The 141,619-nt window shown below is 55.2% G+C and overlaps 2 protein-coding genes across 8 annotated transcripts in view; both read right to left on the reverse strand.

Annotated features, from left to right (window-relative positions):
• Positions 1-44,846: 44,846 nt before the first annotated feature.
• FAM135B (family with sequence similarity 135 member B) lies at positions 44,847-113,688 on the reverse strand. 7 transcript variants are annotated; one of them, XM_084864635.1, is made up of 20 exons: positions 113,631-113,688; positions 83,766-83,861; positions 77,513-77,592; positions 72,491-72,630; positions 71,006-71,076; positions 69,728-69,901; positions 68,356-68,479; positions 61,111-61,267; positions 59,927-59,976; positions 59,363-59,518; positions 59,012-59,085; positions 58,141-58,295; positions 54,418-56,434; positions 52,481-52,647; positions 51,433-51,524; positions 50,769-50,866; positions 49,065-49,216; positions 47,168-47,278; positions 46,431-46,544; positions 44,847-45,622 (listed from the first exon to the last, which is right to left on the reverse strand). In XM_084864635.1, the coding sequence occupies exons 2-20, from the start codon at positions 83,840-83,842 to the stop codon at positions 45,417-45,419; spliced, it is 4,215 nt and encodes a 1,404-aa protein (XP_084720761.1). In that variant the 5' UTR covers positions 83,843-83,861; positions 113,631-113,688; the 3' UTR covers positions 44,847-45,416. The 7 variants fall into 7 exon arrangements, 5 of the variants coding, with proteins under 5 accessions (XP_084720761.1, XP_084720762.1, XP_084720760.1 ...); XM_084864636.1 differs by lacking the exon at positions 113,631-113,688 and adding an exon at positions 113,210-113,251 and having other exon boundaries at positions 61,111-61,264; XM_084864634.1 differs by lacking the exon at positions 113,631-113,688 and adding an exon at positions 113,210-113,251.
• Positions 113,689-129,644: 15,956 nt separating this feature from the next.
• Positions 129,645-141,619, reverse strand: part of COL22A1 (collagen type XXII alpha 1 chain) — a 96,633-nt gene continuing 84,658 nt past the window's right edge. The window contains 11 exon segments of the mRNA XM_084864771.1: positions 129,645-130,611; positions 132,375-132,452; positions 133,526-133,708; positions 134,344-134,410; positions 135,062-135,241; positions 137,416-137,460; positions 138,345-138,380; positions 139,776-139,847; positions 140,763-140,816; positions 140,938-140,991; positions 141,244-141,297. Coding sequence (XP_084720897.1) covers positions 130,424-130,611; positions 132,375-132,452; positions 133,526-133,708; positions 134,344-134,410; positions 135,062-135,241; positions 137,416-137,460; positions 138,345-138,380; positions 139,776-139,847; positions 140,763-140,816; positions 140,938-140,991; positions 141,244-141,297 — 1,011 coding nt within the window. The 3' untranslated portion in view covers positions 129,645-130,423.

A 141,619-nucleotide genomic window follows, 5' to 3' on the forward strand; every position in this document is an offset into this window, starting at 1 on the left:
CGGCTTCAAACGGCATCACCCTGCCTTCACCAGGAGGAGGACAGTGATCGTGTTTCAAATCTGACCTCATGTGCTTGTGAATTTCTTAGAACAATTTTCCCCATATTTTTATTGATTCAGACAAGAAGGGAGAGGGAGAGGGAGAGGGAGGGGGAGAGGGAGAGGGAGAGGGAGAGGGAGAGGGAGAGGGAGAGAGAGAGAGAGAGAGAGAGAGAGAGAGAGAGAGAGAGAGAGAGAGAGAGAGAGAAACATCGATAATGAGAGGGAACCACTGATTGGCTGCCTCCTGCACGCCCCACACTGAGGATCCAGCTCATAACCCAGGCATGTGCCCTTGACCGCTGAGCCAAACTGGCTAGGGCTGTTAGGACACTTTTATTGGAGAGATCCATTTGACTGAAAAGGAAAAATGGAGTCACGAAACGATGAGGAGTTGGGAAAAGGAAATGGAAGCCAGTATGTTTTCTATCCCCTTAGTGCCATCCCAGCACTTACAGATCCCGGGCTTCAAAAACGGGGTCCTGCCCTGACCGATTGGGCTCAGTGGTAGAGCATCGGCCTGTGGACTGAAGGGTCCCAGGTTTTATTCTGATCAAGGGCATGTACCTCAGTTGCAGGCACATCCCCATGGGGGGTGTACAGGAGGCAGCTGATCGATGTTTCTATATCACTATCCCTCTCCCCTTCTCTCTGTAAAAAACTCAATAAAATATATTCAAAAAGGGATCCTGGTAATTTCTCACGCTCATCACTATGCCAGCCCTTCCCTGTCAATCACGGGCATCGGAGAAGGAACCTTGAAAGCTCTTCCTAATCAGCCTTCACAGCAGTGTTTGTAGACATTGATTTAATCCCCACCACCACCACCTCCGCCATGTCCTCGGGCGCCGCGGGGTTGGATTTTGGGCAGAAAGCGGGAAATCAGCATACAGTGCCAGCTCCTCCTCTCCCCCTGTGGTCTCAGCGTGGCTTGCATTTGCCAGTCCGTTTCATCCCCATTTCCTGGGGCTCCGGATTCACGGGTTCTCTCACCGGCATCGCGTGTCTCATCTGTGGGCTACTGCATAGCATCTCAACATTCGTTCTGCCATAGTCTGTCCATCAGTGTAATAAAAATAAGTTTGGGAGATTCAGAAAATGAGGATTTAATGAAGGGAGAAAAATAAGGCAGGAAAGAAAGAGAAGGAATTAACCTTAAAGAATGAACCTTGAGATGAAATGGCCGGGAACATCCGAGCGATGTGCTCAGGCCTGTCCTGGTGCTGGAAGTATGAAAGGGCAGCCATTCCTACTGGCCCTGGCTGCGGAAGCCAGCCCATCCCCCCGCTCCACGCCTCTGAGTCCCAGGCCCGCTACCACCCTGAGGATGGGGTGCGTGTCCGCCTCGGACAGCTCTGGAGCGGGCCCGTCCCCATCAGCTCCCCAGCCTCTGGGAACCCAGCCCCGCGGCCGACCCTGAGCCCATGTCCAGCGGCTCCCAACCTGCCGTGCGGGCCGGCCCAGGGCGCCGTCCATCGCAGGGTGTTTCCACGCATTATTGATTTCCCGTTGGCGGTGCTGCTTCATTACGGTGAGGGAGTTTATTATTTATAATCATGGCCAATCGCATTGCACCCACCTTGGCGGTGGCCAGGACCCAGAAGGGACCTAGAGGCCAGAAGTTCAGCCCGGCAGCAGTCCCCACCCACCCGAGCCTGCTGCTCGTGCAGCCTGATGTTCGGTCACCCGTTCGGTCTTTTTGGACATTACGGACCCTGGCTCTTTATATATTCGGATCCTTGTGTTACCTGTTTGCATTACAACGGTAAGCCCGCTTTAGCTTTCCCCAGCCTGGGTCTGGGGAAGTGCGAATAACAAGTGTGCCCTTCCATCACGCCGATTTCCATCTCAAAAGGCCACAAGGACCAGAGGGCTGGCGTCTGGACCTTTTAGAAAACATTCCAGCAATTCCGGACTCACATTTTGCCTCCCGTCCTTTGGAAATTGCAAAATCAAAAAGCAGAAGCAGCATTTACTCATTTAAAAAGCTACCTAAGACATTTTTATATGGATTTAGCATAGATGCTAGATAAATGCTGTGTTCACTCGGAGTCATCTTATTTAATTACAGATTTGTATTTTGCCATCCACTTTTAATTAACAGCTGCTCCAAAATCAATAGAGGAGGAGGAAGGATGACTGAATGGAGGAGGAGGAGGAGAGACGCAGGGACGCTGATATTGCGTAGAGGGAGTGGCAGGCCTCCCCGGCCCCCGTGCTCTCTGTATGTGCACAGGTGTCTTCCGTGTGAAGAGGAACGGAGCCCCGCGCGGGCTTCCCGTGTCAGACGCTTGAGAGGGTGGACCAGCCGAGGTCGCATGAAGCGGGGTCCTCTCTGCCCGTGAGGGACGGCTGTTCGTTTTGAAGGAAATGTGTGTGATTTACAGCACGGCCCTGCCTGTACCCCAGGGGTGAAACATCCCGCCCGATCACAATGAAAAGCACCGGAGACTCATCTGGTGACGGCCATGGCAGCGGGGCTGAAGGGACCCCGAGGATGACCCTCGGCCCCTGCGGGGTGGGGACCATCGCGTGACCCCAGCTGTCCCAGCCGACCTCATAAAGGCCCCAGTTCTCTGAGAAAGACACACACACACACACACACACACACACACACACACACATCGGGACATTCAGGCGGCATCGATTCAAATCGCCTTGAAAACGTTCAGCTCCACTTATGCGATCTCAGGGGCAGCAGAACCAAACAAGACGCACGCGGGAAGGAGACCACGAAGCGCCGTCTTCCCTGTCACGGACCATGAATCGTGCGCTACAGCAACGTGTGTTTTCTGTCGAAAGCAGGACGGAAGCTGTTTGTCAAGATCAGCAGCACCATCTGAAACCGGTGTGGCTCAGTGGATAGAGCGTCGACCTGCAGACTGAAAGGTCCCGGGTTCGATTCCAGTCAAGGTCATGTACCTTGGTCGCAGGCACATCCCCAGTAGGGGGTGTGCAAGAGGCAGCTGATGGATGATTCCCTCTCATCGATGTTTCTAACTCTCTGTCCCTCTGTCTTCCTCTCTGTAAACAATCAATAAAATACATATAATTTTTTAAGAAAATCAGCAGCACCAGCTCTGCCCGGGACTGCCTCCTCCCCCGGCCCCGCCCTGCCCGAGGTGAACTCGGATGGTTTCAGAGAAGCAGAGAGAAACCGTTCAGACCTGGGATTTACTGGGAGCGCTACGTTTTATCCCTGAAGTTTTACGTCACTGTCTTTTCCCCCCTCTACCTCGGAAGTTTCCGTTTTCGGAGACACTCAAACAGCAGCTCAGTGGTGATCCACAGCGGTCTGACTCCGGGACAGGAGATGCGGCGGAGGGAGACACACTGTGAGACGCTTCCGTAAAATGAGATCGCCTCCGGCTCCTCTGCTCTCCCTCTCTGACATCAGGAAGTCGGTTCTGCTGTGTTTTATTATTCCACGTCTTGCCGCCTGCCACATGCCACAGTGTGAGCTGTAACTCGGGCAGAGGTTCCTACAGAACTCCGGCCGCTCCCTGGAGGCACGTCCCGCTCTCCCCCCAGAGCGTGCTGGCGGAACTGACATGGTGACCAGCACGTTACATCTTCCCTGTGACAGCCCCGCTTACCCTCCCTGCCTTATTGAAACGGTTCCCAGCTCCGTGAGGAGAGCAGCTTGACTCGAATACATGTGTACCCGTCGTTTTCAATAACTGTGATTGAAATGCAAAACCAAATGGTTATATTCTGAGCTTGGCAAGTTTTAAACACAAAATGCAGTTTCCACAAGAAATAAAGAACTGCTTAGCTGGTGTGGCTCAGTGGTTGAGCTTCGACCCAGGAACCAAGAGGTCACTGGTTCGATTCCTATCAGGGCACAGGCCCGGGTTGCAGGCTCAATCTCTAGTGTGGGGCGTGCAGGAGGCAGCCGATCCATGATTCTCTCTCATCCTGAATGTTTCTATCTCTCTCACTCTTCCTCTCTCTGAAATCAATAAAAACTTATTTTTAAAAAAATAAAGCTGTTTTCTAGACCCGGAATTAAAGCCTTCCTGGCAGTCAGCTCGAAGGAAGCACAGTTACAATGAATTGTAGGGTGGGAGCTGTGTGGGCCGCTGTTCCCACGTAGTCCTGGAACTGCCCACTCGGTGGCTTGGGTGCAGCCTGAAGGACACGTGACCTCACTCGGGAACTTACAACGACGGGAACTTGCACCACCTCAGCTCCTGCGTCTGCATCCCTCCGGAGTCTGTTAACCTGGGTCCCGGCCCACGGACAGGACGCAGGCTGGGACGCTCTGTCGTGGCTGCGATTGCTGGTGTGCACGTCGGTTTCCAATGTCCATGAAGGCTTTCAGAGAGAAACGGTCTGACGCAATACACATCCTTTCCGCAGCACCAAGGAAAAGCTCTGTGCATGTGTGTGTGTGTGTGTGTGTGTGTGTGTGTGTGTTCACGCCTGGAAGAAGCCGTGTGTAATGACTGAGCCAGCCTTTCACGAGGACAAAATGGAAGGACTTTTCCCAGGAAAGGATCACAATTGATGATGGCTTCCTAGTGGATCAGGTATTTTTGAAGAGGAAATGGGTTTAAATTTAAAAAGCAGGAGAAAGTAGATGTTCCAATTAGAAAAAAACACACAAGTTCATGAACCTCCCTAATACGTCTTTGCTTCAGATGACAGATGTGCCAGTAAATGTGGAGAAAGAGCTGGGAAAACCCTGTCCAGAGACATTTCATTTTCTCCATGTGGACACCATGCGTCAGACAGATGAGGTGACCCACATCCTGGGATGAGGGTGAACTGAGACGGAATCCCGGGCTCGGTGTGCTGTGCTCCCCGCCGACACTCAAGCGAAGCAGGAAGCTAGGGAGACGTCTCACAGGATGTCTGAGACAGAGCGGACAGAGTGAGGGCTGAGGTGGGTGTTGAAGTACATACGTTTCTTTCCTTTATTTTTATTTATTTAATATATTTACAGAGAGGAAAAGAGAGGGAGAGTTAGAAACATCGATCAGCTGCCTCCTGCACGCCCCCTACTGGGGATGTGCCTGCAACCAAGGTTCATGCTCTTGACTGGAATCGAATCTGGGACCTTTCAGTCCGCAGGCCGACGCTCTATCCACTGAGGCACACCGGTTTGGGCTGAAGTACATACGTTTCTGTTAATACTGTGACTGTGTCACTTCCCACCCGTCTTTGCCTGTCACCGGACGTGCCTTCTAGCATCTGCGGTCCACCCAGCTCGGTGTAGGGAGGAGAAGCCTGACTCAGAAAGCGTGTCCCTCCCGAGCTGAAGGAATAGCTGCTTCACCAGCGAGACACGTGTGGGCTCCTGGCCAGCCGCCCCCTCCCCCAGCGCCCCTGTCCGCTCCATTCCTGCCTGCGAGTCAGGGCTCTTGCCCCCGCCCTGTGAGTGAAACATCCCGGCTTCATCCTATCTGGCCAATTTATTTTAAATAATGGCCTGTGCCCTGGTACAGCCTTTACAGCTCCCATTAGAACTTGTGAGGGAACAGAGTGATGTCCCTGCCGTTAGTTTTCATTGACAAGCGTTTGCTTAAGCGACAGCCAGAGAGAGTGACGGCCCGGTCCCCGAAGGCTCACTGATCTCCCCCCAGCAGAGCTGACAGCCCGGGGCCGCCTGCGAACAGCACGTGGGAGCGTGTGCTGCGGAGAGGGATGGCCGTGCGGAGCCGTTTGTTCTGGAGTCTTAATGGTTCGATTATAGCCGCCATTCCCGGAACGGATCGCCGTCATTACCACTGAAGGTGCGGCGTAAATTGTGGCTGCGATGGCTCCTAGGCTTCCGGAGACAACAGTCCGTCCTCGGCGTGTGGGGGCGTTCTGCTGACAGAGTAACCAGAGGACAGATGATCGCAAACCCCAAGGGAACGGTGGAGCGAGAGAGAAAGGCTCCTGAACGAACAAGTACTCCTGTTCACATGGAGGGATATTTACACCGGGAATGAGGATGGAGGATGGAAACGGAAGGCTCACCTTCCATGCACGCTCTTTGTGTCTCTGCCCTGGGCCGGGGGGGGGGGGGGGGGGGGGGGGGGGGATGAAGATGATGCTTATGTTGCTTAGGAGAATCCGTTTTAAATGTGATTAGGACTATGGGATGCTCACTAATGAATTATCTATAGTTTCCGTTTAAGACATATATTAAAACTGGATTTTTGACCAGCCCGTGTGACTCAGTGGTTGAGTGTCGATCTATGAACCAAGAGCTGAAGGAATTACCGATTTGATTTTGGGTCAAGGCACCTGCCCGGGCTGCACGCTCCACCCCAGTAGGGGGCATGCAGGAGACAATGATGTTTCCTTGCATGGATGTTTCTCTCTCTCTCTCTCTCTCTCTCTCTCTCTCTCTCTCTCTCTCTCTCTCTCTCTCTCCCTTTCACTTCTTTTCTCTCTAAAGATCAATAAAAACATTTATAAATGGATTTTTATTTGGTTGAGTGGAGAGAGAAGTTTTCATAATTTTTGTTCAGGTATCTGTCCCTCTCCTCCATCTCTTCGATTGGCTGTGCCCAAGTCACCAATGACCTGCGAGTAAAACCCACAAAATACAGCTCTGTTCTACACCTTCCATCTCACACCCAAGAATGTCAAAACCAGAGGAAGTGTATGACCCCCCTATGCCTCAGACCTACTCCGTGCAGTGCGGGGACAGGAAGACGGTCTCCTGAGTGCCCAACAGAAAAGGTCCCGTCACGCTGCCTGCTGTCCCAGACTCCTACACGCTCTCCCAGCCTCTCCCTGAATGTGGAGGCTCCTGTCTGTGGTTCATGACAGTTGGAAGCTCAACTGCCATCTTCCCCAACAAATGAATGTAGGTAACTTTAGAATCGGCCGGCACCATGGTCGGCAAACTGCGGCTCTCCAGCCACATGCGGCTCTTTGGCCTCTTGAGTGTGGCTCTTCCACAAAATACCATGGCCTGGGCGGGTCTATGTTGAAGAAGTGGTGTTAGAAGTTTAAGTTTAAAAAATTTGGCTCTCGGAAGAAATTTCACAGAGCCCATTGCAGACCGGCCCTGAGAGCCAATGACAGGGATGCACTTTTACTGGCCCAGAATGCCTGGGGCGGGATTCACCCCAGGGGTGTACATTATATCCATTTCTAATGGGTCACTGATGCTTCTTTTTTCTTCATTTCTTATTGGAACGTAAAAATAGCCCATATCTGGCTCTTACACAATCTCCTTTTAGCTGCTTCTCCCCACAGTATGGCTTCTCACAACGAAGTTATCAGGTAAGACCCATTAACAATGAATGGGCTGATGGGATTGGACTCCTGGGTGTTCACACAGATATGCAACAGTAACTCTGAAGAGAGAAGGGAAGGGAGAAGGACTTGGCCTTGGTGACAGCGTGGTAACACGGTGCTTTGTCCCCTCTGGTCATGAGACCACCCAGGGAGACGCGTATGAGAACTCGAGGCCCAGTGGGGAGACATGGGGACTCACAGAGCAGGGCTTGTCGGGCCATTGGTTGTGGTCACAGCAGAAATGGAGGAGAGACAAAGAAAGATTGTAAATGAATACATTTAGCTATGGCCCACATATGGGGGGGGGGAGAGAGAGAGAGAGAGAGAGAGAGAGAGAGAGAGAGAGAGAGAGAGAGAGAGAGAGAGAGAGAAACCTGCAACTATCTGTGGACAGCTCCTGGTCCCCAGCCTGGAGTCCTGAGGTTCCGGTCCCGAGTTCTCTCCCTGAACTCAGACCACTCACCAGGGAGTATTTCCATCCTCGGGAGATCCTGGTTTGCGGGGGGCGCTAGAAGCAGCATCCAGTTGCCTTGACTAAAATGTGCCTCCGATGTTGCCAGGTCAAAGTGATTGCAGGGAACGAAGGGCCTCAGAACAGGGCGTGAGGGAGCCAGCCGCCGGAAGCCAGAGCACGCCAGACAGGCACACCTCCCCCTGCGGGGCAGCCAGAGGGGTGCTGCTGCAGACAATTTCTTCTCCCGCTTTTGACGGCTCTCTCCTCTCCCAGGAACATGCTCTGCTGACTCGCCAGCTGGCCTTCCGGTGGGATGTGTCCCGCTCGGCAGAAAAATAAATAAACCAACGGAGCAGCAAACAGGGCAGCCTGTCCATCTCCCCACCGAGAACCCCAGTGTCCGACCGGCTGTCTGCAGGACCCCCCGCCGCTGGGATCCTCGCCACAGCCCTCCCACCACGGGCGCCGTGAAACATTAAATAAATGGCCGGGAACATCTCATTTATATCCCTTACTGGCATGATGGCTGGTTTTCTTAATATGTCAGGGAAATTGCCCATACTACACCTGTCACAGGTGAAAAATCTGCATAGACATGCATAATTCATGACTCTCCGATCCCAACGAGAAAATCGCAAAGACTGGTTATTGCTCAAACGCCGGTGGTGGCGGGGCCACCGCGGGTGCAGTGGGGGGCTCCGGGAATCCTCACCCACTCCTCAGTGTCCAAGACCCGGCCCTGACCGGGAACCCACCTCCCCCTGCCCCCCCCCCCCCCGGCATTCTCAGCAGCAGGTGCTTCCCGCACTTAAGCACGCAGATGGGAGGCCATCTGGCAAAAGGGGATGGGGAGGAGGGGGGTGGAGGAGGGGACTCATTAATGGAACAGGAGTCATTTCCAGACACAGAAAAGAGAGTTTCTGTATTTGTATTACATGGCGCTGCTCCTGTGAAGAAGAGTCTGAATTAAGTAATAGGATGAGCTTTGACCTTTTTTCTTACAACGTTCTCACAGTCTGGAATGTTCTCTCACTCCCCTCCCCTCTGAGCATCCTTAACTCAGGCCCCATTGTCATTTTGCTTTCATTAGCGAAAAGACTATTGTAACGTGCCAGAAAGTATTCTCAGGGGGAAACCTTTAAAATGGACAGGAATACATACCTTTTCCTCCTGAGCTAAACTCTAGCCCTCAGATGTGTGTGCTTTGTGTACATGCTGTTCCACTGTCAGCTGTGTACACTCTGGGGCCATTCTTCTATGCACTCGTCTATTCTGGGTACAAATATCTCTGCCACATACATTAGGTCATTATTCTTCACGTTGCTCTTTTCTGCTTTTTTATTTAAACTACGTCTTTGTTTGGGAAGAGTTTCAGATTTACAGGGAACATTCCGGAGATAGCGGAGTCGGATGCGCCCCAGCCCCCCTTTTCCCCGGTGAAGGTATCACACCGGCCGCACGGTGAGCGTCTCAGACACAGCGCAGCTGAGGTCCACTGCACCAGGTGTCCTCGTTCCTCTAACCCCGGTCCACCCAGCGGGAAGCCAGTGCGCCTGCGTTCTCAGGTCACAATCCTGAGAGCATCCCTGTCCCTGCTTCATGTTTTCCCCAGTAAAACACTCACATCCACCCTGTAGAGCAGGGGTCCTCAAACTCTTTAAAGTGGGGGCCAGATCACGGTCCCTCAGAGAGCAGGAGGGCCGGACTATATGAACTACTAATTCCTACTGTAACACCTCAGCTGCGTTCACTGCCCAAAAAACCTGGCGGGCCGGATCAGACTCCTCTGTGGGCCGCATGTGGCCCGCGGGCCGTAGTTTGAAGACCCCTGCAGAGCGATTACATCTCTACAGGGTGGATGTGAAGCTTGAAGTGAACGTTTGAGTGCATGTGTTTATAATACGGTATTGAACATGCATAATTTCCTTTAATCATCTCTGTGTTCTTGAGAGGGAAGTCTTCACTTAAAAAAAAAAAAATATATATATATATATATATATATATATATATATATATATATATTATTGATTTTTTTACACAGAAGAAGGGAGAGGGATAGAGAGCTAGAAACATAGATGAGAGAGAGACATCAATCAGCTGCCTCCTGCACACCCCCCACTGGGGATGTGCCGCAACCAAAGTACACCCTTGACTGAATCGAACCCTGGACCTTTCCGTCTGCAGTCCGATGCTCTATCCATTAACCACGCCGGTTTGGGCGGGAAGTCTTCACTTTGACTTTCCCATAAAACGTGGCACCGGCCTGCACAGACCGGGAGGCGGGAGCAGGCTCCCTGGATTTCGCTAGAGTGAAACTCTCTCAGAATCAGGTCCACACGAAGATGTTTGTGTAAAGTCGAAAGAGGGGGGAAATGTGTGCTTTTTCCCTGTCAGACAGGTCCACACGCCAGGAAGTGCCGTGCGCCTGGAAAGCTGCTTTGGCGTTTTTAGGAACCGAATCTCCCGCAGCTGCAGCTGGGAAACGTCAGGCCGGGTGTCACCTCCTCGCCCTGCGGACGGGAGGCCCAGACCCGCGGCCCCGACGGCGATGTGAGAGGGAGGGTGTTCTAGCTCCATCCGCCTCTGAATTACGTCCTCCGGCCACACCAGCTGTAGACGGTTTTCCACGGGCCTGTCTGCCTCTGAGCCATTCACTACTGAGCAGGTGGCTGCTCGGGGGTGAGCTGCAGCCCCACCTGCACCTTCGGACTGACACCTGAGAGCGAGGCGGTGCGGCCTGGCGCAGGGGACCGGGGAGGAACAGGAGGGCCACTCAAACTGGGTCCCTACACCAGGGCGTGCAGGCGGCCTCGGATTCGGGGTTGAGCTCAAACTTGGCCATGGCCACAGGAGAGAGCACCCCACATTCAGCCCCTGCCTGACTAGGTGTTCCTTCAGAAGGCAGGGGGTCCCCCCGAGGGGAGGTCTGCCCTCATGAACGGGTTAGCCTCCAGGGACAGCGGTCCCCCTGGGCGCGGGGCCTGGCAGGGCCTCTGAAGGGCACCGCGCAGGGCGGGAGGATGGTGAGGGCCGCGCGGTGTGATGCTGTCAGAGGCTCATGCATGTTTCAGCAGGCCTCCTCCGAGGCAGGGCAGATAAGGCCTCTCCCCGTGACCTCCTCTGATCGTCTCTAATGGGGAGATTATAATCCAGATGAGACAGCAGGCAGAACGAAGGCCTGCCTCTGGCCGCCCTGAAAGGCCTGTCAGAACCCATTTGCTCCTATCTGATCCGAGCCCTCCTCCGGCTGCGGAGGGAAGGTGATCAGATTGTCCGGCAAGGGCAGCCCCAGGCCCCGGGGGACAGCCGCCCGCCGGCTGCCGGCTCAGCTGCTGAGCCCGCCCTTCCTGGAGAGGGACCCCGGCCGAGCCCCCCTCCGTTATGGCCCCGAGGGGGGGTTCTCAGTGCCCACCCACTCCCTCTGCGGTGGCAGGAGCTCAGTGCCAACCTAACGGAGGTGGAAGCTCCCCTGGGGCACACGTGTGGATGCTACATACGTGAAGTACATGTGTGTGCTCCCACTCTGCATGCCACGCGCTGCTATGGAACAGCGCTTACAAATCACAGTTCCCTATTTATGTCATGCACATCAATTTCATGACAGAGATAGAAAATAAGGATCGTGAGAATGTCATGCTAAGCAAAATCAGTCAGAAAAACATCAAGAACCGTGTGACTTCACACGTGGGGGGGGGGGGGACATAAAATTCAAAGCAACAAAGGAACAACAAGTAAAACAAGGAAACAATGACAGGGAGGTCACTAGACCCCCTTCCTGTCAGCTCAGACTCAGAGGAGCTATGATTCCATCTGGAAGCCCCAAAAAGGAGACCCCGGCCCAGGGCTCAGGCAGCGCCCAGCACCCAGCGGGGACTCAGGAAGGAAACACAGGGGGCGATCAGGCCTGTCCAATCCCGGGCCTCAGCCAGCCAGCTCCCTGGCCAGGCCCCAACCGCAGCCGGTGACCAACACACACCAAAACTAAACCTGCAGAGCCTTCTGGGCAGCGGAGCAGCTTTGTGAACAGCCAGGAGCGTCTGCGCGAAAGACACTCCCTCCCCCTCAGCTCCCGTTCTCTCTGTGAAGACACGGGCCGTCAGTGTAATCGCCTCGTATCCACATCCGGGCCATCACCGTTCCTTCCCGGGCCGATGGTATCTCAGTGATCTGAAACGGCTCTGTGCCAGCGTCAGAGCCAGGCAGGAGCTGGCAATAACAATAAGCTAAGCAGGGTCCAGGCCGCTCTGTGGCTCTGAGGAGCCATCATGCTCTTCAGTATTCCAGGGAGGCCGGTCGCAAGAGGACATGAACGTGTCCGCATCCTCACACACCAGCACGGCTATGCCTATTCATTTTACCAAAGGAGCCCGGCTAATTCCGTAATCGGCAGCATCCGGTGTGCCAGGAGGGGTCCCCGCAGGCGGAGCGGTGAGATTCTTCAGAGGCGCGGCACCCGGTATCCACGGCCTGTGACCCAGCACCCGCAGACAGATGGGGTAACGGGAAGGGGCTGAAGGAGAGCTTGAGGCATTCCCCATTAAATGAGAGCGCGGACTGCAATGTGTGCATCGTCGCCATCATTTTTAACAGGAATTCTTTTTTCCCTTCCGAGAAAACTAGAAACCCTTTGGAATCTTTTTTCTTTTCTTTTTCGCAGCTCTTTCTCCCAGTAAGAATGAGGGGGAGACGAGGTGCAGAGTGGAGAGAAACATCCCAATGCTTGTCAGCTGTGGCTATCATTATGGAAATAACGTTAAGGGTCAAAGACAAGCATATTTTGAATGTAAAAAACGCTGCCCCATTGTTTCCTAAAAGCACTTCTGAAAATTGTATTCCCATCTTCACGGATTAATGAACCTATTTCACCGCCCAAGAGTAACTGTGTGAATTTTTTTTTTTTAAATTCCTCAACTAAATGAGTTAAAAAGATGATAGCTGTTTTCACTTACATCTCCTTGACCTCGGGTGCATTTTCACTACCAAGTGTCTGCCATTTACATTTCTATAAATCATCGTCCCATCGTAAGCAATCCTTTCATAGTGTTTTCCCCGTTAACGTAGAAGCTCCTGTGTCGCACAACCACATTCTGGTCACCAGCTCACAGGATTATAATGGAGCTGAAAAGTCCTCCCCCTGGAGGTCACAGTTCAATCCCTGGTCAGGGCACAGGCCTGGTGGGCCCAATCCCGTGTGGGGTGTGCAGGAGGCAGCCAATTAATGATGCTCTCATCACTGATGTTTCTATCTCTCCCCCTTCCTCTCTGAAATCATAAAAATATATTTTTTTAAAAAAACAAAGAAGTTGAGTTCCTAGACTGCAAGAGAAATGATACAGAGGGAATCCTCACAGTGAGGGGAAGACGGGTCCAAACTCCTTGATATCGGATCTGCTGGTCGCTGTATCACACTGCCATCTGTAAAACTAGTCATTCAGTTATGTTGCAGAAAAGAGCGCTCAGGTGTCGGACTGTGGAAAGACAGCCGAAGAACAGCAGGAGGGAGATGGGTTACAGATATTTCCCACCGTGAGGGTGAGGGGTGAGGGGTGAAGGGTGAGGGGTGAGGGGTGAGGGGTGAGGGGTGAGGGGTCCCAGGAAGTAGAGACACTCCCACGTCATCGGATGGGCCCCTGCGCCCCCGCCTTCTTGGGATCCATAGGAACGTCACCCAGCATAACTCAGAATCACCCCAACTTCGGAAGATCAACTCCGTCTGACCTCCTTTGTCCAGGTGCTGGGAAGATGACCGACCTATCTGTGAAGTTTTTTAAAGACACAGAGTCTATCCCACATGTATTTCTCATGTGTGCTTCCCGGCATCAGTGGTAACACCTGCCCATGAGGAGTCAGTTCTTCATCTCTGCAGCTTCCACCAGCAGCATGATGCCGCAGTCATTTCCGGTTCATCTTAGAAACATGTCATCCATTCAGGTAAATCTTCCCTGAACTCATGTTCATTTAATTGTATTGATGCATGTGGAGGCTAATCACTTGGAATTGATTTCTATTGATCTGTGTCCAACTGAATTCAATTAGGCCCCAGTGGCTTGCTCTGAACAAATCAAATGGCACAGACTAGCGGGATGGGGGGACTCTGCTCAGGCGGAGAGCATCCTCGGGGAGGAGCTCACGGGGACAAGACAGGCGCCCGGGCTGACAGCCATTGAAACGTTACTAAGATTTAACAAATGTCTCCATGATTACGAACACCTTTTATAGAAAGACGGAATACACAGGTCTTGTCAGTCATGGGACTCTTTGGCTCCAGAAATAAACAGCTCAAGATTGGTTCTAAGTGCTCCTCCTCTTTTTTAAAAATATATTTTTATTGATTTCAGAGAGGAAGGGAGAGGGAGAGAGAGGAACATCAAGGATGAGAGAGAATCATTGATCAGCTGCCTCCTGCATGCCCCACACTGGGGTTCGAGCTCACAACTGGGAATCGAATCCTGACCTCCTGGTTCATAGGTCCACACTCAACCACTGAGCCACACCAGCTGGGCTCTCATCCTGCAGAGTCATCCTGCCAGTGCCTTGCCTCCGACCTCTGCCTGTCTCACTTCTGTCCTGGGCATTCCTGTTGACTCCTAATGTCACAATAAAATATGTTAAAATAAATCTATATTTATATATAAAAGGCTAAGCAAACATCGCATCCAAAACAACTGAACGGACGACCAAACAGGCTGCATGGGGCACCCAGGCTGGCAAGGGGGGGAGTTGGGGGTGACTATGTCTGCGGGGGGGGGGGGGCAGTTAGGTGCAATTGGGCAGGCAGGCATGTGAGCAGTTAGGAGCCAGTGGTCCCAGAATGTGAGAGGGATGTCTAAGGGGGTCTCGGATTGGAGAGGGTGCAGGCTGGGCTGAGGGGACACTACATGCATGAATTTTGTGCACCGGATCTATAGTAAATGAATAAAATAATTAAAAAAAACTTGCAAAACCTGATATAACAACAAAGTGAGACTTGTTTCTCATGGCACATTCACAAAGCACTGCTGAGCCTCTGACTCTATCAGACCCGCAAAAACTCCACGGGAAACGCTCAGGGCAGCCGTGTCCAGCCCTAGACCTTTGTTTTCTCCGTTGCCTGGCTTTGGACTTCCCCTCCGACCCCCCTCCCTTCTTTCTCAGAGTCATTCGGTGCCTGTGAGGCCCACTGGCAATCCCTGGCAATCTCCCTTTCCTGTCTGCACACCGTCCCAGCGGCTCTCTGCCGATGACCCCTGCGCGGCAGCCCTGAGCTCCTGGGAGTGAAACTCATGTGTCAGGAACCTGTGTCATCCCGGCCTCCGGCGTGGAGCGGACCTCGTAGCCGCCAGTCCTGAGCGTTCTTTATCTGAGCGGAACACTCCCTGAGACTTCTGGAGAAGCCTTCACAGGCGGAACTGTTTCCTTAAGAGAGTGCTGGCCCTTTTCTTTTCCCCACTAAGCGCTCCCTCTGCCACGGAAACAGGAGGAATCCGGGACAGACGGCGCGGAGAACATTTCGCAACGCTTTTAAGAAACTGTGATCCAAACGGTTTGCCTAACGAGGCCCCGAGACATCTGTGAAGGCCTGTGGTGCCCGGAACCCGAGGAGGCCGCGCCGGTGCCAGCAGGTCAGACGCCCACCCATATGCTCTCCCGTTTCAGACAGCTGGGCGCCCGCCTCCCACCCCCAGGACATCAGAGTCCGGAGGCGGCTCCAGAGCACCTGCTCCGGAACCACAGTCCACGCCCCGGGGATCTGGACCCAGCGTGGCCTTGAGAACGTGCCTAAGACCCCATCAGAGTTCATGGGACCGAGACCATCACCCCGCGGCTAACAGCCTCCTGCTGCCTCATTTAAAGTTCATAACCCTTATCACCAATCCTCCCGTCCCCTTGCTAAAGAGACAGCAGGAAGTCACAAAACAAAGCGAAATAGCCCTGGTGTCCAACCAAAGTCAGTCTTTTTTCTTTCTTTTTTTTTTTTTAAAAAAAATATGTTTGTATTGATTTCAGAGAGGAAGGGAGAGGGAGAGAGAGAGAGGAGCATCCATAATAAGAGAGAATCACTAATCAGCTGCCTCCTGCATGACCCCTACACGTGCCCCGACCAGGAATCAAGCCATGACCTCCTGGTTCATAGGTCAGCTCTCAGCCACAGAGCTGCGCTGGCCGGGCCCAAGGGCAGTCTTATCCCTTCTGCTTCCAAGTGTGGGTTCATGGCTGTGCCCCAACTTACACTTCCCGTCAGACACGAACTAGGTCAGGAAGCCCCAGCAAGCTGGAGTTCTGGAGTTTTCCACTGGGAAGCTGGTGAGGACTGACTCCCAGGTGCCGCTTGTTCCGCCCAAGCCAGTTCCAACCCAGTCCTGCCTCCCGGTCCTGCCAATGCCAAGGGGGGAGGGGGGGTCCGGGGGAACACCGGGGTCTCCTGGCCCTGGGCAGGCCGGCCGGGGTAGAGGACATGTGCTGAGGGGCTTCACGAGCTTGGCCCCGCCTCCGTTCTGCTCTGAGACCAGATCTCGCCGGTCTGCTCCTGGCTTTTCGACCCCCACCCCTCATCTACCTCCCCTCCCTTCAGTCCACTGCATTCCTTTTTCCATCCCTGGGACCACATATAGAGTCTGGGACAGAGTCTCAGCCAAATGGCTGCCCGCACCTTTTCTTGACCTTATTCATTCTTTAATAGAATATAAAAATGGGCCTGATCAACTTGGAAAAAATCTTCAGCGACTTGAATAATTACATGGCAAGAGTGTAAATATTTCTAAAGCGAAGCCAGCGGTTACATATTGGGTAACGGCGACAGGGACCATTTGTAAGTGCGAAGCCCAGGCTGTACATTTTTCCACGGGCGGAAATGAATCGAGCCGGATAGCACAGTATTTCTCTCCTCTCCTTAGCGGTTATTTAACTCTATCCATCTTGTTTCCAGTTCAATTATGAAACCAAAATGCCACACATACTAGACGTCCAAAAACAAATCCGGTCTCCTGAATATTAATTAACATTGTTTCAAAGTGATGGCCGCTGTTTATCATGGATTTAAATTAAATATGGAGGAGGAAATTAAAGAGATTTTTATTTCATTTATTCAGGAGCGGGTTACAATTTATACAAATGAAGGCATAATTAAGCAGCCTGCCATTGAATTACAGTCTGCGTCTCCTGTCAGCAAACACATTAAATTCGAAAGCGCTTGTCAGGGATGTGAAGCCAGCTTGCGGGAAGGAGATGACTCCACACGGGAGGCACGTGGCAGCAGCGGCTCTGTTCCCTCGGAAGCTGTGGCTCTCGGATAGGATCGGGCCTATAGGTTGTGTTACTTTTATGGCATGTACCGTAGTTGATGGGGAAAATAATAATTCTAATATTACTAATAATAGCTAATCCTGTGGTAATCCCCAGTAAGCACTTAACTCATATCCACTAATTTAATAAACTAATTAATGAGACCAGTGCCACAATGATCTATGTAAAGGCTGTCACTTTTTATTGTTTGTTTAGTTCTTTTTTTTTATTGATTTCAGAGAGGAAGGAAGAGGGAAAGAGAGATAGAAACATCACTGAGAGAAAACCATTGATCGGCTGCCTCCTGCACGCCCCCTCCTGGGGATGGAGCCCACAGTCTGGGCATGTGCCCTGAACCGGGAATTGAACCGTGACCCCCGGGTTCAGAGGTTGATGCTCAACCACTGAACCACACTGGCCAGGCTGTTGTGTTCTGTTTTAGGGATGGAGAAAGAGAAGTCATTAAAAGCATCCATGGGGAGGAAGGCAGGCACAAACAGCCCTCATAAGCCAGGGTCCTGTCCGTGACCCCATATATCAGCCTGATCCTCCTTCCTCGAAACTTTTCTCTCTCACGGCCAGGAGCAGTTTTATCCGTTTCGACGTCTGACTAGCCTTGACCCAGAGGTGGCCATTTTCATCACCAGAAAACCTTTCCTCAGCGTAAGCCTCGCTGTCAGACGGCCAATGCCCTGGCACTTTCTGACCGGCGGTGGCCGATGGGACGCGGCGGCCGTGGTGAGACCAGAAATGGCCTCCCAGGGGCCATGTCCCTGGAAGCTGTCTTCTTGATGGCTTCCCTTCATTTCTCCCCAAACTAACAGCGACGGCAACGCAGCCATTTGGCTGTGCTCCCTCCTGATACGATGGGTAGTTACAAAGAAAAATCATTAGCGTGATGCAAAATTAATTAGTAAAGCCTGCTGCCGCTTATAAATATGCATAAGTGGCTGCGCACGTGGGAAGACGGGCCTCGAGGGGGCCCCCGAGGGGGTGTTGGCGAGCTGGCTGCACCCTGGGCAGGAGCCCCGATCAGATTGGCTCTGCCATACGCCAAAGCCGCTTACGTGGCCCTAATTGGGCTCTGAGACGTCATTAAAGCATATTTTTGGAGTTTGTTCAAATTAATTATTGTGAAGCAAATGGATTTCTAGGCAAGCTACTTTCTCCAAACATTTCCCCCGAACCAGCTGTACCTCGTTCGAACAAATGAAAATCTGATGAATAGAGCAAACGAAATGGGCTGTCGGAGACGGAGAGAGGCGGTGGGCCTCGGGTCTGGGGCAGAGGCCGGGACGTTGTCAGAAAAGACAGACGTGTTTTCACACCCAGGCGTGCTCAGGACCCAGTTCTCGGACCGTTTCGCCGTGTTTGTAAGAGAAGAAGCACACTGACTGAGAGGAGAGAGCACCCACCCTCCAGCTGACCTTAGACATAAGGATTTGTTTTATTTATTTTATAATTCTATTGATTTCAGAGAGGAAGGGAGCAGGACGAAGAGACAGAAACATCAATGAGAGAGAATCATTGATCGGCTGCCTCCTGCACACCCCACACTGGGGATGGAGCCCGCACCCCAGGCCTGCACCCTGACCGGGAACCCAGTCCTGACCTCCTGGTTCATAGGTTGAAGCTCAGCCCCTGAGCCACGCCGGCAGTGCACAAAGCCCCACTTTATAGATTTAGACCCATCCTTACCACGTGCTCTTCGGTCCACTGAGGGGCTGTCACTGCACAGACCGTGGTCACATGGTTTGATGGGCTGGAACCCTGCCTCTGAGGCCGGAGAGCCAGCGCAGGATGAACGTGGAGAAAGCTGGAGTCTGGTTCTGTGGTGGCATTGAATGTTTAATGAGACGGGAGTGCAGGCGTTTGTGTTCGTTGCCTGTTCTCTAAGGTGCGCATGCTCTCTCCCTGAGTTGGCACTAGGGTTTGTAACAAGGAAAACACATCATTGTCCCAATAAGGAGCTCCGTTTGGATGGAAGCCGCCCATGAGGAGGTGGACATTGATGCCGTCTGACTCAGCTGGCCATCACCAAAGGGCCCCTCGCTCCTCAGAACCAGGGGCCGCACCTAACGCACTGCCGCCAATTACTTGATTCTAGACTTGAACTCGGTCAGTATCGAATGGCAATTCTCACGGGGGAACGCCGAGCCACATGGTGGTGTAGGCATGTATGTTCCACCCCTGAGGGCCACACCTGGCCTGGAGAGGCCATTCCACTCGGAGTGGGAGGTGGGTACGTTTTAAAAAACATATTTGTATTGATTTCAGAGATCAAGGGAGAAGGAGAGAGACAGAAAAATATCAATGAAGAGAGAATCATGGATCGGCTGCCTCCTCCCACTGGGGACCGAGCCCACAACCAGGGCCTGTGACCTGACTGGGAATCGAACCCTGACCTCCTAGTTCATAGGTGGACACTCAGCCACGGAGCCACGCCGGCCGGCAGGATGTGTGTACTTTTGATGAACACAGTAGGTCCTGGGGTTGCGTCAGAGATCCGTTCCTATGGCGACGTAACACGATTTTTCCCCTAAGTCGGAATCCGCCTATATAAGCACCTACGTCACTCACATGGAGCACACACACAGCAGGAATGCAGAGACACAGAAAAAAAAAAAAAACTTTAAAGAAAGATAATTCCTCACCTTTGCTTGTGGTGAATAAATAATAATAAAAAAAATAAAGCACATATGTACAGACGTTGAAATGATGGGGCCTTTTTTAAAATAAATAAATGGGAGATGGTGACGTGACGTAACCACAAAACCACATACGCCAAATCCAAGGGAACCCGAGGACTGCCTGCACATGTCTGTTCCCCAAATCCCACCCGAAGACACGTGTGACGAGGCTCGTCAGTATCAGCACCCCGTTCCATCGCCCTCGGTTCCCGCCTTCTCTCCATCCCTCTCCCCGGCGTGGATTTCCCCACAAGACCAGCCCTCCCGGGGTCACCCCACAGCGGCCGCCTTCCCAGCGTCCATCAGAACCACAGCCCGTTCCCAGTGCGCCCTCCAGCTCAGGGGCAGGGTCACCACCATACACTTTCCAAGTCACAAATGACTTCAAATAAAAACAATTATTCTACTTTGAAAAGAGATTTGGGCAACAGGGGCCTCAACCACGGACCCGGTGGTGAGGAAGGACACGTCGCCTTACCTGCGGAGTGGCCGCGCTCGGGGAGCTCCGGGCCTCGGGGAGCACAACTCGGATCTCCGTCCTCATCTGGGAGCCTGAGGCTGCAGAGGTGGGTGGCCTCCTGGGGGGAGAGAGAGAGAGAGAGAGACACCCCGTGAGAAGCACATTCTCTCCAAAGAAGTCATGATTGGCCCCTGAGCTCTGCTTTGACTTTCTGAACAAAGCAGCGGGCCATTCAAAGCCAAAGGCGGGAAGGACAGACACTGTGAGGAGAGCCTGGCGGAAGGCCATGCCAGGGGAGGAAGCACACGGCGGTTCCCCAGGGACTAACCCCGGGCCGCTGTGCGGGCTGGTCCCACCACGGCCACGCAGAGGCAGCGCAGGATTGGGGTGGGGACAAAGCAATGTTCCCATGATCCTCTGAGGCAGCCAAGACCAGGGTCCACCTCGCTTCCTCCTTCAAACCTCATGCAAAACTACGCCCGACCTAGCTGTGGTTTAAATTGTTAACATCGTCTTCTGCTGGCAGCTGTGTTCGGCCAGCGGGTGTGCACTGGGGAACTCAGGGTGCTGCTGCTGATTGCGGGCGTGGGGAGCAGAAGAGTGAACGCACGTTGAGGAGGGGCTGAGTATTTAGGAAAAGCTGCCATCTGATCACCGTCTCAGGAACAGGAAGCGGAATGACACATGTAAGGTTTGAAGTGATGGCTGATCATTTCTTCCACCTTTGAAACCCAGGAGCCCATAACCAAGGAGACCCAGGAGACGCAGGGGGGACGGTAGGGAACGAGGGACCCCGCTGTGCCCAGGTGCTTTCAGAGCCTGGGGGGTGGCTGTCTCAGGGTTGAGCAGCTAAATAAACGCGCCGCGAGGCAGGCCTGGCCCAGGCGGGCTTGGGCCTTGGCGTGTGCCCTCCTCCTCAGTCACCTGCCGCCCCCGCTCCGCGGGCAGGGACTCCGGGGAAGGAGCCGGTGGATTGCCTGTTACGGACCCGGTGCCTGGGATGGATTGCAGGAGCACAGAGGCCCGGACTGAGGAATGAATAAATGAATGAAGGAGCGAATGAATGAACAAGCAAGGCAAACCACATGAACCCCTGGGGAAATGAGCAAACTGGAGAAACAAACAGGAATTCCGGGAGTCCCAGGGATCACAAACCCTGCGGACTTCAGAGGGCTCAGGCAGGACGGGGCTCACACTGCGGTGATTACCAGCTCTCCCAGGAACACGGCCTCTGCTGCCCTCTGGTGGCTCCGTCGGCAAGAGCAGTGCAAACCCTCCCAGGTGAGGTGTGTTCTCTCCAAGGGCACTGATTGCCCCCCTCCTGCCACTCACCAGCCAGTATGTAACTTAGGAGGCCCCTGAGGGGTGAGGACGCCGGTTCTGAGCTGGACTGTGAACGTGCTCCAATCCTGCTCTGTGGACTGGTTTTCAGAACCTGAACTGCGCTGTTCTGCTCTTTTCTGGATGGTACACGAAAGAGGTGTTGAGGGTTGTGTTCTTGAATAGGTGCTGGTGCTACCTCGCAGGTCCTCCCTGTGGGCATCGGTGTGAAGGACAAAGGTCCGCTCTCTCTGTGCCGCCTGGATGGCCCTCCACACTCGCCCCCACGCACCCTCCCCTCACTCCCCTGCGATGCTGGTTAGGGAGCACGGAACCCTCTTCTCTCGGCACACACTCAGTGCTCTTCACAGCGCCTCCCCAGGACAAGACCCTGCTCTGCAAGGCCCCGGCTGAGCAGCAGGGGGCAGAGCGCTGTCCTGACACTCCACGGCTGTGGTTCAATCACTCGCGAGGCAGACAGGAGAATCAACCAGCGAATGTATAAATACGTAGAGAAAGAAGTCAAGGTTTCTCTCCTCTCTCTCTCTCTCTCTCTCTCTCTCTCTCAAATCAATAAATAAAAACGAAAAGATACATATTGCTCTTCAGTTTCCACCCCGAGGACTCAGGAGCACGGGGGCGGAGGGAATTAGCGGCGGGTGTGGGATGGAGGCAGCCAGCAGTTACCACTCGGCGTGGCACCCAGCCCAGCGGCCTGTGGAATAACTCCTTTATTTACGCCGTCAGAAGGACTCGCGTGCCCTCTGTGCTGCAGGGCGCGTCACCGACACAATAACAGACGGCTTGTTTCTCCCCACGAATGCGCCCGGTCGCCCTCCCCTCGGGAGCGAGCACAGTTAGGACTATTATCAGTTGTGACGGTTTTTGAAATGTTTCTATTTAGTTATGTTTTGCTACAGACTAACAGGAGTGGATTTTTTTCCCTTTGAGAAGACAAATCATCATAATGACTCCGGAGAAAAGATAAGTGACATTCATGCAGAAGGCAGAGGGGTGTGGGCCACTGGCTGGGGGCTCCATGGGGAAGAGGAAGATGTGGCGCCTTAGCTAGCAGGACTCACCCTCAGCACCATCTAAACTTTCACTCTTTAGATTCTAAAGAGTGAAAGTGCCCTACCAGTTTGGCTCAGTGGATAGAGCGTCGGCCTGCGGACCGAAGGGTCCTGGGTTCGATTCCGGTCAAGGGCATGTACCTTGGTTGAGGGCACATCCCCAGTGGGGGGTATGCAGGAGGCAGATGATCGATGTTTCTCTCTAATCGATGTTTCTAATCTCTATCCCTCTCCCTTCCTCTCTGTAAAAAAATCAATAAAATATATTTTAAAAATAAAAGTAGTGTGTGTATGTATATGCACTACATATATATATGTTTGTTTGTTTTTAAAGTAATATGGTGAGCTCCTTTCAGCCTAACTCAAGTTTGGGCAAAGACCACGCCTGCTTTCAATGATGAAGGGCCACACCACAGGCCAGCACTGCTCACTACTGCCCAGGTCTGGCTGGGATTCTTCTCGTTCATCCGAAGGACTGATCAAAGATGGAAAACACCGGGCAGGTCACCTTCGCAGTGCTCCCACCAGCACCTACAGTATCACCCTTTCATTTCAACTTCTCTCTCTTTCCTCTGAATCTGCTCCAAGAGAGGAAGCCGCCGGCAGGCACCTGCCACACCACACCCTCCAGGGAAGAGAAAGACGTGGACGGGTTCCCAGTCCCCAGGACAAGGGTGTGTGTGGTGGGGGGGGGGGGGGGAGAGAGAATGACTTTCTTCCTTCTCTCCGTGGTGCCCTGGCGTGGGAGCGACTCCTGGCTGAGCAATTAACATTTCAGACTCATTTTCTCAACGCCATAAAACCGTTCGTTTCTGATCTTTTATTTGGGTCATGTTTTACTTTTCCTAATACCCCTTTTCATAATTTATCATTCATTTACATTTCAATTAAGGACCCTGGCTGTTTGTAAAAGCTGCCCCGGTGGGGAGTGTGGAAAGATGATGAAAGATGCTCTCATCTGCATTTCCATTACCGCCTCATTTGCCCTAATGACACCGAGAAGATCCCGCCCTCCATGGAGCTCAGCCCTGTAATAGTCATTCCCACTGGAGACCCCCCCACGGAGGCTGTGGATATTTGCATGTGGTGCTCAATATGCTAATGAGGCTCCTGCTGGCTGGCCTTCACCCTGGGCGGCCTGGTCCAGGACAGCCTCAAATAGAAACTGCACTGTGTCCAGGCCCCCAAGGCCATGCCCGCGGCCTAAGTGATGCAGATAGCGAGAACGCCATCGGGTCCCCGTCGCCATCAGAATTCTTGGGCACCGGCCTCGCACCCGGGACTTTGTTTTCAGGACTGCAAGAGAAGACAGCAGTGCACCCAGCCCAGCTATGCAATGACCCCTTCTGAGGACCTCCGCATGCCGTCCCCCAAGAGATCCGAAGCCGCACCCACATCACACGGAGCTGAGGAGTCACTTTGGTATCCAAGTGGCAATCTGTACCCCCGAAGACACAAACTATTTAGAAAGTAACGTGTGTTCCCGTGTCCTCTGTGGAAGAACTGAGCCACATGTATCTCAGCTACACGACACATGCCCCACCTGCGGGGCTCACTGCAGAAGCCCCTCCCCCGTCCTCAGGGCTGGCACTCCCAGTGGGCGCTGTGGGCACAGGTGCCTGGACACCATCCTCTAGTCCGCGTCCCTCAGCTGCCCCGGTTTCCAGCACTCTGAGACCTTTCCCTCTTGGCAGTCTTCCTGCCTCCTTTATCTCTTTATACAAAACTCTCTTTCTAACTAGATGTTGACCCTCTGAGCATCCCTCCTCCAGCCTCCCCAACCCAGGACCCCCTTCCCGCCACCAGCTCGAGATCACACCTCGATTCTATTTCCTGCTCTGAGCATTGCTCTGGGATTATAATTCCTTCCTGCATCAGACACTGTCTCACAAACCTTTTACCATATGCCCAGTCACTCACTCATTCATTCATTCAAAAAGCAACGTGGATCATGCGGACAGGTGCTTCCGTACTCAGATAATCTGTGACGGCCGTGACCGCTGTGTCTCCATCACTCTGTAGTTCCAGGTGTAGGGCGGGCGGGCGGGCAGCACTCCTGCTCATAGCTGTAGGACCGATTCCTAAAGTTCCGCTAAGTAAAGGCAGGGCGTCAGAAAGCTGCTGCAGAGACGGACTCTGCCTCGCCTTCCGTGAATGGGGCGGGCTGCCTGCACACACATTGGGGAAGAACATTTTGCCTGTGATTTGTACACCTGACGTCCCCAGCGGTGTCTCCCCCCCGCCCCCCCCCAATCCAAATGGCAGCACTGCCTCTTTTACAAGAAATAAATCAGCGGCGAAGGCAGCAAACAAGGCGCTCCGGGCAGATGGCGGCTCCTCAGCTGTATTCCTGCTGGTCTGGGGGCCCGGCACGTGCGCCCCCGCTGAGCATCAGGTTCTGTGCAAACGGGACCCGCAGCCCCTCGGCGGCAGCAGATCTCAGACACAAAGTGAACTGCTTTCTTCAATGTCGTTCTTCTCGGCGACGAATGGAACTAAAGGTGAACAGACAATGGCCTGGCTGATCAGCTGGGAACCAGAGCGCAGGCGGAGAGGCCGGAGCGAAGAGCCAAGGTCATTCCTGCGGGGGCCGGGCTGCAGGAAGGACGCACCCAGGAGGGAGCTGAAAATTGGGTTCCGGACCACAAAGCCATTATTGAATTATTCAAAACGTTTTTTTAATATATTTTTATTGATTTATTGATTTATTGAATGAATGAATGAATGAATGAATGAATGAATGAGGGGGGAAATGAATTAATAGGTAAAGGGTCACAGAAATATCAGCAACCACTGAGGTTTGCCTCCATAAAGAATCCACAAATTGGAAAAGTGTTGAGAAAGGACAAGAGCTGTCAAGCCCATTTTGTGTCTGAAAGGAATGACAATGATATTGATTATTGGGAGCTCCACAGCTTCCTGCTAGAGATGGTGTGAAGGAAGGATCCAGAAAGGGACAAAATGCATAGACAGGTTACCTCCAGTGTCTCAGCCTGAAGACCTAGTGAGCTGCACTGTCCCATCCGAACGCAGCCCCCTCCTGGGGCAGGTGTGTGTGCGCGCACGCTCACGTCCAGCATCACCCAGGCCCCTGAGTCATTGCTGCCCAGGTACTCAGCCTCCCCTGGGCCCGAGTCCCCCAGGGGCAGATGGCTCTCCCTCGACTCACACCCCTGAGTCTCCCCAGGCTCTGCACAACAGCATGGACACTCTGCTGCATGTTCCCGGCCCCTGCCAGGATTATTAATTCAACCACCATCCATTTATTATAAAAATAGCGAACATTTACGGAATATTCACCATCTGCAGGCACCGTGCTAAATGCTCTACATATGGTAAATTATTTAATCCTCCCAAGAGTGTTATAAGGTGCATGCTATTATTACTGCCGTCATGTCCTTATTTTTAAATTGCCTTCCTTTGGGTTCTTTTCTTTCTGTCCTGATTTTCTCTCTTATACCTTTCCCTCTTGCTCTTACTACTAGAGGTCCGATGCATGGATTCATGCACCTGTGGGGTCCCTCGGCCTGGTCTGCACCCTCTCACAATCCGGGACCCCTTGGGGGATGTCGGAGAGCCCATTTCGGTCCAATCCCCACAGGCCAGGCAGAGGGATCCCATCAGTGCACAAATCTGAGCACCAGGCCTCTGGTATGCATGTAAGATCTTCGGTTAACTTCTTCCTGCCCTCCCTCCTCCTCCCTTCCCTCTGAGATTCATCCGTCTGTTCCATGTTTCCATGCCTGTGCACTGAGCTTCTGCTCCCTGGTGGCCAGTGTGTGTCATATCTACCAGTGGAACAAACAGTCCCTTAGGCTTTTATATATATAGATTCCTCCTCCTTTTCTCTCTTCCTTCCTGAATAGAGGCTTGAATACATCAAGTGTGTCTGTAGGTGCACTGAGTGTAACAGAGGTACTGCTTTAGTAAGGGATGCTAATAGTAGGCAAGGCTGTGTGTATTTGGGGTCAGGAGATAGGGAAGAAATCTCTACTTTCTGCTCAATTTTGCTGTGAACTTAACTCTAAAAATAAAGTCTATTAACAAGAAAAAAAAAAGAATGCGGGTTGAGGGCTGATGCACTGAAAAGATGTCTGTGTCCAAGTCCCTTGGCAAATGAGCTCCCTGCCTGACGCTGATGCTGACGCTGACGCTGACACTGACACTGATGCACAGCCAGTGGCCTGGTTACAGAGCCATGTCCCTGGCCACCCGGCAGGAGGACATGCCTCTAGCCAACCTGACGCACACTGGGACCACTACCTCGAGGAACTCACTACGGGAACACGGTGGTAACTGCCAGCTAGACGTGAGTTCAGAGAGTCAGTTCTATTATAGGAACCAGAGAGGGTGCTCTTTCCAGCCCGAGATGAATGGTGAGAACAGAGGTCATCGTGGGAGGTCCAAACCTCGGCCCCAACAGGCTGGCAGCCTCCTGCTGGCTCCTGGGCTGTCCTAAGACCGTCCTGAGAAGGAGTCAGAGCCATCCTGCTGGAGAGGCAGGGGGAAGGGGACAGAGGTGCCCCTGCCCCAACAGCCAGCACAAACCTCCAGATATGAGGTGAAGCCATCTTGGACCACGTGGTCCCGTTTCATCATCTATAATCAGTGAATGACCAAGACTAGGCCAGGGCACCCAGCCCAAATTGCTAAGCTGATGTTGAACAATTAAATGGCTATCATTGTAAGGCATTAAGTTTTGGGGGGAGGGGGGGTATTAAATAGCATCAGAAAACCAAGACACTAGCCCAGCTGATGTGGCTCAGTGGTTGAGCATCGACCTATGACCCAGGAGAACATGGTTCCATTCCTGGTCACAGCACACACCCCTTGCCGTTTCGGGCTCCATCCCAGTAGGGGGTGCAGAAAGCAATCACTCAGTGATTCTCCTCATTGATGTAGCTCTCTCTCTTCCTTCCTCTCTGAAATTAATAAAAACACATTTTTTTAAAAAAACAAAAACAAAACCCAAGACACTAAAACACATTTTCTTATGCAACTTACCAATAATTGGAAAAACACTAAGGGTATTTATTATTTATTAAAATGCAAATAATTTCTTATATGATCTTGCATTGATAAGGTTCATATCAATCTCCAGGATTTTTCTGGTTCATTTCACACATGAACATGGTATAAAAGGAATTATGTACCTGGATAGCAAAACTCCTAAAAATGGGTATTGTTGTGTTATTGAATGTTGCTGAGTACAGCTACATGGTGAAGTCAGGGTCATGTGGCTGCCATCCCTGATTCCCAGGGTGAAAGGTTATGTGAGCTATACCTGAGGTAGGTGTAGTTCCTGAAACACGTGGCTGTATAGCGCGTGTGGGTTCATTGCCTTCAGGCCAGCATGTCCCGGGTCCCCTGCTCTCAGCACTTCCCGTCTACCTAGAACTTCATTTAGGATTCCTGTCTGACTCTGAATGGAGGCCGTTCACACTGTCTGCCGCCACTGCTGCCATCGTGGTCTGTGTCATTGGTGTGAACGCCGTGACCCCAGCTTGACCAAGCATGACCCGTAATGACAATGGCTCTTCGTTATAGAAGGTAAGGTTACACTGGTTACTTCCATGGGTCATTTCCATTCTTAAGTTCATTAAACTCTTAAAAGTAAAAAGGTCAATAGTGATTTATTCCCGTGACAGCAAACTCAATACAACCCCGAGCCAACAGCCCTCGCGGCCTGACCTGTGGGGGACCAAGAGCTAATGAAGGGGCTTCCCCAGGGGCCGGCTGCCCACGCGCATCCGTTTTAAAAGCCCCGCCGACGCACAGAGGGGACGTTCCCAGGCCCGCCGTGGGGCGAGGGAGGCGGGAGGTGGAAGGTTAGAGCCCCCGCTGCCCGGGTCACCCCACGTCCCCAGATCTGGACCAAGGCTGGCTCAATGTGCTGATAAACAAACGTACATGTGTAGACCAGGCTTTCATCAGACTGTTGTCATGTTGCCAAAAATAAAAAATAGAAAAGCACCCCAGACAGATATGGCTCAGAGGTTGAGCCTGGAGATCAGGAGATCACCGTTTGATTCCCGGTCAGGGCACCTGCCTGGGTTGTGGGCTTGATCCCCAGTGAGGGGTGTGCAGTAGGAAGCCAATCAGTGATTCTCTCGATTCATGGATGTTTTCATCTCTCTCTCTCTCTCCCTTCCTGAATCCGATAAGAATATATTTTTAAAAATAGAGAAACCCCAATGCTGGCCTGGAGAGGACTCAGGGAGGAAAGATGGACGGCAGCACAGAAGCAAACCATCTTCTGGGTGCAGTTCCAGGACCACGGGGGCTCCCAGACCCCATGCACACACATGGCAGCACCAGCCTCGCTGCCAGAGGTGGGAGCAGGTGGGCACGGGGGAAGCTCCCTTCCAGAGCCAGGCGGGCCCGCCCACCTCCGCTGTGCGCAGGCCGGAGCGGTCACGGCCAGGGAGGGTCTGTGAGAACAGACTCGCTTCTAGCACAGATGCTCACCGCCGGGGACCTGAGCTGAGGAAGCAAATACCCGGCACTGCAGGCTTCCTACTCCCACCAGAGTCTCCCGCCTGAAACTCACTGCAGGCTGCCTGCTCCCACCGGAGTCTCCCGCCTGAAACTCACTGCAGGCTGCCTGCTCCCACCGGAGTCTCCCGCCTGAAACTCACTGCAGGCTTCCTACTCCCACCAGAGTCTCCCGCCTGAACCTCACTGCAGGCTGCCTGCTCCCACCGGAGTCTCCCACCTGAACCAGCGGGGGAGCAAAACCACCCCTTCCTGGCCTGGAAACAGGCCACTCTCTTCTATTCCCCTCCCCTGTCTTCATCTGTAAGATAGAAGCTTCTTCCTCCTCCTCTTCCTCCCTCCCTCCCTCCCTTCTTCCTGCCAGTCTCTCCTCCTGTCTCCTTTCCTCCTCCCTTCTCCTTCTTCTTCCTTCTCCCCCTTCTCCCTTATTCCCCCTCCTCCTCCTTCTTCCTCCTCCTCATTACCCTTCTCCTCCCCCTTCTTTTCCTCCCCCTCCTCCTTCCTCTCTCCCTCCCTCCCTCACCTTGCTGTTAACAGGGGCTCAAACGTAATTATGGCCACTCTCTAAGATACACATTTGTGTTTTCCTCGGAGGACTTCTCCGGGCTGACAGACTATTATAAGCAGAATGTGTTGAGGGCACTTTAACAAAAGGTTTCTAAATCACCACATAAGCTCTAATGGAACACAAACATCACTGGCCATTGCTTCCCAACCCCAACTGCCAGAGTGCCGTGCTGGGTCCCAGCACCATCTCCTCACCTCATTACCGCCTAATTGAATTAGAGCTGAGTGTGTATTGATGCTGTATAATGGGGAATCGCAGGTGAGGGACAGGAGCACTCTCATTACCGGCCATCTGTTTGTGGAGACACAGGGACAGCCAAGTTCCCAGGAATTCTGCGGGGACGCACCCACGGGCACCTCCGTGCTGACGGATGGCCCTGTTCAGAGAGAGACGAGGCTCGGAGATTAAGAACTCACAGTGCTAGTGAGCAGTCTCTGAACCCACTTCCTCGGCCTCCTTCCTGGACATTTCCTTTCTAGAACCACCCAGTGTCCAAACAGGTGCCTGTCCACGGGGTGGGTGTGGGGCGCGGCTACAGTGTTCGGACAGGTTCAAGCCTTGGGCTGAGGAGAGGGCGCAGTCCTCTCGTGGCAAAGCCACGGGCAGGTCCCAGCGTGGAGGGCAGAACCTCCCAGCACCGTGATAGCCAACAGCTGTGGTCGTGAGCTTGAACCTGTGGTCCAACACTGGCCCCACATGCCTGAGTGATGTGGGCTTGATAAAGTTCAGATGCATGTAATTGAGTAGGATCTAAACCCGGGAGAATGTTGTAAATATCTTGACCCGCCCTCACTTTGCCTCGTGGCATCGGCTGTAAAATAAAGACATGGCTCATGGTGTGAGGCACTGTTGCTAGCCCTCCATCAGAGAGGCAGCGTCCCACCCAGACCCAGCATTCATTCTCTCGTCTGTCTTTTCCCAATCCTTCACCGCCCCGCAGGCTCACCGAACCTGGCTGAGCTGGTGGGCACATACGGTGCCCACCGTGGGGCTGAGTGTGCCAGGGCTGTGCCGGCTCGCCACAGGCAGGTTCAGTGAATGACAGACAGGTGAGTGAGCGGCCAGCATCCTGAACACATGGCCCTGGGACGGCAGAGGGGAACCGTTTTGGAGAGCTTGAGGAGCACACGGTCTCCGCAGAGACCCTAGGGTTAGGAAACATGACCTGGGGTTAGGAAACATGAGGTGGACAGAGGGCAGGTGAGCGGGCTCAGCAGGTGACAGGAATGAAAGAAATCCAGGCACAGGGATGGAGAAAAGCGGCTGGCGAGGTGCTGACAGACCCACAAGGCCGGTTCCAACAGAACACGCATCTAATGAAGTGGGATGGAGTCTGGGAGGGAGGTCGGGACAGGAGAGAGTTTCCAGGTAACCGTAGGACCGGGCCAGGCTACCAGGGCTTCTGGAATGTTCTTCTCCCCCGCACCCCTTCCTCCCGGCGAGGGCAGCTGGCTGGAGGGAGATGGGGTGCAGGGCCCGCATCTCGCTGACACGATGCATCCATGTGGTCTCCCGCAGGTGAGGACGCGGGAGGGTCAGAGGGCACCACCTCCGGGGATTTATGTTGCATAGCTAACCATCAAGTCTGCCCCTCTCTTCCCGGTAGCTGTGGCTCACACCCAAGCGGGCTTTTTATTTCCAGCACCTGGACGGCTTCTGGCGGGTGCAGAGAAGGCGCTGGGTGCAGGCGAGGGCGCAGCCATAGAGGCTGCCGATTAGGAGAGCTCGCCGTGGTACCTTCACGTCTTCGCTGAGAAATGCCCGCCCTCCACAGGCACTTCACCTCCCCCGCCCACCCCGCTGTCCCCAAAATCCGGTGAAGCAACAGGGACACTGGCCCTAACAATGAAGAAGGATAGAGCCAAACTAATCTATTTCTCAGAAATAAAGAGGGGCCCTCCCTGGAGCTCACCCTACCTTTCCCTTCCCTCCTCCTCCCCCTCCCCCTCCCCCACCCTCTGGCTCCAGGCACCTCACCATCACCTTCCTCACTCCTAGCTCCAGGGGCCCTTCCTTTACCTCCATAACTTGTTTCCTAAGCCCATTTCTTCTAGAAACCACTTCTACCTCTGTAACTTACCTAATAAATGTCCTCATGCAAAAAGAACAACGTGTGTGTGTGTGTGTGTGTGTGTGTGTGTAATATACATGTATGTTGTTCTTTTTGTAAGGGATCCCAACGCATCCCTTAAAAACCAGCACGAATGTTGACTGACTGGGGACACCTCCTCTGCCTCAGAAAATGTTTAGCTCCTTGTTCCACATGGGCCTCTCAGCTCGGCTTTCCCACCCGCCTACCCTCTGACAGTTAAGGGCCTCAGGAGGCTGGCTGGCACCCTGTCGCCGGCTGGGAATGCCCCCGCGCCAGGGGAGGGCATGGGAAGCAGCTAGCACAGGCGCCCTGATGGGTTTATGTGCTGCATTTCCTGTAATGCCGACTCCAAAGCAATTAAACGCTTTATACCTGAGTGCGTGCCCCATTAAAGGAGAGGCAACGAAGAACAAACAACCATAATTGGAGCCGGCCAGATAAACTGGCAGACAGAAACCTGGCCTGCAGATACAGAGACACCGCATTGAACTCCTCGCTGCCATTGAACCGGCTCGCCCAGGTGCATCCAAACAAGCACGGCTGCAAATAGCAAATATTTGTGCTGTCAATAAAAGCTCCTTTTCCATTTAAAAAAACACTTTGCAGGGGTTCACAAATGCTTGAGATATAATAAAATTGTAAAGAGGATATATTTTATAAATTATTTCATGTAGCACCATGCTGAATTCTGGCTCTTATCCTGTTTCCAATGACTCTCAGGGGACAAATATCTATCTTCCTAGACCGAGTTTTCTTCCCCAGATACAAAGCGGTGGTGGGCAGATCCTGTTCAGCTTGACATGCTGAGCACTGAGCACGGACAGCTGGTCAACCTGAATCATGCGTCAGAATGTCCCAAGTGCAGCGTGACCCCGTGGGAAACACCCACACACGTCATCCCGGGAGCTGGGACATGGACCTCAGGTGGCCTCCACGCAAAAGCCCTGCTGTGTGAACCAGGCGCTTCCCCTGGCCAGCGAGATAAGCAGCTGAGGGTCAACCTACAAACCGGGAGGTCACAGTTCGATTCCCAGTCAGGGCACGTGCCCGAGTTGCTAGCTGGATCCCCAGTGTGGGGCGTGCAGGAGGCAGATCAATTATTCTCCCCGCCCCCCCTTCCTCTCCGAAACTTAAAAACAAAAACAGCCCACAGGAGGTGCTTTACTTCGCTCCGTATTCATGGAAATCATTCCTTCTTCAGAGCTGTGCTCCTGCCCTGGTCTCAGAACCCCGAGACCCCCCGGGGGAGGCGGGGTGGGCTTCTCGAGGGGAAGGCTGCCTCCGGAGGACACAGCAAACAGCACTCTGTGTCCGTTCCCTGGAAGCTCAGGGCCCCGGCCAACACCACCTCCCTCGGGCACCTGCCTGTCCTTTGAGATGGAAACGGGCGGTGAGGTCTGACCCGCTGTACTGCCTGTGCGAGGGCCTCTGAGCCGCACACAGGGCTCCTGTTTCCTACCGGCAGCCGCTCCGTGGAGGACCCGTGCTCCGCGCCCTCTATCCTGTGGCTCCAATTAGACCCTAAGCTGCTGAAGGCACAGCTCAGCGTTCGCGCTCGGCCTTCGCCGCCGCGGAGCCTCCGACACTCACTGCATTAACCCGGCAGACCTTTGGTAAATACCGATTGATTAAATTAAATGGGAAGACGGCCTCTCCTGCGTGCGATCTCAGAACGGCAAACAGTGTCTGGGTGCTGAGCCGAGGGCGTTTCCAGCTGTGGTGTGAGAATGCTGCACTTCTCCTCCGGAGCTGGGCTCTGGAACAGCCGTCCTCGCCCGCTGCAAGGGAGAGATGGACACACGGGAAAGCATGTCCCTGCCGCGCTCCGGGGCAGCGGGAGGCGGTGTGAGTGGCCGTGGCTGTGACTCTGCTCCCTCAGAGCTGGGATGTGATGGAGACCTGGGCACCCCACCTGGAGAGGCGGGCCTTGTCTACCTCAGTGTGTCCCAGGCCTCACCTGCCACCAGTCCCCCCAAACCCACCCCCGATGACACCTGACTCTCTAACCGGAATATGGTCTGGTGCCTGTCACTACTCGAGCTGATAAACAGAGACAGGGGTGAGTCATACACGAGCGTTTATTCCAGTCCTGCCGGCAGCATGGGAGCAGCCGGTCACCCACAGACCCCTGCTCTGCATCCCGTAAGCCAGCTGCTTGTCCTGGGTAGAGTCCATGGGAAAGCAGGCATGCAAAAGGGCTGGGTCTCCAAAGGGCTTAGTGAATGCAAGGGCTGGGATAGGAGGCACACAAAACACTTAGACTGACTCTGTCACAGGAGGGCCTGACACAGTGCTGTCTGAGTTTAAGAAAGACCAAAGCATGGCCCCATCCAGGAGAGAGGCTTTCTGGCCAGCCTGGCTGGTCTCCGAAGTCAGAGAATTAAAATTCTGAGTCGTGAGTGACCGGCCTGGGGCCCTGGTAAATGAGGGAGGACAGAGGCCAGAGGCAGCCCCTCACCCTCCGCACGGCCTTTCCGGTGGCAGCAGAAGCGGGAAAAGCACGCTGAAGGCAGAGCAGCCAGCTGCCTCCCGGGGCGAGGCGGCCCGGGGGGCATAAGCCGGCGATTCCACCGCAGCGGCCTCGCAGTGAGAGCGGCGTGATGGCGTGTGCGGGAGCGGGAGATGCCGGCGGGCATCCTCCTGGGAGCAGGGCCCCGTGACAGGGAGAGGACACCCACCCAGATGTGACACACCCCCACCCAGCTCAGGCCGCTGTGCTCTGAGGAGGGAGGGCACTGGGAAGGGCAGGACCACAGGTGAGCGCTGCAGGAGCCTCACTGGCATCTGGAGGAGGCACCTAGGAGGGCATCACGGTGAGCAGCACTTCCCTCTGGGATCCGGCGTGGCTCCTGCTGAGGCAGGGACCGCAGTCAGGCGGTGCGGAGTGACTGTAAGGATGTGTTCGTGCAGCCACCCATGAAAGGAATGAGTGCGTGCATGGGCCCTCACGCTACCGTCTCCCACACAGCTCCTCACCCGGCCCCTATAAATGCCTCCCGAGCACCTGGGAAGAGAGCTGGATGGACACGTGTGTGTGAGCAGTGGTTTGCGCACGTGCTGTGTGAATTCCGAGAACCTGGTCCCCGGACCCCAAAGAAGTGGGCTTGGCGCCAGCTTCCATGAGGGGTTTTCCCTCCTCTCCCAGGAGACCCTGTTGTGAGTGTGGACTCACAGCGCCCTCTCCTGGGCATCTGTTGTTACATCAAATAATAATGTATTTACAGCTGAAGCCGCTTTGGCTCAGTGGTAGAGCATCGGTCTGTGGACTGAAAGGTCCCGGGTTCGATTCTGGTCAAGGGCATGTACATTGGTTGCGAGCACATCCCCAGTGGGGGATGTGCAGGAGGCAGCTGGTCGATGTTTCTCGTTGACGTTTCTGGCTCTCTATCTCTCTCTTCCTCTCTGTAAAAAAATCAATAAAATATATTAAAAAAAAAAAGAAAAAAAAGAATGTATTTACTGAAGCTGGAGATTAGGACTTGGACACATCTCCCCATAAGGCCTGCGAAATCATGAGGTCTGGCCCTGCCAAGGCATTAGGGGTGAGCTGATGGGATGTTTGACCGAATGGAGCAGCCAAGGTTGGTATGGCCCTCAAATCACACAAAGAAAAAGTGTGCACGAGGAAAAACAGGAAAAGAGAGCAACAAATAGACAACTGTAATAAACATGGTGCCTAGCTACTGATCCAACTATATCAAATTTCATAGTATGGGCAGTTTGGGGGAGATCTAAGTTGCATGTATTTTAGCCACATGGATTTAAACAAAAAACTGATAACAGAAAGGTATTTAGGAGAGAAAAAAACTCACATATTTGAAAATTAAACAGCACTCTTATAAATAATTCGAGGATCAAATAGAGAAAGGTTTTCAATGGAATGGGAAGTAAAATATGACAGTAATCCATGTGGATGGAATACAGATGGCCTAAAGAGGTAGAATCACATGTTTATATTACAAAGGAAGGAAGTTATTATATCAGTGATCCAAGTTTACACCTTAAGAAACTCGGGGGGGGGGGGGGGGTTGGGGGGGAGCAAATGAAACCAAAACAAGCAAAAGAAAGAAAATAAATAAAATGCAAAAAATCAATGAAATTGCAGAGGAGAAAAAAGAAAATCAATGGGAAAAATGGTTCTTTGAAAAGATCGATAAAAATGATAAATGGCTAGCCAGACGGAATAAAGTCAACGAAGAGAAGACACAAATTGCCAATATCAAAGGACAGAGGGGCCATTACCATACAGCTCCAGGCACTGGCTGCCTCAGAAGTGGGGACAAAGTCATGCCTCTACATTCAGCAATCTTCGTGAAGCACACAATTTACTCAAAGGACGGACACACAACAGCCCCATCAAAAAGAGCTAGAGACTGAGCAGCCCCTCACCTGCGAATGACACTCCCAGTGAAATGTGTCCGCACATCACGAGGGCAGAAATCGTCATCTAGATATTTGCACAGAAGCCAGCGGGAAGACCAGTGGGTTAGACCCAAAGAAAATGGACGAAAGGAAAGGCCAATATAAGAAAACAATTTAGCCGAAACTGGTGTGGCTCAGTGGATAAAGCATCGGCCTGAAGGGTCTCAGGTTTGATTCCGGTCAAGGGCATGTGCCTTGGTTGCGGGCACATCCCCGGTAGGGGGTGTGCAGGAGGCAGCTGATGGATGTTTCTCTCTCATTGATGTTTCTAGCTCTCTATCCCTCTCCCTTCCTCTCTGTAAAAAAATCAATAAAATATATACTTTAAAAGAGAAAACAATTTAATAAAACAGAGAACACTACAAGGTTTGCCTATGAATGCGCAAGAGCGACAATAACTTTCTACACACACACAGGCTTACCATCCGGCCCTGCGCCGGCCACTGCTCCAGGTCTCCCCTCTCTAGAGGCCTGCAGACGGAGGAAGGGGCGGGCCCCGCTCAAGTGTGGGAGCCGCGCCCCGGGAACTAACCATTGCACCTGGAGGAATTTCCTCAGGGCGCTCTGTCCCAGCACCCGGTTCACTGTGAGCCTCTTCAGCCGTTTTCAATCTGCACCTCGTTAGCTGGCTGCCAGCACGTGTGTGCCAGGGAGCCGCTGGGAAAATGAGCTGTGCAAAAAGGGGTCCCCCCCAACCTCTCCCACCGGCAGGCGTCTGTCCTGCAGATGCTGGGGGTCGCCAAAGGCTTCCTGGACACACACACCTCCCACCTCGGAGCCCCCCCGCACTCTCTCTCTCTCTCTCACTGTACGTGTGAGCGAAGTCAAGGGAGGCGTTTGCTACCGCGGCAGGCCATGCATGACGTGGCTCCAGGGACCTCACGTCCCCAGCACTCGGGGGGGCCCGGCCCTTAGTGCTTCAGCCAAGGGCAATCGCTGTCCTCCTGATGGAGGAGACACGGGGAGCCATCCCAGAACGCCCCACCAGGCCTTGGAAGCGTGAGCGCCATGAGCCATTTGAAGACTCTGTTTCTCAGCCCTGCGGACAGTGCCCTATTTGCCTTTTTTGCAGAGAAAGCCTCCTACCGGGTACTCGCTGTGGCTTTTCACCAACTCTGAAAGCATCCGGAGCGGGTGAGTGCAGGTCCCAGGAGGACGCCAGCAAAGACTGCCCACTCTGCCCCGCTCCCGCCTTCCCCGTCCCACCCGTGAAATGCCGCCACCGGCATGAAGGCCCGCCGCCCACAGGCCTGGGCCTCCCGTTTCACCCTCACACAGCCGCTGACGGAGCAAATCCCAGCAGCAGAAACCCACACGGCATCTCAGGTCAGCCCCTGCAAGGAGGACGTGAGCCCGGGGCTTGGTCTCGGCTCGGGCAGCTCAGGCCTCGCTGTGCGTCCGCTCCCCGCTGTGTCCTGTCCTGAAGGCCTTGGATGGAGACGTGCCAAGCACACAGGACCCTGGCTCTCAGGAAACCTATATTCTGGGTGGACGAGAGAGACGGGCAGAACCCAGAAGAGCCCATGCTCCCCTAGAAGACATATAAGCGGCCCAGAGCTCAGGAAGAGGCGCCATCACCATCGCCATCACCAGGGACATGCACATGGAAGAGGAGGCGTCACCTCACAGCTGTGAGAACGGCTCCGTGGACCCTGAGAGAGAAGAGAGAACCCCAGAAGGAACTCACCTGATGGGAGGGCTCCCCAGGATCCCCCGAGGCCGCAAATCCTAGAAATAGTGACACCCCAGCCGCCAGGACCGCTAGGCCTTCCGGTACGCCCTGTGCCTCGGGGCGGAAGTCCAGGTTCCCCTTGTGCCTGCTCGCCAGGCATTTCCGGAACTCCTTCCTTTCAACCAATCGGCTGAGACCTGCCCCGTCCAATCAGAATTGCTCCCTCACAACCAGTCAGGAAGTGGTAGTAGTACCGACCAATCAGAGCTGAGTGATTCAGACCAATCAGAACCGTGGGAATGGGGGCACCTTGTTTACATAAAAGTCCCCAGTTAGGAGCCTGGGAGGGACTTTGTGTACGAAACAAGACCTTCCTGTGGGAGGAGCACCCTAACTCTCTGGGTTTATTTTTGCCAGAAGCTGCTTTTCTCTTGTTTGCAAACTGTTTGCCTCAATAAAGGCTCTCCCTTGTCTTTTCAGCGTCTTTTGGATTTATTTACGGCTGTTATAAAATAAAAATAAAGAGGGAGAGAGAGAGATAACAAGTGTTGGCTATGATGTGGAGCGAAAGGAACCCTCCTGCATTTTGGGTGGGATTGTGAGTTAGTGAAGCCACTACTGGGAGAAAAACCGTATGGAGTTTCCTCGAAAAAACAATTAAAATGTAGCTTAAGAAATTAAAAATACAACTTCCATCTGATCTAACAATCCCACCTCTGGAAATACATGCAAAGGAAACAAAATCATCACCTCAAAGAGATACCTGCCTTCCCGTTTCACCGCGGCATTATTCCCGGGAGCTAAGGCAGGGAAGCAGCTCACGTGCCTCTGAGGGATGGAGGAACAAGGAAAACTTGACTATGTTTATGTGAGGCGGTATCTCCTTTTAGGGGAATGTTGGTGAAAGTGAACAAACCTGCAGTTATAGGAAAAGAAGGTCTAGCATCTCAACATTGTAGCTGAAGTGGGCAACACTATCCTGTCATTGCAGTTTGTAAGAGAGTGGAGCTTTAATGGTCTCCCCATCAAAAATAAATAAATATGTGAGATGATGAACTCATTAGATGGGGCAGTACTTCCACAGTGTACGTGCATACTGAGTCATCATAGTGCACACTTTGAGTATCTTATGATTTAGTCCATGATAGCTCAGTAATTCAGTGCTGGCGGAGGATAATCACAGTGAGCCGAGGCTGGCTGTGGGGTGAGTGGTCAAGGAGGCTTCTCTGAGCGGCGCAGCTAAGCCCTGCGGGGCTGAATTCCAGCTGAAACGGAGCCATTTGAGGCTTTAAGGAGGGGAGTGTGTCCATGCCGGCTCAGCCTATAGCGAACCAGGGGGAGGCTGAACTGGCCCCTATGTCACTGACTGCAAGACACACCTCAGCAACAGCCATCAGGAAACGGGAAAATAATTATTTTTTTAAAGGGGTTATTGCGCACAGGTCCTGGGAAGCACATGGCACACCTGGGACCTCACAGCAAAGTTGGGGCAGAGAGGACACAGGCTGGGGTTCTGCCTTTATTGGGGTGAGGATTGGGGGCCTAGGGTATCGAGGCCTCACTTCTTTATTGGTGATTAAACTTAACAGCAGGGATTGAACACACAGAAAGAAAAAATGAAGTTGTCCAAATAGTTATTGAAATCAACCAAGATCACCAAAACAAAGGCACCTGTGTGAGGGAAGGGAGAGTGGGGGGAGAGGGCAGCCTGGCTCTTCACCAGGTCCCGCGGGCGATGTGAATGTCCCTCACGGCATCCTGAAGTGGGTGCCCCGTGACCAGCCTGGGCACTGGCATTCCAAAAACCAAACAGAACCCACCTGTGGGGTCATGGCCGGGCGCCAGGGCCTCGCTTGGGAGAAGGACTGTGGCGGGGACAGTGGTGTGAGGACAGCGGACCCAGCCGTGCTGCCCTGGACAAGTCCCAGCCTCTGGGGGGTTTTATTTCCTCCAAGATTCCATGGGAATGGCACGCCGCTGGGCCCCGGCGTGAAGCTCCCACAAGTGTGAGAAGAGACCCCCCCGCTGGGAGACGCCTGGTGGCCCCCTGCGGGCTGTGTGCCCCTCCAGGTGGCAGGTGCCGGGTAAATAAATAAAAGAAGGAATGGTTTGCTCACCTCCAAGGATTCCCTTTGCTCTGCGGGCAGCAAAGGCCTTTGTTCCTTTGGAAGAATCTAGGGAGTCCTGTCCTCCATGGGGGGGCGGGAGGGGGGGGGTCTGGGCAGCCCTTTCGGGGAAAGCAAATGTGGAACTGATGACCAGTAACACATGGCCTTGGCTAAGGAGAGCAGCCTTCCTTTGCCTGCAGAAGCCCTTCTCCCAGCTCTGCGCTCTCTCTGCAGGCCACACCTCAGTCAGGGCTTGAGGCTTGAATGGGAATAAATTCTTTCTTCAACTTCATCCCGGCTGGAGATCCTAAAAAGTCAGGCCGCCCCTCCCTAAGTCTACCTTCTTGGCCTCAGTGTTTCTCTTCTTGTTCCCAAAAACTCCTGCGCAGACTCCAAGCACACTCACAGAGGCAGGGATGGAACCGCCCAGCTGGAGCCAGCACTTTGCTATTTGTCAGGCTTTGGGCGCCCTCCTCGGGCCACGGGAATTTCTGCCGCAGGCACTGCCCCAGGCCAGCAGCCCAGGGCAGGGTCTCCCCCGGGAGGGTTCCCGCGAGCTCCTTCTCTCAGTCACAGGCCGCACTGTCTGTGGGGCCTGTGGAGGGCCCTGTCCTTGGGCAGAGCGTTAAGGACGCCCCAGGGAGAAAGCCTGTGCAGCGAAAAGGCTGCTAGCTTAGGGATGTGTTGAGATCCATTTAGCACCTGCTGTGAATCAGTCCTTCATTCCTTCCTCACATGTTTATTTAAGTCCTAGGGCACATGACGTTCCCTCCTGGGGTCCAGTGTGAGTTCCCTCTCTCGTCCGCTCAGCCACCTGGGACACCCAGGCGCTCCCCACAGCAGTGGGCACCCAGAAATCACCCCACCCTCCAACGCCCTCTGCGCAAGAGCAGAAAGGATCCCTCCAGCCCCACCTGTGCTCCCACAGCGCGGTTCCTGTGTGCCTCACACACACAGGGCCCCGGAAAAGAGCGAAAGGGATTTTATTTTTTTTTAAATATATTTTATTTATTTATTTATTTATTTGTTTGTTTGTTTGTTTGTTTGTTTGTTTATTTTACAGAGAGGAAGAGAGAGGGATAAGAGAGTTAGAAACATCAATGAGAGAGAATCATCAATCAGCTGCCTCCTGCACCCCCCTCACTGGGGTTGTGCCCGCAACCAAGGTACATTCCCTCGACCAGAATCGAACCTGAGACCCTTCCATCTGCAGGCTGACGCTCTATCCACTGAGCCAAACTGGTTTCGGCTCTTTCTTTCTTTCTTTCCTTCTTTCTTAATATATTTTTATTGATTTCAAAAATGTACCCTGACTGGGCATCAAACAGTGACCTCCTGATTCAGTGCTCAACCACTGAGCCAGCTGGCTGGGCAAGCTTTTCTTCTTTAAGGGTTAATATTGGATGTATGGATGGATGGATGGATGGATTTTTCATTGACTTTGTTGAATTTTTCTTATTTCATTATAAAGGAAATTTCCTACAGCTAACCTCTCATTACAAATATTCCTAGGGTACCTCTCCAAATTTTAGCACACCTCCTCCTCTCCTCCCCACCCCCCAGCAGGCACCATCCCAGACACCCCAACTGCCTTTCAAGGGAGATATTTTCAAACCTATTATGTAGACAGGAAACCTGGCCCCACCCTCTGGCTGGGAAGCAAGCCCAGAGGTAGCCTGGCACTGCCTGCCTAGAGACCTGCGCCCTGCCCCCTGCCCCCAGAATGTCTGATCCCAGAAACGACTCTCCTCTTGCAAATTCCAAAGCTTGGCAGGTCAACCTGAGCCACAGTCAAGCTTTTTCTGCAACAGAGTCCATTGCTGTGGGTTGGCTGAGTGGCTAGGGAAGAAACCAGGACCATCCTCAGCAAATGCCCACTGACTCCCGCAGGGATACTCAGAGAAATTCCACCTGTTCCAGCTCTTGAGAAGGCAAACCCATATGAGACCGACGGGGTACAGGTGAAGACACTGACAGGAATTAGAAAGGAGTGAGTCCCTCCACACTCTCCTGGCACAGCTCTCCAGCTGATTCCAACCTGCCAATAAGGGCTAGGGCTAGGGCTAGGGCTAGGGCTAGGGTTAGGGCTAGGGTTAGGGCTAGGGCTAGGGTTAGGGTTAGAGTGAGGGTTAGAGTGAGGGTTAGGGTTAGGTTTAGGGTTAGGGTTAGGGCTAGAGCTAGGGTTAGGGTTAGGGCTAGGGTTAGGGTTAGAGTGAGGGTTAGAGTGAGGGTTAGGGTTAGGTTTAGGGTTAGGGTTAGGGCTAGGGCTAGGGTTAGGGTTAGGGCTAGGGTTAGGGTTAGGGCTAGGGCTAGGGCTAGGGCTAGGGCTAGGGTTAGGGTGAGAGTGAGGGTTAGGGTTAGGGTTAGGTGTAGTTTAAAAATCTACCCAGGTGGTTCTGAGTTAAGTCATCACCAATCTTTTAAAACACCTGGACTATGGAAGGTGGTTGTAGTGGGGGAGGGTTATAGTTAGGGTTATTTTTATGGTTAGTGTAAGGCGACCAGACGTCCTGCTTTTGGCGGGACAGTCCCGATTTTAAAGTCCCGATTTTTAGTTTTTTTCAAAGACTCAGGACTTTTTTAAAACGCCACAGGACTCGAGACAAATTGTCAAAAATTGGGACTGTCCTGCCAAAAGCGGTTCATCTGGTCATCTTAGTAGTGCTAGGGCAGTGGTCAGCAAACTCATTAGTCAAAAGAGCAAAATATCAACAGTAAAACAATTGAAATTTCTTTTGAGAGCCAAGTTTTTAAAACTTAAACTTCTTCTAACTCCACTTCTTCAAAATAGACTCACCCAGAATGTGGTATTTTGTGGAAGAGCCACACTCAAGGGGCCAAAGGGCCGCATGTGGCTCGAGAGCCACGGTTTGCCGACCACTGGGCTAGGGTTAACGTTAAGGTTAGAATTAGGGATAGGGGTAAGGTTAGTATTAGGACTATGGCCGGGATTAGGGTTATGGTTAGGGAAAGGGCTAATGATAGATTTAGGTTTAGGATTAGGGCTAGTGTCAGGGTTTAGGCTTAAAGTTAGGGCTAGGTTCAGGCTAGGGGCAGGTTTAGGGCGAGGGATAAGGCACAAGGTTTGATTTAAGGTTAGGGTCTAGGGCTTCGGTTAGTTTTCCCTAAAGTAACATTGGTCCACATCTACTTCTCTGAGTATATCTGGCTCCCCAACAGCCGATTCCAATGAATCTCAGGATCAGTAACCATTATGTCTCAGTAGTTCTGGCACAGGCACCAAATCATAAAGCCAACCAACCAACAACAAAGAAAAAATAAAATTGATGCTGAGAATGACAACAGACGAGACCGTTATCTTGGCAGGCATTTTGTTTATAATTTTTATCATCAATAATAGAATGTCCCTGTTTACATTATATATTTATATATTATATATGTGTGTATATATGTATATACATATACATAGTAGATATCTATACTTCAATAGAAAGAGACATAAAAAACCCTTTCAAATGAGGCAAGACAGGTGACACTTGGCACTCGTATGTAGTACAGAGATGGACTTTCTGCAGTGAGAAGGGATGCTCAGAGGCAGAGCGGGGTTACAAAGACAGCGGGGCACCCCGCGGAAGAGAGGTGCCCCATGCGGCTGGACGTTTATTGCCACGAGTTCTCGCGAGGTCCAGGCAGCATATTGTAGTGAAAGGTGGCGTCTGGTTTGGGGAAAGGACGGAAGTCATCAGAGTCACCCTGACCACCGGCGACGCAGTCGGTCTTCCGACGACCAGGGGATGACACGGTGCGGGTGGAAATGGGAGCACACAGTGAAACACACGGACTCCGCCTCCGGCCGGAAAGGACAAGTGGCCACAACCCCGGGGTCCTGCCCTGGCCGAGGCGCAGGGTGTCCAGCAGCGCACGCTATGCTGCGGAACCCAATCCCTCCCAGGGGAGGCTGGCACTGCTCCTGAGTAGCTGAATCTATGCCCACCGGGAACGTAACGCCCAGAGGGAAGTGCCCAAAGGACCCCTGCCCCTAAGCAAGCACAGAGGATGTGAGTTTGGAGGCCCCGAGGGAAGCCCTCACCCGTGGGTGGAATCGCCTTTGCAGGTCGCCCATCGCTGCCCGTCTCGTTCTTTCTCAAGAGGCTCACACTCTGTTCTCCTGCGAAGTCACCTCTCTGGATGGTCTCCCAGCCTCTGAGCCGCGTTTCCAAAGCCACGTGTGACCACGGTAGGGACTTAAATGCTTCATTACCAGGCGCTGGTGCGCCAGGTCAGGGCCCAGGTGTCCGCACTGAGGGCGATGTGGCAGAAGCAGGGGGGGTTCTGGGATGAAGACATTCGCAGCGTCCAGCGTCTCTCACGCTCCGCAGAAGGGTCCTCCGTGGGCTTCCTTCAGCCCGTAGGGTGCACTCAGCCTTGGGGACCCCGGTAAACATCCTGAAGTTTCAAAACCACCCTTAGGCCACTTACCAATAACACAGGTGGAGCCCTCCTCCCACCCTCCGTCCTCTCTGATCTCACGCTCGCTCCTGCTGTCTTGTAGGTTTCGTGTTTAGTTTTTAAGCCATGGTGACCTTCCTTAGCCCTTTAGTTCCCTAAGGCAAGAAGACATTGCTATGGAGGGATGCCCAGCACCTTCCTGGCGCCCCTGAGCTTGTGGAAGCCAGCTTTCCTCCATGAGAGGCTTTCTCCCTCCACCGACAGAGGGGCCGCTGGCCACGCTCAGGGGTGTAATTTTTTGCAATTGCGCCCGGTGCTGGCCGAGCATTTCTCTGGAAGTACACCTGCCGGAGCACCACAACCTGAGCATCAGCCTCGGCGCCCCCTTCTGCCAGCTTTAGTGGAAGTCCATTTCCCGACCGGACAGAGACGTGGGCCATGGCAAGAACAACGTATGGAGCAGGCTGAACATGCAGGAGCCGGGGAGGCGGCTGGCGGGCCAGCTCTATGTTCCTCTATCGCATCACTGCACCCCATACCTGCACCCCATATCCGCAATCACCCGCAGGGAGGCCATGAACGTGGGGGTTCTAAAGCATTCCTCCGCCCCTGGCTGAGGGGACAGGAGGAGAGGGAGCGAGGGGCACATGGAGTCTATGAGGGTCCTATTGACACCAGTGTGTCCACTCTGCACAGAGGTTAACCTGAGTTCTGAAATGCTTGTGTGCACTTAATTTAATTTGAAAAACGATAAAGCTATGCGCTAGCCACCCGCCGGGCACGCCTGGGTAAGGTGGAGGGCGCCTGCCCCTTGCCAGCCGCTGCGGGTCACAAAGGCTCCAAGTTCCGAGTCTTTATTTTCTCTAGAGAGCATCTCGGATAAAGGAGCCTCCCTCCCGGTGGCCGGACAGGTTGGGGCAAAGCCTGCTGTTCTGATCCCTGTAGGCTCGGCTTTTCCGAATCTCCCAAACGGAAGTACCCGGGTGCCGGGTCCCCCCTCCTGCGTCCCCCAGGCCTCCTCTGGGCTCTGAGCTTGAAGGGCGGAGCTGGACAAAAGGGAGACTGGGCCAGCTGCCCAGCGGGCCTCGGCGAGCCAGGCGGCGGCGGCCGCTACTTGAAGTAGTTGAGTCCCACCACCAGGAAGAACTTCTCCAGGAACAGCTCCGAGTCCAGCACCGCGATGTGCGCCGCGCGCCCGATCAGGGTGTTGGCCGTGTTGGGCAGCGCGTGGAACACGTTGTGCCGGATCAGCGTGCAGTCCTTGGCTTCCACCAGGGGGCGCAAGAGGTTGTTGATCATTTCTGCATACACAGGCCCTGCGGGGAGGGAGCAAGCCAGGGGTGCAGGCTGAACTTAGGGGGACAGTGTTCACTGGGTGAATGCAGGGGTCAGGCAGACCTAGGGGAACTCACAGAGGAGCCTGGAGAGGCTGCGTGCGGGGGGGTTCCTATCCCTGGGCGGAACGTCTGATGGGCCCCACTCGGCAGAGTTTTAATGTCATGTCTGCTTTTATTATTTTTTAAAATCTGTATTTTTGTTCAGGGAGGAAGGCAGAGGGAAAGAGAGCTAGAAACATCACTAACGAGACAGCATCATTGATCGGCTGCCTTCTGCGTGCCCTTTACTGGGGATGGAGCCTGCCACCCAGGCATGTGCCCTTGACTGGAATTGAACCAGGGACCCTTCCACCGCAGGCAGACACCCTATCCACGGAGCCAAACCAGCTGGGGCTTTATTCTTATCTTTTTAATCCTCACCAGAGGATATGTTTCTAATTATTGTTTGAGAGAGAGAGAAACATCAATGTGAGAGAGAAACCTCAGGATGAGAAACATCGATGGTTTGCCTCCTGTGTGGGCCCATTCTAAGGATTGTAAGCATTTGGTGTAAGGGATGACACTCCAATCAGCTGAGTTGCCTGGCCAGGCCTCAAAGTTTGCTTTGTAATTTTTTATTGATTGATTGATTGACTGACTTGAGAGAGGAGAGAGGAGAGAGAAACATCGATTGGTTGTTGCACTATCTGTGCATTCACTGGCTAATTCTTATATGTTCCCTGCGCTGGGATGGGGCCTGCCATCTGTGCAGTGGGACCACCCGAGCCACCCGGCCAGGTCTGCTTACCCGTGTGCCTGTCCTTGAGGGCGGTTTTGCACATTTCGATCCTGGCCGAGTGAAATGGCACGTAGCGATCTTGGGGTGAAGCCACCAGCACGACGTTTTTAAAATACTGCAGACCTGCAACGAGCCGGGGTGCTCTTTACCTGGGCGTTTCGGGGTGCATCCTGTGCCCCCTGCCCTGAGAGAGTGTGTGGGTGCACACGGGCCTCCTGTCTGCGAGGCTGAGCAGAGCATCTGCCGCGGGAGCTTTTGTGCCACAGGAAGAGGGGGGTGCGCTCATCGGACAGGGAAAGGAAGGCACACAGAGCAAGCGCCCGACAGGGGGAGTCAGGCTGGCCTCTGCTCCTCCTCACCCACTGCTGCCCTCTGCCCATTCCCGTGATGGGGGGGGGGCCCTTCCTCAGGGTGGAGGGGCTGCGGGAAGGTGCCCTGCACCTGGGCGAGGGGCTGTGAGTGGCCCCAGACCCAGAGCCTGTGTGGTTGGGCGAGGGAAGGACCTGTGTGAACGAGGCGTGAGCTCTCCTAGAGATGCCCCCAAGCAAGCACACCTGGGCTCCGGTGTGTGGGGCCTTCCACCCGCCATGGGGACCCTGAGTTCTCGGGGCTGGGCCTCCTGGGGGCACAGAGGCTGTGCCTCCGCTCCAACGCTTCTGTGAGAGAATCGGCCTCTTGGCGGAAGCCAGCAGGTCAGACTGGATCTCAGCTCACGCTCAGACCCCCCGCGTGGGGGAAGCCCTCACCTGTCTTCTGGCTGAGCTGGTAGAGGAAGCACTTGCGCAGATCGGCGTTGTCCCTGAAGGTGAGCTGCAGGAGGGAGCCAGACTTCTTCAGCTTCTGCATGAGCCACAGGCCTGGAACAAACCAAACCGAGCTCTCTCTCTCACACACACACACACACACACACACACACACAGACAGACAGACACAGACACACACACACACACACACACACACACACAGAGACAGACACAGACAGACACACACACACACACACACACACATACGGGGGCGGGGGGCACAAATAACTGGGGAGAGAGCAACAGTCACTGCGCTTTCTCATCAACATAAACCGAGGAGGGCAGCGGGCATGGTAGCACACGTGTGGGAGGTGAGAGGATGTCTGTGCCTCACGTCCTGGACAGAGACACAAAATCGCCTGCAAACAGCATGGCCACAGGCTGCGGAGTCCTGGGACCCCCGCCCTCTCCGATCTGCTCGGCCCGCCCCTAAAGGCAGGCTGAGGAGTCAACCCTAAACACAAGCTCGCAGGAGGATGCTCCCTCCAGACCAGCTCGGGTCTGGAAGAGCGAAAGTCAGCCTCACACTCAGTCCCTCCCCTTCCTGTGGTGTGCCGACACTGACACGGATGAGGGTGAGGATCATGTCACCACCACTATTGTTTTATAAAAATGCAAGGAAATAAACAAGACACACCGTGCACATATGTGATCATTACTTCCATGTAAACATGTGCCATATAGGTATACCATAAATATGGTGTGTGTTTAGAGACCAGTGTACACACATACACATTTATCTGTCATGCATGTAACTATACACATATACACACATTCAGTCCATTTTAACACTAAGGAAACACAGCAGCACAGAGGCTAAAGGTCTGGGCCAGATCCTCACTAAGTGCCTGGGTTAGAACTTGACCGCAGGCTTGTCATGGGAGTGACAGGATTGAAAGCCCTTGCTATAGACTCCGCCCCCACAGACACCTGGCCGAGTCTGCCTCTGGCCTCCCCTTTGCCACAACCGAGTGCTGTATCCTCCCAAGTTCATATGTTGAAAACGAACTCCTCAATGTGATGGCATTTGGAAGTGGGGCCTGTGGGAGGTACTGAGGGTGGGGCCCTCCTGAGTGGGGTTAGTGCCCTCATCAAAGAGATCCAGAGAGCTCCCTCCCTGCCACTGAGGACACAGCAGGAAGAGGGCCATCCATGAACCAGGAGTCTGCCCCTCACTAGACAATAAAGTTGGGGTGTCTAGACCTCAACTCCTGGCCTCCAGCTCTGTGAGGCATCAGCGTCTGCTGGTGACCAGCCCCTCCCCCCTCCCCCACCCCCCCCCCCCGCCGCCATGGTGACTGTGACGGCATTCCCAATAGACTGAGACTTCTACGCTCTCTCCTCTTCACCATCAGCTTCTTGAACCTTTTCCTGCTGGCACCCCAGAGACATCACCTCCTTGATCCCAGGAAACTGGAAGCAGGAGAAGTCCAGGCTCCACCCAGTCCAACCTCCCTCAACACAAACTGAAGCCACCTTTCTCAGCCCAGCGCTCTCTCCACCCTCCATGCTGGAGGAGGCTCCAAACTCACAGGGCTCCATCAAGAGCAGCATCTGGCCCCGCTGGCCTGGCTCGGTGGCTGAGCATTGACCCAGGAACCAGGAGGTTATGGTTCGATCCCCGGTCAGGGCACGTGCCCGGGTTTCAGGCTCCATCTCAGTGTGGGGTGTGCAGGAGGCAGCGGATTAATGACTCTCTCTCATCACTTATGTTTCTCTCTCTCCCTCTCCCTTCCTCTCTGAAATCAATACACACACACACACACACACACACACACACACACAGTTATAAAGGGCGGCACCGGATGGACTCGGGGCAGTGCCCGGCGGGGGATCTCACCTGTACTGACCAGGGTGCTGTTGTTGTACAGGGTCCCCAGGTGCGGCCCGGACAGCGACAGGAAGGTGTGCAGCTTGCTGAGGTAATAGCGGAACCGGGGCCTCGTGAGGACCGAGCGGATGATGATGTTGCCGAGAGAATGGCCGATGAAGCTGATTGGAGAGAAAGCGGGTGAGTGAGTGAAGGTCCTGCACAGGGAGCGCCGGGTCAGCACCCCGCACCTCCCTCCGATTAGGGGCGCCGATCCATCCCCATCAGCTGCCCATCTCCGGCCGGTGAGCGCCAGCGGGTCTTCATGAGTGGAGCCTCCTGGTCTGGAGAGACGTGTGGGCTTCTTGCCCGGGCCCCGTCCCCCTCCCTATGTCTTCTCTAGTCCACCAGGTGGTGTCCTTTCTGAGCACTGAACCGCCCTGGTCACCCACAGAATGCAATCCCCCCTCTCTCAGGCCCCTCCCCCGTCATTCACTCCCCCGCTAGGCACTCGTCACCGCCTGCTCTCTGCCCACATGGGTGGACACCACTCCTATATCTCCAGTCCTGTTCCCACAGACCACGGATCCACCACAGCATTATTTTCAAATTAAATAATTACTAGGTTCTAGCAGGTGTGGCTCAGTGGATAGAGGGTCGGCCTGTGGACCAAAGGGTCCTGGGTTCGATTCCGGTCAAGGGCACGTACTTTGATTGCAGACTCCTCCCTGGCGTTGGCCCTGGTTAGGGCTCATGCAGGAAGCAACCAATCGATGTGTTCTCTCACATCAATGTTTCCCTGTCTCTTTCTCTCTTCCACACTCTCTAAAAATCAATGAGAAAATATCCTCAAGTGAGGATTTAAAATAATAATAACAACAACAACAACAACTATGGGAACCCCGTCACATGAGAGGGACACCTCCGACCTCTTCCCAGCATGCTCTGTGATTGCCCTCACTTGTGAGAGGAGGAGGGCTGAGACTTTATCTCTGAGGACTGGATGGGCTGATGCACGTCAAGCACTCGCCACTCTGCCCCACCCCCCAAGCCAGGTGTTAGCTCTCCCCTTCCTCGTGTCAGGCTTGAAGGAGGCACACAACTGTCACAGATTGGCATGCCTTCCTGGCAGGGGACCCGTCCAGCGCTGCCCACCTCAGCTCAGCGCTGGTCCCACTCCACGGACAGAGGCGCAGGGACGGAGACGCCTGAGGAGGTTCTGTGGTGGAGGAGGGACTCCCGGCATGAGGAGAGCCAACATTCAAACTCAAGAACATCTGACCAAGTCCAAGTCTCTCCTACGGAGCCACAGACATTTCTTCCCTGGCACTCACTATGGCGGGCGTGGGTGTGTCACCTCTGCTCTCAACGCCATCTATGCCATTATTTTGTTTTACATTTTTTAAAATGTATTTTTATTGATTTCAGAGAGGAAGGGAGAGGGAAAGAGAGATAAATATCAATGATGAGAGAGCATCCTTGATCGGCTGCCTCCTGCACACCCCACACGGGGGATCGAGCCTGCAACCGGAGCATGTGTCCTGACTGGGAATTGAACCTTGACCTCCTGGGTCATAAGTGGATGCTTAACCACTGAGCCACATGGCCGGGCCATCTACGCCATTAAAGTCACCGTCAGCTCATCCCTGGGGTGTACAAGGCATCGCGTGGATCTTGTGCACAGCAAACACTCAGAGGCACCTCCCCCGCAGCCTGCGCCCTGTGCTCTCTCACCTGATCCGGGCGATGGAGAGGCTGTACAGCTGGATGTGCTGGATGATCTCGTCCAGCAGCCGGTCCGTCATGGTGTCAAAGTCGGCAAACGTGTCCATCTGGAAGAGGAAAGGGCATAGGTGGGTGGGGCCAGCAAGGCCGGGCTCCTCCATCCACACCGTGGTGCATGCTGGGAGCGGGTCTCAGCCTGATGCTGGGGTTATGGACCGGAACTCCACATCAAGGGCTCACAGATTGGGGCCCCAGTGAAGAGACTTGGGGACACCAGAGCCTCCTCAGGGGGTGACGGACAGGAGGAGGAAGGGACAAGGTGAAGAGCAACACATGCAGTCCCCCGGGACCGCTGTCCTGTGTCACAGAGGAGGAAGTATGTGCCGAGAAGTCACACGGACACCAGGGACAGGGACCGACCCCAGGGCAGACCCACAGACATCCAAGGTATGGATGCTCTGAGCTGTCACTCACCCTGATGCCCAGTGGGTCAGAAGGCCCCAGGCACCTGACTCCCATGCCCCACTGCTTCCTCTCTCCTCGCCCTCCCGAAGGAGAAGGAGTCCTTTCTCCTGGACCATAAGCCCCCTCTTATCTGCACGTCCACAAACTGTCTGCTGACTTTCAGAGGCCTGACCCGGGGACCCCCGCTCTGAGGTTTGTGTCCTCATACCTGGTTCTTCTCAGACATCAGGAAGTCCAGTTTGCCTCCAGGGAGCCCCAGTTCTATGAAGGTCTTTACCAGCCGGAGGTCTGCACTGTTCCCTAAAACCACGGACAACCCCCCCCAAAGTCAGGAACACGAAAGCAGACGCACAGGGACTCAGCTCTCCTTCCCCCCCGTTCCCACATGCACCTTGGTGTTCTGTTGAGCAGTCAGGGCCTTTCGGAAGTCCCCTCCATGGAATTCCTCCCTGCCCCACAGACACATGGCTGTGGACATTCCCCATGGGACCAGCAGGAGGCGCACTGCCTCCCCTTCTTCCGCAGCCAGTTCTGTTTCCTCAGGGCTTTCTGTGAGTGACACCACTCAACGGCTGACATGACACAACGTCCATCTACAAGTCCCCTCTTCAGTGTCTTATTTAACACAAAGCTTGTCTAGGTCTGCCCTGCCAGGTAGTCAGTGAGGCCCCCAAGAGGGCCAGGCAGGGCGTAGTTATCTACACTAGTAGCAGTCGCCTTTGGAGACCGTCATGAAGGGGTCAGGGCCATGGACGCCACCTGCTCCATAGGGACTATCGGTGGCAGGGAGTGAGACCGCTGCTGATCATGGAGGAGCAAAGAACACACCCTTTCCTTCCTTCCTTCCTTCCTTCCTTCCTTCCTTCCTTCCTTCCTTCCTTCCTTCCTTTCTTCTTTCCTTCCTTCCTTCCTTCTTTCCTTCCTTCCTTCCTTCCATTACTCCATTCCTTCCTTCCTTCCTTCCTTCCATTACTCCATTTCTTTCTCATCCCATTTATCTATTCATTTACTCTATTCATTCCTTCCTTCCACTTATCCATTCCTTCCTTCCATTATCCATTCCTTCCTTCATCCCATTTATCCCTTCATTTTCTCTATTCATTCCTTCATTCCATTTATTTATTCATTAATTTTATTTATCCATTCATTCCATTTATCCATACATTCCTTCATTCCATTTACCCACTCATTCCTGCAGCCCATTCACTCATTCTTTCTTGTACTTCATTTTATCAACAGCTTTCTCTGGAACTCACCATCCAGGCCATGGACACAGACTACCAGGTGAATCCCGTCCTCCAAGTTCTCCTCCTCTTCCTCTGGTGGGAAATACGGCATGTCAGAAGCTAGTACAGATAAGTCACTGTACAGAAATCCATCAATCTTCAGGTCTTTTTTAAATTTCTCTTTGGCCTGATAGAAACTGGAGAATACACTAATTAATCGCACGCCACGCCCTGCCAGTCCGTTGAGCAGGGGATGAGTTGACTGGGTTGCAGGAGTGATGACCATCTACAGGGAGGAACTTGCCGAGTGGCAGAGGCTGGATGTGCGGCCTCTGGGGATGCCAGGGAGGGGAGCTTTGTTTGAACGAGGAGCAGGAAAACGCCCGGGAAACCAAGGCTGCCATGGTTTGGGTCCTGCACATTCTATGCGGTCCCTGCACTGAGCAGGACGTGTAAGGTTCCGCCCAGCTCCAAGGGACCACACAATCTTTACAAAGACCCCCCAGAGTGACCTCACCCACAAGGGCTCCCAGGCTGGGCCCCACCTCCTCCTCCAGCAAACACGTTTCCTACAATCGCCTGCATGTGTGGCGGTGCCTGGTCTCTGTGCCTTTGTGCATGGGGTCTGTCTGCAGTGTCCCTCCCCCCGGTTATGTGTCCTCTGCGTGGTATCTAACAAGGTGGTGGTCAGGAGCTCGGACTCAGGAGCCACACTGCCAAGGTCAGATCTTGGCTTTGACGTTTACTGGCTGTGGGCCAATCACTTAACCCCTTTGCATAACAGTTCTTCCTGTGTACAAGGGATTGACGTCGCTATCTAATTAGCAAAGTTGGCTTGTGTATGACGTGATATGATCTTTGCAAAATGCTTAGAACACACTTGAAATGGATTAAGAATAAATGTCTCTCTTACCAGACATATCATCATCATCACCACCACCACCATCACATCATCAGCATCAGCTTAGGTGTCACCTTCAAAAAGCTTCTCCTGGACACCATCTCTATTCGTGCTCTGCTTCCCCAGCCCAGGTAGGTCCTGTCTCCCCCCTGGCTCAGTGACACACCCACACACCATCCCACTGACCCCACTGCCCTGGATGCATTCTGTCATCTCCCTGCCTTTCTGTGACACTGCAAGCACAGTCACAGCCAGGGCTACCCTGGCCACTGACTGTTGTGTGTGTTGTTAAATTGATGACATGAGCTCATAATAGACATTTAATAACCTTTATAAAACAGCGATCCAAAGTCTATCTGTCTGGGCAACTTCTTTTGGAAATATCATGAGTAGGCAACTCCTCAGCATTTTGCAAAAGAGAGATGTTTTGATACCGAATCAAACACGGTTTGTAGATGAGGTAGCCACGGGGATACAAACCCCTCACACGGAGGAGGGATGTTGTGACAGAAATGACCAACTTAGGAACTGCCCAAAAGGGGCTCGGGAGGCCAAGCTGATATAGTCATCCTACTCTCTGAAGGGTTAAAGGACCCCCGTTCAAAATATGCAAATGTAGAGGTGCGATGGCGATCATGAGAGAGGTAACCATCACAATGAACAGTGAGAAGGACACTTAAATACCCATTTCTTCAGGATTTTGTGACTAAGTCATAGTGCATCCATACAACCGTGTGTTGTTTAAACATTAGATGCTCACGCAAAAATAGATATATCAGCATTGAAAGATTGTTTCCAGTATATTAGCCTGAAGAGCCTTAATTCATAAAGAATTATCTTGTTTTTTTCCATAGAAATAATATGTAGATATAGTGTGGAGGAGCATATGTGAGCCATGGGTACTTTCTACTCCTTTACACCATTCTGGTTTCTGATGTGCAGGGTGTGACTAGATGACATTATTTAAATGAGAAAATGACCGAGATCTCTATTGAGAAGAGGACGCAGGGGACTGAGAAGCAGACGGGAGCATCCAGAAGGGCGGAGGAGACAGCGGCCGGCTCACCTGAACATCCTCTCACCGATGCCTTCCTCCAGCGCACTGGGATGGGTAGGAACGGCCTCGAAGGACCCCAGAGGCTGGTGCGTGATGGGGAGGGGGGGCTGTCTGGAGGAGAAGCCGGCCCTGGCAGGGGTCTCCTTGGGCACGGACGAGAACGGGAGGCACGTGGCAGTGCAGGACACAGACAAGTTGACGACCTCCACAGCTTTCAGGCCTTCGGGCGAGAAGGCCTCTGCGGGGGTCAGGGGAGACCCCATGGCGGAAGTGCTTGCCCTGAGCTCCTGGGGTCCCAGGACTTGCGAGGGAATGGAGTGAGTCACAGCGGGGCACGCGGCGCCTGCCTGGTGTCCCCACTCCAGGGTGTGAGCTCCTCTCCCAAATGCCGCTTCCTTAATGCCGCGAGGGGAGGCCCTCCGCTGGCCTGCGGACCCCAGGTCGGCGGCATCCACAGCTGGCGGGCCGCTCGGTGCAGGCGCCTCGTGGTCAGGGAGGCTTGCCACGTCCGACCTGCCGCCGTGGGACCACGCGCCACTGCCCACACCCGCGTCTGCAGGCACGTGCTTCGGGGCCTCCGTCTGTACTCCAGGAGAAGCTCTGTCCCTAGGGCTTGCCCGTGCTGAGCCACGTGGAATTTCCAGGTGAACACCTTTGGTTCCAGCACCTGGCGGGCTCTCAGTCCTGCCATCAAGTCTGCGGGGGCCTGGAGGGTCAGCGTGAGCCCCTTGAGCCTGGGGGATATCGAGGTAACCCGCGCCCTGCTGGTCAGCTCCTGGAGCCGCCTCCACCGGGGAAGGGCCGCCCCCGGTGTCCTGGATGCCCGATCCGCCATCACTGGGTGGACGGCCGTGTCCTGGGGCCTCTATGCTGCTGACCAGCTGGCCCGGAGTGTCAGCAGGACCTGAGCCTGGCTGCTCGGCGCCCGTGTCTTCAGCAGCCTCCTCCGGGCTACTGATCTGGGGCGCCGACGCCGACTTGGTGAGCTTGGTGAGCAGGGCCAGCTCCCGCTCCTCCTCCTCGAAGGGCAGCGAGTTGATGGAGGTGAGGGACGCCTGGATCCCGCTCGGCAGGCTCAGGCTGCTCTCCGTGTGCCCGCCCTCCAGGGAGTTCCTGTGCGGGCCCTGTCTGCGGAGCAGCGTGAGGGACGCTTCCCGGTCACTGGGCACCTCCAGGGCCCGGCCCCGGGCCTCGGACCAGGCCACGGAGCTCGGCTCGCTCTCGATGCCCGAGTCTGAGATGAGGGAGGAAGACCTCTTGATGAGCCCAGACAGCACGGACCCTTCCTCTGGCTCCTCTGGGGGAGGGTCCCTTGGGGGAGCCCCGGCCTCTGGGGGATCCCTCAGAATGGAGGCCAGTGGCCCGCATGGCTCCCTGGGGAAGGGCTTCAGACTCAGCAGCAGCGTCTTGGCCTCCTGGTCAGCTCCCTTCCCGGGAGTCCTGGACTCCGGGAGCGGGGTCTTCTCCCATGAGACGGCAGGGTGAGGGCTCCCGCCTGCCGGCGCTTTGCTCGGCAGAGTGCCATCCAGGTCACGGTTCTCTCGGAAGCGCCCACCCCCGTGCTGGTCACTCGTGGCCACAGTGGGTTCAGCTCGGCCTGGATGCTTATTGCTGGACTTGACCTCGAGGTAGGCCAGCGCCGGACCCCAGCCATCCTCTGGGCCTGGACTCCCTCCGGGCGGGTCATCATCTGCCAGTGAGTCCATCCCAATGTCAGCCCTCTGGCCAGTGCGCCCTTCGGCAGGCTCCGCTGCTCTGTCTGGGGACTCCCCGATCGTCAGATACACCTGAGACTCAGAAAGCACGTCCTCAGAGCCTGGGGCGCCCACCTCCTCCTCTGGCGCCGGCGCATGAAGCACCTCTTCGTCGCAGTCCATTTGGGGTGATTCCGGGGTGGGCAGGATGAGGTTTTCCCGAAAAGATGGTTTCCTGTTCACAAGAGGGTCCTCTTCTCTGTCTTGTAGACTCATTGCGGCGGGACTTGTGGCTGGAACATTGAAATCAGAGTAGACACTCACACTCTGCCCTAGAAAAGAAAGGAAAACAGCAGCAGAGCGTCGTCCTTGAGGAACCTGTGTTCGCAGTGTCCGCCTGACCGCACCAGAGGGACGAGGCTGAGCTCGGTGTCCCGTGCCTGGAGGGCGCCTCTGTCCGCGGCATTTCCCAGGCCATGGGGATGTCTGTCTCATGGGCTGACACATGACTGGTGGCGAGTCCTCTGACAGCTTATGCCAAAGGGATGGCTCTGGACGGGGCTGGCAGTGCCAGGAAGGCCAACCCTGAGGTTATTTGGGTAGGGCTTTGTGCCAGGCGACACCACGCCAGCCTCTGACAGGGGAAGGAGGTGAGGGGGGCTGGACTTCTATTTTCTTTAAGAAGCTTAAATCCTCCTGATGGTTTTAGTAGACATTAGAGGACTGCAATCACCACAGAACGTGAACATGGAGTGACCACGGAGACACTCCCATGGAAACTGTGCGGGACTCTGAGGTGTCCTTCCTGCACCCCCTACGTGAAATGCATGCTGGGTCAGGAGTGGGACGCAGATCAGAGAAATGGGTCTCTTGCTTCCCTCAACACGTTCTTCCCATCTTGAGAGGCTACGTGAACTTCCCAGGAGGGAGCCAGTCTCTGCTGTAAGGGTTTTAAGAAATAGTAAGGCCTGATCGGCATGGCTCCATGGTTGAGCATCGACCTATGAACCAGGAGGTCACAGTTGGGTTCCCAGTCAGGGCACGTGCACAAGTTGCAAGCTCGAGCCCCAGTAGGCAGCGTGCAGGAGGCAGTGAATCCGTGATTCTCTCTCCTCACTGATGTTTCTTTCTCCCCTTTCCCTTCCTCTGACATCAGTGAGATGTATTAAAAACACAGAGAAACACATGCAGCAGCAGCGGCTGGCCTCCCGCTGAAGGAAAAGTGGGCTGCACCCTGGAGATTGAATCTACCATCCTGCAGGGAGGAGCGGAGTGTGCCAGGAAGGGGTGGCATGGGCACGGGCCAGGCGTCTGGGCGCACGGTCTGGTCAGGCCACCAGGGGGAGTAGGTGAGGTCAGACGGTTAGATGAATGAACGGGGATGCCTGTGTAAATGTGGAGTTGGGCTTCACAGGGTGCTAGCACGGGCAGCAGGTGACTGGTGGGCCCTTGGACAGAAGTAAAGGATTTGTTAGATTTATCCTGGGCAGTTGAAACGGGTCTTGGGGAGCCAGTGAGGAAGCCCGGTGCTGCCCAAAAAGCAACTTCTGCTTTCCCTTCTAGGGCTGAGGACCGATGGAGTAGCAGAGGGTCTCACGCAGAGCTGATGTAGTCAGTCACCTCTAGAGCCGCATTTCAGCCGTCATACAAGGTACGGACACTAGGTGGCAGGGTTCACCTGAGAGCCAAAGGCATCCTCCTTCCCGAGGCTGCACTGCCCTGGAAGTCGCCTGGACTTTGCAAACACAGGACAAATCTCAGCTTGCAGCCGCTCTGAAACATGGACATGTGAGCGACACAGGGACTGGCTGCCTCCTGCACGCACCCTGACCAGGCCGGGGATCGAGCCTGCAACATGCCCTTGACCGGAATGGAACCCTTCAGTCCATGCGGCTGACGTGCTGTCCACTGAGCCAAACCGACTAGGGCTTAAGAAACTCCTTCCCTCACCCGGTCCCACTGCCGTTGGGATGTGCACAGAGCAGTGGGCTGGGCCCGCTGTAAGCGCTGATCTCGAGTCTCCGAAGCCCAGACCCACCTGGCGCGGGGCAGTCCACGTATCTGTCCTCGAAGATGACGGGCAGGGTGCTGCCGTCGCCGTCGATGTCCAGGCACTCGGCGGGCAGCGGTGGCATGGTGCTCAGGTACTCCGAGCTGCGCAGGTCCAGGGACAGCTGGCTGTGGGACTGCACCCTGGGGGGCACGGCGGGGAGCACCCCGAAGAGTTACAGGCTTTCCATGGCCGCCCGCCCCTGCTCCCAGGAAGACCTTCAGCAATGTTCAGCACACTCCGACCTCGCCATCTGCCCACCCCGTTCTTCTCCCGCGCCCCAAGGCCCTCGTGGGACTGGTGTGGCAAAGGCCGACATGTCTCGGGGAACGCTGGTTCTGCTCACCCCGGAACCAAAGCGGGGGCCTGTCACCCTCTGACTCTTCTGAGTAGGTTTAAATTTCTTCTTCATTTTGGAAAAAAAGGAACTTAAACATCCACCAGCCCTTCCAGGGGAAAGCTCCATCTTAAATCTTAAGCTAACGGCATGTCACAGCCACGGCGAAGGCCCTGGCGAAGTCTGAATCTCCTCTCACACACGTGTGGTCACAGCCACACCACCTGCTTCTACCTGCTTTGTGCAGAGACTCCCGCAGGTGCCTCGGGGGGCCTGGGAGCCCCATTCTGTCTGCAGAGCCAGAGTGACACCAGGCATGGGGAGACAGGGCTGGGACCCTGCCCCGCCAGCCATGCCCCTGCAGCTCGCCTGCCTCCCCCCTGCTCAGAGCCCTCAGCCCACTGGGCAGAGACCGGAAGAACCCGGTCCCACTCGCTGGCGGCCAAGGGCGGCAGCTCTCTGAGCAACGCCGCGTCACAAGCGCCAACCCCTAGGGGGCGGCGTGGGCAGGAGGGTACTCACAGGTTCTCCTGGAAGGTCAGGATGGCAGGCTTGTGGTGCTCCATGTAGAAGAAGGCCTCGGAGAACCGCCGCACCTGAGGGGGAGCCACGTGAGCCGTTCCACTCGTGGGCAGGGGTCCCCCAAAAATAGGCCAAGAAGGACGCTTTACTTTTGAAAATACTTTCCAAAACACGTGCCATACCCCTTGCAATGGACTCTGCTATCATCTGGTGGCCGAGGGAGGGATGTCATGAAGGCAGAGCCATCTCAGGCCTGGGCGGGGGGGTAGCAGATCCACCCTGCCCCACCCCCCATCTACAACCAACCCCGATTCGTATTCTGCCCAACGCACCCCCCGTGTGGTCCCTCACCCGCAGGGTGTGATGCTCCTGCGTGAGGTAAGAGGTCACGTGGGGGTGCAGCGTCACCGTGTCCAGGAAGTGGGTCCACAGGGCCACCAGGTGGGAGGCCAGCCAGGCGAGGTCCTTACTGATCTGCTCGGCTATCTTCTCCGGGTCGTTCAGCATCTGCGGGCAGAGCGGCTGTGAAGGCCCCTCCTCCGGGAAGCGACTGCAGCCTCCTCCCTGGCGTCTCTACCAACTTCCCCAGTGCGTGCGTGCGTGCGTGCGTGTGTGTGTGTGTGTGTGTGTGTGTGTATCGTTTTCAGAGGGAAGGAAAAAGGAGAGAGAGGCAGAAACATCAGTGATGAGAGAGAATCATGGATGGGCTGCCTCCTGCACACTGGGGTGGAGCCCACAGCCCGGGCACCTGCCCTGACCAGGAATCAAAACAGTGACCTCCTGGTTCATGGACTGATGCTCACCCACGGAGCCACGCTGGCCGGGCTTAGCTCTGATATCTTTACCAAGCGAGCAGCCAGGGCTGCCCGGCACAACCCCAGCTGTTCAGACCGGAGGGGACGGTTCTCACATTACCTGTAGCTCCAAGCACAGCCGATCCAGCGTTTCTTCAACAGCAAGGGACTCTGGGAAAGAAAGGACAGCGCGCAGTGAAACGGACACGCCCTGGCACGCAGCCACTGCTCCCTGCAGGGACGAAGCCTGGCATCGTGTGAGCCTTAAAATCACAGACAGGAACGCGAAGGCCGAGCACGCTCCTTCCGTCCTCCCTACTGCCCTGCCTCTGGGTGGCCAAGGAAATGAATGTGACTCGGAGCCTGTGATGTCAGCCTCCACGAGGTCAAAAAGGGCTCTTGGCACAAGTTCGAAGTGACTCCCTCTTCTTTGGTGCCTTTGCAGGTACATGCGTGTGTGCGCACACACACTCACACACATATGTGTCACACACGTGGGACACAGGTTTGCATCTCCATTGCACTGATGAATGATCCGCAGTCCCGCTAGGTGGAGCTGCAGAGCTGAGAGAAGCTGAGGGACCCAGCGGGTTTCTCTTGTTGGCCTTGAACCCCAGGCGAAGGACCTGGCTCCTGGTTTAGGGGCACAGGGGCCGCATTAGAGGACTTTAAACAGAACCTCAACATTCCCCTCGCTGTGAGTGAGGGTGGTGTGAAGCCAGGACCCTACCCTGTGAGTCTCTGCAGGACCCCTGCACTCCCGGCATGGGGCGGCCACACGCTGCTGTGTGACCCTGAGCCATCGTTTGACTTCTCTGAGCTTCAGTTCTACCATCTGTCCATCAAGAGGATTCAGGTCCAGTGGTCTCACACTATCTGGTGATGGGCAAGAAGGAATTCATCCCCAGAAAACCACTGTGAGGCTGCTGAGCTCTCTGTGGTCATCCATGTTAAAGGGCATATTTGCATCTATTTCTTATTACTTCTTTATGTATGTATTTATTTATTGTGCATTCTTGTAATGTGGAATTCCATAATCACCACCTGATTAAGATAAGGCTATAAACTAGCATTATGTCCCAACAGTGTCAGGTATATAGTAGGTGGTCTTTAAATGCTCGTTGGGTGAATGAATGCACTCATGCACGCTTCTTGAGTGGCTTGTGTCTTTTCTTCCTGCCCTGCACATCTAAGAGCCTCTCCTAGAGGGACGCACGGAACAGAATTACTGACCTGAGTAGTCATCCCGGCAGACAGAGACAGGGCCGTGGGATGTGTGTCCCCCGAGCCTCGCCCGGCTCTTACCCAGCTCCATGTGCGGCAGCTCCGGGACATCCCTCATGATGAGCAGGAAGTAGGCGCGGAGCCCCCGGTAGGCGTGCAGGAGCAGCAGGCACAGCCCCCGGTGCCACTTGTGAGCGCGCTGCATGCAGTTCTCCGAGGGCACGTAGAAGCTGCCCTGCTGGACAGAGACCAAAGCTGAGGGAAGTGCCAAAGGCTGAGTCTCTTCCCCATCCAGGAGGATGGTAACGTAGCAGTCACATGACTAACAGCAGAGGGGAGGGCGGAGGGGACGCTGAGGCGGCTCCGGCCTCAGGTTTGTGCCAGGTGAATGCACCGGTACAGCCTCTCCCTGCCCCAGAAGAGGCCATGCGGACAGACAGAGGGAGGCTCCTTCCCCAGGGACGTGAGGAATTTAGCAAGGCCCTTGTGGGAGGGGGTGAGCAGTGCCTCCTGCTCAGAAGGAGAAACACGCCTTGGGAAGGGGTTGGGAGGTGACATAACCGGTGTTGGGCGAGCATCTGTGCGCGGCTCTGAGTGTGAACACACAGGGCCGAGCACAACCCTGCTTTCCCCTTCTGAGGTCCTTTCTGGTTTGAACCTAAGCGACACATTCCTCAGGGACTGGAATCAAAAGACATTCCCATTTAATAAACAAGCATTTCCGTCTCTCAGACGTCTGTGCTCACAGGCGCTCGGGTGACCCACACCCTCCCGTTCCCCCTCTCCCAGGACGTTCAGACTGGACGTCAGCATGGCTGTAGAAAAAGCTAACGGAGCGTGTGAGCAGGTGTGTTTCCAACTCCCCAGGTCTCTGGAGCAAGAGGAACCCACTGCTGACAAGGCACCTAAAGAGTCCTACCATCTGCTTCCTCTCATTGGATCGACAACGTGCACCACGTGAGGCAACTCTGAGTTTCAAAATGAAGAGAAATATGTCAACATCTCCGTGTTACCGAGGAAACACAACATAGAGTGCCTCAGCCCCCAGGACCCAATCGTTCCTTATCGATCCTTCTAGAATATGTCCATATGCCTCTGTGCACACATGGGTGCATGTGCACTTCATACGTGCAGGTGTGTCCTGAAAGCACACACACGTACCTACAATTTGACAAACACTCTGGACATTTCTCTGTTCCTTGCTTTGATCACGTCTCATGCCTTGGAGTTCTTTCTTATCAGACCAAATAATAAATAATCCAGGCTTAGCAGGTTTGGCTCAGTAAATACAGTGTGACGTGAGCGTACGGATCGAAAGGTCCCTAGCTGGGGCGTGTGCAGGAGGAAACCAATAGATGTGTTTCTCTTATATTAGGGGTGTCAAACTCAATCAGAGAAGGGGCCAAAATCTAAAATCCAGCCTAAATCTCGGGCCGAATGGTTTACCGAACAGTCATAAACTGACAATGTCATAAACTGACAGCGGAGTGCAGTGATGACAGCGCGGTGCGGGCCACATTGCAAGGCCTGGCAGGCTGGATTTGGCCCTCGGGCCTTGTGTTTGACACATGTGTCTTATATCAATGTTTCTCTCTGTCTCCCCCTCTCTCTAAAGAAACTCAATGGAAAAATATCCTCAGGTGAGGATTAAAATTAAATAAATAAATATAATAAAAACTCGTATTTCCATTTCCCAGTGGTCGGCAAACTGGCTCTCGAGCCACATGCGGCTCTTTGGCTCCTTGAGTGTGGCTCTTCCACAAAATACTACAGCCTGGGTGAGTCTATGTTGAAGAAGTGGCGTTAGAAGTTTAAGTTTAAAAAACCTGGCTCTCCAAAGAAATTTCAGTCGTCATACTGTTGACATTTGGCTCTGCTGACTAATGAGTTTGCCAACCACTGTCCCGGACAAAAAGACTGTGGCTCCAGGAGCCTAATGACTTATCCGCGGCCGCTCCGCTCTGCCCGCAGGGGAGACACTCCCACGCTGAGTGCTGGCAGGGGAAGCCTTTCTCAGTGCGCGGCCTGGGCCTCCGGAAACCGGGCCTGGCGGAGGCCAGGGGCCCGGCCGGGACTGTGCGCGTGGACGGAGACATTCACTTAGCCCCGCAGTGCCTCCTCCGTCAGCGGTGACTCAGCAGAAATAAAAGCCGGCAGCTGGTTCATAAAGCTGCCGGCTCCAGGGGGATGGGTCCCTAGTCCGAGTTCTTGGAGCAGCCCCGAGCCCCGTTTCTGGCCCTGCTCCCTGCTCACAACAGCCTCTCCTTATCGCTCCTCAGGACCAAGTCCTCCCTCATCGGTGTTCGTCCTCACCACCCTTTGAGAGTTCAACGCTCCGTCCGGTGCGGAGGACAAGCGCACACTGTGAGGCTGAGAATCAGGCCCGGCAATCCTTGTTGCTCACTGTTTTCCTTCCTGACTCCTCAACGTGCTTTCCTTTCCTCTCTGTGTATGACCCTGCGATATTTAAAAGATACTTTTCTGACTCAGCTTGCTCCCAAGTCACTGTAAGGTCAGTTTTAGTGATTTCATTTTATGAAGCAAAGCAACAGAGTGCCCTACAATTCAGTGGGCTTGGAATTACAGGAATAGCCTGGGGTCAGGAGGTCGAGTTCACCTCCTCCCAACCCTCACCAGCTTCAGCACCACGGACAGGGTCTTCGCGGCCCTCCTTGGGCACGCAGGAGTGAGAAGAAAGCTTCCCATAAGCAGCACAAAGGCAGGCCCATTAGTCTTAGGGTTGTTATCAGTAGGAATTTCATGTGAACCCTTCCACACGTGATGGCATTTTCTTCAGTGAATCGCTCGATTCCTACATCCCCGAGAGAGCCGGGCCAATTCAAACCTTTAAAAGCAAGACCTCACTAGTAATTAGATAAGTTGACATATTAACCCTGAATAACTCACAGCCCTCCTGTGAGTTACCTTAGTGCCGATGGGTGATGCGTCTTGGGTAAATGCATCCGTTGTCATTATTGATCTACTCGGTTACAAGTATGATTGGGAGTCCCGCTGGGTTTCTCTCTATTCTCCGGCAAGGCCCAGGGCCAGTTCCCTCCATTCCTCACCATGATCCTAACTGCTCTAAGCTTGGCGCTTCCTGTCTGCTAAACATGGGAGCTCCAGAGATTCATACGCACTGCCCCCCGTCCTCACACCCCACTGACTAGGGGAAGCGTCTCTTTTTCTTTTAAAATCCTCACCCAAGGATGTTTTCCCATTGATCTTTAGAGTGGAAGGGAGAGGGAAAGACAGGTAAAAAAATTAATGTGAGAGAAACACAGCGATTTGGTTGCCTCCTGCACATGCCCCAACCAGGGCCTAGGCTGGGGAGAAGCCTGCAACTGAGGTACATACCCTTGACCAAAATCAAATCTGGGACCCTTTGGTCTGCAGGCCAACGCTCTATCCACTGAGCCATACCGGCTAGGGCAGGCAAACTGTTCTTAAGTTGGAGGAACCAGGGACACAAATGCCCAGTTGCGAAATGTGGAGGCCCACTAGGAGAAGCCTTGGGATGCTGGGAACGGGTGGTGGGATGGGCGGGACAGGCTTCCTGGAAGAGGTGATGCTGCAGAGCCTTCGGAGGACATGCACAGGCCGGTGCCCAGCTGCACCGGGTCTGCAGACAGCAGGCCCTCAGCCGAGGCGGCCACCGCTGCACAGAGAGCCCGGAGCACGCCGCGGTGGGAACACTGAGCCATCTGTTCAGACAGCAGCGTCAGCACTTCCACCGCGCCCGTTCCTCTCCGTGTGCTCTGTTAGCGTTCCTCCCCAGCAGCGTGCGCCGCTCAGCAATGCCGTGAGCCGCAGGCACGGGGCATTCTTCATGTTTAATGAGGAACATTCCACTGCTCACACCCATCAGGCAAATCGAGTTTTCAGAGCATCCCTGAACCCTCCCCCTTTTCCGAAGAATGTCTGTGTTTTACGGTCTAATTTGAAGGAAGGCTCTGGTTTAAGGGAAACCAGTACTCCTCTCCAATTCGATCAGGTGTGCGTGTTCCCGAATGGTCACCACGCGGTGGCTACATGTGAGATTTTAAAAACACGAGGGCTGTGTGTCAGGTCACCCTGGGTTCTAACACTGCTTTGCAAATTGCAATTTGTGTGTGCACATGAGCAAAACGAGGACTCATTCCACTTCTATTACTTCCAATTGCAACTGCACTAAAGAAAATGAGACCAGTAAATGGGTGCAAAAAAATTAATTCCGTATTGGCCACACGCGGGCCATTCTAAACACATCAACCATGAGGACAAGCGTGGGGTGAGCTCTTGTTAGTGCAAATACACGCAGAAGAAACATCACTCCAGCGTTACCTAGAGTTGGGTTTGAATTCTGGTTCAAACAACTACCATTAGGAAGGATGCCTGGCCTCTCAGTCTTAGTTTGCTCACCTGTAGAATGGGCTCCTACTCAGAAACGTCTGTGGACGTTAAGACTCGAAAGAGATCACTGTGCTTGCAAAAAGTGAGCACTCTGGGCAGCACGTACTGGTTGCCCAGTGAGTATCCCTCCGCCTTCTGTTTTCTGGGTGCTGGATTTCTTGCCTCCTGGGGTGTCCTTTAGCCACTGAGTCTATCCCCCAGAGATCCCGTTGAACCCATTCAATGACCTCTACCCCCTCCCCCCTAAACACACACACACAGAGGACAGACTCAGCAGCACAGCCAGGAAGCTGCTCACCGGCCACTGGCAGCATGCCTTCCGAAAAATCAAACAGAACCAAGCCAGCAAATAAAAACCATTTCTAAATCCCCACAATGAACGGAAGTCGAAATGAGCCGCACGCACGGCAGGCAACGATAAAGCCCCGGTGCACACTCACCGAGCCAACCCCACACGCGGCTGTGGGCAAACGCCGTCAATAACCGCCCCGCCGAACGAGCGCCCCGTGGTTGCCATGGGAACGGAAGGTAATGTTACTCCACTGGCGCTCTGATGGATCTCTTATTATTTCAATATTTGTAAAGAGATTTTTCAGGGTGATCGGAACCATCAGATACATTCAATTATGCAGAACCCCGGAGGCAGCCGCGTGGGGCTGGGCAGATCATTTTTCGGGGAAAACAGGATGTGGCTCAGGAGGATGGGCTGGTATTTTGGGGGGGGAAGGATCACAATAGCAGTTCTCTGTTGGCTTCTAGAATCACTAAGCCTGGAACCTGCCCCCGGCAGCTGCCTTCACAGGGGTGTGCACTGTCCCGCCTGTCGACACCCCCAGTGTTGCTGTTACTTTACTGACCGGGCAGGGGAGGGAGTCCGGACGGCTCACTGACCAGACTCAGGGACCCAGGCTAGGGAGGGGCAGAGTCCCGTCTAAATGTGGGTTTCTTTCCTGCAAGGCCAGGGCGGGGGGAACACTCTTCTGGGCAGGAACCCCGTCGGGTCTGAGCTGCTCAGCAAACAGCTGTGCCCACGGCACGGTTTGTATCTGCTGCCGGAGCAGCCACGAGCCGGATGAGGCCGGGAGCGTCCTGCTGTCTTTCAGAGGAAGAAACATCCTGTTCGAGGCTCAGGGCGGCGGAGGAGGGATGGACAGGGCGTGGAGGCAGGGGAGGCTGGTGGTGGGAACACAGGCCTCTCGCTGGCCCCACCTGCTGCTCTGCTCTCCCGTGGCCAGAGCAGATCTGAGACCCAGGGCAGACAGGCAGGGAGGGACCTCAGGGGCCCGGAGCACCCGTCCGCTAGTCTGCTGACTGGATGGCACCCAGAGCCCAGCGCTTTGTGAGGATGCTATCTCTCCTGCAAACAGATTTCATAGGAGAAACCGCAGAGGCCTCAGGGCGATCTCACCCATCTCCCTTCCTTGGGACACGGAGACCCAGAGAGGGCAATGGTCTGACTCAGGGCCGCACAGTAGGCTGGTGCTGAAGCCAAGAACAGAACTACATAAAGTCCCTCATCCAGTGTCCTGCCCATGAGCCCACCCCGGGGCTCCTGGAGTAGCATCCGATTTAATTATCACCCAGCTTAATGATGTGGATCAGCTATAAGGAATATAACACCAGCCCAGGGGTTTCGGGAGCACAGCTATGCCAGGCTGGAAGCTCGAGGCTTTTATAGGCTTATTCATTTAATCCCAGCAACCCCGCCAGGCAGGCATGCAAACCCCTTTTGACGGATAAGCCGGGAGTTGGAGGGAAAATAATTCCCCAGGCAAAGCTGCGGGCTTCCGATGGGGAGGAGAGCGAGCCTCCCTCCGGCCCTAAATCCGAGGCTGTCAGAGGGGCTGAGGTGGGAGGCGCTGAGGACAAAGGGACACTCAAGGCACAGCAACCCTCCCCTCCTGAGCATGGTCTTGCCACCAGCGCCTGTGCCGAGGCCGCTGCAAGGAGCCGTGTGGGAGGGAGCGCCTGCCCCCGAGCCGCGGGGGCCGCGGCACCTGCTCCTTAGGGATCGGGAGGCCCAGCCCCAGGGACGGAGTGGAGGTGAGCTTCATTCTTTGCCCGCAGCCCCTGCCAGGTGGGCAGGCAGCTGGGGGCACAGCGCTGAGCCAGCAGTTTGAACGGGCCCAGATGGACGATGCGTGGCAGAGAATCAGGTCCTGCAAACCACCCATGGAGCTGAGCCTGACAGCAAGCTCACAGCTGCACCACAAACACGCGTTCTCTCTGACTCCGGGAAGCCAGGATGTCTTCTCTGACACACAAAGTAGCCCAGAAAGAGGAATTTTTTTAAAAAGAATGCCATGCCACATGCCTGCCAGGAGTCTATTTCTGTACTGTTGGACCCATGTGAACTCCGGAACCCTCTCTAAAATACAGTCACCCCACGTTAGAGGTGAAGAGCCCCCCACCTCCACCCCAAGCCACCTTGTGCTTAGCACGGGAGGCGCCTGAGACCAGACTTCTCTCGCTCCCGTCACCCAGGCTCGGCGGTGGCCGGTCACCCTCTACCTCCATGGATGCAACAGAATCAGATGGGCCGGGTGAGCCACAGGGGCCCCAGCTCCACCCACACCAGACCTAGGGCTTCTGACATCTCCCAGGGCAGCCCCCTTGGCACTCCCTCGGGAGCCCCACACAACATGCCCCATCCTTTGAGGAACCAGGTCAAAGAGGTGCCGCATGCAGACCGGACCCTCGGCACCTGCTCCAGGCCTGGCAGCTGGAATATGTCTGCGGGAAGTAGCAGCAACTAAACAAGGGATGGAGGGACAGATGGTGATGAGGGACGCCCAGAGCAACGACGCTCTAAGTGGGATGTCTGAAGCAGCTGACACTTGACTCCCCCCCCCCCCCCCCGCCTCCCTCCCCCATACACACATGAAGCAAAGGCTGCTGGTCTCAGAGCCGCCGCCCAGCCCCTCGCGGACGTACCTCAGAGGAAGTGGGCTTGCAGTACCCGGCGCCGAAGACCAGGTTCTCCAGAGAGAGAGACTGCTCCGGGCCCGCGTCCAGGCCGCCCTTACCCAGCCAGGAGCCTCTTCCCGGGCGAGTGAAGCTGAAGAGGAGAGAAGCGAAAAGGGGGAAAGAGGATGTAGAGAAAGATGATTCCACCAAGGCAGCTCCTGGGGGGAACGGCTGGGGAGCCCAAAGGCCAGTCCTTCAGGAGGGCGGTCCCAGTAGGATCGTGGCTGTCAGACGTTGATGATGAAGCCCACAAGGCCAATGCCGTTGGAGACGTTGTCATCTGTTCCATGGACAACCGTACAGGCCCCGCCAGCTCAGCAAGTCAACAGGAAGCCCAGCTGACAGGCGTGAGGGCGACCGTCACAGGCAGATGGAAGGGGATTTGGAAGCCAGTACAATCACTTGGATTTCTCGGTTTGGGTTCATGGCTACCTCCTTTCCCTTTGTGATTCCCTCCAGTGACGGAGTGACCAAGTGTCCTGTTCTCATGGCCTCTCTCTCTCCATCTTTCATTAATTACCCTAACGGTCAATTGTCTTCCATTGCCAAGACTATTTTATGGGCATGTCTTCTTCCCACAGCGCGATTCCGAGTCTCTGATGGCAAAGAGGCCCTGAGGATGACCAGCCTTAGTGACACCATACTGCACAGGTGCTCAGGAGGGACCCTGCATGGTGGGTCTTTCTTAGCTAAGCTTTGATCTCACACCTGCTTTCCTCTGATTGGATTTGCCTGACGCCTTGAAAATGGCTTTTCTAAAAAAACCAGGGCTTGCCCTATGTGACAGGCATTTCCCGTGACCTCTAAGGGCTGTCTTTCTTCCCAGACACTGAGCGAACACACAGAAACCCTTCCGGCAGCGAGAGAGGGCGGAGCCAGGTCTGTTACCCCGGCCTGGAGGAGCCGAGCCTGTGGGTTTCCATCGAGCTCCTCTCCTGCAATGGGGAGGCATCGAGCCCTGCCCTGCCCGGCCACTGCCTGCCATGAGTCACGAAACCTCGATGGGCAGGACCCATTCCTGTTGGAGGAAGATCAGGAGTCTTGGGGCCTACACGTGACTTCTCAAATAGGCAAAGCCAAGCCAGGTGGAGCGGCCAAGTCTTCGAGTCGGGTCTGTACTCTGTTACCCGACCCAGCCTGTGCCCAGGGGCTCCTGATGCCCTCAGCTGCCCCGCCCACCTCTCCCTGCCCAGCAGCCCGCCCTGCACCCCACCTGCACCGGGGGTGAGCATCTCTGGTCAGTGCTGACCAACTCGGCCACTTCGGTGTCCCTCACGCCCCCTCTACAGTGGTGTGACCAGCAGGTGCCTGCTCATGCCTCAGGCTCCCGGCGCCATACCTGATCAGGGGCTGCTGCAGGGCCACCAGGGCAGCGTGGACGGTCACTGAGATCACTGACAGGTGGAAATAGTCGAACATGACGGGCACCTGGTGGTGCAGGCCTTGGCGGGGATGGAAGTGTAGGCCGAGCGTCCGGCTGCTGATCGCAGGGGGCCCCGCTGGGTCCTGCAGCCTGCAAGGCAAGCGAGGGGGCGAGGTGAGTGATGGCACCATTGCTGCCTCCATCCACGCAGATCTGGTGACAGCCTTGCCCAGGCCACCCGCCGCCATGGCCATGCCTCAGCCATCGGAGCCCTGCGAAGACCGTCTGGTAGAAGCTGTCTTTCCCGTGACAGGCAGATGAGGAAACTGAGGCTCAGAGGAGAGGAAAGAGACATCCCGCTGTTTCCTGGCAGATCTGGGATGTGCACTCTGCTGTCACTACCTCCAAGCCCACCGCCAAGAATGGAAGGACAGTCAGACTCTGTCCGAGGCTTGTCTCAGGGGGGACCCCGCCTGGCCCCCCATCTACACTCGCTGTGTTTCCTGACAGATGCCAGCACTGAGCTGCCTCTGCAAATCTTCATTTTCCACTAGACCCCACCTCTTAAGACCAGGAGATGTGAGAAATTCACCTTCATACCCCAACACCTGGCACACTCCATGGCACACTGTAGGAGTTGATCAAATGTTGGCTTATTAAAAGGAGCAAGTGAAAGAATGTATGTGCCCCTACGTTCACTGCAGCCTTCATTTACAATAGCCAAGCTATGGAAGCCTCAGAGTCTTCCATAGGAAGTAGACGAGAGGAGTAAAAAGCCGTGGTGCATGCATGCGGTGGACTATTACTGAGCCGTAAGAAAGAGCAAAACCTGCCCAGCTGGTGGGGCTCAGGGGTTGAATGTTCACCTACGAACCAGGAGGTCGCGGTTCCATTCCCGGTCAGGGCACATGCCCGGGTTGTGGGCTCCATCCCCAGCGTGGGGCGTGTAGGAGGCAGCTGATCGATGATTCTCTCTCTTCATTGATGTTCCCATCTCTCCCTCCCTCTCCCTTCCTCTGTGAAATCATAAAACACATTTTTTAGAATTTTTTTTTAAATTAAAAGAGTAAAATCTTACCCTTTGTGACAGCATGTATGGACCTAGGAGGTATTGTGCTAAGTGAGTAAGTCAGTCAGAGAAAGGTATTTCTAAAGATGTTTGAGGTTCATGCCATGAGGCTGCCCGAGGGGGGGTGGGGGAAGGGCTGGGGGAGGGAATGCGGTGCCAGGATTCACAAGTTCAAGGGCACTCACTGCTGCTCACTGTCCGTGAAGTGCAGGTCCACCTTGAGCTGAAAGTCGACTTCACTCAGGGCCTCTTCCACCTGCGGGAGAGACAAAGCTCGAGGGGGTTCAGGGTCAGGTGTGGCCAATGACAACACCGGCCAGTCTCTGTCTCACAATCTGGAAGGAATCTCACCAGGAAGTAATGATGTGAGATCACTCTGGTCCATGTATGTGCCACGGAACTCTGGTGGACAGGGTGTCTGTGAGCATTGCATGGACAACGGGAGGGATTTATGCAGTCAAATTTGGGGAAGAATCCCAGTGGCCAAAGAAATGCTAGTTAAACCATTTGCTCCATTGCAGGACCTCAGGAACCTCGTTCCCCAAACAGATTTGACATGAATTTTTTTAATTTTATTATTGTTTGCAGAGAGGGAGGGAAGGAAGAAAGGAGGGTAGGAAGGAAAGGAGGAAGGAAGGAAAGAAAGAAGGAAGGGAGGGAGGGAGGGAGGGAAGGAGGGAGGAAGGAAGGAAGGGAGGGAGCCCTGATCAGGCCATGCAGTTGGAAGCTCCGCTTGGCTCAGGCTCCCCAGTTGCTGACAGCCTCTGCCTGTGGCTGAGCCCTGGCAGCTGACCCCCCAATTTCTTGCCCAGTATCCCGTGGTCTGGCATCATTCAGGGACAGTGTCACCTAGATTCCTTCTTGACCTGGCGCGGGACAGAGCCGCCACAGGAAACACTGACGCATCTTGAGGAACAGAGAAAACTCATCCCCACCCCACCGCTTTGGGGCTTCCTCCTTTGCCAGAACGTTCTCATCCCGCAGGGATGGCACTGTCTCCTCTTCGGAAATATATTCCTGGGGAAGCGTAACTCAGGCTGAGACATATGGGTGGAATTTATCTTTAGGCCCCTGGTGTTTTAAAATTTGTAGTTAAAAAAAAAGCCTTTAAAAGTTCACATTCTGCTGGATCCATGGGCTATGAATAACTCCATCTCCTCGCTCTGTTTTGCATAATCAGGAACCGTGCTGTGTACACACAGCCCAAGCGTCGCAACCTCCTGCGCAGCCCCAGGAAGGAGCCTGGCACGGCGAGCCCCCAATCTCCTGGGCGTGCGTTTGCCCGGGAAGGAAGATTCACTGTGAGCTCCAGATCCAGGCTCCCTGCCGCCCCTCTGGGCTTGGCGGGAAGCCCGGGCCGGGATGAGCGGGGCTGGACTGAGCCCAGTTATGACTTCACCCACATCTCCAAAACATTTCACCGGTGGATGAGACAGTCAGCACGCCCGTACGGCAACACGTTGGGCTGGGAAACGAGCGAGTGTAGGAATGAGAGAACGAGCACCTAAGTGCGGAAGAGCAGGGAGGTCGGGAATCTCACATCCCTCAGATGCCGGAGCAGACTGCAGCTGCCTGGACCGCTCCCCCTTGGTGGGCACAGAAGGCGCCTGGCGGGCACCGCGCCTCAGGGCAGGAGCTGAGGCGTGGCCGCCGGCCGACCCAGGACTCACCCGTTCCCCGTCCAGCAGCAGGTGGGCCCGGAAGACGGCGGCGTCGCCGATGGGCACCTCCTCGTTCCTGTAGGCGATCTGGAAGACGCGGCTGTGCACGGCGCTCTCGTGGGCGCAGGCCGCGTGCAGGCTGCCGCCCTCTGCAAAACAGGAGGCCGCGGGGCCGTGAACCCCAGGACCCAGCCCCCAGCCTGCTCGGTGTCTGTCCGGCCCGAGGAGAGCAATGCCCAAGCCCCGTTCCCCTTCCTGCGTGTGGCCGTGGCCCGGCCACGGAATCGGAGCGTAAACGAGGGAGAACGCTGGCCGCTCACTTCCCATAATGGGCGTGCGGTGCCTGGGAATGAGGGGAGGGAGTGTGAGAACTGTGCGAGTCTCCCCATGAGCAGGCTCCCTGGCGAGCCGAACGTGGTCCCAGGACACCTCTACCCAGATCGCTTCCTGGGCATCTCTGGGAACGGGGACAGCGGAGCCACCTGGGAGCCAGCTGGCGAGGTTTCCGGGAGCGGACGGAAGAGAAAGCACCTGCAGGAGACCGTCATTGGGTTTTTCCAGGAAAGGGGCGGCGTGAGTATTCCCGGCACCTGATGCTTTCTGAAGGTCAGGCCGGGGCACTCGCTGCGGGGTACAGAGATATGACCTTCTATGATGCTACGGAGGCTGCCAGCTCCCCGGAGCCTCTGCCGCCACCAGCAGGAACACTGCAGGAGAAAGGGGCTCCCAGGGAGAAGGGCCCAGGAGCCCGGTGACTCTGTCTGGATGTGGAAGGCGGGGGGCGCTGTGGGGCTGGGACAGACTCCTCCCGGCAAGGAGGTAGGTCTATCCTGAGTGAATCAGGCAAGGACACGGATTTCCAGAAATAAGGGTGCCTCCACAAAAGCTGGGGCCCGGGGATGACTCTGGGGGCTCACACAGGCCCAGGGGGTCATGGGTCAGAGGTCAGCTGGGCCACACTGTGACCTGGGCCAGCTCACCAGGCACAGGCAAGATCTGAGACGATGGTGGGTATTTGAGTGTGGCTAAGGGGTTATGACCTGGGGTCCAAGGTGTGGGCCCTCAAGGCCTTGCACACCCCTGGCCCAGCAAGGAATTTGCCATGGAAGTCACCCCCTCATCTGTGGGGAGTGTGACCCCCATGGATGCTGAGACCTCAGATAGCACCTGGTCCTACACAGGGTGGGCACAGCAGTCTGCAGTGATCCGTGTGGAAAAAGACATGCAGGTTGTGATGACAACAACGGCTTTACTGACTCCAAAGAACATCACCTTGCACTGCCCACCTGCTGCTGCCCACGCCTGTCCATTCCGCTGTCCCCTGTGTGCACACACCTGTGCACATGTTACCTCACCAGCCAGGCACGGCGAGTCAGAAATGAAAGAGAACAGCCAGAACGATACACTGCAATCAAAGGTATGGGAATGTGACGGTGGCTAAGCAGGTCCCACGTCACCTGTGTGGAAGCCCCAGTCCAGGGGAGGGCTTACCACAGACCTGGCCCCCCATGCTGCCCAGGCCAGGCAAGTATTTACAGAACGCACAACTGACCAAGCTCCCGGCACCCGACCCGAGGATTTGGCAGAGGCAATGGATGAGCACAGTGGAGGGAGCTGGGTCTGGGCCCAGCAGCCAGCCCACTGCGGCTGCCTCTGTTTCCTGTGTCCCTGCGGAGACCAGGCTGGCTGCCTCTGTTTCCCCTGCTTCCCTGCAGGACCAGCCCCACCCCACACCCCACCCCCACTCCCCGGTCCTGTGCTTCCTGCCTGCACTGGACCCACCTGAGCACAGGGAGGGCTTTCTGCGAAGAGCAGAACCCAGGCTCCATCTTCTCCCTGAAACCCACTCTGTCCTCAGGCCCCCAGGAGACACCCCCTGGGAGGCTGACGCCCTGCAGTGTGGCCCGGCGCCCGCACCGTCTGCCGGGCCATCTGCTGCCCGGAGCCGCGGGCAGCCAGACCGCACGCAGCGCACCTGGTGTTTGTAAGAGCGGCAGCCCCCCCCTCCCCTCCCCCACCGCCCGGCTGTGACCCTGTGGTTCCCAGGAGCAGAGCTGCGCTCTGGCCCATGGAGACCATGGAGGTAGGGCCCGCGGGGACCCACTACAGAATAGCAGGGAGCCCTGAGAGTGACTGCTGAGCGGGCGAGCCCCGGTGATCGCTCTGCGTCTGACTCTGCAGGGACGGAATGTCCCCCCGAGGGCCAGTCCCACTGCCCAGGGCTGAGCCACACCTGACCAGCCCCCATGTCGGCTGCCCCCTCCCCAGCTATGAAAGAGTGGCACTCCCCATTCACAGGGCATTCTCCTTGCACCCTCTCCTCTATGCCTCACCTTTCCCTGTGGACTCCTCCGCCTGGTCTGTTACCTGAGTCAGACCTGTAGTCAAGAAACGGGGCAGGACCTTCCAAATTGCTTAGCCCAGGCACCAACCAATCAGAGAGCAGCATCCTGTAGGCCACCTGCTAGGCCAGCCGAAGCCCTTGACTCAGGGACTGTGGGGAGTGTGAGGCCCTGGGGCAGGGCCAGGCTAACTGGCCAGTGTGGGGGAGGCTAGGAAAGGTCAGGGCCATGGTTTCTCTCTCTCTCTCTCTTTCCCTCCTCACTCCCTTCCACTCTCTCTAAAAATCAATGGAAAAATATCCTCAGGTGAGGATTAAAAATGAAATTATTCAAATCTTTAAAAAAAAAAAAAAATTTCCTTTTGCCCGGCTGGCATGGCTCAGTGGTTAAGCATTGAGCTATGAACCAGGAGGTCATAGTTCGATTCCCGGTCAGGGCACAGGCCCAGCTTGCAGGCTTGATCCCTGTGTGCAGGAGGCAACTGATCAATGATACTCTCTCATCACTGGTGTCTCTATCTCTCTCTCCCTTCCTCTCTGAAAATCAATAAAAATATATTTAAAATATAATAATTTCCTTGTTATTTGACTATTACAAAAAACCATAAGAAATGTAGAGAAGGCTAGTGGTGCACACTTGCTGAAACAAAATTAACAACCAAGCTCCAGCACCTACCCACAAACACCCGCTCCGCCTCTCTCCTCATTTATAAACTCTCCGAGATGGAAAACAAAACCGGACGCTTCCACCCAGCCCCGGGCCAGGTGCGCTCACTCCCCTGCAGGATCAATAGCCATTCATTAGCGCCGAGGCTGCCGATGGGAAAATATGGGCCAGCCAATAACACCCACCTCAGGCGGCGGAGGAAAAGCACATTTACTTCAGGGAAGAAAAACAAGGACATTCATTTTCAGGACTCGCGATTTCTACTGTGCGTGAAACTTGAACAGTATCTGCCTGACCTTCTCCTCTAGCCTTCCCCAGACAGAGCCTGGGGCCCTCACACCACTGAATTCTGTTTCTCTCTTTTTAAAAATATGTTTTTATTGAGTTTTTGAGAGAGAAAGGGACAGGGATAGAGAGACAGAAGCATTGATAGAGAAACAGTGATCGGCTGCCTCCTGCATGCCCCCAACTGGGGATGGAGCCCACCACCTGGGCCTGTGCCCCATTAGGGGAACAAACGTGGTTCCTCCTGGTTCATGGGTTGATGCCCAACCACTGAGCCACCGGCTGGACTGGATTCCGCCTCTCTAGACACCACAGCCAGCTCTGTCTGCTTTCATTTTAGACCTGAGTATAGCAAAAAAGCCAAGTGAAATCATTCGTCCCAACAAGACTGCCTGATGAATGAGTGTCAAAGACGCCAGCGGATCCCTCGTGCTTGGATTCTTTCCAGCTCTTTGTTGATCCATCCTCCTCACTGTCTGAGGGGCTACACTTTTCTTTCTTCTCACTCGGCAATGCGGGCAGATAGCAGTGCATCTGTCTGCCCAGGTGCCCTCCCACAGCTGAACACACAGAGGGGCCCACGAAGGGGTGCAGGGGGCCCACGCTGGCATCAGACATGTGGGTGGGCACATCTCAGAAGCTCCCTCCTCCGCCGAGATCTCAGCAGGAAGCAGCACCTGAGTGCCTGGCTGATCCCCCCGCCCCCTTAATCCTCCGCCACTCAAACCCTCAAGAATCCACCACTGTTTTCAGCCATTAAGGTTTGGAGTCCCTTAGAATGCAGCAATATCCAGCTGGAAATAGTCTAACTGGAACACTCACTCTGAGGAAGAAACCGAAATGCTCTCGGCTGCCCCCAGGGTGACCTGTGGTTACTGCTGGCCTCTGGCGCCCTCTGTTCTAAATATTATGCTCGCTGACGATGCCAAGGGCACACCAAATGCTCCGTGATTACCCCGTGTCAACGAGACCAAGAAAGAAAATGCTTTTCTCCACCAATTGCATGTCATTTTTCTTTTCTTTGTCTCTGCATGGCCCCATTCTGGTCTAATTTTTCCCAAGCCACTCGCTGGGCTCTGCCAGCTATGGGAACCCTGCAGTCTGGTCCTCGTGGGGGGCTGTCCGCTCCCAGAGGAGTTCAGTCAGAGAGGAAGCCCAGCTCTGGCTCTGCAGTCACAGCGGAATCGGAGGCCCAGTCTGCCTGGGGTGGCTGCCCTCAGGTCAGCGGGCCTCAGTCCCACTGGGCTTCCAGGCATCTCCCCAGGGGCTGCGTCCCATCAGGGAACACAGAACCCGCCAGCCTTGAAGCCCTGACCACAGGACCACTCACAGGCCAGGCGATGGGCCCTGACCTTGGGCGAGTCCCTGCCCAGGCCCCGGCCAGGTGCCCCCTCTGTGAGATGCCCCCTGCACATGGCATGTCCGGGAGATGTACAGCACCCTCTCAGGACCAGCCCTGACAAGGGCCCTGCAGAGGGCAGCTTCTGACCCTCATTTTCGGGTGAGGGAGGGGAGCTCAGAGCTGCCAGTGTCCGAGCCACACAGCCAGTTCATGCCATGGAGGGACTCACACCCCTCCTCTCAGTCAAAATCACCAACCTCCTTCTGACAGAGACGCCATGGGAGGGGGCACAGCACAGGAACAGTGACGGGAGCTGCAGCCCGAGGGCACACAGTGCCCGCAGTGATCCCCGAAGGCCTGCCAGTGGGGATGGGGCCCCCTCCACCCCCTGCTCACCTGTCTGCCCAACGACGGAGGCGCTCAGTCTGTGGGGGATCCTTGAGGACACCTTCAAGGCCATGCGGATCTGGTAATACCTGAGAAAGAGCAGAGATCACACTCCTTATTGCCGCACGGGTGATAAGGAGCCACTGTCCACGGCAGGGAGGCTGGCACAGGGCACCTGGCACCTACACGCTAGAGATGAGTCTTGTTGCCACACCTTCCAGGAGGCCCATTTGGTGCCAGATGCCCAAACCCTCTTCCAGCCAATCCCCAGTCACTTCTGAACCCTCACTCCGCACACACCCCGGGCCACTGAGCCTCCCTCAGGGAGTGACTCATCATTTGGAACTTCACATGCGTCTAGAGAAATATGTCCAAAGAAATATGTCCAAAATCCCATAGAAATGCTACCTTTTCCTTCCTTTGTATCCCTACAGCTCTTACCACCACACGAAGGAGAGAAAAGAAAGACAACCTGATAAACAGGCGCTCTCAGTTGATTCTGGAAATCTCCATCATGACAGCTGCTGGAGGAGACAGCGGGCCCTGTTCATCTCTGTTTCCAGCGACTAACACGGAGCTGACGCGTGGCTGGCACTCACCCCGTGCCAGAGGAATGAATGAATGAATGGATGGATGAATGAACAAGCATGTCCCAGGAACAGAGGCTCCCTCAACAAACCCCAGGCTATGCCATCCAACCCCCACACGGCCACTCTGTGAGCACCTGAGAATCCACATGCAATTCTTATAAAGCCAGCAGGGCCAGGAACGCATCCTCTGTGCAAACAGAGCTCTGTGACATTTAGCCGTAATCACTTGCCCATCCAGTCTATTATGAAACAGCCAGTCTGACCCAGGGACACCGGACAGGGCCTAAGACACAAATTACTGTTTGTGAAAAGGTCAGAACTGAGACTCCGAAGTCCAGCACCGGGTCTCAGAACCAAGTCGGCAATTCCCTCGCTGAGCCCCTTTCTCCACGGGTGACAAGACCTGTGTCAGCTCACAGAATTGTCAGGACATGCAGATGGGACAGTGCCCGGCAACCATTGGCGTGATGCTCACACCCCCCCCCTCCCCCATATTTCGTTAGAGATAAAATATTATTATTTCCTAAGACCTGTGGGACCCAGACATCGCCCCCATCCATGGACCCAATCTTTCCTCCAGCCTCCCAGGCAGGAAGCTGGGACAGGCGAGGGTCTGGGTGGGCGAGATGCCTACAGCACATCATACGTGACCACACAGAATGGCAGACACACACGAAGACTCTCTACCTCTGGAGCAGTGGTTGCCAACCTTTCGGACCTCACAGACCACCAGTGGTCTGCGGGCCAGCAGTTGGCGACCACTGCTCTCTGATATGGGGGCACCCCCTGGTGGGGAAAGTTCCTCCTTTGAGTCTCCTGAGGCAATACTGCACAGTGGTCAAGGGTGTGGGCTGCCACTGGCCATGTGACCAGCTTGCCAGTGGAAGAGCAGCTGATCCTGGTGAAACTCTCGGTTCTGGTAGGGGAGCCGGGGGCCTCGGTGTTCAAAACGAATCAGAAAAAGCAGGCCCAGGAAGCGGCCTATACCATACACTCATCTACTGATGGGCTGTTCTGACAGTACCCAGCCACCAGGGCAAGACCAACGACATTCTGTTAAATTACTGGTCTCGAGAGCAAATAGACACTTTGTCGTGTCTCACTCGGCTGTCATGGTTCGCAGCACCTGGCGGTTCCCGCCCGGTGAGACAGCCCAGCTGGGCTTTCTGACCCGCGTGGGCAGCCGGGGGCCACGCTGCTCTCGGAGAAGGTGAGGCTGCCCGTCTCCCGTCGCCCAGAGAAGCTCCGTTTGCCGGTGAAGGAAGGCTCCTTCTGAGAGCCGATACCCAGCATGACTGGACCCAAGTACCTGGCACCCGCTGTGCCCACAGGTGGCAGTGGGTCCCCTTTGATTTGAGGGGACATTGACTTTGCACGCCTGCGTGTCGCTTGATTAGATGAGTGGCGTGCAGGCCGCTCCCCTGCGTCTGCACAGCTTGAGAGGACACGGCAATTGGGAACCTCAGACCGGAAAAGCGACAGGGGTCTGGGCAGAGAACATTTCCAATTAGCAAGACCGGCCCCGCCGCCGGCCCCGCGGTCAGCGCAGGAAGGCTGGGGAAGCACACCGACTCCGGTCTCCACGCAGAGGGACAGGCAGGGTGTGAGGACACGGCAGCACCCCCACAGGCCCGGGGAGGGCGCCCGAGGTGCCACGAACGGGAGGGCGCGACCTGGAGCAATCATTTAGCCTCTGAGCAAGGTTTTCTCATCTGGAAAACCAACCGCTGATCGACTGGATCTGACGGACAGATGGGCTGCGGCACCTGGGAGGCCCTGTGAGCACCGGGTCCTCTCTGTGCCCTGGCCGGTGGGTCGGTGGTTAGGACATTGCACCAAAGGGCTGTGGGTTAGGTTCGCAGTCAAGGGCACTACCTGAGTGTTTGCTGCTGCCTCCAGTTGGAGCAGGTGCAGGTGGCAAAGAGTCAATGTGTCTTTCTACATTCCTATCTCTCTCTCTCTCTCTCTCTCTCTCTCTCCTTCCCACTCTCTCTGAAAAGCAATGGGAAGGATATCCTCATGAGGATTAATAAAACAAAGCCAAAAGCTGCCCTGTGCTTTTTATCCCTGTGTTGGCTCACCAGGTGTTGCTGATGGGAGGCCGTAGACGCAGAAAGGGCGGGAAGACCCCAAAGGCCACCCAGATCGCTGGTACGGTCCCCTCCAGGACACCAGATGGCAACTTTGTACCGATATATTGGGAAGCACCTAATTCTTGGGTGTTGTATTGCTATTAAGTGATGAGAAAACACCTCCCTTCTATCAATAGATGGATAAGTTATCTTACTGTTACTTTCAGGCACTTCATTATTAACAATACGAGTAGGAATAAAGGAGGTCACCAGTTCTTACAAGCTGACCTTGAATCCGGCCAGGCGACTTCCTTCCCAAGACCTACACCGGGGCCCCTTCCAGCCTCGCCAAGCACGGAGGGGCTGCCACGGGCGCTTCCCGTTGCCGCACGATTGGACAGGGTGTTAGTGCACAGCGAGCTGGAGCAGGACCTGCCCAACTCGAACTTCTTGGCCGCAGTGACCGGTCCTGGTGCCAAGGCAGGCTGGCACGTCTGCCCCGCTCCGCTCCAGTCTGGGGCTCCGAATCCCCCTCCAGCTGTCAAGTCTAGGACACCTGGCAGTGCGGGACACACCGGAATACGCGCAGCAAACGAAGCCCCAACTCTGGTCCCACCAGGAGACACTGGAGAGGACTCGGCACCGTTTGGCTTCTGTGGTGTGAGGGGACCAGACGTGGGCAAGGGCAGTGCCAGGGCACCGCAGAGGGAAGGTCCCTGTGCAAATCCAGGCCGGCACGGTGCTGGCTTACACCAGGGCGTCAGCAGAGTGAGGCACGTCATAGGTGGGTGTTTTGCCAGGATTTCCGGCTGACTGGGATATGAGGTGTGAGACAGAGAGAGGACAAGAGTCACCCTAAGATGCTGTCCTCGACAACCGGATGGAGTTGCCAGGAACCAGATGGGTTGTTGCTGGAGAGGTTTGGGAGGGGAGCAGATAGGTGGTCAGCAAGGCCTTTTGGATGGCAAGATGGCCACGTGCAGTTGAATGCCTCCCGGGCAAGTCCCAAAGCCTTGAGGAGGCTGAGCCGAGTACACAGTCAGGACGCCAGTGGCTCTGAGATGGTGTTTACCCATGGAACCAGCTGGCCAGGAGGAGATGGGGACAGAGGAGCACTGCACCATTGGTTGGTTGCAGCCTGAAAAGCTGAATGGGCTGAATTTTGTCCAAGGCAGGGTCACTGCCTTCCGTACCCAGACCCACGCCCGGGCTGCTGGCTGCAGTGCACGCCTCGTGCTCAGTGGACAGCGCAGCCAGTGCACCAGGCTCCTCCGGGGACCAGGGCTCCATCCATCTCCTCTCCCTCCGCTCCCCGTGTCGCTGCCTCTAAGCATGTGAGATTAAAGATTGATCTCAGCTGGGGCTGCGCAAGGCCGGGAGGAATCCATCTTGGCCTCAGGCCTGTGCCTAATCTTCAGTGCTAGAATATCATCCCGAGTGCCCATCTCCAGAGGCACCGCGTGGCCAACCCCTGCCGGTGGGCAGAGCAGGATGGTAGTGCCGTGCCACGGGGAGGGGAGAGCACGTTTCTATGAAAATAGGGTTATGGAATCTGAGGGGAAGAAAGCCTCTTAGAAATCACTGAGCCGACCTCTATCCCTCGTGCCGGATGGAAAGGCAGGTGGTGACAGCTCTGTCACACTGATTTCAGGAAAAATAAAGAGAGAGAATGGCTTGGTTTGCACCAGTGGAAGTCATGTGACTGAAATACAGCGTTTCACACCAATGGCTTCTGGTGTGAAAGTGCTACCTACTGGCTATCCATGTGGGGGCGGGGCACTGTCTTTGCCAACAGGTCCCGTCAAGGCCCTGGCGCTGCTGACCTTTAGGTCCACCTGCTCGCTGACCTCCCCATCCGCCCCTCTGCAAGCTGCCCACTTGGCGTGGCCCTCACCCACGTCTGAGCCCCACTCTCTCTCACAGTGGGGTGGCCACAAAGGATCAGCAGACTTGACTAAAGAAGTGGAAGAATAAAAAGATCATTTCTGACAGGAGCTGACGAATCAATTAATTGATCTCTGGTGAGTGAAGGTAATCGTATTTCAGAGTCTATTAAGGCCTGTCGGGCTGCTTAGCTAATTTCACAGGGAGCTGGCTGTCCCTGACATGAGGCCGTGATGGCAAACATCGGGGCACAAACACGATGGCAGCTTCTTCCGGGAATCACCTGACCTAAACTCAACCCTCTCCGCTCTGGTGGAGAAAGACGGGAGTTGCTTCAATGAGGGTTCGATCCTCACGTTTCTGTGAGCATCTGACCTTTCGCATCAGATCTGATCACACTGACCGGAGGGCCTGTGCGCAGTGCTCTGTGGACAGGGCCGCGTTTACCCACAAAACCACAGAACACCGGTGGGCAGACAGTGCTCTCAGTGCCCCTGGAGAGGCAGAAGATGGACTGAACTTCGGCTGAAAAACTTCACTCAGAAGGACATGAAAGAAGATTGAACATGAAATTGGAATTCATTTTCAAGGACAGATCTTAGTTCCCATTCAGCTACCAATACCAGCAATGAAGGCTCACGGTGCCATAAGCAGGCACAAATGAGTTATGAATGTGTTGTGTGTGATTCTGGCTTTAACTGAGCCTAATTCAATACTAGATTTCAGTGCTGGGCCTGGCTACATGAGGTGCCTCCCCGCCCAACCCCTGTAGATCTGGGAAGAACAGTCCCCAGGCTGGCTGAGTGAGTCCGATTTCTGTCCTTTCTTTAGGCCTCCTCTGCCGACAGCACCGGGCTCTCCTGGAGTTTTGGATGAGTTGCCTGAACGTCCTGCTACATGACGATCTCATACACGCCCTAGGCAGCTCCAGTCGCCTGCGCCCAGAATCCTGAGCTCCAGCCACAGCTGGTACCCTAAGCCTCCAAGGTGTAGAGTCATTTGTTACGCAGCAATGACAAGCCGACAGGCGCCTACTGCTCTGCTGTGTTCATGTGCGCACCTCACATGCTCCGTTTCCTGGCCTGTGTCACGGGGAAGGAAGGCAGGCATGTGAGGACGCAGATGGGTCTATGTTTAGACGCCCCTAACCACTCCGCGTCCTTGCTTTTATGGGCAATGACCTTGAGAGGCATAAGTCTACGCTGAAGATGTATTGAGATCTTGCATGGAAAATGCCAAGTTCAGAGCATGCCCTCAAACTGAGAGCATTTTAATTATCTCTTTAAGAAGGATGCTGCAAAGTCTCCACTTTTGAGAGAGCCAGGCACAGGCTTACGGTGCGTGGTTTGAAAAGATACCCAGAGCGCTGAGCCCACGGACACCCTTTTATCAGAACTGCACCCGCTTCATTTCCAGTGAGTTCGCTTTCCTTTCACACAGCCTGGCAGCTGCAGTGGACAACCCACTACGAGAGAGGGCGTGGGAGAAAGGGCAGGAGGAGGAGGAGAGAGAGTAGCATTGTCTGGTCTCTCAGTACACGGTTTATTGTGAGGGACACTAAAGGTTTGGGTTTTCCACTTGGCAGGGAAGATGATGAAAATCCTTTCTCCATTGATCCAGAATGTCCTGGAACCTGTCCTCCCTCCTCCACACCCCCACCCGCCAGGAGAAAGAAAGGCCCCCCCACCCCCACCCCCCAGGCCACGCACCACTCACCCTCGGTGGAACAGGTCCACGTTATAGAACTTATGGAGCTCCACCGAAAACTCCACCGTTCCCTGTACCTCAGACATGATCTTCCTGGTGCATCACCTGAAAGGCAAGAGAGAGACAGACAGCATGAGGTCCCGTCCGCCCCACCCAGCGCCGAGCTTCCAGAACAGGAACCCCGCAGCGCTGACGTGGGCCGGTGGGCGTGTCCCACGAACGGGGCCTCGACGGGTCCGTCATCACTCACCACTCCTTTTCGAGGGAAGGACGGCGAGACGGAGTGACCTGCTTGCTGTCACATGGCTCACCCCGGAGAGGGCCAGGACAGGCGGGCGCCCAGACACCCTAATTCTAAAGCGGAACCCAACGCACCAGGCCTCTCTTCCTCATCGGGCGTTCCTAGGGTGCTGGGGGCTGGGGCCCCATGTCCGTTAGCCATGAGGAATTATGTGTGCTTTCCCTGGCAATATTTCTAAAACGTTCAATCCGTCATTGACGCGTTCTGACATGTTTTAGGTCATTCTCCGTTGCCTCCGAGGAAAGTTGTTAGAAATAGTAAGGACGATTTTGGAGAAACGCCACGACCCCAGCCCTTCCTGAAACACTGCTGGGCATCCAGCCCTCTGCCAAACATGTTTTCCATCAAAATGTTGCTTTTCTCTTAAAACACCAGCCTTCAAAGTGTGTGACCTTCCGAAGATGAAACGGAAACCAGGGTGTTGGTCCTCACACGCATCAGCACTGACGTTAGGGAGAGGGCGCAGAGCTACCGTGCTCAAAGGATGACACAGCGAAGGGTCACGACAGTGGGGGGGGGGGGGGGGTTCAGGGAGGGGCCTGCTCAAGTTGTGGGACAGAGAGGGAAGAACCAGGCAGGCTGCTGGGCATCACAAGGGCACCAGTCAATCAGAATGCACTGCCTTCGCCAGCTGAGAGAAGCTGTCCACCCAGCAGAGCCCCCCGCCTCCGCACCCCCACACACACACACACCTGGACGGCCCACCTGTCACCCCCCACCCCATTGAGGCGCCCCCAGGCTCCCAGGTGAAGGCAGCTGCCTCAGGAAGCCCTTCCCCACTGGTGCTGCCACAGCCCCCTGCACGGGGCCCCCCACAGGAGCACCCCACCAGCCCTGACCACATCACACCCTGGAGCGGGGCAGGAGGCCAGGTCCTGAAAGGAGGGACAGCGCTGAGCTGGACGGAAGCCTGGCCGCGGCGCCTGCAGTCACACCGCGGGATGAGCAGGAGGAAGGAGGGAGCACAGACAGTGCAGAGCAAGGCTCGCGGGAATGAGTGAGTGCTCCTCTCCCAGCAAATGCAAAGCCGCCGCGGCTCTGGGCCTGCCCGTTCGGGCTGTGAGCTGAAGTACCCAGCGGCCCTCAGTTCCATGGCGCCGGCTCCTGCCTGTGTGCGGAGGGAAGGTGTGAAGGCGGCGCCATCCATCACACCTGCACGGGATCCGGCCGGGGCCGCGGGAGCTGCTGGGCCGCAGGCGGGGAGGCTCTGTTTATCCTCCCCGAGCCGAACCCAGGCCCAAGCAGGAGAGGAGGTGAGAGCAAGCTGCCAGATCGCCACCCAGTGAGTCAGGCTGGCACCAGCCACGCGCTAGCTGCTGGTGCCCAGGCCAAGGCGCTTTCTGGTGATCTGGCTCGCATGCATCTGTCATTAACTTCCCCAGTGCCACATGACTCAGCCTGCATCTGTGGTCCCACAGGGACCGCCCACAGGTCTCTGAGCCTGCTCCGCTAGCCAGCGTCTCCCCAGGCGTGGGCCACCCATCTCCCAGCGCCCCTCCCACCAGGATGGGAAGCCACGTAGGAACAGAGGGAGGCTGTCTGGGGCCGGGAGCCAAGAGGAAAGCAGGCAGCCCTGAGCTGGTTCAGGAGAAGCGGCTGCAGGCTGCTCACTGCTCCTCACGCCCGGGCTGGGTGGGCCTGGGGCCCGGGGCCCGGGCTCCTGGGTGCGCACCTCTCTCTCTGATGCCCCAGAGCTGGTCCTCACTTTCCCTCCTGGTCTCGGCTCAGGGTCATTTCCACAGCAAGCCTCTCACCTCTCTCAGTTCTTTCCAGCACTTCACCCTCTTTATTATTTCTGGACCGTAAGCCATCACGTGGGATTATGGCTTAATTTCTGCCTCCCTGCCCCAGTCACCGCCAGGAGGGCAGGCTCCCAAGCACCTGGGCTGCTGTGTCCCTAGGGGCAGCCGATGCCTGGCCCCCAGACAGAGCCCCACACGTGACTGTTCAATAAGCTGGCAGTGACCACCGAGCAGAGTGCTGGAGAGAGAACAGGTTCAGGAGGGGCGGGAGGACCTGTGTAAAGGGGACCTGCAAGGAGGGGACAAGCCTTGGGACAGCTCTCAGACTGCCACTCATCACTTTATTTCACTTCATAGTCAACACCTGGCTCAAAACCCAGCCTCACAGGGTTGTAAACACGCCCCTGCTCTGTGGCGGATGCTAATGGAGGTGCTGAGGCTCCCTGAGGCCACACGGCTAGTGAATGATGTGGCCGCAGGGACCTCACTGGGTCCTAGGTGAGTGAGGAGGGATGGGGAGGGGGAGCCGGGGCCATGCTGGGGACCTGGGGATGCGCCAGGGAGTGACAGAGGAGAGTGGTGGGGGCCAGCTAGAATTTAAAGAATAATCATGCTCTGCTCACCGTGACTGGTTTGTTCTCATTAAAGGAGGCACACTCTAACCTGGCTGGGGGCGGCAGTGGGACCTGGGAGCTCCCCTGGAGATGTGTCCCGCCCTCCCCATCGGGAGCTGCCGATTAGCGTGGACAGATGACCAACCTTGTGGCAGAAACCAGGGCCACAGGCCCTTTGAAGACACCCAGCCTTTGCACACCCTCAGGCCTTTGCAAATCTGCAGACCAGTTAACTGCCCGTTTGGCATGCCCTTTGCCTACTTCCCATGTAGTCTTCGTCCTTCTACCCAATGTAAGCAGCTGGCTTACGGGGTGCAGAGCAGATTTCTGTGGATGGCCTGCTGCTCCCACGCTGCCGGCAGGACTGGAATAAATGCTCATGTCTGATTCACCCCTGTCCCTGCCCAATTGGCTCAGACAGTGACAGGCAGTACGGACCTATTGATCGCCCAGTTACGGGAGGGCCCTGGAGAGACAGGACTGCGCAGGGCCTGCAAGGCAAAGGATTGTGGGCCCTGCAAGTGTCACACGCAGCAAAACCTAAAGAAGAAACTTAAAGCCTTAACCTTTGTGAGATGACAATGAACAGCCTAGTTGGGGCATGAATTAATCATGAGCTCATGCTCTTCATTTTTTAGAATCACTCTTCCCTCTATGACTGTCTCAGCAAAGGCTGCCCAGAGAGCTTCGTGGACATAATGAGACCTGGCTCGTTCGATCATTCAGCAAATATTAATATTAACTGTGTCAGAAGCCACACTGGCCAGTAGGCAGACATGAATGAATTGGGGAGACATGAATGAGCAAGAAAAGAGTTGGAAAAAGGGAAACATGACCACACGAGAGGACAGTAAGGACCACAGGGGACTCGGCAGGAGGCTGTCACAGGACCACGGGGTGGCCACGCGCTCCCCACCTGTGAGTGGGAGCAGGAGATGGAGACCACCCCCAGGGCCCACACCCTCGAAGGCCGAGCACCTGGGAAACCAAGCACCAGGTAAACAGGGAGAACTAGGCACAGGGCCAATGACACTCAGAGTGAAGTGGGAGCAGTTCACACAGACACAGCACAGACAGGCATGGGAGCTGGCTGGGGGAGGGGAGAGGGGAGAGCAGAGCCAGGCTTTCTGAGGGGCCCCACCTGAGCTGGGCCTCTGGCCTCCCAGCCCCCAACTCCCAGCACTCACACCCAGGAGGCTCAGGCCCTGTACTCTGTGGTCAGGGTCAGGAAGGATGAATAGATAGACAGGTAAATGATAGATTGATAGATAGATAGATGATGGGTGGATAAATGATTGATTGATAGATCGATGATAGATATGTGGATAGACAGATGATAAATACAGACAGATGGTAGGTAGATGGATGGATAGAGAGCTAGATGATAGTTAAACAGATAGATGATAGATAGAGTATATAGATAGATGATAGATGAAAAACACCTCTCATACTGAATGTCACACATTCAAATAAGGTTTGGAATGTAACCATCTCATTTAAATAAATGTTTGCCTTTCCTGTCTTTGCAACTGTCTCTGCAAACTGTTCTCTCTTCCTCTGGCCCCAGCCCAGGAGCCCCTCCCGCCCAAAGCTGGCTTCTCCTCCCAACTTGTGCCTCCGGCCTGCTTCAGGGAACTGTCTAGGCCAGAAGCCTAAGCAGCACTTTGCTATGTGTGAAGACATTAGCTAATTAGAGTAATTCACACTAGAGTGTGAATGAAGCCAACAATTGGAAGGGAGCAGGAAGGGGCTGCATTTTAAAGCAGGCACTGAATACATCCTGTGTCTGCTGCCTGTGCCAGTCCTTCTGAAACTCAAGGTCACCACCAGCACTCCTAGTCAGCCTGTCCACCTCCCTCGCCTTCTCCGTGAAGTCTAGAGCCAAGCAGCACTGCTGTCCACTCAGGAGGGAGTTTTCTGAGCCACCTACGACCAGGACCGTGCTTTGGACAGACCTGTGTTTGAATCCTGCCTCTTTCCAGCCTTGGGTCAGAAGAGCTCAACACAGTCCTGGCACAAGCAGGGGACAGATGTGGGGTGCTGGTTCTCCTCTCTCCCCGCCCCCATCCCCACAGGCCAGTGTCGCTCCCCTTTCTCCCCCTCCAGACCCCTGGGAGGGAGTCGTAAATGGCCTCCCAGATTGCCTTCTGAACAGGTCCTATTTAAGATATATATATGTATGCATGTATATTATTGGTTTCAGAGAGAAAAGGAGAAGGAAAGAGAGAAACATCAACGATGAGAGAGAATCGCTGAATGACTGCCTCCTGCCTATGGCCTCTGGTTCATGGCTGGCACTCCACCACTGAGCCACGCCGCCGGGTGAGCAGGTTCTTGAATGGGCGTCTCTTCCCCAGAGAAGCTCTCGGGCATGTAAGTTTGGGAACCACCCCATAAAGAAGGTCATTTCTCGCTCCTGTAGGACTTCTCAGAGCCCTTAGCATGCGCGCACTTGGTGCGACTCTCCAGGCGGAGTGCTCTCTAGAGCATGTTAGGGCCTGCACGTTAGGGCCACGCTGTGCTGTGCGCAAGAGCAGTATCGTCTGCGAACAGGGAACTTACTTCATGAGACTCGGCTTCCAGCCCCAGGGCAGATGGACTAACAGAGCATGTTCCTCGCCTGAAACAGGGATGCTGCCTCGCCCCTGGCTCTGTCCCCAGGCAGCACCCGCTGCTGCTGCGAAGGGAACACATGCCCCTCACTCATCCGTGGGCCCATGTGGCGCCTTCCATGGCACAAGTAGGGTCCAAGGAAACCAACTAAACATGCATAAAAAGAGGTTTCCTTGGCTAACAGGTCCCAGGCCCCAGCTAACCTATGCCCGAGCCAGTGTGCAGTCCGCTTGTCGGAGAGCAGAGTGGTGAGTGAGCCACCTGCCCAGCCCGCCCTGAGCTGCCCGGGGACTGAATGAGCAGTGCGCGCACTCAGATTCCACAGGCATCGGGACCCCACAGGGGCCCAGCTCCGACTGATGAAACATTTCCCAGAACTCTGGCCTAAAGGTCCGTGTGCAAAATCCATCCCACATCACAGATGAATAGGAAAACAGGACGCTACAGAAAAGCAGCCAGACACAAAGGATGTGCGCTGGGGAAGTCCATTCTTATGAAGTACCCAGACCAGGTAAATCCCTACAAGATAAGCGCTTGTGGGCCTGGCTGGTGTGGCTCAGTGGTTGAGCATCGACCTCTGAACCAGGTCACTGTTCGATTCCTGGTCAGGGCGCATGTCTAGGTTGCAGACTTGATCCCCAGTGTGGGGCATGCAAGAGGCAGCCAATCAAAGATTCTCTTTTATCAGTGATGTTTCTGTTTCCTCTCCCTTCTTCTCTGAAATCAATATATAAAGACAGGCACTTGTGGCTTCCAGGGCCCGTGGGGAGAGGTCCCCCTGAGTGACAGCTAACAGCCTGGGGCGTCCTTCGGAGAGACGAAATGTCTGGCACTAGACAGAGGCGGTGGTTGCACAACACGGCGAATGTGCTAAGTGTCACAAATCGCACCATTCAAATGTGATGGTATGTGAGCTTCACCTCAGTCAAACCATGCGCCTCCGATACCACGCATGCTTGTATGATGCTACTCACACAGCCAACAGCCCAGTGAAAACAGCAACTGATGTCACACGTGGGCTGTGCCGGTTTTGTTGTGTCTTCGCTCTGACTTCCAGGCCGCCCGCCCCCAGCCCTCGGAGGTTCCATTCTTGGTTTACCCGGGGAGGGGAAAGTTTCCTGCCAGCGTCCATGGAACATCATTCACGGCTGTACGAGATGATCAGCTTAAGGAGCCTGCAGCATAGGGTCCAGCACGTCACGAACTCACCCCTCTGCCTTGGCAGGGCCAGACCGAATGGTTTCGCCGGCCTCATTGGGCCCGAGAGCGGGACATTCCCCACCCTGGTTTAAACTCTACAGATCCAGTCTCCATCTCGTACAGGGCAGCCCCAGCAGTGGTCTCGGAGTCCATGTCCCCGGAACCTTCTCCTCTGAAGACCCCACTCGGGCACTTGAAACAGCCCCACCTCAGAGAGCCTGGCACTGCCACCACGGCCCATCGCAGCCCCCATGTGCCTGGCAGGAAGGCGTACTGCCCCTCTGGGCCCGGCATCAGTGCTCACAGCCTAAGGAGGTGCACCCCGGCCTCAGGGCCTCCACAGAGAGCCTTGGCTGGGAGGGGCCTTCTCCTGCACATGAGCCCACCTGCGCCTCTCCCTTGGCTCCCAGACTCACAGACCCAGAGGGAGACCAGGCTCTGCAGCTGGCATGGACCTCCTCTCCCCGGGCTGGGGCCTCCTTGGGTCTGCACAGAGGAAAGGCCCCGAGGAGGGAGGAGGCCCCGCTGGATTGTCAAGGGTATGCGGGTTCATTTCTAGCCAGAAGGATGCTGCTAAAAATAGTCCTTCTCTGGATGATTTCACATTAAATCTGCTCAACTTCTATGTCACATCTTACTACCTCCTTCCCGCCCCTGCAGGCCTCGGGTGACCCAGAACAGCAGCTCTCGGTTTGGGGAGAGGATGGAGGTGTGAGGAGGAGGAGCCATGATGTTAATAGAAATCAGCTCCCTTCAGGGACCCTGAGGGAGGGCTCTGCGCAGACCCAGCCCTGGGTGGGGAGTGACGGCTGATTTGGGGAATAATACTGCCGACATAAGGCAGGTCAGTGCCACCACTGGGACCCTGTGTGACTGGCAGGCTGCCCACCCTCAGCTCTGGAACATCGGGGAGTGGAGGCAGTTCCAGGGCCTGGGATGGGTGGTAGACCAGAAGCCCAGTCATTCCCATAGGCGAAGGCCCAGTGTTTCCCATACTCTGTCCCAGGCTCACCTCTACCCACTGCCTTCGGATGGGAGCGGGAGGAAGGGACAATGAGAGGAGGAGGAGGGGAAGAGGAGGCGGCGGCGGAGAGATGAGTCAGGGAAAGTAGGTCAGACGCTTCCTCTCGGGCAGAACCCCGACGTGGAAGCAGCTACTGAGGAATCCCCTTTCGTTCCTCGGCACCTTATAAAAGTTTCCGTGTGCAGCAGACTCGGGAGGAACTGGCATCTGCAGAGGCCAGGGCTGCAGGACTTCTCGGAGCCCCTAACATGACAATCCTCCCACACCTGTCTAGTGGAGCACGCCTCTCTGCCTTCCCTGACGGGAACCCTCTGAGCCGCGGCTGCCTCCTCAGCGAGGCCCGCCTGAGGGCAGCCCGCAGCGGCAGCGCCTGGAAAGCCACGGGCGAGCCCGCAGGAGGCACGGGCACTCACTCCTTCTTCCCGAGGCAGGGACCACGCGGGCCTGAAAGGAGCCCATGTGTTTAGCAGCCGGGCTCTCCGCCAACAGCGGCCCCGGGGACGGTGCGCATCTATCTCCCAGCCTTCAGCAGAAAGGAAGGAAGATGCCTGGAACACCGGCTGACACAGCGGCGGGCCTGAGAGGAGCAAGGGCGCAGCCCCTCCAGCGAAGGCGGCGTCTTCCTGAAGAGACACGGACCGGTGGCATCTCCTTCCTCGAGAGCCTGCTGGCCTCCCGGGAGGAAGCCTCGGCTCCGGGGATACACCTGGACGTACAGCTGTGAGAGCAAACACCCCTCCCTTCCGGGTCCTCACAGGAGTCTCCGCGTGCTGGGCACTCGGGCCCTTCCTCAGGCCCTGGAGTCAGATATAGTAGTCTAGGCTGTGGCATCAGTTGCTTCGATTTCCTGGGGATGATGGGGTCTCAGAAGACCTTGATTTTCTTGCATTGTCCAGGTACCCAATGCAAAGGGATGTAGATGGAAAGACCATGGTACGGTATGTATCCATTCATCAGTGTTAGGAACTCCAAGGGGCAAAGTTCACAGTCAGACAGAACACTAAGGCAGAAGGTGGGGAGGCAGTGGGCTGTGCACAGGTGGTCGAAGGTAGCAGACAGATGTTCAAGGACAGGTGTGCAAGGAGGACAGATGTGCAAGGAGGACAGATGTGGAAGACCCAGAATGTGAGAATGCATTCTTCCAGCAACGAAGAGCCACTGGAGAGCAAACAGCACGTACGGATCACCTGCCGTGTTCCAGGACCTGTGTTAGCTGGTGCAGGCGCACTTAATCCTCTGAAAGAAACCTAAGCAGACAGCCAACTTGATTTCGGGCATGGCGAGACTCACGCTCAGCAAGACTAGGTGGCTGAAGGTCTTCGTGGTGAAAAAATGTCAACTGCCCAAGTCTATAGCCTTTCTTCTCAGCTGCACCCAAACATGGGTGACTGCTGCTTGAAGAATTCTCTTCAGGAAGGAGAGAGAACAGGTGTGCTGGAGAGGGGGCTGGGACACCCGTTAGGAGCTGCCGCAAGAACCCATGGCAGAGAGGAGGAAGCCTGGCTCCAGGCACCGATTCCAGAAATCAAACTTGGAAACCACGTGGGCGGAGGAAAGGACGAGCTGCAGATGGCCCAGAAGCACCACCCTGGGCAGGTGGGCGCAGGGGACAGCCCCCTCTCCACCCCGGTCCTCGCAGCAGCCGATCTGCCCGTGAGGGTCTCTGTTCCCCGCTGGGTACTCAGCCCAGCTCCAGCCAGCGCCAGCCCCAAGGACGCAGTGTTATCAGGTGAGCCTAGCTGAGCTGTGCGCTAGCTCCCACTTCCTCTCTGAATCATGTGGTGAATCATAACCACCCTCTTCGTATTTTAGAAGCAAGTGTCTAATTTTTCCTCCCCCGAGAAAAGAAATAAATTGCTGCCTAAATAGGAATCTAATGTGGCTTCTCAAGTGCTTGGACTTATTCAGCTCTGAGCCTGCCTTCTCTTTGGGCGTGAGACTAACCAGAAAAGCTAAAAATAAAAACAATTTTTTAAAAGGTGACACCTATTGAGCCATCTGCCCTGTCCATGATTCTGCTCTATCCTTTCCCGGGTCAAGGTCACTGTAACCATTCCCATTTGATGGATGAGCAACCGGAAGCTTACAGACGCCATTCACTGGCCCTGAAGCACACAGCTAGTGAGAGGCAGATGTGGGGTGTGATGGTGTGCCAGGCCCTGATCCCATGCTTCCGGGGCTCCTGTGCCACCCCGCCATGAGAAGTGTGACACAGGCAGTCCACACCCCGGGTCGCTTTGGGAAATGGCACTCAGAGCTCCCACAAACATGGCTGGGTTCGTGTCTATTATCATGTTAGGGTGCTGCTCTGGCAGCTGGGAAGCCAATCATCTCTGAATCTGCTCTCTGTATATGAAGAGGTTACCACCTAAGCCTGGTTCTTTTACGTGTGTGTGTGTGTGTGTGTGTGTGTGCGATTCTCATCATTCATCAGCTGCTTCCTGCACGCCCTGCAACCCAGACATGTGCCTTTGACCAGAATTGAACTTGAGAGCCTTCAGTCCACAGGCTAACGCTCTATCCACTAAGTTAAACTGCTAGGACCTGTGTCCAGTGGATGACCAGAGCGTGGGAAGCTTAGAGTGTTATCCTCGCATAGGAGTGCCTCTTAGCTCTGCAGCACTACTGTATCCAAACACAGTGATACACGACTGCACCACTTATTCCAATGCAGTAATGACATCACAATACCGAGCACTGCTTACCCATGCAGCAGCAGCATCAGCAGTTTCTGCAGAGCGTGTGGGAGGTCTGTGGGTCTCCAGCTGCACTGTTTCATCAGGCCTGGGCTATCTCGGGACAAGGCCGTCCGTACCCACGTGGCACGCGAGGCCAGGGCAGCACAGGGGGAAGGGCACCCTGCATTCTGCTGATATGACCGGGATGGAGAGGCAATAGCCTCCACGCCAGCTCAGCAGCCATGTGTCCCCCTGGCACAGAAAAGCCTTGCACAGCGTGTCCACGCGGGGCTGGCTCCGTCCAGACAGGCTGGTCGCGGGCCCATTGGGATGTGGCTCTCTAAACAGTGTGAGACGCAGGAACCTGCCCAGGAGTTGAACAAGCCAGCGACGTTGTTAAGGGCTGTGCCACCCAGGGAACACCTGGTAATGCTCCTAAGCGCTGGCTTCTGGTTCTGTCGAAGGAAGAGCACTATCTCAGAGGGATTGGGGAGAATAACATTTGACCATGAGTTTGCCCCAGCGTCTGCCCAAGGGGTGTGCTGGGGAGGACGGGGGACCCTTCCCCGGTCCCCTGGGCCACTGTGTGCTGAAGACTGCCGCCAGCAGATGGGACCGGGCGTAGGGCCGGATGAAGTCCAAGTGCCAGGGCCTGTTTGGCAAGGCCCCCCACATTCCAACTCCCCGATAGTCTCCCTTCATCTCTGCTAACCGCCAACACTGAGCTCGTCCTGCAAGGCGGCGGGTCTGAGATGAGCTCTACCGCTGATGAGGACGCCACACTCCCCAGGAATTTAGGAATGGGGGAAACACAGAGACGCTGGATAGTGACGTTGTCAGAGAAGAAGCATAGAGGAATAGGGGTTAGATACAGGGGTTCCAATCCCAGCTCGGCTACTTCCTCGTGGGGAGACCCAGGGCAAGTCACTAGCCGCTTGGAGCCTCAGTGTCCTGAGCTGTCAGATGAAGGTCAGAGCCACCGCCAGCGGCACAGGATGGAGGGTGGGCCTGCTGATGGAGGCGCCGGGAGGAAACACGCCATCACACAGAGCACACACCTGACCTTCCTCTGGTACACGGATGCACTAATGCTCCCATGTGACCACCAGGTTCCCGGAGTCACTGACGTGCTTGTTATGACTGAAGAGCCATGACATCTGGCAAGACGCTGGTGTGCCCGTGCCAGAGCCGGCTAACTGGTGAAGCACTTATTGGTAGCTCTGGGCACTCACCTGTGAAAAGCACCGAAAGTACAGAAATAGGCACCTTCTCTTCCTGGGAAATCTGCTCACATTCATTAACCCAAAAGGCTTCAAGCAAGGCATGTTTGTAAAGCACCGTGACACCCGAAGAATAAGAGGCAATTCAGGCCGCAGTTCTGTTATCACATGCTTTAGGGAGTATTACTCAGGGGCTCTCAAGCCACGAGCTCCTCCAATTCCACACCTCTCATCTCAGAGGCAGCAGGCGCCGTGTCATCTGCTCAGTGCAGGATCCTGCAGATTCCCCAGGAGTTCTTGGAACTCTGCTTCCTTGGCAAAACTGCAGACAATGGTTGGGAAATATAGTAAAAGATAATAAAAGGAAGGAGCATTGTGAGTGCTTTCAAGTACCAGCTAAATGCTGATTCCTCCTAACTCTAGTTCAAGTGGCAACCCTGGCCCCTGTTTTTAAGGCTTTTACAGCAGGACAGGGCACCCCGCCCATAAAAGACTAGAATATTTTGGGCCCAAAAGACAAGAAGACAGAATTCAGGGCAACTTCAACCTCTGCAAAGTGAGGGAGAAACCAAGAGAGGAAAGAAGTAGAGAGGGAAGCCACACATTCCACGTCCTCCTTCTGTCCAAACCTCTGGCTGAGCCCCAACCAGGAGCAGCTGGACTTGGGATAAAATAACTGAACTGACCTTCGAAGTGCTGCCCAAAAGGCAGAGGTTGCTATTTGAATTCAATCAAGTTAATTGTCCACGACAGCAAACCAACAAATAATATCGTCACAACAAAACACACTCATCAGAAGAATGTTATAGAATCTCCACAACACAACATTCAAAATAGCTAAGAGTCCAAAATTGTTCAACATGAGAGGAAATATGAAAACATGACCCATTCTTAAAAGAAAGATAATGGATGATCCAGATATCCAGATATTGGGATTAGCACAAGTTATAACTAGGCTCGATGACATAATGGAAAATATGCTTGTAATGATTGAAAATTAGCTATAAATCTTGCATATTCCTTGGATTTCAAATAGAAATTAAATGAAGAATCACATACGGTTGGAAAGTTTTTATCTCATAAAGACAGTAGTTTTGGGAAAGTTCACATTTTTCTGGAGACAAACTATTTGTATAGACCAGCTATAAGAGGCTGAGAATGCAATATAACCACTAATTAATGCATTAACTAACTTAACAGATAATTACATACTGAATTCCAGGCATGGTTCTAAAATCGACAAGTTACCAGCTTTCTTGGACCTTCTGTTATACATTCACCATAGATTACCCTTGCTTTGTGAGAGATAATTAGTTTACATTAAGTAATTGACAACTGAAGCTATTTTATTTGGAACTTAAACCTTATTTCATGCATCCTGTCCGCATCTTCTCACCCCAAAGCTGATCAAGGTATCAGAGATGTATATTGTCGACACACACAAACATAGTTTAAAATTGTATTTTTCCTATTTCTCCCCACCACCGCCACCCCCTACCTCCTCCTCACCCCATATATACTTTATGTGGGATTGTGAGTACTCTTGTAACATTGACAATTTTGCTTCAGATCTTCTCCCCACCTCACCCCCCAGAAGAAGCCAAGTCCACGGCTTCTTTCCCTTTAGCCTGTGCTTCCCCGGTGCCTGGCACACAGCGGCCCTTAGCACATCCTGGTCCGGCTCTTGATGAAATGGTGATGACTAACACCACGCTTCCTGAGAGTGGCATCTGACTCATGAGCATCTCATCTCTTCCAATGGAATGATACTCTTCCCCTGTCATTTCCACAGAGACTTCGTGGGTGGGCGGGCGGGAGAGGTCACCGTGCAAACAGGTCACCAGTGATGGAGGGGACTTCTGTTCACTAACTGGTACCTGAGAAAACAAGTAGCTTTCACATTTGCCTGACTTGGGCTGTCTCTCCCCGGACCATCAGCCTTTACAGAACACAGATCTCAGTTAGCTTTCATGGATATGAGATCATTCCATGTGCCTTGGAGGGCTCCCATCTGTCCACGGGGAGCTCCACCAGGCAGCGTGTCCAGGGCACTTATCCATGGACATCGCTGTGGAGGGCCAGCACACAGATGCTATTCCTCCAGGTCATACAGCCCCGCCCCACGGATGGCCCACTGTCATGTCAGAGCAGCCCCACGCGGTCTGCATGTGGAAGCCCCGCACAGAGGGCGATAAAGGAGGCTGGAGAGGTAAGTAACCAGTCACGGATGGCGCCATCTGGGATGAGCCTTGCTATCCCAATCCCTAATCCCACTCCAGTCCTACTGTGCTGTGTGGCCTCAATGCACAGGCTCTCCTTCAGCCCTAAAGGAAAAGCCATGTGACATGAGAAGGGGACATGGTATGGGGAAAGGGAGCATGAGGGGCTTCCCTTTGATGGGATGTCATAAAGAGACCCCGATCCTGTGCATGGGGTGCTGTACCAGCACTTTAACAGGAAGGGGAAGGACTTGCTTTGGTTCGGGCACTCTCTGTGCCTGAGATTCTCCTGGTGCTTCGTGGCTCCTCTCTCTAGTTTAACCCTAACCCCTCTGCTGGGTACACATTCATGTGCTCCCGCTACACCACCTCCCAAGGAATGGTGTGGGCCACAAACACATCAGCCACCGGGATGGCAGGGCCTCTCCGGAAACTAGGAATGCACGCTTTACCTGCTGCCTGCCAGACACTGTCCTAAGACCTCCCTCATGGGTCACTATGTGTGTGTGTGTGTGTGTGTGTGTGTGTGTGTGTGTGTATGTTTAATATTTCCCTTTCTTAACACATATTTACTGAGCACCTACTATGCACAGGTGCTTACAACATCCCTCCCAGAGATGCTATTGGCCATCCCCTTTCAACAGGCTTTGAAATGCCCAGTGATTGTGTGTCGCTGGGACTCAGGTTCTACTTTTCAGATGGAGACTCAATATATTTATCCACTATGTTATCCTCCCCTAACCTCCACCCAAAGACAAAACAAATAAAACGAGGGGGAAGAGAGAAACAATCGGAATGAAGTGATTCTGGAGGGCAGCCAGGACACTACAACTGCAGAATGTAAAAAGTAATAGCTCTTCAATTCTCCTGCTCTCCTGAGTAATGAATCCCCAGCAACAGTCCCTGTCCACGGGCCTCGCCGCGCAGTGCAGTCCCAGCTCCCAGGGGACGGGCTGATCGCTGCCATGGGCTCTGAGATTCCACAAGGGAAGGACGGCAATGGAGTTTCAGAAATGGACTGATGTTAATGCACTGCCACTGGTTAGTCTGAGAGGGCCAGGCGATGGTTCCGATAAGACATGCCTGTGTCATCTCATGGTTTAACCTTAGGATGGGTTACTTCTGGACAGTAGCTTCCCATGGGTGCTGCCCGAGTCTTGCATTTAGGGAAACAGAATGACCCGACCAGGCCCTCCCTTCAGAGAGCAGTGTGTGTGTGTGTGGGGGGGGGGGGGGGGGGAGATATGGAACCGGGAAGTAAGGGCTGTGTCTCTTATCACCTCTGAGTGACGGACATCTGGTCGACCCCAAGTCATGGGACTGGAAGCAGCTGCTCCAGAGCTGGTGGCTGAGATAGAATTTGAGATTTAGTCTCTCTGACTCAAATAATCTTTTTAAATTTTTTTATTCATACGGGTTCCAAAAAACAGTCCTCCAAGGAGCTAGGAAACGAGAGTTTGTGTGTGAATTCAGTGCTGGGGCGGGGGGGATGTTTATGGGGGGGACCTCAAGTGTTGGCACCTTTTACTACAAGAATCAAGATGCGGAAACGAAAGCCCAACCAAAAGAATGACTTTCTGAACTCCCCCATCGCACCTGGGAGGCAGGACGCACAAATACAACAGCGAACTAGCCAGCCCAGGCATGTTTATTCTCAAAACCCTCCAAGTAATTCATTACGCATTTACTCCACCTGGACTCAGGGACAGGGTAGTGGAGCTGAAACCCTCTGGTTGGGGAGAGAATTGGCAACAATCACTGAAACAGTGACAAACATGGAAACAACAAGAGAGAAGTCTGCTGCCTCTCCATAACTGAGCACAGCACAGAACCACAGGTACGAGGGGCACCTTGGCACCCTTCCTTCCTCTTTTGCTCAACATCTAGCCAACCAACCAGCCATAGGTGTAGCTGACGTTCATGAAGAAGGCTCTGACCAATGCTGGCTTGGCTCACAGAACTCGCAAGCTATAGAGAGGAGAATGGCACACTCCTAGGGACCTACTATGTGCCAGGCTCCCTGTACAGTTCCCAAGCACAGCCTGTGCCCCTCACTAGGCTTCGACTTCACGAGGACAAGGACTCTGCCCACTGCTGCTCAGCTTGCATCACGGCCTGCAGCCCAGGGTGTGGCAGGCAGGAGGCCTTCTGGAAACAAGCTGAGTAGATAAAGGGTCTCACTGAGACCCTAGGAACCAGGTGAGCACTGCCTGGTGTTGACTGAGAGAACAAAGGCTCGGCTTCATGGAATGATCTGTCCCATCCGCTCAGAGGGAAGTGAGGAGCGATTGTGTGACCTTCGGCAGGAAGGAGTCCGGTGGGACCTATTTCAATGCAGAAGTAAGTTTGCTTCCAATACCACAGACACGATGCTGTTATTCCACGGGTCCCTCCCAAGGGCTCTGGACGTTAAGTGTGTCCCTGGGAAGTGACTCTGGTTCTGCCTTGTTGGCTCAGCACGATCTCTGATCAGGACCAGGGTAAGGAACACTACATATGGACCCACATTCCGCAAAACTGTCACCCAAGTCAAAGACTAAGCAGGGTCTCCTGGTCTGTGAGTTCCATGTCCTTGGCCTGGTACCTCTCTTCATAAATTCCAGACACATGTGAGATTATAATAATTATGCATAGTAATGCTATCATGAAAATCGCCAAGGGCCAGAGCGTTACATGGTCTAAAGACTTTCAGTGCATCACCTCATTTAACCTTCACAAGAGCCTACCAAGGAGGCTATAATGTTGCTGTAATAATTCCCATTTCATAGATGAGGAACTGAGGACGACAAAAGCATGCAAGTCCAATAGACCAACTACTTCTGCTTCTCCCTGCCTGGCATGGCTCTCTTTGTGAATGGATGCGTAGGTGGGTGGGCGGATGGATGGCTGGATGGATGAATGAAAGAATGGAAAGAGACAGGAAATAATTAAGAATGTGTCGCTGCTGTGGATATATAGTCTCTGAGTAGCCAGCTTACTCCATAATTCATGATGGGAAGAACTGCCGTGTGGGCTGCATCGGGCTGGGAGGCCAAAAAGGGGGTGCTGTGGCCAGGCTCTGGAGAAACGCCCAGCCGTCTGCCGACTCCACAACGTGACAGGCTGTTGGCCTTGACAGTGACATCTCCGAGCCTCCATTTCTATCTCTAGAAAATGAGGGAAATGAATCATCTACTCAGAAGAGTGTGTGAGGACCAAACACTGCAGGCACATAGTGGGTGCTCAATAAATGCATTGAAAAAATGAGTCAATGAGTCAACCACCGTGCCATCTCACACATAAAGGGGATCTGGGTCAAAGCCATGTATTCGCTGGGTCTCCCTTAGGTTTTGGTTTGAGCTACAAAATCCCCCCACAGCCACAAACCATGAAAAGCTCCAGGTTTGTACTATGGACCCTCATGAATATCAGCAGTCACGTGGGTGAAATGCTCGGATTGTGCCCACACCGACGGAATGACCGCGTGCGAATCCCGATCCCGAAAGCCAGGTCCTGGCCCAGAGCCTCTGCATCTGGGAGCTGCCGGCTTCCACTTGGCCAAAACCGAGTGCGTTTCTGACGTGGGTACAAGGAGTCTGGAGAAAGGCACCGGGGAGGACGAGGAGTTTGCTGTCTGATTGGCGGCTGTCACTGAACCCAAGTGCCAGCCCAGGGAGAGGGCATGCTCTGGCACCCACGTGGGCAGCCCGTCCTCAAGGGCGGAGTGGGTTTCCCTGCGCTTCCGGAGCCCTCCCCCCGGCTCCTGGGCAAGACCGGGCGCCTCGCTAGGAAAACAAGATCATCTTCGTGTGCCCAGCCTCCATCTTCGCTGGAATAGACTCCGCAAGGCGCGTCCCACCTCCCCGAACCCCTCAGAAGCCCAGGTTCCCGCATCAAAGAGAAGAGGAAAAGGATCTTGCGCTGTCGGGGCGAAAGCCAAGGTCCTGTATCACGCTCGCCCTCGATCCGCAGCCTCAGATGAAGGGAGACGGATGGTAGACTTGAGCCGCTCCCTTCCCGGATCCTTCCCTCTCGCCTCTGAGGTGGGAAATGAAAGGAACGAGGGTCAGGGAAATCCCCCCGGGAAGCTTTGGGAGAACACAGCACAATGAAGATGGAAAAAGACAAATGAAAGGAACAGATAGGAAGCTTTCCCCAGGACGTCACTGCTCAGGGAGAGGGAATGGAAACAGTCACTGGAACACGTGGCCCTGGGTGCCTCCAGCCCCGGGGAGTTCCTCTGCGGGAACTGAGAGGCGCTGAGAGGTGCCTGTAGTAACAGGGCCTCCTCCCACCTCCCCTGCGGAGAGGACCTGCTGGGATTGATGAGAAGCAGCTGGGATCTGAGCTGGGCTCTCGGGAGCATCCTCTCCACGATTGCTGTTTCCCTGCCTCCCCTGCAGTGATGCGCTGGCTGTGGGAGCCTTGCTGAGCCATGACACGCCAATCTGCATCACTCTGTCCTCAGAGCTGCCGTGAGGGAGGCAGAGGCTGCCCCTCAGTCCTACGGGGGGGGGGGGGGGGGGGGGATACACTGAGGCACAGACCAGGGACACAATAAGCTCAGAAGCAGAGAGAGAGTGGGGGAGCCAGGCCTGGGCTCTCGGGCTTTGAGCCCATGAGATACAAGCCAGTGCCACGCTGCTCACTCAGGTGCCCACAGTCCCGGGAGCTGGCATCTTCCTTCCACAATAGGAGCCTAGAGCGTGAAACACACCTGCCTGGAAGGGTGGGGAGAAGGGGAGAGAGGATCCTGGTAAAAGTCATGGAAGGAGTTCACACCGAGACGGTGTGAACCCCAGTATGGCAGGTGTGCTGGCTGAGCCCCATGAATGAGTAGGATGACTCTGTTTAACAAGAGAGGACACCCAGAGAGTGAACCTCGGTCCCTGCGGATGACTTGCTCCCCACTGTGGTCAACCACGGGGGGAGGGGGGGCACGTATACATCTTTTTAGGACACAGGGTGTCCCTCCCAAAAATGCAGACACTCTAACAGCTAACTCACTTAATTCTCACTCCTTTTCGGGTCTGATTTGAAATACTGGGTGAAGTCAGACTAAGCTTTGAACAATGAAAATTTATCCACTGGACTTTTTTATGGAGATGCATAAAAGATAAAGCTCACGGTACAAAACCAGCAACAGTTGATGAATCAGGGGCGCACAGATGCAGCACGAAATGATCCTTGATGTTTGCGGTTCCATTATCAGCAGGGCCTGGGCCAGAACAGTCTTCAATTTGAAAACAGGCGCCAACCAAAAATATGATTCATTCCTCTAGATTCCTTTACATTTTGAAAAACGAACCGTATGTGAACAAACACTGACTCTACCATCATTTAAATTGCGTGTATACATTTTTGGAGGGGACACCCTGGTCCATGAAGACTTGGCCTTGGAATTCAGGGGGGGTGCGGAATGAGCTAGAAAGGAGGGAGGAGAGAGGCTCCCCATGCTGCAGTGCAGTGGGAGATGGAAAAAACCCGAGCGGAGGACTTCAGGTGCTCTGCCATCCTCGCCACCGGTCCTCGGGCGGGAACAGCGGGCCTGCTGCCCAGACACTAGAAAAACAAGTGTCAGAGAAAATGCACCCAAGGCGCTGGAACTTCACACGAAGTGCCCAGCCACATCTCATCCCGCTGCGGGCCTGGACCAAGGCCCTTAAAGGGACAGAGCCGCCCCTGCCTGTGCCCTGGCCGTGGAATTCTGGGCATGGCATAACACTTCAGCCAGAGCAGGGTGCCTTCAAAAGCTGGGGAAATGATAGCTGTTCTCACTGTTTAAACTAAAGAACAATTAATGAGAAGCAGCAACAAGCTGGAATCCCAGGCTCGAGGGCAATTATGCAATTAAGACAATTAGAGGCTGCTGTGGGAGAGCTGGCTGTCAGGTTGCGCAGGGAGGAGGGGAGGAGAAGGATCAGCAGGCCCAGATGTGGGGAAAGGGAGGAACATTCACTGGCTGTCTCTGTCAAATGTGCATGTGGCTCCCCTTCAGCCCCTTCCTGGTGGGCGTTCTGGGCTCCTTCCGACACACCTGGAGGGGTCAGGCCTACCCCAATCCACAGGTGCAGCAGTGGGGCTCCAGGGGCCAATGCCTTTTGCATAGACGACAAGGTGAGGGACAGGCTGCCAGGGCAACTCGGGGCCGCCCACGTCCATAGGTTCCTTGCTCGTTCTGCTCTGTCTAGCTGCCTCTCTCAACAACTCTCTCACCCTCTGCCCACCAGCACGTGAGATCTTCATTCGGCTGTGGAGCCCTGTGCCCTTAACAATGCCACACGCCAGCAGAGTGCCGGGGCCCCGCTCTTCACACCTCCACGCCCCCTCTCTCCCCCAGGAGCCAGGCCTGGCCGCTGCTTCCACACAGCCGGGTGCTCCTGGACTCCTAGAAGCAGACCGGCCCCACTCTCCACACCGCTCCCCTGGCACCGAAACCAACATGCCAACAAGGTCCCGGCGCAGGACAGCCGCACTGTGACCCAGTTAGAGCGCGGGTCAGAATCTCGGTCAGGAGAGAGAAATAGGTCAGGTTGGGGCTGAGCGTGGAGCGAGCCTGGAGTGCAGCTAGAAGAGGCCTGAGGAGGAACACCGCACAAGAAAGCCAAGTGCGCCTGTGGGCGTGAGTGTCGGGTTCAGGTGGGGCGCACAGAGGGGACAGAGCCCCCAGATGGGCCCCTGGATGATGTGATCTGCCCCCGATGTTTGCTGGAGAAATGCATGACTCAGCAGCTGAATTAAAAATCTAAAACAACAGTGACACTGTCTTTCAGCTTGGGAGGTAATGGGTGGATGTCTTTATGCCAATGCAAGGAGACGGGCTTATAATAAATCTTTGCAACCTGGCCGGTGGCTCAGCTGGTTGCAGCATCATCCCATGTGCCAAAGGGTCCCAGGTTCGATTCCTGGTCAGGGCACACACCCAGGTGGTGGGTATGATCCTTGTTCGGGTGCTAAAGAGAGGCAACCAATTGATGCTTTTCTCTCAAATAGATGCTTCTCTCTCTTCCTCCTCCCGCCCCCCCCCCCCCCCCCCCTCAAATCAATACAAAGGAGGAGGAAATCTTTCTGGCTTGAAAGCTACTCAGTACCCGGATGGAGGGCTGGGGTATTCTGTTTAGTTTGTGGCTAGTTCAGGGGATGAGAGAAGATGGTTTCTGCACCCATCGCTGTAGCTGTGTGTTTCTTCCCTTAGTAAGACGGTGTGGCCCCGTCACACACGCTGGCTCCAATGACTCAGGAGCAGGCGTGTGTTCTCGGTGAGACGCCCCTATTATCCATGGAGATGTGTGTTTCGGGAGGTGTGATAAAGCGGGGAGAGGAGGCAGACGCCAGACAAGATGTGGTGACATTTTCCAGTAATCCATCTCCTCGCTCAGGAGGCGGTCCTGAATCAGTCCTTGGCCGGCCAAATTCTGGCATCCTTCCTCCCCAACCGTCCCATTTATCAGAACCTCCTGTGCTGTCCGCCTGCACAAGACCCTGCAAAGTGTGGCCGGTGGGTCATCAGATGCCACCGTGTCCGTGTGCACATCAGGGTAACCCTCGTGTGCACCTGAGGTCAGGAGAGCCCGAACCTTTAAAGCTGCAAAACACATTTAAGCATCCCCGAGGCGCTCCCTGAAACACTAAAGCTGGATTGATTCGAGCCTCTCGATCTGGGCCAAAAGCAGTGCCATGAGACACACATGGTCCTTCCCACTGAAGTTATTGGAGAAAAGGGGGAGCCCGTTTCCTTAGCTGCACCAGCCACATTTCAAGGGCTCAGGAGCCACCTGTGGCAATGGTGGCCGCAGTGGACAATTCACCACAGGAATTCACCATCGGACAGCGTCACCGCAGATGTTCCAGGGGACACTGTTGCTTTGAGTTTCTGAAATACAGAGGGCAGAGCACCAACGGAAGTGGCATTATGAGAAATCAACCAGAAAACTCCAGCACGTGGGAGTTTTTATAAGATAACGGGCTTGTCCTCTCCAATAGTCAGTATTCTGGGTGGAGGATTGGAAGGGGAATTTGTGGGCCTGGGCTAAGACATGTCCAGCAGCTCTGCAAATTTCAGGGGCAAACTATGAGGGCAGCTTGCTGGTATCCAGTGAGAGGTGCCACGCTCTCCGTGTTGGATCAAATGCTTTCATTAACTGGTCTGTGTGTGTGCACGTGCAATTCTCCTTTTTCAATGGACACGCCATATAAGTCTTTACTCTTTATCCAAAATAGCCAGGCAGGCTATTTCTAGCGCACATCTGGGTGTCCTAAGGGACCTTAACTTTTATCCTGTTACCCTTAAAACACTTTGCTCATTTCACATTTAGACTTTCATCCAGCAACTGAATATCAAACATCCCCATTCCTCTCCGCCTACCAGGCCATTTATTCATTTTCCATAAAAACAACAGCTCCCAAGAAATAAAACACAGAGGCACAAATCTAACAAAATGTATGCAAGATCTATATGAGAAAAAGCACAAAACTGCGATGGAAGAAATCAAAGAACTACATGGAGAGATATTCCATGTTCATGGATAGGAAGACTCAATTGACATTGTCAAGATATCAATTCTTCCCAACTTGAACTACAAATTCAATCCCAATCAAAATCTTATCAAGTTATTTTATGGATATTTACAAGCTGATCCTAAAGTTCATATGGATAGGCAAAAAAATACAGACTAGCCCACATGGTATTATAGAAAAACAGAGTTGGAGGTCTCACACTACCCAATTTCAAAACTTACTACAAAGCTAAGAAGAGTGTAGTATTGGTGTGTGGGGGGAGGATGGATCAATGAAGTAAAACATATGTGAAAGAAAAAAGCCACATGCTAACCTGACAAGCTCAGGGAAGGCCTGCGTGGCAGTCTTGCAAACCCAGAGACCTAAGATAACCACAAAATATGGTTTGAAAATTAAATATCTAACAGGTTATAGTAGGTAGTCATGTCCCAGATATTTTTCCAGACAAAGATCAACTTTGATCTTTTTACTGAGCCCATTTGCCTTTTTGCCTCTAAGATAACATATCTGTGAGATGTCTGGGTAACTTGTAACTTCCCTTTTTCCGGAGCCCCTGGGGAACAACCAAATGTGTTGGGCACCAGGACAGATGCCTCAAATTCCTTCTTTATCATGTTAATTGTTCCTGCACTCACCTGAGTACACGTCCATCATTTTACTTTTTATCCAATCCCAGGAGTTTCCCACCACTTTGCTTTCTCCCGCCTCCTTACTCCATCACCAATGAATTTCATGTAACCCACCTATGTCCCTCCTTTGATTTCGGTGTATAAATAGAGAAATGTAACTCGCCATTCTTCGGAGCATTATCTCAATCCGTTGAGGTTTTGCTTCCCGGCAATTGTCGACAGTTTTGGCTCAAATAAACTCATTAAAAAATTCTTTACAGGTTTCAATGGTTTTTTTCGTTAACACATAAAACCCAGAAATAAACTCACATATTAAGACCACCTTTTTCACAAGGAGCAGAGGTGCTAGGGAATATTTTTTTCCATTCTCTTCACTGCGACATCGCCCCTGGAGCCAGGCCGAAGACTAGCTTTTCCTGGCTGAGCGTGATGAAACATTTGGCTTGGATTGTCCTGATCTCTGCAATGTATTTTCCAGTGATTTAGAAAAATATGCATGCAGTCATATGCAGAGAAGACAAATATTCCAAAATGCTAACGGTGACTGAATCTAGGTGTAGAAATTGTAGGTATGTGTCATGCCTTATTTTCCAACTCTTCTGGGTGAGTGAACATTTTCATAACAGAATTTCTGTTCCAACAACATCCCTACAGGCTGTACAGACCCTGACACGTGTCGCACTGCCAGGCAGTTTGCAGGTGGAGCTCTTCTTGCTGTCCTGAGGGGGAGGCTGCCATTCCTCGGGCACTGTGTATCTGATGCTTAAAGCTCCCGAGGATCCACGGCGCCTAAAGGGTGATGCACAGCACCCCTGGGACGCCTTACACCCCCTCTAGGGTACAGCCCCTGCTCTTGCCCCTACAGATCCCTATTCTGCATGGAAACACACGTACCAAATCCTAGGGCCATTTCCTTTCTAAATGCTTCCTGAAATGGGAACAATACTCCAAAGAATCAAAGCCAGGGCTTGAGCCAGAGGCAGCCTGACGTCTTTTGAAGCAGCTTCCTAAAGACTCGGGCACTGAAGGCAGCTGTGGGAGGCCAGGAGAACACAGGGCAATGCCCAGGCACACAGCCCTGAGGTCAGCGCAATTAGCAAACAGCAGTGAAAACAATCAAGGGGAGGCTGTCCTGGACCAACTGGTAGTTTAGTGTTATTCCTTTTATTACCTACCACTGACTGGAGGGGGATCGGAGGGAAGGAGAGAGAGAGAGAGAGAGAGAGAGAGAGAGAGAGAGAGAGAGAGAGAGAGAGAGAGGGAGGGAGAGAGGACCTTTCTATTCAATTGTAACTTTATCCTTTGAATTCAGTCCGAGCACTGTGTCAATCAGCATGCATAAAGCTAGGGACAGAATGAACTCCGGCAGCCAGGACCCAGCCCGGCGATGGCATTGCCATAAACAGCCTTGGGAGAGACGTGTTCTGCACATTTCACAAAGGCCAGCGGGGCTCCGTGGTGGAGCGTCAGCCTATGAACCAGGAGGTCACAGTTCAATTCCCAGCCAGGGCACTTGCCCTGGTTGCAGGTTCAATCCCAGATCCACACAGCTGAATGGTGAGAAGCCACATGCTTTGATGGAATGGTTTCTCAATATGGTTTTTGTTTGTTTTATGAGCAACAGCTGAGGTTTAAATGCCCTTCACAAGGAGCATCTACAGGACAGCTGAGAAGGAAGACATGCGGGGATCATGCCAATTTGGGGTCAGGTTCAGGCGGGCGAGCACACACACACACACACACAGTCTCTCTCTCTCTCTCTCTCTCTCTCTCTCTCGCTCTCTCTCTCTCTACATAATTTTATTTCAGAGAGGAAGGGAGTTGGAGAGAGAGATAGAAACACCAATGATGAGAGAGAATCATCGATCGGCTGCCTTCTGCACACCCCCAACTGGTAATCAAGCCCACAACCTGGGCATGTGCCCTTAATCAGAATCGAACCCGGGACTCTTCAGTCCACAGGCTGATGCTCTATCCATTGAGCCAAACTGGCTAGGGCAAGGCTTTCACTCTTGCTGGCTGTGGGACTGTAAGAAAATCATTTCCCCTCCCTGTGCCTCGGTCCCCTCAGCATTAAACGGGGCTAGCAAGAACTCTGCACGGAGAATGAATAAATTTAGCTGCAGGGAAGTACCGACTATGGTCACTAGCACGTAGTAGGTGCTTAGAAAGAGCTACCCTCCTCACCTCCACTATACCACAGACTTCAATCCCACCTATCACTGAGAGGGTTTCTGACCTTTTTTGCTGTTGTTTCCAGTATCCACAGGCTTTTGAAAAGAAGAGAGGAAACAGCGCACAAGGAAATCTCATTCTGTTATTCAGAAACAATCGTATTAATATTCATTTTATCCTGTGGAAGGGCCGGTACAGGCTGGCACATTAAATCCTGAGCTTGCTATGCTAGCCTGGGCACAAGATTCCAAGGATAATCTGATCTTTAAATATTTCCTTTAAACAGACTAAAAAAAGGCCATTTATCCTCCAGTGCAATTTATATTCTGATGTAAGACCAACACGGTTTCACCACCCCCCAGTCCCGCCCTCCACCCTGCAGTCAGAGCTCAGTGTGATGTTGTACCCAGAAATCAGCTTCTCAGAAAACATCTACCAAGACCTCAGAACAGCAAATTCTTTCATATTTAATTGCAGTGGCTTCTGATGGGACTTGTGTAGGAGTTATGCTCCTGCCTTGTTCCAGCAGCCTCTCCGGACAGTAATTCCGTTTTCCTTGGAGACTCACTGCCATTTGTGAATGTGACTTACTGCTGAGCGCCCGCATGCCTGCCGCGCAGACACTCCCGGGCCATGGCGATCTCCCAGCTCCTGCATCACAACCCAGCGTTCGGCTACGGAGCCTATGGAAGCCCCTTGGTCCACCCCACAGAGGTGCCCTCTGAGGAGGAGTCTCCTCCAGCTTCCTCAGGGCCCACAGTGGAATGTCAACCTCACCATCCTCTTAGCTGATACTGCAGTATGTAGGCTAGTCTTTAATCAGAATAAACACTCGCCCTGGCTGGGGTGGCTCAGTGGGTTGGATGTCATCCCCTGCACCAAAAGGTTGTTGGTTCAATCCCCAGGTGGGGTGTGCAGGAGGTAGCTGATCAAGATTTCACTCTCACATCAATGTTTCTCTCTCTCTCTCTCTCTCTCTCTCTCTCTCTCTCTCTCTCTCTAAAAATCAATAAAATTTTCTTTTTTTTAAAAAAGAAACACCACTGATTAATCACCTATTTGGGGCCACGTATTACAATGGACTCTGACAAGTGCCTTTCCCCCCAAAAAAGAGACATGTTGTTGGCTACAGGCAGAGCTGGGATTCGAACCCATGCCCATCTCACTCTAAAGGGTGAAAGAGCCAGGGGAGTCATCAGCCAGGGCAGGTAGAGAAGAAATGGGGCGCAGAGAGTGAGGAGAACAGACCAACAGAAGAGCTGTTCCCAAACCTGAATCTTTAGCTTACTCCACGCCCATGGGGCCCGGAGGGGGTCGGAGCTGTGGGCCATGGGGTACATCGCTATCTTCTCAGTTCTTTCCCCCCACCCGACAGGCAGATAACAAAGGTAAAAAATGCATTTGGGGCATTTCAAAAATTTCTGGAAACGTCTGTCACTTCATGGAGGAAGTGCCAGACCTGGCGCTTGTCCTCATGTGCATCTCCCCAAGCCCCCCCTCCCTCCCCTAGAAAGGTCATTATTGTGGCATCAGATAAGGCCAGGGTTGGTGGATGAGTACTGAAGGTCACTGGGAGCTCGCAAGTGGGAGAGCTGGGATTCCCGCCCATCTTGGCCAAGGCTGTGTGCATTAGACACAGAGATTTGGCTCCTTCTTTCAGGACAAGAAAATAATAAGGAAAATTAAGATGCATTTTGCAGTCAGTGAGACTGCCAAGCCTGCACAGCTATTTGGCCACTCCCAGCCCTCACCTCTCTGTGAGATGGCCATAAGCATGCACAGCTCCCAAGTGAGGAAACTGAGGCACGAGAAAGCAGGCATCCTAGGTCCGTATTCCCTCAGAGCCAAGAGTCAAATCTAGGTGTGTTGTTTGTTGTTGTATTTTTGCCGATCCGACAAAAAAATAAAAATAGGTGTAATTTTGATTCATTTACACCGGACAGCTATTGTGTTGGCTGTTATCACTTTTAAAATAGCGCCCTCACTAAGGTTTTCTCAGTCCAACCACGTGCTTTCCCACTGGACTGGAGCTGAGGTCAAGGAAAGGAAGGGAAGGAAATCCATTTTAAGTTTAAAATCTCTCATCGGTGTTTTCAGCAAGCGGTATGCGAAGGCCATTCCACACTCAATTATCCTGAAGTGCCACTTAACAAACAATGAACATTTTAAGGCAAACTAGGCATTTTTGTTTTCCTTCCTTCTGCGCCAGGGGCCAGCCTAATCCTTCACAGCAGCCCAGCGAGCACCTCCAGGCCTGTGGACACCCCGGGCCGAGGGCAGTGGCTAGGACCTCCTCTGTGCCAGCCGCCCCCGCAGCTGGTGATCACGTGGCCAGCAAGGCTCATTCCCTGGTTCAGCGGCCATGACCATGGCCGTGGCTGCACCGGCTGCTGGGCCATGACCGTGTAGATCAGGGGGAGGCTCCTGTGCTTAGGAAGCATGAACTCGAGAGCGGGGACAGGCATGTGTGCAAGCATGACACCGCACAGGCTGCCACAGAGTGGTCCCAGGCGCTGTGGGAGCAGAGGGAGAGTCGGGAAGGCTTCCCAGAGGAAGAGGCATTGGGTCCTGAAGGGAAGAGTCAGTCATTCTGGACAGAGACTGGCCTGAGTGAGCAGGGGTATCGAGAAGCAGGACTCACTGTGAGTGAGCCCCGGTTCCTCTAAGAACTGTGGTCCCCTGGCCATTACGCCCAGCCGCGGGCACTCAGTCACCGCGGGCAAACAGCCGGTATATACCGGGCCTGACGGAGCACAGGTGAACGAAGGAGCCCGTGTGTCCAACGTGCCCACCTAACCCACAGCGAGCGGAATCCCCACCGTGTGCAGGCCCTGTTGGCGCTATTAAGTGCTCAGCCAGCCCTGTGCTGAGCAGACCCTCTGTTCCCAAAGAGACGAGTCCTGCCTGTGACGCCAAAGCCCTTGACCTTCACCATTTGTGAGCAAAGAGATGACATGCTGTCCCCCGACAATGGCCACTTCTGTTCCCCGAGCGTGTCTCAGACCAGAGCACAGCGTCTCCACTGAGTCACCGGCCATCATCTGTGCTGCGGCCTCAGAGCTGACGTCTGCTTGCTGGTCAAGGCTGGGGTTTCTTCTAAAAAGAATGGCAACTCCTTCCATCTGCGTGGCACGTGAGGTCCCCACAGCCCTTCCTGTGCTCCCTCTCCATCGCCACTCACTGTCCCCGGAGCAGGGAGGGCCAGTGCCCCATTCTACAGATGGGGGAAAGGCGTCTCAGTCAGTGGGGACACTCAAGGTCACACGGCAGATACAGGATGGGATCAGAACTCACCCTCATCCTTTCTCTCTACCTTACCATCTGTCCGGGACACAGTCATATCGTCCTCATTACCACACAAGTCCCGGTGAAATGCAGACCACATCCCGCCCCTCAGGCAACAGGACTAACTACGGCAGAAATCACAAGCCCAATGGACCTGGGACTTGTCACTGCGCCCGCCCAGAGGCCGGGGCATAGAGAAGAATCAATGACCGCCCATCCGGAAACTGCCCCGAGACCCATTTCCCCGTAAGCAACAGCCTGGACACAGCTGCTTCCCCTAGCCCGATCTCCCTCTGCGCAGGCGTCCGGGGCCCTGGCCGCGCTGAGCGGGTCTGGCATGGCCCCCAGACCTCGGCCCCTCCTCTGGCTGCGGACGAGGCTAACAGCCATGGCTGCGGTGGGCAGGCGAGTGCCCCGCTGCTGACACATCTGTTAGCACCCAGAGCAGGAAGCCTGGTGGGAGGTGCTCCCTGGTTCACACGGAGCTGAGGCGGATCCTGCAGCGTCTGAATGTGGGAGAGTTTGCCGATGGCTGGAGCCCCCAGGGGTGGCTGGGGAGAGGGGGGTGGGGAGAGGAGGGGTGTCCCTATACCCTGTCGTCTTGTGTTGCTGGCAATAGTGGGGGTGCAGGATGGCTAGAAAAGAGGTGAGGAGAAAGGGGGGCGTCATGACTGCTAATTTATAATCTTGTTTCTATTCCCACCCAGCCCCAGTAGCCAAAGGCAGTAACAGGATAAACTCAGGGACACCCCTGGGCCCCCAAACGGCCACAGTTCCCTCGTCTACACATCCCTGCAGTTGCTGGCTTTGCAGCTGACTTCCCAAGGGCTGGGGCGAGCTGGTCCCTGTGCATGTCACAGCTGTGCTGCAGTGACACCCCACACACACCCCATCCCCAGCCCAGTCCCAGCCAGACTGGCCTCCGGGTAACAGGGAACCGCTACCACTGCCCCTTCACCCCAACCTGCCCCAGGTTCAAGGGCTCAGAGGACCTGCTGCTGGGGTCCAGATGTGCTCCCTCCTCCCTCAGCCTCCACCAGGGACTTCGGAGGGGGACCCACCCCCACTCACCCCGTTCTCCCCATCGGATGTCCCCTCTGGCCTCTCCAGACCTGCCCAGATGTGCCCGAGACCAGAGGAGAAGGAATCCCTGTTAAGTAAGAGAAACCATCCAACTAGCAACCAGGCTTCCAGAAACGTCACAGCCACCGACACAGGAGCGAGTTGCCGCCTCGGACCGCCAGTGCTCTCACCTACCTGTCTCCGCCGCAGGGCTCCCGTCTGCCGCCGCCTCCGGCCCCACTCCGGTCCCTCGGCTCCTCTGTCCCCGTCTTCAGCGCCAGCACTTGCAGCGGCGGTGGGCGGGCCTCGGAGCCCGGGCACCTGTGAGCGGGTCTCTGTCCCTGGTCCCGGGGGCAGCACGGCCACCTGGAGGAGGAGAGGGGAGAGGATGTGCCCTCCCCGCCGCGCCGCCGCCGCGGTGCTGATGCGGTTGCTATGGTTATGGAACTCCGCAGCTGCCCGCTCTGGGCGCAACAGCTGCCCGGCCGCGGCCTCCGGGCGGCCCGGCCAACGGGCCCTGAGCCGCGCAGCGGACGGGGCGAAGGAAGGGGATGCGCTGCGGACTCGGAGAAGCGCCCGGCGGCTGCGCGGACGCCCGCCTGCGGGCTCTGCTCACCTCGGCGCCCTTGCTGCTCCTTCCCCCGCCGGGACGCACCAGACCCCGCGCAGCGGCGCACAGCGCGCCCCCGCGGCCTGGAGAGCGCGCCGCGCGCCCGTCCTCCCGCTCTGTGCGCGCTCCCGCAGCCGCGCCGCCGCGCTGCGCCAGTGCCCGGAGGCGTGGTCCTCAGCCTGGCCCCGCCCGCTCGCCCGCGGGGCCTGTGAGGGGTGCAAGCGGCCAGGCCAGAGCCCCCAGCCTTACAGGCTCCTGGCCTGGAGCATGCTCAGTCTCCGCGTAGAGTCTGGAGTTGCCCTTGTGAACTGGGGCCTGGGATGCGGCCAAATCTCATAGGTCCTTCCCAGACCCCTGGGGGGGGTGGGGGGGGGGGGAATTAACCCCCACACGTCACGTGGCTGGGGGAGGGGTGACACTTTGAAGAGGGTGTTAAATCCAGTGGATGCCTGGCAAGGAGAAAGCCCTGAGCAATCTCTGCCTCCATACAGGCGGCTGCGCCTCTTCCACCAACCAGTGAACCCGTCTGCTGGTAACCCACTTCATCTGGCTTTGGGGTTTAGAGATTTGTAGGATTCGGTCCAGAGTGGAGAGAAGTCTCCGGGTGGGGGGTGGGAGGGGGTTGAAGCAGCAACCATCCACTGAGCATCCTTCACAGGCCTTGCAGGTGGAGAGCTGTTCTCGATATCACTGTTAGCACGGCTACAGATGAGAAAACCGCCTGGGAGAGGGGACCAGGGCCCAGAGCTCCCTCTGTCCAGTAGCCGGGGCTGCACTGACTCACAGACCAAGAAGAGACGCAGACTGTTACCAAGCAGTTGCAATGAGCGTGACCAGCGGCTAATCTAACTGGGCAGCAGGAGGCAGGTAATCAGGGAAGACGCCTGAAAGAGGAGGCAGGGCCAGGCAAGGGGGCCAGCTGGGCACGGAGGCTGAGACTGGGCATCATTGGGGGGAAGGGGGGTGCTGCAGTCCCACCAGGGAGCAGAGGCCCTGTCTGCCGTGCCTGCCCTCCCCGCAGCACCCAGCCACGCCTTGGACAGCACACATGCTCAGCAAATGCCTGGGTAACAGCAGGTAAATGAATACTATTTCTCCAGCGAGAAAATGGACAGATGCCTTTCTTTCACAGCTTTTGTCCTTGCACTGTGATCAAAATCACACGACGTGGATTTTGCTGTCACCAGTGCATTTTCTTGTGACCATATTTTTGAGAGTCTGTGCAAGGGCCCAGCACTGTCCTCTGCCTTTGCTGACCCCCGGGAGGGCAGAGCGGTGCCGGGAGCACAGGGTTCCCTTGTATTGGGATGGGTTTCAGTGGCCCCCGGGATACATTGTTCAGTGGAAAAGCAAAGTGCAGAACAGCATTTACAAGAAGGCGGCTCTCATGAAAGAAGGCGGAGGCAGCTGTGCATTGGATTTGCTCGCATCGGCATAAATGTGTGCGCTGGCCGGCTGCGCGAGGCTCCTGCAAAGTGGGGACCAGCCACGCAGATGGTTGGTGCGGAGCTGGATGGGCAAGTGAGCCTTTCAATGGGTGGGAGTGAGACTTTCAATGTCCACTTTATGACACTCTCCTTTATGTTTGAACCAAAAATAAATTATACACATACACATGGGCAATGCTTTGCCATCTGTCTCTAGAATCGTTTTTGTTTTTTTAAAAAAATATTTTTATTGATTTCAGAGAAAAGGAGAGGGAGAGAGAGAGAAACATCAAGGATGAGAGAGAATCACTGATCCGCTGCCTCCTGCATGCCCTCTACTGGGGATCCAGCCACCAGCCTGGGGACATGCCCCGATCGGGAATTGAACCATGACTTCCTGGTACATAAGTTGACACTCAACCACTGAGCCATGCCAGCTGAGCTGTGTCTAAAGTCTTAATGAGCCCGGAGATAACCTCAAATGAAACGTGCAACCCATCCCGGCATTCCTAGACCTCTCCTCCCAGTCCTGCCTGAACCTCTGTGGCAACATAGCATTATGACTTCTTACTGGAAAGTCTTCCTCTTCAGACCCTGCTGCTCAGGGACTGGAGGTGACAAGACAAGAAGGAGGGACAGACAGGAGCAGCGCCTCAGGGTCCAGGAGCACCCATGCAGCACTAGGGAGCCATGGGGTGTGATTCTGAGTCAGGGCCCAGGGGTCCTCTCCCTGGTGACAGTCACTCGCCTATGGTGGCCAACACGGCACCCATCAGTCATCCAGCTGGAGAGATGCCCTCCAGGCTCAGAAGTTACCTCCCCCCCTGTGCCCTCCTGGCGCACAGGCTCCGTGCAGTGCCCTGCTCAGAACTGCCACATTCTCAGCCCCACAAGGTGCGGCTCTGAACCCCAAGGGGGCTGTAGGGGGTCCAGGAGGGAAAGGCCCGGCCTCTGTCCAGGGCGGGCACCACCGACTGGCAGACAGACATAACCCTCCAGGTCACCTGCTTTCCCAGGAAATGATTGGCCATCCATGGCCCGCGTGTCAGAAACCCACATCACCCGAGGCTTCCTGGTCCCTGTCTCCTCCTCTCCACCCTCCTCTCCGCTCATACAATTAAACCACCTCTGCCAGGTCCACCTCGGAAATAGCTTCCGCAAAGTCGTCTACCACGGGGTCCCGCAGAGGGGCTGTGAGCCATGCACTGTGTCTACAAAAACAGGGGTGAGCAGCGGCGACAGAGTTCTGGGGCTGCTGGAAGGTGACGCCCCCTTTCAAAGAGCTGAGCACTGAGCGATACAGCTAAGCCTGGGGTCCCTCTGGCCAAGCCTAGCTCTGGGGGCCACAGGGGCAGTCTGCTGGGGGTGGGTGAGGAGTCAGGCATTTCCTGGCGTCCTGCAGAAGGCGGGCTTCAATGCTGACATCCTGTGGCAACAAGGAGCAACTGTCAGGAAATGCTTAGCAGGCTCCACACGTCCCACGTGACCAGGGGGACGGGGAAGAGCCTCCCCTCGGACCCTGGGAGGCCCTTTCATCTTAGGACACCTGGGAGGAGCCAGGTGCCCGAGTCCCTTCCTGCCCACAGGCTCCAGGCTCGGCTTGCTCCTCTCTGCGTTCTCGGTACCCCGTGACTGAAGGGTACCTCAGGTTCCTGCCTGGAAAGCAGGGCTGATGATAAACCAATCCTGTAGGCTGGTGAAGTTCCCATGAATTAGAACTCACATGGATGTAAAGGGATTCGAACCTAGGACCGTGCCTCAGGCCGAGGGAGGGCTCCACAGACGGGAGCTGATGTTAGTTTGAATGTTGGGATGAGTCGGAGAAATAGAAAAGGAGCTTGGGGCGCTATGTTCATCCGTTCTATTATACGTTCCGTCTCTCCAAGTTGCTGAGGAAGCTCATGGTGGGACCTGCCTGACCCCCAGCAGCCAGTGATGAGGCCCCAAAACTTCACGTCGATACCGCTGGAGCCGAGTGTATCTGTGTACACACTGAGTAGCTGACTCTGTAACATAAGTAGAGACACACAGATTCCCAAACCACTAGTTAACACCCCAAAACCACACCCCCCGTTCCCAGGACTGCCCCAGGAGAGGGAGCTGAGGCACGGCTGGCTAATAGAACTTCTGCAGCCCACAAGGAGCGAGCCACGGTCCAGCACCAAGCGATGGCCACGTGGCTTCCGCTCGGTTGGTTCACTAACGCGGAGTTTCCTGGCTGAAATCTGCAACTGGCCCCGGACGCAGACGCAGGGAGAAACCTCAGACATGGGTGGTGGCGGGTTAAGAAGTGAGGGAACTCCGAGGCTAGTCTTGGGCTACGGCAAGACGAGTAGATTCCTGCGCCACCCTCCAGAATCTTCCAAATGTATGTAGCAGCCGTACCGGGGAGCAGTCACATCCACTGTCCAGAGCGTCTCAACATGACACTCCTCTCAGGGCTTCTTCCTTGGAGAAAGCTCCCGCTGACAGTGGCAGAGTATATGTGCAAGGACAGGAGGGGCAGGGAGCACCCTATGGCCCAGGTGTCTCTCTCTAACAGCTGGAAACGTCCGACTGAGACTCGGCCATTCGGACGGACTGAACATGCTGGTTTGTACTTGAGCTTTTCCCATGACCAACACTGTTCAGATGTCTGCATACATTCACAGGCCGTTCGTGTCTCCTGTGCCCTGAAATGCCTGCTGTTTGCTGGCTGTCGGTGGATCACTTCCCTTTTCCTGTGGATGTGAAGGGATCCTTGACAGATACATAGCACTTCTCCAGTTCTGTGTTCAAACATCTTCTCACAGCAGGTGGCTCTTGTGTATCCACATGTGTGTGACGTCTTCTTGTGTTAGCGCACGTTGACCTAGTTTGTCTTTATATTGGCTCTTTTCTGTGCTCTTGAGCACACTATTCCCTGACCTGAGGCCATGAAGATCGTTGCCTACGTTATTATTTCTTAAATTCTTTGTTTTTTTACCTTTAAGTCCCCCATCCAGTTCCCTAGCGGCATGCCCTGTTCTGGCCACTCCCCCCAGGAATCCTCAAAGTTTCCCACACCCAGGGCTGGCTCTCTCCCTGTTTGCTCCATGGATGCAGTTTTTCTCCTTCTTACCAACAATTTGCCACTGTTTGTAACACAATAGTTTTACACTAAACTCTGCCGTCTGGCAGGATGACTGCACACACCTGGGTTGTCTCCTGGTTCATACATGAGCTACTTTGGACAACAGGTCAGAGTCTGCAAGGAATGGGACTCTGATATTCTTTTTTCATGTAAATGTTAAGTTCCACTGGAATTGCACTGAATCCTTAGAACACTTTGGAAATAACTGCCATATTTAGGAAAATGACTATACATCCATTTCAGTCTTCTAATGCAATACAACTTTTTAATCTTTTTTTGTTGTTGTTTGCCCGGTAATATTTTTCTATTGATTTTTAGGGAGAGAGAAGGAAAAGAAGAGAGAGGGAAAGACAGAGAGGAACATCAATATGAGAAAAACACATGGATTGGTTACTTCCTGCATGAGCCCTGACCAGGGCCTGGGCCGGGAAGGAGACTGCAGCCAAGATATGTGCCCTTGACCAGAATCAAACCCGGAACCCTTTGGTCTGCAGGTTGACATTCTATGTACTGAGCCAAACTGGTTAGGGCTCATTGTGAAATTTAAACTACTTGCAAATATTATACTAGGTTTTGATCTACATACCATGTGTAGATCTGTGACTAGTTTAAATGTGTCCTTTGGAAAATCACACTTTCTAATCCTGGACAGGTAGAAATACAATAGACTATGGCATTGTTTTTGGTTGGCCACACCCCTATAATCTCTTATGAATTAAGATAATTTGTCCATAGTCTGTTGGTTTCTTACAGAGAAAGCTGTGTTATCTACAAATGGCGGTAATTATAATTCTCCCTTTACATCCTTTACAAGTTTTATACAAACTAGAGACCCGATGCATGAAGATTCATGCAAGAATGGCACCACCTTCACTCCAGCCCAGAGCCACCTTTCTGCCTTCCCACACTGCCCAGAGGCCTGGAGCAGCCTGCCCCAACCCTGGCAACTAGGCACCTGCATATGCAAATTAACCCATCTATGTTGAGTTAATTTGCATACTCACTCCTGATTGGCTGGTGGGTGTCAAGAAGGTACAGTCAATTTGCATCTTACTCTTTTATTAGTGTAGATGGTTCATTTCCCACATTAGATTTCTGGCTGAGCCCCTACAGAGCAGGGAATTAAAGAAATGGAAGTGAGCAGCCCGCCAGCCTTTGGAGGGAGAAGGCTTTCTGACAGCTCAATGTCATGAACACAATTCCACTGTTTTATCTGTGGACATTTACTAGTTATCTGTTTAAGGAAGTTCTCTTTTGCACTTATGTTACTAACATTTTTTAATAATAAATGGTTCTTGAGATTTTATTGAAATGTCTTCCATTTATTCAGATCAGGGAGTGACCTTCCACTTCTGCTAATGGAATCCACGACATCAATGCGTCACATAAAACTGCTACACATCTGCATTCCTGGAATAGGCCCCGCCGGTCACAATGTTCCCTCTCTCTGTCTCCTGTTCTCTGCAGGCTGCCAGAGTTTCACTCAGCATTATTTCACCGTGTCCATTAAAGAGGTTCCAATATTAATTTTCTTTAACAATCTTGCTTGGTAAAAAAAAATCCAGGTTACACTACCCTCTGGGAAGCAGTGTGCCTTCTCCCGTTTTTCATTTCTTGGGAATGTTTGTTATACTATTAACAACATGTTTGTTTGTTTTTTTTAATATTTAACTGGAAAGCCTTGGCGGGGAGTGGGGGTAACGCAAAGGTCCCCCACAGCTAAGACGATCTGGGATGCAGTATATGTTCCCTGCATCTGGGGCACGTGACCCCGACCGCCCTCTACCTCACACTCCAGCAGAGCCAGCACCTCAGAAGGCAGATACAGGCTGGGCATGATGGATGACAGGTGGGATTCAGGGCTGGAGGAGGGCCAACAGCTGGGTTCCAGGTCTAGAAGGACGGATGGATAAAGATCTGGCAGGTGGGTTTCAGTATGTTTCAGCCTAGAGAAGACTGAAGGCAATACTACATCATGTATTTGTTTAATCCTTTCGGACAAAGAGTGCACTGTGGCCCCGCACTGCGGTAGGCGCAGAGAGCTCAGGCAAGCTCAGGGTGCCTGTGGGGGGACACCATTTGTAAACAAGCCAATGAGGACTACAGGAAGCCTGTCAGAGGGCAGCTACCCAGGCCAGGGGCAGTCAAAGAGGTTCCAGAAGGTGGACCTTTGTCACTTACTGGCTGTGCGACCCTTGACAAGTTCTTCCAGGGCCCGGCTGGGAGAACCAGGAAGGTTAAGGGAGCGCTCTGTACAGGGCAACCTGCATTACAAACGCTGATAATTATCAGGAAGGTGACTGCCCTGGGAGGCAGTCAAGTCCCTGCTGCTCAGCATGACAGCTGGGGCAGCTGGAACCCTGACTGGCATGTCACCTCCTGGGCCACGAGGTCTGCACCCCAGACACGCAGGGCACCTCGCCTGTCTCAGACCATCGATCTCCTGTCAGCCTCCGGCCCCTGCTCACTCCTGCATTTATGTACCAGAGCTCATTCATTCTGTTATGCTTCTTCATTAGAAATGCTGTCATTGGTCAGCTTTTCTTTATCAGAACTAAAGCCTACCTCACAAGCGCATGCATGTGTGTGTACACACACACACACACACACACACACACACACGTGCACACAGCCTTAGATCTGCTCTCCTGGGCAAACTGCAGGTTGTCAAGATAAGTCAGGAGAGACCAAATGCATGCAACGGCCCTCCGTCACCTTCTCAAGGTGTCTGTGGTTCTGACGCCGCCACAGATGGGAAAGCCCCCCTGAGCCGACCTGGAATTCTCAGCCAGCCTCTCCTGCAGCACATGGATGTCGGCCCAGCACTGTTCTCAGGAACACTGACTCCAGGGAAACTGCTTAATGTGTAACAACGGTGGAGAGTGGTCAAATAAAATGAAAGGTGACAAGCTATTAACGCAGGATAAAGTCATGCTCTGAATGTATTTTAAGGTAAATAAAAGTGTTCTCTTAAATGAAAGCAGAGTTTATGGTGTGTGATCCATTTTGGTATAAAATTAGTAGAAAAAGTATAATATCCTAAAAGTATACAAAACCAAGATAGATTCTGAGAGTTGGGATTTTAATTCTTTTCTCTGTGTTTTGCTACATTTTCTAAAGAGTCTATAAGACATTTTTTTACGTCATCAGGTAAAAGGAAATGTTGTTTAACATTTAAAAAATCACTTTGATTCAAATGACCCAAATTTTTTTTAATTCTAGGCCTTTGTATATTTCAATAACCATCTTTCCACCGATCTATCCTTCCTTCCTTCTTTCCTTCCTTCCTTCCGTCCTTCCTTCCTTCCTTCCTTCCATTCTTCCATCCATTCATCTACCCAACATCCATCTATCCATCCTTCAACCCCTCCTTCCTTCCTTCCCTCCCTCCATCTATCCATCCAGCCATCTTTCCATCCATCTACCTATCTATCCATCCATCTCTCCATCCACCCATCCTTCCACCCATCTACACCAAGACATCATTTATCCCATGATGTTGGCCTCACTTCCTGAGATCCTTAGGTTATAACAGAGCCGAGGGAGGTAGGGAATCTGGAATGAGAGGGAGGAGGTGGGAGCTATGGTGTGGTCCTTCCTTCACATCAAGACCCAAGTGCCCATCACAAAATAAACAGGGCGCAGTGCTGGCTTCAGGGGGCGGCAGCCAGGAGCAGAGCAGGAGTGAGAGGGCGCAGAAGTGAGGGCCAGAGGCCACCGGACAACGCCTGGCATGACTCCTGAGTCAGACTCTGCGCTGAGAAACAGTGGGAAGACCTCCAGGCGAGGGTCTCAGCAGCAGGGGCTGTGAGGCAGTGATAACTCACCTGTGTCCAGCCGTTCACAGGTCCCGGAGCCCGTGCCTCAGGTGCTGGGCAGCCCCTCATGCACACGGAGGAGAGAAGTCCAGCTTAGGGACCCTGAGAGGCGCAGCCCTAACAGGGACCCCCATTCCCACCTCTCTCCCCACTGCTCACTGACACCATCAGCGTCTGTCGGTGGTGACCGTGCTCCGGTTAGCACCTCCTGCTTTGTAGGGTCTTTTAAGCAACAAAAGAACCAACAGGTGTGGAAAGCGCTCAGGAAAGCATGCCCCACCTCATGGAGACCCGAGATGTCCATCACCCGCCGTCTCTCTCTGGGCCGCTTCCTTTGGCGGAAACCCACCCGCCCTACCAGCCACAGTCTGCACGTGAACGCGTCTTGGGAAGCACGGAGGCTCGATTTGATGTCAACGGCGAAAAGAAAATGCGGCCCGTCCCCGCCGCTGTGAAAGCAACTTCCTTGCTTCCCACGGAAAGGACCCTCTCAGAAGAAGAAGAAATCTTAATAATAGATGATTGCTTTATGAATATAAAAATTATGTATTCGCTGCATGATCAACCGTTTAATTGGCATCTCGTATGTAGCCTCTCGAGATAAATGGCTGGTCCGCTCTTTGCGTGGGGGTTCGTGGTGGGAGTCACGGCGGTCTTTACAGTGACACAATAATCTCACTCATCGGCTAAAGGGAGCCCAGGCCCGGGTTGGCAGTCTCTGCAAGTGGGCCGTCTCTCCGAGGCCACGCGGTCTGCCGGCGGCTCATCTCACAATTCTCTCTGGTGGGTTGCGTAGCCGGAGACGTGAAGGCACGTGGCACGTGTCTGTCTGATTAGGACACATTCTGGGGAAATCTCTGCCACGTTTTCAGTGGCGGGCAAGGCAGTGTGGCCATTTGGACAGACACAGAACACCAACCCCCGTGGTGTTCACACCCCCGGCGTGAGATCTGGGAGTCTTGTCCCCAGGGTCCCAGGGAGGCCTTGGAAGATGCTGAGCAGGTGGGTGGCCCTGCCTGGTGTGTTTTTTAATAAAGATCACAGGTGTGGAGAGCGAGGCAGTGAGCGGGAGCCAGGCCAGGTGACAGGGAGGGTGACTTCAGGGGGGGAAATAAACGTGAAAGAGAAGGCCTTGGAGCAGCTCTGGCCAGAATGCGTGGGTGTGTATGTGCGCGTGTGTGTATCTGTGTGGGGGGGTGGAGGGGGAGATTGAGCTCCATTCTATGACAAGTAAAACAGCAATGAATGGAGTAACTATACCGAAAAGTCTTAGGTTGGACTGTGACCAGGGGGACATGAAACTGGTTTAGATAAACGCTCTGGAAGAGCAGCAGCCCTGGACCGAGGGCTCTCCTCTCGGCCGCCTTCGGGCTGGCAGGTTCCCTGTAATGGCAGCGAGGCCCTCCCTCCCTGTTCAGGGCCTAGGCCTTCCCGGTCACTGCCCGGGCTGTGAGGACGTGGGGGAGAGAGGGAGGAAGGAAAACATGAATGAGACAAACTCCGTCATTCCCGTTAGCTGAGGGCTGTCACTCACCTCCTGCGAGCGTCAGTCCGTCCGCCGTGTACACGCTGCTGCCTGGCCGGGCCGGGCACGAGGACGCTCCCAGAAGGTGAGCTCCTGAGGGGTTCACAGCCCGCCAGCCGGCCCCCTGGAGTGCTGTGACCCCCTGAGGGCAGGCGCAGACCCCACAGGGACCGGCGCTGGGATCGCAGGAAGCAGTTCTTCTGGTGAAGAAGGTCCAGGTTTCCACGAGTCACACCAGAGCGTCGAGCCCAAGACCATGTCAGCGGGAGAGCGCCAAGGCGAGAACCAGGAGTCACGTGAGAGCGCCAAGGAGAGGACCAGGAATCACGTGAGAGCGCCAAGGCGCGGACCAGGAGTCACGCGAGAGTACCAAGCCAGGGACCAGAAGTCACGCGAGAGCACCAAGGCGAGGACCAGGAGTCACCTGAGAAGGCCCAGCCGCAGACCGCGAAGAGAACTGGCGCTGCGCGCAGCGTACTGAGAAACATGCGAGGAGTGAATGGGCTCGGATGTGCTCCATTGCACACGTCATACGTGCTCATTCACAGGGTTTGGAAATTACGGCAAAGCGGGAAGAAGGCAATGAAACTACCAGCCAGAGACACACTCCATTAGCATTGCAATTGGTTTCCTTCACGCTCCGCGTTTCCTCTTTCCGTGACAGGTTTTAACAAGAAACTGCAGAATATGCGCTCTTACCCGCCGTGGCAATACGGTGCGTGAGACTCAGCACTCTATGTCTGTGCATCTGTCTCTGTAAGTTAGACAGTTCTCCTTCGTGCAGGTGTGGGAGCGAACTTGTCCTCGCCTGCAAATACGCCCCTTTTCCTTCATCGCCACCATTTCGGCGTCCCCGCCTCCCGCTGACCTCAGTAATGATGGAGGGAATATCCTAGCAAGTCAGTTCTCTTTCTCAAGGTTTAGACAATCCTTTGCATTAGCTCAGCCTTCTATTTGCAAACCTGGCTCAGTTTTCCCTAGCCGAGGACTATTGATGGAGTGTCCACCACACGCCAGGCTCTAAGACTCCACAGCACACGGCGAGAAGGCCCTGCTCTCCTGGAAGATGGTGGGCAACCTCGCACCAGCCATCACGTGCACCTGCTCCCGCTGTGGCCACCAGCTCCCGCACCAGCAGTGTGGACACTCGGATGACGTAGTTGGTTTGTGGCAAATGACACTAAGAGTGTTCAGCCCAGTGCTCTCCTGCCTTCCCTGCTCCACCCTGGCCAAGCAAGAGCCGAGGGCTGGTCCGGTGTGGTTATGCAGGGTCAGCTGCACGCTCAGGGATGTGGTGTGATGGTGCTGGAAGGGTTCACGAGCCAATGAGTGTTAGCAGACCCTCTGTCCATATCTGTTCTCCCACTGGCCTGGGAGCCCATCAAGGGCTGACTCACCGTCCCTCTATCTCCCTGTCCTCAGGGCTCAGCTTCCTCGATGGTGCCTGATGGAAAAGTCCCCCTCCAGGGTCCACTCCAGTACAGGTGCCTCTGCCCACCCTCCTGTCAGCAAACCCATTCCATCACCAAGGGGCCGGAGCTGTCTCAAGAATCTTCGGTCATCGTGGGGCAGCACGTGGGGGGCTGACACTCCCTGTGGGCCTCCCAGGTTCAAACCTTACGTCCTGGGCGGGGTTAGTAGGGAGCGCCCAGGGGGTGGGGGTGAGGGCCCTGAGACTGCAGGAAGCGGGCAGGGCTCTGGGAGAACGGGGCGTGAAATGGGGTTTTCTCTGTGCTAAGGACAGCAGCCTGTTTCCAATGTGACTAATACCTTCCATTAGAGCTTTGGCACGGCCCAGCGAGAGGCACCATTGGGCTTTGCTGTGATTGCTTTTCAAGCCAGAAACTGCTTTGTCATTCAAAAATGTCCCCAGTCCTGTCCCCGAATCCTAAGCCAAGGTTTATTGAGACGGAGCTGAAGAAGGGCCCCCGCTCCAGCTGCTAGCAATGCCTGAGCAATGCCTCACCTCTCTGAGCTTCAAAATATTCTTTTTTTTTAAAATAAATTTTTTATTGATTTAAGAGAGGAAGGGAGAGGGAGAGAGAGACAAAAATGTCAATGATGCGAGAGAATAATGGATGGGCTGCCTCCTGCACGCCCCCCACTGGGGATTGAGCCCACAACCCGGGCAGGTGTCCTGACCGGGAATCGAACCATGATCTTCTGGTTCATATGTCAATGCTCAATCACTGAGCTATGCAACCTGGGCAGCATCAAAGTATTCTGTCAAATGGGGATCATCACACCTGCCCAGTCTGCGTCCCAAGTTAGTTGTGAAGATGAAGCAATAAACAGCAAGGACTGCTTCAATGTATCAATCCCTTACTGTGCAGCAGACACTGGACAAGACAGCTGACCCTCAGCATCTCATGTGGCCCTTAGATCCTGCAAGATGTGGTGGGTAGAACAATAGCCCCCAAGGTGGCCGAATCCTGCTCCCTGGACCCTGTGACTGTGTAAAGACTGCATGGCCGCTGAAACTGGTTTGGCTCAGTGGACAGAGCGTCGATCCACAACTGAAAGGTCCCAGGTTCAATTCCGGTCAAGGGCATGTACATTGGTAGCGATCACATCCCCGGTGGGGGGTGTGCAGGAAGCAGCTGGTCAATATTTCTCTCTCATTGATGTTTCTAGCTCTGTATCCCTCTCTCTTCCTCTCTGTAGAAAATCAATAAAATATATTTTAAAATTTTAAAAACGAAGACTGCGTGGCCAATGAGAAATTCAGATTGCATGTGAAATCATGGCTGTTAACAAGCCGACCTTCAAACAGGGAGAGTCAGCGTCAGAGAGATCGACGGGAAGGAGGCGGGAGAGGTGGTGTCAGAAGGACGCAACCTGAAGCTGCTGGCTTCGATGATGTTGGAAGGGGCCATGAGCCAAGAGTGTTGGCAGACTTGAAAAGCTGCAAAGGGCAAGGAAATTAATGTTCCTCTAGAGCTTCCAGAAAAAAAAAAAGAAGAAGAAGAAGAAGAAAAGGCAAAGAAAAAGGGAAAAAAGCATTCTGCTGACTCTGACGTTAGCCCCTGGAGACCGGGGTATGACTTTCCATCCATTGAAATGTAAGATAAACTTCAGTTGGTGTAAGCCACTAAATTTGAGGCAACTTGTTATAGAAGCTACAGAAAAACAATATGCTGTTATCTTTTTAATTTTATTTCTGTTTCTAATAGACGAAGAAACTAAGAATCCCTGTTTGAAGGTCGGCTTGTTAGCAGCCATGATTTCACGTGCAATCTGAATTTCTTGTTGGCCAGGCAGCCCTCTTTTTTAAATATATTTTAAATATATTTTATTGATTTTCTACAAAGAGGAAGAGAGAGGGATACAGAGCTAGAAATATCAATGAGAGAGAAATATTGACCAGCTGCTAATGTCTTCTTCGCAGTCTGACAGCCATCACTAAACAAAACCCAGGCTCCGGCTGCCGGGAGCAGCAGGGGTGACCAGCGAGCCCAGCGGCAGGTTCCGGGGTTGTGCTGCAGAAGGGCCCGATTTCTCGCTGCAGCCAGAGTCACCCGCCTTCAGGTCCCTGCACGCCTGGGGACGGGCCTGCATCCCCTCAGAGAGTGCCTGGGGGCGTTGAGAGAGCTGCTAACTTGTGTCCGAGCCAAACGAATCAGACGTAACCAGGGAGGGAGAGATTTTTCACTCCTCAAGTTAATGAACAAATGGATTTCCTATTCATTATGCATGGGCTTTCCAAGTTTAATGAAGAGCTCGGGGACAGTCATTAAGTTTCGGTATTTATAGAAAATCGGCACCCGCCAGGTCCAGGAGGCATCACGTACTCACGTAGAGGTCTGTTATGGGTGATGCACTTCGCTTATTCCTTCACCTGGTGTTTATCCACGTCACAGGGTTAATGAGCCAGAAGTGATGGATTCGCTGAGCATGCCCCGCCCTCCAGCCCACTTTGGTTTGTTCCTTTGTGACAATCAGATGCAAGTCGCCAGGAGCCTCAAGGCCTGCTGTCCGGGTCTGTGCTCTGAGTGCTTTTGCTTGTTTGTCTGTTTTGTTTCTTTGTTTCCAGGAAAACTGAGTTGCCTCTTGATATTCATCAGCCGTTTTTCATTCATTTCTGGAAATTGATCTCTTTCCTTCTCTCCCCTCCAGAAGGAAGAACGTGGTGGGGCTTGTGTTCCAGGCTGATAGAAGACGTCAGAAGGAAGGGCTACTTCAGACTGGATCCTGGTGTTCACCTCCAACCAGTAGCAGCACCAGAAGAAACAGAATAAAAGGGCCCTCCCCCTTTTCTCACAGCCACAGCTACAGACACTCAGAGAGGATGGACTTGGAGAGGCTTTCAAAAGGAAAACCGCCACCACCAAAAGCTATGAGACTGATACCACATAGCAACGCCTCTCAACGTGCCGTCACTGGGACAGTCGGTGTTATACTCCACTCGGCTGTGGTTCAGGGAGGAAATGGCGCCCGAGGCAGGAGCCCATGTCCCTTTCCCCAATGGAACCAGCGGTGGTGGCTGGACCCCCTCCCACCGAGAGCTGTTTTCTTCAGCGTGGAAGTCGGATCCCGTCTTTCTGCCATTTTCCGCCGCCACAGCCTCCTTCTGTCCCACGTGGAGCGCCAGCCTGCTGCTGCGAGGACTCTGCTCAGAGGAGGGTCCTCACCAGCCTGAACCCCGTCTCCCTCCCCTGGGGCCTGTGCACGGATGGCTCCACGGCAGTTACGTTTGGGAGTGGGAATGCGAGGCCAGGGGCCGCCTCTCCTCTCTCTGCGTGAACCCGTCCCCGAGTGGCCTTCCCCACAGCCATGTCCTGCTCCCAGCAGCTCAGCCAGGAGGCGGGGCCGCCTGCGGGGGAGCAGTCCTGTCACCCCTCTTACAGAATCTCCAGGACCATCCAGGTTTTACCAGAGGAATTCCCCCGGCGCATTGTGAACAGCTGGCAATCTTTTTATTTATGTACAGCTAGAGGCCCAGTGCACGGGTGGGGTCCAGCTAGCCCGCCTCTTTTGAGGTCAATCAGGAGGGCTCAGCCTGAGGGAGGGGCCATGGGAGGTTGGCTGGCCAGCCCCACCCCCTGGTCTAACTCCTGGTCGAACTCCTGGTCGAGGGGACAATTTGCATATTAGCTTTTATTATATAGGAGTTCACCTGTGCCTTACAAGATGGTGTTTCTTGAAAACAGGAGATGTGACTGTTTTGCCCTTCACTGGACACTCTGCTTCCAGCACAGTATGGCCTTCATGTCTCCCACAATCCTCGGCTCTGGGGAAGAATGGACACAGGGGACTTTCGGGGGGAGATGCCCAGAACTAATAGTTTAGACCTGGCAGATGCTATTATTTTTATTGTTACTGTAGAGTCTCCCACGCCAGCCATAGATTCTCTCTCTCAGCACCAGTGACATGACATCGTAAGGCGCTGTCCCTGGCGTGCCTGACTCCCTGTGCCTCGTCCAGAAATAGCGCGTGGAGTTAATTATAGTCCACTCGCCAGACAGTGACCTCCCTGCGCCTGGTCACCTTGGCCCCCTCCCCAGCACCTGGCGCCATGTCTGCTGAGCTTAAAGGAGGGTGCGTCCATCTGGGAATAGACGCGGGTCCTCAGCTCCGTCTCCGCCCCGTCCTTGTTCGCTCCGTCCCTGGAGGACGAGGCAGCGCTGAGTGACAGCGGCCAGGAATGCCTCCCCTGCCCCATCCTCCCCGCCCACCGGGGCCACGGGGACTTGGGAAGGAGACCAAGGTGAGGCCGGCCAGATGCCTCACAGACGTCTCCCTGGCAACAGCCTGGCCTGTGACACGAGGGGTCTGGGTTACTAAGCAGCCCAAGGTCAACTGTCAGCAGGGTGCAGCCTCCTGGCAGGTGCACCTCCCAGAGCAGGGCCCACCTGGTGCTCACAGTCCCCACCTCAGCCCTCAGGGGGATGAGAGCGGAGCTGTGACCCGCCCTCTGGCAGGAGCAGCCGTGGGAGCGGGCGGGTCTGTGCAGTCCTGCTTGGTTTGATGAGTGCTGTTAGGTCTCCGATGCCTGATGACAGAAGCCCCTCCTTCTCTCCTTCCCGCGGGAGCCTGAGGTGGACACGGCAGTCGGAAAGGAATCGTCACGGAGACGGAGGAACAGGAAATGAGGTTTATTGAGCACCTGTGCGGGCCAGCGTGTCTCACACACACTCACGCACGCGCGTGCACACACACACACACACACACCCAGGCTGGATCAGGGGTGACGGGGTACACACATCCCAGCTCCGGCAGCACCTGCCCGCCTGCCCCCTCGGGAGAGCCCGGAGCGGCCGCCTGCCTCCCAGTGCAGGTCAGTGAGGTCAGGACGGAGCTCGCACAGACAGGTCCTTCCGTGGCTGAGACGCCAAATCCACATCGAAGGGCAGGGCCTGCTCCCCCACACCGGCCTCCCCATCCGAGGCCAGACAGGATCCCGCGAGCCAGCCGCTGCCGACCCCGCGGCACTGCCCTGCAGAGGCCTGGAACCGCGAGGGGGGTCTCGCCCTGCCCGGGCCCCCCATCAGCTGCAAACTTGTTCCTCTCGGCAGGAGAGAAGCTCTGACTGGTTCTTTTCCAGTTCCCTCGGGGCAGAAGGGCATTGGCCCAGTCTGGCCGGGTTTCAGCACCATGGGCAGCAGCCAGGCGGCGGGCTGTCCGGACTCCCACTGGATTCCTGCCCCCAAATCAAGTTTCCACTTCAGAGGAGAGGGAGCAAAACTTGCAAAGCATGAACAAATGCAATAATGATAATAATTAATAAAAATATTAATAATAATCCCACCGACCGCCAGCATCTGTTGGTTTTAATGACACTGAGGTCTCTTGAGAAAATGAAACAAACGATGAAAGAACAAAAGCAGGTGGCCGAAATGTGTCGAGGTCTCCGACGTCCTCGGCTCTGGGTTCAAGTTTCAGAAATCCACCGCGGTCCCCGGGCCTTCCGGAATCTTCTAGGGGCCCTTCACATTCCCCGGGCGGGCGGCCAGGCTGGCGAAGTAGGCGCACTGGGAGGGGTCGCACTGGCCGGGGGGGCCGGGCGGGCCCGGAGGGCCGGGGTGTCCTGCGGGTCCGGTCTCCCCCTGAGGGCCGGGGCCCCCAGGAAGCCCGTCTTTGGCGTAGCCGGGCTGCCCGGGCTGACCTGGCCGAGGAGCAAAACACACAGGAGGGGGTCAGGCTTCTCCGGAGCAGACGGCCCTGTTCCCTGTGCTCCCCCCAGAGCCGCCTGGAGACGGCCTCAGAGGGCAGCGGGTCTGGGCACTGGGCACGGTGCCCTGCGGGAACAGGACAGGCTCCATGGGCACCAGGGCGCAGGGGCAGCAGGCTGTGCAGGGGAAGCGCTGCCTGGACTGGACGAGGGCAGCCATCGGTGCCCTCAGAGAGGACAGACAGGCAGATGAGGGCCAGGGATGGAAAATGTGCTCCATAAGGGGCGGGTGGGAAACCCAGCCTTCTGTGCTCTCACAGGCTCCTGGGAAGGCTTCTGACTGCGAGTGGGACACCCATTCTTGTCATTAGCCATCAGCCCGATTCACCTGTCCCTAGAGACACCTGGTGACACCCCGTTCTCCAACACCCAGCTCGTCTGCAATTTCTAAGCTTTATCCCAGGGATAGCTGCAGACTGGGACCACATCAGCCTATTCTGCAAACCATGGGCAAGGACGACATACACAGAATGTAAGCAACTGACAGCACAGAATGACCCAGAAAATACGACGCGTAGAAACTCTCCCCTGCCTCCACTTATTAAGCATCACATACAATATATAATCAACCTGTCTCCCTTTTGCTTTGGCAACTGGGGATCTCGGTGCTAAGGGCTTAGAGTTAACCTTAGCAATGAGATTCCTTCTCAAGTCTTACTAATCATGTTAGGAAATGTGAGTCCCCCGTAAATGAAATTTAAAGAGTAGATTCTTATTTTAAAAGACCTTCAGGCATTTCAGGAACACTAAGATGCATGAGGGCTTTGGTGGCCGTTATGCCACCTACAGCCCTGCCTTCAACCAGGTCCTGAGACCAGGAGCTTACTCATTCCTTCAGCTCAGAACCTCTGGAGGCCAGTCTTACCCCAACCTCATCTGTCCAGTCAACTCCCCCTTCCTTATTTGGAATTGCCTTATTTAAAAATACTATTAACATTAAAGCTATTGAGAAGCAGGCAAGAAGTCAAAAAGAAGTATTTATAATGCATTTGTAGGTATCTTCTCTAAGGAGAATAGCAATAGTGGCCAAATGGGGGGACATTTGGAAAATCAAGAAGATATATATACACTAAAATTAAAATGATCTGTAGGCCTAATATTCAGAAGCAACCTCGGGTCATCATATGAACTAGAATTAAACTTAGAAAGCTCAGTGGCACGGAGCTCCATAACCACCCAGTGTCATACCTTCAACTTCCTGCCTCCATCTCGCACTGTGGGACTACTGTATTCCCATAGGGCCACGGGGTGCGGAGATGGACTTGCCTGGTCCCAGGAACAGGCCAGACTAGGACAAGCCAGCACTGTGGCCAGCATCCCCCGGGGATGCTGAGACATAAGGATGGGGTGCAGAGCGAAAGAATCAAGGCTCCATGTTCAAGGGTATTTGGGAAGCACCAAATGAGCGTGCGTTTTTATGCAAGTTCCTCGGCCCATGTAAGAAGCCGGCGTGCACTGGGGATGGCGAGGGGGGGCACGCAGCTCCCCGCCCGGCCCGGGCTTATTTCACCCCAAGCCAAGGGCCAGGACGCCCCACCTTTTTCCTGGCAAGTCCAGAAGCGGGCATTTCAGCTGGGACAGACAAGCAGTGTCCGGTGACCTTGTACTTAAAGGTCACCCTCTCTCCCCAGCCTCCCCCGAAGGGACCCACCACCACGGACGCTGTCCCCACCAGAGGCCCCGGATGCCATGCCCACCTGGGATTCCGGGGGGGCCCATCTCTCCTCGGAGGCCGACACCTGGCGTTCCTGGGTCACCTTTGGCTCCGCGCTCACCTGTGAGGGGAACACACACCTTCAGAGGCAGAGACACGGTGGCCCTCCGTTATTCTTCCCAGGGGAGGAGCTAGGTATCAGGTCCGGAGTTTGGTTTTGGTCCTTCCTCTCGCTCTCTTCCATCTGCCTGCCTGCAGGGCTGTCTGCCTGTCTGCCTGCAGGGCTGTCTGTCTGTCTGCCTGCAGGGCTGTCTGTCTGTCTGCCTGCAGGGCTGTCTGTCTGACTGCCTGTCTGCCTGCAGGGCTGTCTGTCTGTCTGCCTGCAGGGTTGTCTGCCTGCCTGCCTGCCTGCAGGGCTGTCTGTCTGCCTGCCTGCAGGGCTGTCTGTCTGTCTGCCTGCAGGGCTGTCTGCCTGTCTGCCTGCAGGGCTGTCTGCCTGTCTGCCTGCAGGGCTGTCTGCCTGTCTGCCTGCAGGGCTGTCTGCCTGCCTGCAGAGCTGTCTGTCTGCCTGTCTGCCTTCAGGGCTGTCTGTCTGCCTGCCTGCAGGGCTGTCTATCTGTCTGCCTGCAGGGCTGTCTGCCTGCCTGTGGGGCTGTCTCTCTGTCTGCCTGGAGGGCTGTCTGTCTGTCTGTCTATCTGCAGAGCGAGCGCCTCCTGCTGGTTGCCCCGTAGGCTGAGACCTGCTGCCCTGGCACCGGGGCCCAGGGAAGGCCTGGGGCCTGAGAGCTGGCGGGTCTGCCGCCGTTTTAGCTGCAGCTCCAGCCACTTTTTCAGCGGCAAAGCCGGCATTTGGTGCCCATCTGCCTGCAGGTCCCATCTCTCTTCCCTCAGTCAGTTCTGCTCTCTCAGGGCAGGGGGCGTTTCATTGAGCCCGACACCGGAGCAGGGGAGATGCAGGGGGACCAGGCAGGGGAAGGCAGCAGGTTCAGTCCGCCTGGCAGAAGCAGAATTTTGCAAAACTGCCAACTCCGCAAACGTGCCTCCTTTGGGAAAGGTAACGATGCCACATACCGGCTACCACGCCCGAGGAGGACGGCGTAAATCTCTCCTCGGTGCGGCGCCCCCGGAGGCCCTTCCCTGCCGTGGCCGCTGCGAAGCACATCCTCCCCGACTCCCCGGGCCGGCCTCACTCACCTTTGGGACCAGCTGGTCCGGACGGTCCTTCCAGACCCCCCTGCCCAGGCCGTCCCGGCTCCCCCATGGGGCCCGCTCGGCCGGGAAGCCCGTCTTTGCCGGGGGGCCCCGGGGGCCCGGGTCTGCCCTGAGACGCCTTCACGTGCGCGGGGGGCATCTGGGCCATGAGGTAGGCGAGTTTGGCTGCGGAGGTGAAAACAGAGGTTTCGTGAAGGAGGGATCACCGACAGGACAACATGGCGACCGGCTGCAAGGCCTGGGGACCGAGTGCGCGGAAAGGGCACGGTCACGGCAGAACCGGCTCTGCAGGTGGTGAGCTGCCCGTGCCAGAGGCAATCAAGCAGAGGCAAGTTGAGCCTCACTCGAGGGAGCTCTGCAGAGGGGCCCGTGCCAGGGGAGGCTGGCTGGAGCCTGCCAGGCGGTCTCAGCCTGGATGGCGACCGGAGCAGCTCTCTGCAGCCTTTGTCCCGTGAGGCTGCCCAGTGCTGAAGGACAGACAACAGGCCGCTCCGGGCTGCCAGAGCCCCGCCCGCACCTGCGAGCTGCGAGAAAGACAGGACTCATGCCCCAGCCTGGATGGAGTGTTGGTCTGCGGACTGAAGAGTCCCAGGTTCGATTCCGGTCAAGGGCATGTACCTTGGTTGCCAGCACATCCCCAGTGGGGGGTGTGCAGGAGGCAGCTGATCGATGTTTATCTCTCATCGATGTTTCTAACTCTCTTTCTCTCTCCCTTCCTCTCTGTAAAAAATCAATAAAATATACTTTAAACAAAAACAAAACAAAAAAAGAAAGAAAAAAAAAAAGAAAAAGAAACTCACTCTCCAGCTGCTTCCCGACCTCCTCCTGGATGAGCCGCCGCAGGGTGTCCAGGGAGGGAGACTCGCCCTGGGAGGGAGGGAGGGAGGGAAGGAAGAAGGGAGCGAGGGAAGGAGGGAGGAAAGGAGGGAGGAAGGGAGGGAGGGAGGGAGGGAAGGAGGGAGGGAGGGAGGGAAGGAGGAAGGGAGGGAAGGAGGGAGGGAGGGAGGGAGGGAAGGAGGAAGGGAGGGAAGGAGGGAGGGAGGGAGGGAGGGAAGTTACTCATCTCTGAGGACCTCCTGCTCTGAGACCCCTGACCGGAACCACATGTTCCATATCCTCCTGGCCCGGTCCTTCCCACATCGGGACACCCTCCCTCTCAACGTCTCGTTTCCTAGGTGACCTGGACTCGGTGAGCCGGGCCCCTGCACTGCCTGCCTGCTCCTTCCTGCACAAACCCCGGGCCTGGCCCCCGATCTCCCCCTGGCGAGGTCCTGCCCGCCCCAGGGACCGGCCCACAGCCCCGCCCCCTTCCTCCCCCCCCCCCCGCCCCCGTCACCCCGGCCCCCCACAGATGACCACCCAGCCTCGGAGTGGGGTTCTCGGAGGAGCAGAGTGCGGCCCAGGCGTGGGACACTGAGGAATCCAGGAGGACAGTCCTCGTGCCACGTGGGGGTACACCCCGGCCTCGCTGAAGGCCACACCCTCCCTGGCCCCCTCGGCCCCGAGGAGCCCCCTTACCCGCAGGCCCGGGAAGCCCGGCTGCCCCGGAGGCCCCGGGGGCCCAGCCGGCCCGCTCTCCCCGGGCGGGCCATGGGGGCCCATCAGGCCCGTGTAGCCTTTGTGGCCGGGGATGCCCGGGTCCCCAGGCTGGCCTTTCCCACCGGGAGCTCCTTTGTCACCCTTGATGCCGGGATCTCCCTAGAGGGGGAGAGAAGGGTCAGCAAGCACAGAACCGGGGGTGCCTTGGGGCGGGGCCCCGGGTCCCCTGGCTCCCGAGAGGAGGCCTCCGTTCGGGCCCAGGTGAGAACGTGGAGCCCAGCGGGACACGGCCCCCCGCCATGGTCACGCAGGGGGTCTGCAGGGTCAGGACCGAACTCTGATTTCCACACCCCAGTCCAGGGCTCCTTCCGTCTGCCCGCCTCTGAGACCGAGCGCCCAGCTGCCAGCCGGCTTCCGGCCCCATGTCCTCCGTCCTGAGGGACATGGCACCACGGACAGAGGTGCCTCACAGGCCGGTACCCTCCGGCTCCCTCCTCCCAGCTCTCCTGGGGCCACCGAGCACGAAGCTGCCTGGACCCTGCTCGCCCCACTGTGGACCCCGAGGTCCTGGATCAGTCACTGGAAACCATGGCAACCAGGGGGCGGCCCAGTCCTCCACCCCGGGTGCTACTCAGCGCTGATCAAGGGTCTGAAAACATGGTGGTCACATGATGGCCTCGAGGTCAGCGGGCCCCACAGCGGGGCGGCGGCGGAGGGAGGGAGAAGTGGGGGGAAAGACCAGAAACAGGTGGCAACTGGAAGGGGGCGTGGCGTGGACGTGCCGGAGCCGCGGCAAAGGAAGGCGGGTAGTTGGCCGCTTCACCCGTGGATCCGTTCCCACGAAGAACCAGACACAGCACAGCGTGAGTCTGGGCTCTTCCCGGCGTGAAGCAGGGACCACACAGGTGGATCGCACACCCACCCGCGTCCTGTGCACAGACCGCGGATGGACCCTGGCGGGCCCCTTCTTACACTGCGTCTGCTTTCTGCAATTTGCATTGTCTACTGTCTGCAGGACTTTACAAATGAGGAGAGAGCAGTGAGTTAGACATGAACTTGGCCAGATCTGAGGGGTCACTCCATGTCATTGGACATGAACTTGGCCAGATCTGAGGCGGTCACTCCATGTCTCGGGTGCGATCACGTCACGGGGACCATCCTCATCGGGGCCCAGCGTGTCCTGTCCACCCACCCAGCACCCTCTGCGGGCAGAGGCCTGGTCCCGTTCCCGGCTCCCGGAGCGCAGGGCGACTGCCTGCTGCGTCCTGGCAGAGCTCCACCAAACCACTTAGCGTGGAGGCCGAGCTCGGCGTACGGATTGGGCCTAGAGCAGACTCATATTTGGGGGCCGCGTGTCCTGGCTCCCAGCCAAACCTCAACCATCCCCGCAGCAAGAGCTCCCGGGGCACCTGCGTGACACCGGCCGGGGGTCGGGGGGCCCCTCAATCCCGTCTCACCCACAGCCCCTCTCCTGGCTCGTCCTCAGAACCACGAGCACAGGGCAGAGGCGAAAGGGGCTCGCCTCGCCCACCGACTTGGCAGGAAACCAAGGTAAACGTCCGCAGGACGAGGGAGACACGCCCGGGTGGGGGCGGTGACACTGGTGGTGCGGCAGGGTGACAGGTGACCACGCGAGGCTCGTGGGCATGCCCGTGTTTAACCCGCCAAAGGCAGGGACGCTGCCACCATGTGAGAACGCCCCTCCCGCTGGTGTCACTAAAAAAAATAACTGATTTCCCTCTGTGGTTCTTCCCGGAGAAACGAAATGGAAGGGGCGGCTTCCTGAGCGCAATGCCAAGCGGTTCATTATGGAAAAACCTGTTCCCTGGCCACTCCGGTGCCAAGCCTGGCTCCGGGCGCCAAGCGCGGAGCACACAGGAGAGGGCGCTGTCCCGGCCTCTCACTTCCTTGGCGTCTGTAATTGCAATGAGGCCACTTCTTCACACAACAACCAGAGAAGGAGGGGGAACCGCCCGGCCAGCGTGGCTCAGGGGCTGACCTACGAACCAGGAGGTCACGGTTCGATTCCCGGTCAGGGCACAGGCCTGGGTTGCGGGCTCGATCCCCAGTGTAGGGCATGCAGGGGGCAGCCGAGCCATGATTCTCCCTCATCGTTGACGTTTCTCTCGCTCCCTCTCCCTTCCTCTCTGACATCAGTAGGGAAGGATGGAAAGGGGGTGGGGGACCAGCAGCACTGAGGACACCAGGCTGGGGGCAGGCCTCATCTCCGGGAACGGCGGGTGCAGGCGGCAGCTCTCCGGGCGGCTTGCACGCGGTGTCGGGACAGGCCCGGCCCCAGAAGCGTCCCCTGCAGGAGGCACGCCCCCACTCACCCTCTCTCCTGGGGGTCCTGCTGCTCCAGGCTTCCCGGGCTCGCCCTGCAAGACACCCAAGGCCGACGGCCCTCACCGGCGGTCCCTCTGCCCGGGCACCTCCGAGGACAAGGGTCTCCAGACGCCTTCCTCCGAGAACCCCCGCTTTGTGCGGACCCTGCGGGCCTGCGTCCCCTCCGCCCCCAGCCTCTCCCGCCCAGGCCCACCCTAGACCGTGGCACCAGCTGACGCTCGGCCCCCTTCCCCGTCTTCCCCCCTTTTCCAGGACTGTCCTCATCAGGATGGGGGTCTCCCTCCTTGGCCCCCAGGGCCCCGCCTGGTGGGTGTTCAGTGCTCCCAGCCCAAGGGCCCCACTGACTCCACGCCCTGCCCCCCGAGGCGCTGACCCTGTGGCTCCCGGAGGCGTGTGCGGCCGGCTCCCAATGGCCGAGGCCAGCCCCCTCCCCTCCGCCGGTGGCACACTCCCATCTCTATGGACTCATGTTCCTGTCCCAACTCATATGGCGTGGTGCTCGGGGTGTGGCTCAGGGGTTGAGCATCGACCTAGGAACTGGGAGGTCACAGTTCCATTCCCAGTCAGGGCACAGGCCCAGGGTTGCAGGCTTGATCCCCAGTGGAGGGTGTGCAGGAGGCAGCTGATCAGTAATTCTCTCTCATCATTGATGTTTCTCTCTCTCCCTCTCCCTTCCTCTCTGACAGCAAGAAAAATACTGTTTAAAAAAAAATAATAATAAGATGGTATCCCGGAACCGGCTACAGAACTGATGGGGCCCTTGCGAATTTCACATCTGGACCCCGGTTCAGAGAGCAGTGAGTGAGTGTGGAGCTCGGCCACGCCCAGGCCCAGGGACCCCTGTGTCCCCCCGCGGAGCTGGCCCACACCCGCACGGGAAAGGGCCACCAGGGGGGGCAGAAGGGGTGACACTTGCCTCCTTGCCGGGGGCTCCCTTCTCTCCGGGCTCGCCCTGTGAGATAGAACATGACATGGTGAGCTCGGCGGCTGCACGTCACATGTAATGCACCGTCTTCCAAACACAGCCCGCCCCCGTCCCTTCCAGCAAAGGCACCCACGGACCCGCCGACCGGGGCCTCGCCGGGGAGACGCTCCGGTGGGCGGGAGCCTGGGCCCGGCCCCCTCGGCCGGGGGACGGCTGTGCCGCCACCCAGAGGCCCCGGGGCATCAGCTGCGACAGCAGACCTCCCGGAGAAGCAGGCTCGGGGTGAAAGGAGGCACCAAGAAGACCCTGGGCTCTGGTGTCAGCCTCCCAAGTTCAAGTCGCTACTCCTCTGTTTGCTGGCTCTGCGGCCATGGACAACCTCCTTACAACTCCCTAAGCCTTTGGTGCCTCCGTTTCTTCATCTGTGAGATGGGACCGCTGCTGTCCCTGCTTCAGGGGTGGCCAGGAGGTGGAATGTGTCGGTAGCTATAATGCCTCTGGAGCTAGAGTAGGCGTGTAGCGAGGGGGGCTAACACGTGATCGGCCGTCACGCTGACTAAGGGGTCTGCAGCAGCGAGTCTGGATGAGTGACAGGCGGGGAGAGGAGGCATGTCCAGCGAAGGAACAGGCCCAGTGGACACCAGTACACAGAGCACTGCAGGCTGGGCTACAAGGCAGTGAAGGGCGAAGAGAGGTCACAGCTCGAGTGGCTGGCAGGGCTGGCAGTGGGCACCTCGGGGGCCAGGAATGAACTGGAGGGGGGCGGACAGGAGAGGGTGAGCTCTCACCAGCACGCTCCCCACGACCCTCGTCCACAGGCCAGGAGCCAGGGCGTGGTCGTGGCTCACTGAAGGCGACCGGCGGGGGGGTTGGGGGGGTAGAGGGGAGCTTGCCGGACATGTTTCATTCCTTCGCGTCCCTCAGCCCAGAGACCTGGCACCCATCACCCCCGGCTCCTCTGCATCAGGCGGTCAGATCAGGAGACCGTGATGCAGAGCTGGCTGGACGCCAGCTGACCAGGTGACCTTGAACCCCACCTGCAAGCTCTGACCCTACAGCCCGAACATGTCATCTGCAAGGCGATGCCTCAGGGGCCGTGAAGTTCGGAGGCTGTGACCCCCACCCCAGCCACCACGCCCACTGTGTGAAACGGTGTGTAAGGACCGAGCTCCCCAGGGGCTGGACACCCCGCCAACTGCTTACACAAACCGGCTCCCGCACCCACAGGCAGGAGCCGTGCCCCCTCTGAGTCAGGAGGGGCCAGGCCTCAGGATTAGGGAGCAGGGGGTGAGCCCCCCATCCCAGGTGTGACACCAGGTCGCTGTAACCCAGCAGGTGGACCTGAGGACACGGGGGCGGAAGGTCAAGTGAACTGTACCCCTAGAGGCAGGCACCGTGGCCCCCTGGGGGTGTTCTGCTTACCGGAGGCCCCCGGGGGCCCAGGAAGCCAGGCAGGCCCGGGCTGCCGCCGTCTCCTTTGCTGCCTTTCTGGCCCTGCGGAGGGAGAACCGGTCAGTTGTTCAAGGTCAAGGGCTGGCTGGGGCACGTACCTCCCTCGCAGGCTAGATCCCTGGCCTCTGTCATGGTATGTGTGGGCAGCCACCAATCAATGTGTCTCTCACATCAATGTTTCTCTCTCTGTCTTTCCCCCTCTCTTCCAATTTCTCTTTAAAAAAAGAAGAAATCAATGGAGACTATATCCTCGGGTGAGGATTAACAACAACAAAACATGCAAGAGGCAGGGCTGGGAGGAGACGCACGGACAGGCCAACATCTCCCAGCCTAGAATCCATCAAAGCCCCATCTCCCCACCATGCCCCCCATCCCCAGCAGACCCGACCCCGATCCCGGATCCTCTCTCCAGCGACCAGGACTTTGCCGATGACTCATCCCACCTCCTCCTACTCTGCCCCCACCAATCCTTCTTCCCTCCCATCCCTCCCCGCCCCCCAGCCAGCAGGAGGACCCCCTGGAGCTAACTCCATGGCCGCCCATCCCCGCCTGAGCCCTGGGGCTCCTGGGGCTGAGCCGCTCTCCATCTCCCGCACACAGCCAGCAGCCGTTTTATCGCCCGCTTTTAGAAAAGTCTCTAATAGGCTTGTTCCTTTGGATGCCTGCTGTGTCCACAGGGAGCCAACTGCATAATCGCATCTATTTAATTTCTTTAGTTTTCCCATCACCATTGATCCTCTCCATTCCCTCTCCTCTCCCCTCCTCCCCCCCCCCCCCCATGTATCTTAGACTTGAAAGGAGGCCCGCCTGTACCCTCTTGCCTCCGCCGCCTGCTCTGCCCTCGAACCCCATGCTCTCCCGTAGGTGCTGCGGGGATGGAGAGCAGACCCTGTGGGAGGTGAGCCCACGCCCCTTCCGGAGCCTCCCGGATGTCCCGCAGCCCAGGGCGACACTCACCGGGCTTCCTGGGGGGCCGCGGTCCCCTGAGGCGCCGGGCGGTCCGCTCTTCCCCTGCGGGAGACACGGGGAAGATGCTGCAGGGGCTTTTAACAGCACGTGGGGCTGCGGGGTAAACCACGGGTATCACCATGGTAACAGGCCCTGCAGACACTGAGTCTCACAGCAAACTCACCGGCGGGCCCCTCGGTCCTTGGGGGCCCTGCGGTCCCGCGGGTCCGGCATCCCCCTGGAACGGAGAGAGGGCCGTTATGGCCGGGTCACGGCGGCGTGTGACGGGACAGATGCGGACTCAGGCTCACCTCGCCCCCCAGAGCCCGCACACTGCGGGCATGTCCCCGTGCCTGCCCTTTACTCCGCAGGGGCCCCGGGCGTCCTCTCCGGGACAGTTTCCGGGGCCCCGGGTCCTTCAGGAAAGCCCTTTGCACTCCCCCTGCCCGCCTGCTCCCCCACACCCAGCCGGGCCCCAGGACCCACTCACATCTTTTCCCGGGGACCCCTCCCGGCCGGGGGGCCCCATGGCGCCAGGCTCTCCCTGGAAGGAAAAGCAGAAAGGACGCAGCTGCGGTGAGGGGGGGAGGGGAGGTGCAGAACACAGGGTCTCAGACGGCGGAGTGCCAGCGAGGGAGGCAGGAGCCCACCGCAGGCGCCCTAGGCCCCGGGCCGCGCTGGGGCTGGGTGCCCACAGGCCAGTGTGAGGCCTGGGCCTTGTGCGCCCTCTGGGCTGCAGGGAACAGCAGCGCAGGGCCAGGCACACCGCCTGGCATTCTGCCTCCTCGCCTGCTGCCCCCGCCCCCCCGCTTCTCCCAGTTCATAGGGCACGGCAGGGCTTCTGTTCAGGGCATCTATCCCGCAGG

Source organism: Pipistrellus hanaki, assembly GCF_964339955.1.
Source record: "Pipistrellus hanaki genome assembly, chromosome: 17".
NCBI classification, from domain to species: domain Eukaryota; kingdom Metazoa; phylum Chordata; class Mammalia; order Chiroptera; family Vespertilionidae; genus Pipistrellus; species Pipistrellus hanaki.

What these genes read in the sequence shown, in the direction of transcription:
- FAM135B (XM_084864632.1), bottom strand. Translation starts at nt 72,808, where the DNA reads ATGGGAAGTGAGCGGCCAGCGTTCTCCCTCGTTTACGCTCCGATTCCG. An exon ending in CCAGCTCAGCCAGAAGACAG is followed by an intron (nt 46,545 to 47,167) that starts GTGAGGGCTTCC and finishes GGCTCGTTGCAG; the next exon opens with GTCTGCAGTATTTTAAAAAC. An exon ending in CCTCAAGGACAGGCACACGG is followed by an intron (nt 45,623 to 46,430) that starts GTAAGCAGACCT and finishes CCCTCCCCGCAG; the next exon opens with GGCCTGTGTATGCAGAAATG.